The sequence below is a fragment of the Phocoena sinus genome, chromosome 2 (assembly GCF_008692025.1).
Source record: "Phocoena sinus isolate mPhoSin1 chromosome 2, mPhoSin1.pri, whole genome shotgun sequence".
NCBI classification, from domain to species: Eukaryota; Metazoa; Chordata; class Mammalia; order Artiodactyla; family Phocoenidae; genus Phocoena; species Phocoena sinus.
The window spans coordinates 133,640,640-133,784,818 of record NC_045764.1 but is presented as its reverse complement, the minus strand read 5'-3'; the positions used below and the strand labels follow the sequence as shown (position 1 = coordinate 133,784,818).

Here is a 144,179-nt window from a genome sequence, read left to right as displayed (position 1 = left end):
ATGCCGCGGAGCGGCTGGGCCCGTGAGCCGTGGCCGCTGGGCCTGGGCGTCCGGAGCCTGTGCTCCGCGGGGGGAGAGGCCACAACGGTGAGAGGCCCGTGTACCGCAAAAAAAAAAAAAAAAAAAAAAAAAAAAAAAAAAAAAAAAAAAAAAAAAAAAAAAATGCAGTGTGGGGGCTTCCCTGGTGGCGCAGTGGTTGAGAGTCCACCTGCTGATGCAGGGGATGCGGGTTCGTGCCCCGGTCTGGGAAGATCCCACATGCCGCGGAGCAGCTGGGCCCATGAGCCATGGCCGCTGAGCCTGCGCTCCGCAACGGGAGAGGCCACAACAAAAATGCAGTGTGGGTTACTTTCATTAAAATGAAATTTGTTGATAATCTAGCGTGAGATTTAATAAAGTCTTTACTTTTAACTTAAATTTAAATTGATCTCACTGTCTATTTATTCATTCATCAAATATTACCAAATGTCTAATTTGTGCCAAGTTCTCATTTAGAAAATGTTATATGGTTCTTTTCTGAGAAACCTTGTTAATCATGTTGTTTTACATTATTAAACGTTTTTAGAATGCAGTTCTTACCGTGAAAGTTCATTCTCTGACACTTAAAACTTTTTCCTTCATAGGAAGCTATGATGCTAGAGAGAACCCACGTGCCAGAAGCTAGTTGCCATCACTAAGATCAATGTTGGAACTCTCTGCCTTGACTCTCATAGGACCAAAGTGGAGGGCATGTAGGGAGAAAACTTTTCTTGCATCTTAAGATGCTTTACAAAAATAATCCCATTCAATTTTAATTCTCACAACCCACAGATAGGTAAGATTTCCATTTATTTTTAATCTTTTATTTATTTTTAATCTTTTAGCGGCTGTTTTGGGTCTTCACTGCTGCGTGCCGGCTTTCTTTAGTTGCAGCGAGCAAGGGCTACTCTTCATTGTGGTGCATGGGCTTCTCATTGCAGTGGCTTCTCTTGTTGTGGAGTGCGGGCTCTAGGCACACGGGCTTCAGTAGTTGCAGCACACGGGCTCAGTAGTTGCGGCGCGTGGGCCCTAGGGTGCAGGCTCAGTAGTTGTGGCATATGGGCTTAGTTGCTCCATGGCATGTGGGATCTTCCCAGACCAGGGATCGAACCCGTGTCGCCTGCATTGGCAGGCGGATTCTTAACCACTGTGCCACCAGGGAAGTCCCAAGATTTCCATATTATAGTTCAAAAAACTGAGGCTAGGAGGGATGATGAAACTTGTATGAAGTCAAGTAACTAGGAGGTACTGGCATTGCTGACCCTCACTGCCTTTCAGCACATCATCCATTTAATCAATACAGAACTTCCTTGAGCACCTACTATGTGCTAGGCACAGTTCCTGGCACTAAGGATACAGTGGTGACAAAACAAAGTCTCTTCCTCATGGAGTCTCTAACCTGATGGTTGAGAAGGCAGTAAACAGACACGTGATGTGATGTTGGGCAGTGGCAAGGAGATGAAGAAACATGAAGCAGGGGGGAGGGGATGGAGAATGAAAGCAGGGGGTGGCTCTTGAGCACCTGTCCATTCAGCGTCAGGCGTGTCTCCAGCAGAGTGCATTGCGTTGCCAGTCTCTTTCCTGGACGAGAAGAGAACAGGCGGGGGTGCGTGTGGGCACACGAATGGGCACCTGCACTGCATGGAACGCTGGGAGTGAGGGCAGTGAAACAGAGAGAGAGGAGGAACAAGGAGACCAAGCAAAACTTCCAAAGAAGGCTTGTTCCTTGGGCATCAGCCTATTTGTCTGTTTATGTTCTCTTTCAACACTCCCAGCACACCCAATCTTCTTCACCTGCACTGTGACCCTTGCTACATCCTCTTCTTCCTGGGCTAATCTGCTCTGAAGATGGTAGATATCACCACCGTCCCTTCCAGCCCCTTAGATGTCACCATTTCCTTGTGACCTTGCCTTGTCTCCTTTATAATACACATCCTGTGGTTCAATCCTCCAGGGTCCATTAAGTGACCAGATGGTTAATTTTTTCTATACAAAGTTATCTGGTTATGCATTTGTATTACATTTTGATAGGCTACAAATTTGCCTAAGGTTGAAGTGTCCCAGGACTTTTTCTTGCCTTTACATTCACCTCTTTGGTGATCTCATCCGGTTTCAAGGCTTTTAAATGCATCTAAAATAGGTAACTCAAATTTATATTCCATGTAGATCACCCTCTCTGCCTATCTGACTTTTCCACTGGGAAGTCTAATAAACATCTTAAGATGACAACTATAATGCCCAAATCCTGGTATCCATCTGCAGCCTTCTCCATCTAAGTAAATGGCAACTTCATTTTCCCAGCTGCTCAGGACAACAAATCTGGGGTCATCTTTTACTGTTCCTTTATTGTAACACCCTGAAAGCATTGGTTCCCCTCCAAATAAACCCAGAATCTTTTCCCACCATTTCCTCTGCTACCACTCTGGTCTAAGCCATCATCATGTCTTGCTTTGGCTATTGCAACAGCCTTCTGCTCTTTCTTCCCTTGGTCTACTCTTAACTCAGCAGCCCGAGCGATCTTGTTAAAAAAGCGACTCAGATCAGCTGGTTCCTTGGATTACGCCCTCCACTGGCTTCTTGCTCACCCTGAGGAGTCAAGCTGGAAGCTGCTCTCTTCACCGCTGCTTTCTGGAAAAAAGCAAAAACAAAAAAACAAGCCTTGCCTGTTCTAGGCAACACCGTTTTGTTCTCCCTCGCTCTCTTGTGAGAGCGCCAGGGCTGCTGATGTTTTCAGGGCCACACCCTGGTTCCAGTTATCCTCACATGCTAATCAGCTGGTCATTTTAAAGTTGGTCAAGGTTAGATTTGCTAAGAAATGTCTACCCCAGATCCGGGAACTCCCCCTCCCAGCCCTGGAAGATAAGACCTTCTAGTGGCTTTATCTAAGGAGAGGTTGTCCCCTTTGTCCCCACCCAGCTAGGAATCAGCACATTGTCATGTGGCAGCTCAGAACCCACACCTATAGGAAACACCTGTTTGTTTCAAGCAACATTTAACCCAGCAGCTTTCTTGTACTTGGGCCTTCAACTACTTTTTCCTCTTTTTTCTTCCCTTTAAGAAAACTAAGTCTGTTTTAATTTTATGGGCTTGACAGAACTAGGACAATAGGACAATGTTTGCTCGGATCAAATTTTTTTGTGCGAATTTTTTTGGCAGAATCAGTGTTTGCAAGAAGCAGATAAAACTTGACTGTTGAAGAACCTTGCTGTAGCAAGCAGCTGCCTGCTAGCAAATCTCCAGTTAACAACAGAGCTGGAGTCATTGTTAGCCAGGTGGGAGAGACGGTGGGGAAGAGAAAGCCCCAGAGCTTCCTTGTTAGGCTCTAAATGAATTGGTTGTTTAGCAATTACTGTTAGACAGCAGATCTGAGTACATGAGCTTTCTAAAGATAACATCTCAACTCGGTTTGCCCTCCGTACACAACACGGGTGCATATGCATCAGGGAAGCCCCACAGCCCCGAGATATTTTATTCACCTCACACTCGGAGGAGTTCACTGACTGGAATTCAATAGAAGCTGTTCTCTGTGTGAAAGTAATTTCAGAAAGTAATCTAGTTTATGGAAATGAAAGGCATCAAAACACAAAAAAACACTGTTTCTCTACGAGTACTTTGCCTCAAATATTTGACATGGAAATTTGTATAATCCCTCTGGGGGCACGTGGGTTTCACCAGTGTTAACATCTTTTGAAATGAATTTCACAAATGTTTATTTGCTGTGCCAGGCTGATAAATAATTTAGAATATCGAGGCATCTTACCAGAATCAAACTGAATGATATGTATCTCAGATGATTGTGGAGGTTAAAGGGTGTGAATTTTAATTGGGTATTGGGGGTGACGTCACTTTCAAATACCGCCCCCGGGGAGCAAAGGTGTCACTTAGCTGCTCTGGGTCCCCAAATCTCCTTGCTATATAATGCACCTCAGAATTGGCAACGGATGGTCCATCGCCACATTCTGCTTTTATTTCTTACACAGGGAACAAGTCTATGGCACCTGCCTGGAGGGAGAGGGAAGGGAAGCTACTGAAGCGATGGGCAGGCTCAGGTCTGATGTGGGCATCTAGTGGAACAGGGAGAGCTGTGTCTCGCCAGTCCTGAAGAAAAGAGCAGGTGCAAGATGAGCAGAAGACAGGCCTTAGGTTAGAACAGAATCAAGGAGGAGAGAGAGAGGGAAGCTTATGTTGTCCATCATCTGAACCTGAGTGTCCATGGAAACCCCCTTTTCTTCCTTTGGGGGAGCAGTGGCTTGTCATCTTAGAGAACCCCCCCATGGTTCTGTGAGAACCCTTCCCCCTCATGCAGGAGGACCGTCATAATGAGGGTCCCTCCCTGGAGCCGTGGTCCCCAGTCCAGTTTAGCTTTGCACCATCTTCATGGCACATCCAGTGGTTCAACACTGCTGTTTTACAGAAGGTCAGCTGCTTGGCTGCGTCCGCATGGTGGGTGAAGAGCAGAGTTTGTTGCAGACCAAGGTTGCTGCTCTTTGGCCCAGAATCCTCCCTGCCCCAAATCACCTTTCTCAGGCTAGATGGTCTCTAAATGCTGATGGCTGTCCCCAGGCCAGAGGTGGGGTCTGCTAGAGCAGGGAGCCATGAGCCTTATATAAGACCTAAAGCAGGGGGTACGCAGACCCTGAAGAGTGGTGGAAAGCATAAACGGGAGAGTGGGCTTCTGGCTTTACAACACCTCCACCCCATGGCCTCTTTTCTGAGTGTGTCCTGACTTCCATCCTACTGCTGGTGAGATACCTCCATCTGGAGGCCTTATGAGCACCTCAAACTCTATAGCTTCCACCGAAGCCTGTTCTTCTTCCTGAATTTCCAACTCTTTATGATACCAGTCATCAAATCTAGAACCTCAGCATGGTCATTGACTCCTGTCTCCCCCTTTGCTCCACCTTCATTCAATCACTTGCTGAGTTCTATTGACTCTACCCCATGCAGAGTCTTCTATCTACTAGTATTATTCAACAGGGCGTGGTGGGTAGAATACTTCTTCATTTTGTGGGACTGTCCTATGCATTGCAGATCATTTAGCATTCTTGATCCCTGCACACCAAATGCCAGTAATGCCCTCCAGCCACTGTGACAATCAGAAACAGATCTCAACTTCCCCAAATATCCCCCAGGCTCAATGTCATCCCAGTTGAGACACACAGGAAGTGTCACTGCCCTGGATTCTGACAATTTACTTTCATGGGGGTGTTGGATTTTGCACGCTCTAACTGGCCTTCTCACTCCTCATCTCTCCTTTCTCCAATCCATTTTTCACAAAGCTGTTAAGTAATGTCTCTAAAGCACACCTCTGATTAAATTACTCCCTGTTCAAAACACTGAGTAGCTCTCTACTGCCTCTGTAATAAAATCTAACTCCTTAGCCTTGCATTCAAGACTGTACAAACTGGCCTTCACATTCCTTACTCTCTACTGTTTCCTTTTCAATTGACTAATGCTGCATCATAAACTACTCAAATCTTAGTATCTTCAACCAATTTTATTTTTATTATAAACCCTTGGGTCAGGAATTTGGGCAGGGTTCTGCTGGGCAATTCTTTTGTTCCATGTGGTGTCAACGGGGGTGCTTGGTGGTATCAGCTGGGAGCTGGTCTGGTCAGGAGGATCGAAGATGGCTTCCCTTTGCATGTCCTGTCATCTCAGTGTAGACAGTGGGCAGGCTAGGCTCAACTGGTTTCCTCTCCTCTATGTGGTCTCCACTCCCCAGAGAGGGAATGGAACTTTTTCCATAATGGCTCAGGGCATGAGAGGAAGGCAGCAGAGACTTGCAGTCCTCCTAAAGGCTGTTCCCAGGGCTGGTGGAGCAGTCGTGTGTGTGTGTGTGTGTGTGTGTGTGTGTGTGTGTGTGTGTGTGTGTGTGTGTGAGAGAGAGAGAGAGAGAGAGAGAGAGATACACACACACACACACAGACCCAGCTCCTGATGGGAGGTGTCTTAAGTATTTACAGTTGACTCGAATCCTCCATGACAGGGTAGATTAACTGTATGGGTGATATTATAGCACAGATGTCAAGTTGCAGCTTCCACCTTTACAATTCTACAAGTTTCTTTCAGACCCTGTTGTCAGCATAGCCCTGAAGTGGAAAAAAAATCTTCACTTCTCCCCTTATTTTACCTCTGCCCTTTACCTAGTCTCCCTTAATTGACCTACTCTTATCTTCTCCTTTGGCAAAGCTTGAATCAATGAGACATCATGGCCAGACCCAGGACACCACTGGACAATGGAGTCTAGAGCAGCTCTGTCTAATAGAAATATAATGCAAGCCACATGAGTTACTTTAAGTTTTCTAGTAGCTACATTAAAAAGTAAAAAAGAAACAAGTGAAATTAATATATTTTACTTGACGCAATATATGAAGAACTTATTTCAACATATACAGGCACGTCTAACTTTCTTGTGCTTTGCAGATATTGTATTTTTTACAAATTGAAGGTTTGTGGCAACCCGGCATTGAGAAAGTCTATTGGTGCCATTTTTCCAACACCACTGGCTCACTTCGTGTCTCTGTGTCCCATTTGGTAATTCTCACAGTATTTCAAACTTTTTAATTATATTTATTATGGTGATCAGTGGTCTTTGATGTTACTACTAAGACTCACTGAAGGCTGAGATGACAGTTGTCATTTTTTAGCAGTAAACTATTTTTAATTAAGTTATGTACATTGTTTTTAAAGATATAATGCAATTGCACACTTCATAGACTACACTACAGTATAAACATAATTTTCATATACTCTCTGGGAAACCCCAAAAATTCATGTGATTTGCTTTATAGCCATATTTGCTTTATTGTGTGGTCTGGAACCAAACTCCAAGGTATGCCTGTAATCAATCAATAAAATTATTGAGATATTTTACATTTTTTTTTATACGGAATCTTCAAAACCTAGTGTGTATTTTACACATACAGCCTGTTTCAATTCAATCCACCTCTCAAGTGCTAGTGGCTAGCAGCTACTGTATTGGACAGTGCAGGTCTAAAGCCCTGTCACTGGTATTTGCCCCACCCCGTCCCCCAAAAGAAAAAATGCTCTTAAAGTGGACTTACGCTAGAATAAACACTTAGACATCCTTGAAGGAGGCAAGCCACCCAAGCATGTACAGATGAAGGAGAATCCCCCCTTGTTGCTTAGGTGGGAGTGGGATAGATTGAAGCCTATTGGTGCATTTTTCTACAAGCTGCAATCACCTTCTTCCTCAGTGGTTGTCTTTCCAAGTTGGACCCTCAGTCTCTCTGTCTTAGCTAAGGAACTAAGATATTCATTTCAATTTAAATAAGAGTCTGCTTTACCAAAGGATTCGCTTCAGAATTGCTTAAGCCTGAGCATTTCTCTTGTGTATTTCAAATACATCCATTTATTTTTAAAAGATTTAATCACATTTCACCAACATCCGTTGAATGAAATAAATTGTCCCTACATGTGAAGCCTTCCTAAAAGTTGAATTGGGGCTGAACATGAGCACAAGAGGAAATACTCATAGAGTGTTAGGGCTGTAAGAAAACTTGGAGCTCACAGAATCTAGTCCAGGGATGGCAAATGCAGTCACCTGGGCCATCACTTTTCTTGGCAGACGTGCAGGATGGCCTGCCCACGTGACAGTCCCGTGTAGCCCCAGGCATCTACACCTCCCTGTAGGCGGCTGCTACCAACAGATCCCCAGTAGCGTTGAGATAAAATCTGTTATCTCTGTTCTGACAATTTGTAGGGAAGCTGTGGGATTATCTGTTGGGCTTCCACCAGTATTCTGAAATTCACCTGGGCCCTCCACCCAGGGTTGATTGATCTAGTGTGGGCACCTGACCTAAGGTGAGCCAGAGTGGCCCTAACCAAGATTCCGCATTTAGACCAAGAGCACATCCTGGTGGCTGAAACTGTGAGAAGGAAAACTCATGAGCTGTCTGGGCTCCGCTTTATCATCGGGGTAGGATGGAGCCGTTACTCTGAGGAGAGCAGAGATGAGAGAACAGAGCCCTAGAGGTGTCCCTTGGGCCCCTTAGTTGTTCAGCTCTCCCTTGGTCCCACGATACCACAGTAAACATCCACTAAATTATCTTTACCTTTAGAATGAGTATGACTTGGCTTCTCTCATTTGTAAATCTAGACTCATAACTAGTATAGAGGGCTGGCTTCATGAATGTGAGACCTGGGCATTTGCACAGGTCCCCATGCTTAGGAAGGCACTGATCTTGGTTTTAGGTTCTTTCTTGGTTTTAGGCTCTTTAGAATCTCATCTTGAAATTCTTAATTTTTGAATAAGGGGCCCTGCATTTTCACCTTGTATTGGGCCCCCTAAATTATGTAGCTGATCCTGCAAATATACCTTAATTTCACAAGAGGTAGTAATTGAGACTGAGAGGAAGTCAGTGATTCATTTAAAGTTGCAGAGCTGGTTACAGAATCCATTTTCAGTCCATTGGAGTCCAGACTGGGAGTGAGAAACTGATACAAACCGGTGACGCAGACATGCCCTAATCCCAAATCTTAAGGGCCATTGTTTTGCTGCTCAATTTTCCTATAAATAAGAAGGAGAAAGGATAGGTAGAAAAAGGTTGGCTGGTGTCACAGAGCAATCGTTCTGAGAGAAGGAAGCATTTGCCATGTTGCCAAAGCCAACCTCATTTCCCAATTTCCCAAAGACCCAATTTCCCCAGCTGCTTTGTTGACATAGCAACAGTGAATTCTGAAAGAGCTGTTATAATATTAATATGTATTTCATGGTGGGCTTGCCCTGTGTTCTTCTCTAACCTTGTGATCCAGGTCTGAAAAGAAGTGCTTTTGGCAGCTGGCCACTGAAAACAAGAAACCCAAAGCCCAGTTCTCCCGGTGGGATGACAAGTATGGAGCAGGTGCCTCCATCAGCACATTTAGATAAGTGGTGGAAAGGTGGGGTACCCCAGTCCCTCAGCCTTCTCAACTTTCCCCCGAGTGAAGAGGCTGACTATGTAGATATATTAAGTGAAAGCTGCACCTTGGGATACATTTCCATCCTCCTACTACTCAGGGTGTTAAACGTAGCACCTGTGAGCCATTGTGTAGAAAATCAATTATACCTTGAGCCCAGTGATAAGAATTCATCCCCTGTGAGCTCAATTTTCAAATGGCTTCAAAAGGCCTCCCACCTCTTTCCCTTTTTCCAATGCAAATGAGCAACACTGGAAATTTGCATGCCAAATTCCAACAAGGGTTTCAAGCGAGTAAATGGTCATATTTATTTGTAATAGCAGTAGTAGATGAGTAAGAGGTATTTAATAAATGTATGTTGAATGTGTAGCATTTCTATAGCACTTAACAGTTTTCAAAGCTTTTTTTTTTACCCCCTGTACATCATCTATTTGATTCTTAAACAAGCAAACAACAAACCCAAAAGCCCTGTGATGAGGACAGAGGGGAATTATTATCCTCATTTTACTGATGAAGAAAATAAGGCTCAAGAAAGATTTAATCTTGCCCAATGTCACACAGCTGCGTCATAAGTGTCAGCGTTATGATTAGAACTTGAGTGTGACTCCGAGCTAGCACTCCCTTACTGCTGTGCCACGTTGCCTCATGGTATTTCAGAAGGGACGGGGGGACAAAACAGAAGTTGTATTAAGTGATTGCAGGAAAGTTCAATCAATAATAGCTAAAATGTATTACTAGGCTTACCAGGTGTCTGTCGTGGATATTAAGTCATTTAATAATTTTAAACTTTTTAGTTTGGGGTAGCTGTAGATGCACACGCAATTGTGGGAAATAAGAAGGGCTTCCCTTGTGGTGCAGTGGTTGGGGGTCCGCCTGCCGATGCAGGGGACGCGGGTTCGTGCCCCGGTTTGGGAGGATCCCATATGCCGCGGAGCGGCTGGGCCCGTGGGCCATGGCCGCTGAGCCTGCGCGTCCGGAGCCTGTGCTCCGCAGCGGGAGAGGCCACAGCAGTGAGAGGTCCGCGTACCGCAAAAAAAAAAAAAAAAAAAAAAATGAAGAGGGTTTTTTCCATTGGTGATGTCTTGCAGAACTACAGAACAATGTCAGAACCAGGATATTGACATGGACACAGTCAAGATATACAATATTTCCATCACCCCAGGATCCCTCATGTTGCCCTTTTATTCACACCTACTTCAGTCTCACCCCCATCCCTCCTTAACGCTTGACAGCCACTGATCTGATTTCCATTTCTATAAATTTGTTATTTCAAGATTATTACATAATGGAATTATACAGCATGTACTCTTTTGTGTTTTTTATTCCTCCACTCAGCATAGTTGTCTAGAGATTCATCTGGGTTGTCTCCTGCATCAGAAGTTCATTCCTCTTTATTGCTGAGTTGTATTCCATGATACGATGCTCCAAGTTTGTTTAACCATTCACCTCCTGAAGGACAATCTGGGTTGTTTCCATTTTGGGGCTAATATGAAGAAAGTTATTATGAACATTTGTGTATAAGTTTGTGTGTCTTCATTTCTCTGGGGAAAATACCCAGGGTTGCAATTATTGGGTCGTATGATAGTTACGTGTTTAGTTTCTTAGGCAATTGCCAAGCTGTTTTACATTCCTACCAGCAATACATGAGCAATCCAGTTTTTCCACATCCTTACCAGCATTTGGTGTTGTCACTATTTTAATTTATTTTTCATATTTATTTTTTATTTATTTATTTATTTTTATTTTTGACTGTGTCAGGTCTTAGTTGTGGCACATGGGATCTTCATTGCGCCATGCGGGATCTTTCGTTGTGGCATGGTCTCTTCGCTGCAGCACGCAGGCTTCTCTCTAGTTGTGGTGTGCAGGTTTTTCTTTCTCTACTTGTGGCACATGGGCTCCAGGGCGTGTGGGCTCTCTAGTTGAGGCACGCAGGCTCAGTAGTTGTGGCGCCCGGGCTTAGTTTCCCTGTGGCATGTGGGATCTTAGTTCCCTGACCAGGGATCGAACCTGTGTCCCCTGCATTGGAAGGCGTATTCTTTACCACTGGACCATCAGGGAAGTCCCTCACTCTTTTTATTTTAGTCTTTCTGATAGGTGTGTACTGATATTTCATTGTATGTTTTTTTTGCATTTCCCCAATGCTGTTGAACGTCTTTTCATATGCTCATTTATTTGTATATCATCTTTGCTAAAGTATCTCTTCATGTCTTTTGCTCATTTTCTATTGGATTGTTGTTCGTTTTCGGTTTTATTTTATTCTTTTTTACTGTTGAGGTTTGTGTTTTTGAGTTTTAGATGTTCCAGATACTGGTCCTTTATTGGATATATGATCTGCAATATTTTCTTCCACTCTGTAGCTTGTTTTTATTTTTTTATTTTTATTTTTTTTGCGGTACGTGGGCCTCTCACTGTTGTGGCCTCTTCCGTTGTGGAACACAGGCTCCGGACCCGCAGGCTCAGCAGCCATGGCTCACGGGACCAGCCGCTCCGCGGCATGTGGGATCTTCCCGTACCGGGGCATGAACCCATGTCCCCTGCATCGGCAAGCGGACTCTCAACCACTGTGCCACCAGGGAAGCCCTGTAGCTTGTTTTTTTTTCATCATCTTAGCTGGGTCTTTTGCAGAGCAGACTTTTAAATTTTGATGAAGTCCAATTGATTAATTTTTCCTTTTATGGATCATGCTTTTGGTGTCAAGTATAAAAACTCCTTGCCTAGTCCTAGATTTTCTCCTATGTTTGTTTCTAAAAGTTTTATAGTTTCCATTTTACGTTTAAGACCATGATCCATTTTGAGTTCATTTTTATATGAGATGTGACACTGAAGTCTTTCTTCCCCCTCATTCCCTATGGACATCCAATTCCTCTAGCACCAGCAACCTTGAAAAGACTATTTTCCTGTATTGAATTTCTTTTTAACCTTTGTCAAAATTCAGTTGGGTATATTTGTGTGAGTCTGTTTCTAGGTTCTCTGTTCTGTTTTGCTTAATTTTTAACAACCCTTTGCAATAGATGCTATTGCTATCTCTACTTTACAGATGAAGAAACTAAGGGACAAAGTTGGAAGCAAGGTTTCTATCATCCACTTTTCTACTGTAAGGGGCAAGCAATGAACACTTTCGAACACTTCTACTTATAATGAGAGAAAGCTGTATTAAAGGTGGGCTCCATTACATTACAATTTATTCTATAAAGGGTCAAATCAGAAAGAAACGTCTGTGCTTCCTTTGGAGACATCCTCATCCAGCTCATCAGAAAAGCGTTAAGAAACAAAAGAACTGAACTTGGACCCAATAAAGTGACTGCCAACTGGATTTGTCATTCTGTTTAGCTCAATAAACATTACTTTGTTGCCCTAATACGGTAAAGAGAACCATGATTTGTTAAATAAACTAACCAAGTGAAGAAAAAAACTGTCAATAGGGAGCTCTTTACCTGTTGACAGGCAGCTGTGATGTGAGACCTGGCAGCACATCCCGATTACTTAAGAGCCTTTTTAAAAATGCAGATTCCCAAGCCACATACTACAGCTCCTCTAGCTGAATCTCCAGACTTGAGCTGCTTCTATTTATACTTATTTATTTACTTTTACCTGTTTGTGCATGGTTTCACAATTCTCTGGGGAATTTTTATGCAGCTGGTCATTGGATGGGCGAGAGGACTAAAAGAAGTTTTTAAAGAAGTGGCAGATGCTGTTAGAGAGGAGTCCAAGGCCCATTTTGAGAAATTGAGATGACATGAAGAACCGTTTTATAGTGTCCTCTGTTTGGTATTATAGGAAAAAAGAGCTTCCAAAAGTTGCCCACCAGCTTCTTACTGATATCCAGGATTGAGTGTTATTGCTAGAGATTTAATTGAGTTTTAATTTAATAGAGGTAGCTCTGCAGGGTCAAAAAGCATGGTATGGGCCGTCAAATATTCTATTGTGGTGTGCAAATGAATCCTGATGTAAAAAACATCTGTATCTCCAAATTCAAGTTGTTTAGGTAGTGGTGTGTTTAGGTAAGATTCTAACACGTGAAACTGGAATTGGCATTCTTCTCCTTTTCTCTGATGATCAAATCAATGATTGGGTAATCAATACATGAGCAATCCGGAAAGAACTGCTCTCAGATCTCTGCGTCATCGTCGAAGAATCTAAAAGGCTTATGTTTGTTGTCTTCTTAATCTTCAAATTACCTGGAGTAGATTTGTAATTTACTCCCAACATCCATCCCACCTTAGATTAGCCTAATCTTATTCCACTGCTCTATTCCCACCAGTTTTGCAAGCAGTTGGTCAGGACTGGGTACAGTGGTGGAGGCTTTCCAGCATCCTCCATATCTATTTCTACTTTCCTTCCCTAGGATGTAAGAAGATCACACTTCTCATCCACTTGTGTCTGGATGGGGCCATATGACTAGTGAGTGGGCAATGAATGAAAGTGGCAAGTATCGCTCCAGGATTCAGCTTTGGATTATTGCACAAGACCCTCTACCACTCTATTCCTCTGCCACAATGAGTGTGGAAGAATATTTGGGGATGCAGATGCTACAAGATTTCTGAGCCAGCTCATAGAGATCTCCACCCTGGAAAGTCTCTGGACTCACAGCAGATTTTTCATGAAGAAAGAAATAAACTGCTGTGTGAGACCACTGAGGTTTGGGGATTATTTCTTACTAGAGTGTAATTTAGCTTATGCTATGATCCTATTCTAGATATGAGATGTGAGATAAAGTCTGATGGGGTACTTTAAGGAAATGTTTCCTCTCTTCTAAATACACACACACACACACACACACACACACACACACACACACACACACGAGGTAATTTCTCTTTTTCCTCTGGATTTTGGGTCTGGGTGTGAAGCCTGGGGCAGACTGCTACAGCTATCTCACTCACAGCGCAAAGGTGGGGCTAACACTTAAGGTGGCAGAGTAGAGACAACTTGGGTCCTAGATGACATCTTTAAGCTGCAGTTTTTTTTGTTTTTTGTTTTTTTGAACGCACCATGCAGCGTATGGGATCTTAGTTCCCCTACCAGGGATGGAACCCAGACCCACAGCAGTCCTAACCACTGGACCACCAGGGAATTCCCAGAATCAACCAGTCTTGGAACTCACCATATCACTTTTCTTCCCCGTTATATGAGATAATAAATCTCCCTATTGTTCAGATTGGTTTGATTTGGACTTTCTGTTACTTGCAACCAAAAACATCGTAACTGATAAATCATGGCTATTAGCAAGGCAAGATTAAACTTACTTCAGTTCACTGCAACTACTACTCATAGGAAAAACACTGCTAAAAGCTCAATTTCTCATTTAGTGGGAAACTAAATTTAAAGTAAGATGATGTCCAGACCTGCAGTTGTTCCAAATGCTTTATTGTAATTAAGTCTTAAACTCCGCTTAAGCCAGTGAGAGAATATGTCTACCAGCTGTGGGGATGGCACAGAGATGCTGAGTCTCACTGGCCACAGAGGGGTGCTCAACCCTGGAGATATATTCTCCCATAGAGATCCTGCTTCCCGACCTGCTAGTTCAGCATCTCCCCAAATGGAACATATGGGTTTCAGAGAAAAATCTCACAGTTGCACAGGATGTTTCAGATGGAAGGTAAGGGAATCTCAGCAGAGCTTGTTTGCACCCTGGAATGCCTTGTAAGATGAATTTCTCTTCTTGTACCAACTTCCCAAGACGGCTTTGTCTTTTATTGTGGGAAGTCCAGGTAAAATATGTGTGTTGTCACTCCAGTTGTGAGTGTTCTTAAAGCCTCATAGAAAGGACCTGATAGTCTTTTTTTTTTTTTTTTCCTGGCAAAACACTAAATATATTTATAAGTCATCTTTGTCTGGGACCAAATGAGGAAAAAATGGGTGCAGAGGGGAAAGAAGGAGGGGAGGGGAGGGAAGTGAGGTTTAAAACTTCCAATCATTCACAAAAGATAAAAGACATCTGATAGCAGCATGGAAGCAGTCAGCTGTGCTGAGTAGACCATCCAGGGTCGACTGCAGACCAACTGGGTCCCAACAGGAGTCTTAAAACCCCGCTCCAACGCTAGTCCGGGGAAAGTGAGTGGTAGTTTGATTGTTACTGTTGTTCCTAATCCTGGTATTGGCAGATACACTAAATACCACAACTTTAATGGGTGCTGGGCAAGTCGGAGGTCAGTGTAGGATTACTTATCTCGAGATACAGGTGTATGTTCGAGAAGGAGAGCAGCGGGTGTTCGGCTTGGGCAGCTGGATCATTTAGGAAGTCCCCGATGAGGATTGTGTCATCATGTGAACTACTGACAATCTGGAATTCATCGAACTGGAGCTGGAAGACTCTTCCAGAATGTTCCACAAGGGCCTGTAGACAGAGAGTTCCTACAGGAGCACAGGGGAAAGACCTGATATTCTTGAGAGAGGACTCTCTTACAGATCCCCTCAAGGAATCTCTGAAGGTAAATCTATGCAGATCCAAATTATACCTAAAGGATCACCCAGGAAGGCAGAAGAAAGGGACCGAAATGGGACCGGCTTGTCAGTAGCAAGAGTAAGAAGCGACAACAGAGGGACGCCACTGAAGGGGTGTGTGCAATGGCAGAAGCGTTCTTTGTGTGTGGGAGGGATTATCCATGAGAGTTTATATTTCTGTTTTCTTCCCCTAAAATTTAATTTAATTCTGTTCTATTATTTTTATATTGTACTATATTTGTATGTGGGAGGACGTAGATAGGGTTTATGTAAATAGTTAACTACCATGTGTGATATGGGACAGCCGTGGTTCTCTTGCATTCACTCATTCATTCATTCATTCATCCATCCATCAAACATATGTTTATTAAGTATCTACCACATGCCAGTTACTCGGCTAGGCACATGGGTACAGAAAGAAGAGACACTGTCCCTAAATTCGGTATACTGGGGAGGGAAACAAACAGGTCGTGATAATCTAACATGACAAAAGCTATGGGAGATTATGCCTTGGTAGCTCTGGGGGCTCCAGGGAAGAGCACTTCCCGAACATATATCCCACAGAACAGAAATGCCACTATGGAGATGTATTGTCTTAGGTTAAGGGAGCGAAGCTTCTTGAGAAGTTCTCTATTAGAAGGGATGTCTTACCTTGTGTTCTCCGAAAAAGGAGAGTCTGAGCTAAGGGCTTATGTGCAGGTTGTTTATTTTGAGATGTGAACTTAGGAATCTGGAGTGGAGGAAAGCCAATCCAGGGTTGCATTAGGGGGCTGGTTATCACTGTGGGTAAGTGAGATCAGTCCCCCGGGGGAGTTTCGGAAGAACCACGTGGAGGACAGGGGAGAGGGGAGTTTTACCCACTGGCTCTTATCTCCATTGGTCAAAATTTGCTCTGGGGAGTGCCAGCGCCCTCACACTCCAGATCTGTGCATGGTTGTATTAGGGTGGCCAAGCTGGTCCCCACAGGCAGGGAGGGAGAGGAGACCTGGGCAGAAAGTGGGAGAAAGGAGGCACAGCTGAGGAAAGGGACTGTCGGGCAGCAGCTGGGTGCAGGTGTGCCACAGTAACCACTGGAGCGAAAAGGTGCCCTTAGTCTATATGGGGAAGGGCACAAAAGCTGTCTGGCAAAAAGGAAATGTTATCTGAGGGGAAATAAGTCATTATTACTTTAGGTTAGTGCCAGCCGCTGAATACATGTATTCAACTATGATCAAGCATTTATCAAGAGTGCTGGGTTGCTCATTCAGGGTCCTGAGGAAACAGAGTAGAGGGCAGTAGATTTTGATAAGTCAGTGGGAGGAGAACAGTTTGATGATGGAGAGGGAAGACCCAGGAGGCCAACTCAGGTCACCTGAGGAGAGCATGGAGCGAAGCCTGGGGTATCTTGTGAAAAGGAAGAGGAAAGCACCCAAAGCAAATCTCTGCTACTTTACTCAGGACTCAGGGACTTCAAGAAGAGGTAGGCTGACAAGTCTTCGAGAGGTCTGAGAAGCTTACATCCTCAGCATATTTTTTAAACTAATGCCAATTGCAAACCCAGGCCATTGCGCATACTTGAAACAAGACATGTTTCCCCAGAAGGCGAGGCCAGTTTCTACAAAGATTGGTCGTCATGAATAGCCTTCTCATTGCTTCATCAAACTTGGGTTTCATTGGAATTGAGTTACACTATTGCTGCTTTGAACATACAATATTCCTCAGCTGGGAGCTAACAAGCCAGCTCTGTGGCTGGAACCCTGTGCTATAATACAATAACTGTCAGAACCACTAGGCATCGGTTCTGACCCTTCTTTCTTTATTGTCATTGGAAAATACCATAGTTGTGTTTAAGAATAAATGCCCAGGCTTCCCTGGTGGCGCAGTGGTTAAGAATCCACCTGCCAATGCAGGGGACACGGGTTCGAGCCCTGGTCTGGGAAGACCCCACATGCCACGGAGCAACTAAGCCCATGCGCCACAACTACTGAGCCTGCGCTCTAGAGCCCGCGAGCCACAACTACTGAGCCCGCGTCCCACAACTACTGAAGCCCACGTGCCTAGACCCCGTGCTCTGCAACAAGAGAAGCCACCGCAATGAGAAGCCCGTGCCCCACACAACGAAGAGTAGCCCCCGCTCGCCGCAACTACAGAAAGCCCACGCGCAGCAATGAAGACCCAACAGAGTCAAAAATAAATAAATTATATAGCACAGGGAACTCTTCTCAATACTCTGTAATGACCTATATGGGAATAGAATCTAACAAAAGTGGATATATGTATATGTATAACTGATTCACTTTGCTGTACAGCAGAAACTAACACAACATTGTAAATCAACTATATTCCAATAAAAAAATTAAAAAATAAAAAACTGCAAGTATAAATAAGTGCCCAAGTGTTTTATCCCAGAAGGCCAAATATAGCCTGGAATTCTTCAAGCAGCCTGGGCCTCCACAGTATCCCACGTGGTTTATTTTTCACATGTGCAAACCTACAGAGATCCATATGCATGGGTTTAATTCCTAAACCAGAAGAGGATGGATAAAAGAGAGAAAATCATCCACAAGAAAAAGAGTTTCAAATCTCCAGTCATAGATTTATTAATTAGAGCTGCCGTTTCTTGCATGCTTGCACTGTGTGCCAGGCCCCACATAACATGCATCTCCTTGTTTAATCCTCACCACAACAGCATGAAGTGGGTGTCCATTGCCCCATTTTTTTTTAATTGAAGTATAGTTAATTTACAATGTTGTGTTAGTTTCTGGTATACAGCAAAGTGATTCAGTTATACATATTGTTTTTCATATTCTTTTCCATTATACATAGTTTATTACTGGATATTGAATATAGTTCCCTGTGCTATACAATAGGTCCTTGTTGTTTATCTATTTTATGTATAGTAGTTTGTATCTGCTAATCCCAGACTCCTAATTTATCCTTTCCCATTTCCCAATTTTATAATCAAGAGAGCTTGACAAAGTGACTTGCCCAAGATCACACGGCTTGAAGGGGATGATCCAGGATTCACGCTTAGGTCTGATTCTGAAGCCCAGGCTTTGGACATTGAATTGGGAAAAAATGATTCTTATAAACAAGAATAAAAATATCTCCCATGAAAACACCTTCTCTCCAAAAGGCTAAGAAGAGTTGAGACGTTTCTAGTAATTTGTCATAATTGCTTCGGATTCTCGGCCTCACGAGCAGAGATGCTACCTTTTCTCTTTCTTGATTGTTCTTCTACAAAACCAGGCCACCTAGCCACCACCCCCCCCCCCCTCCCCCAAACCACAACCAATTAGCCCTACACACTCCGGCTAATTATGCTGAGTTATTTAGGTCCTTTTAAATGCAGAGGGAGTGGTGGGGCCAGTCGGCCATGAAATATCTTCCTTCCATGAATATTCCTCTCTGGGGCTGAAGCCTATTCTTGGCTGCCTAGTGCTGGGAACACAGTCTACCCTGAGCTGGGTGGAGACTTTTTCTTCCTTCTGACTCCAAAGGATGTTTGATTGCATCATCCCGTGATGCTGAAAGGAGAAGGTACTGGGTGGATTAGTTGTGAGTTTTGACTGTAGTCTGTGGTTAGGCCATGGCACGATTGATTTGCCTCTCTTTATTACAAGAGTTCCTCTTTCACATATGTGGATGCCTACCGAACCCTCCAGAGGCCACTTGTCAAGTAAAACGAGGCACTTGAAAACAACTGAATGAACAACCCCTCTTTTAAAAATTTTAATCGATTCTTTCATTTTGCCCTTGCTCTTGGTGGGTGACTTAGCATTTTAAATGCACACCTTTTCTCCATTATGCCCTCTTACCTACTCATGGTGCCTTTCACCTCCTTCTTGTGGAGCACAATCGATATTCTGTTATTCTCTGTCATTTGGATGTTACTTTGTGCAAACAGTAGTTTATAACGTCAGGAGCTCTGCTGTCTACACAAATCAACAACAATGAGAAACAAGAAGTGGATTACTACCAAAATCCTTTTTGTTCTAAATTGTAATCAACTATATTGGATGCAAGGTTTGTCCATTTAAAAAATTTAATAATGGGTTTTGGTCCTCTTGGTTCTATAAAAAGGGCATTTATAAATATTAATATGGAATACCAGGGAAAGAACAATACATAACAATAATGAGAATCACAAAAATCCCATCACATTTGACACTGTCATATCACCAGCTTAAGGATTAGCAGGTTAACCTCAGAGTTAAAAATATTGCTTCGTGATTAAAAAAAAAAATCTCAGAATAAAAAAAGCTCCTTGTTGCATTATATATTCCTTTCGGCTTCCTTATTTTTCTTCAGGTTATGGGATCACTGCTTCAATTAACATTTGCGGGGAGAGTAGGCTGATGGGGAAGGTGGTGGGTTGACTTATCTGCATTCTTTCCTGCCCAAGTCGTGCTGAGTTTGGCTTTTGTCTAATTCTAACCTCTGACACTGCTTGAGTCAAAGGCCTGGCGACTAATACCCACATCTTAGCTGGGTTTTTTTTTATCTACACGAAGCTCCATTTTAAATGATAAAGTTACCCAAGGTGTCAGTTTTCACCAGTATTTCTAAATACATCTAGTAAAAATGCTGCAATTTCATAGAAAATCCAAGCTATTGAGATCTAATCACTGCTTAAGCTGTGGCTTTATTCAAATCTGGATCACCAATATGGCTTAAGATGTAAATGAAGTGCAGAGAGAAATAAAGCAAGAAAATCTCCGATGGCCTTTCTCTCTGCTGTTTGATGCCCAGGCCCTTATCAGTCAATTAATGCCTCTAAACTTCAGTGGCGGCATCAGTGTAACAGCCCCAGTAGCTGCTGAACTCCTCCAGCCTTAGCCAAACAAAACACACTTTGAGTAGCCCTAATATGAAACGGAAAAAAGGTCAAAATAGACGGGCTTTGCCAAATAAATCCTGAAGATCCATTCTAATTTCCACCCGTGGATCTTTTAAGTCGTCCTGGATGCTCTTTATGATACGTTGATCCACATTTAGTTTCATTAAAACTTTGTGACTTGGTATTTTTCAACCTGATAGCTTCACTAAAAACTAGTTCTCAGAGTGTTCACTAAGCCGCTATGCATAGAACTACTTTGCTGTCATGGTGGCTTCTAATATCACCTAAACGCAGGCAGCCGCCGTCCTGGAAATGAACCTGATCTACATGCGTTCCATCTGAGCTTGGGAATTAACTTTGCTTTTGCTTTTACTGGATGTCTTATGAGGAAGAGGTGGTGTCCTCTGCAGCCCCTACGCTAAGCCCTCTTGAAACCAAATGCTAAATTATCTACCACCCCGTATTTGTTCTGGAAGCAATCTACACAGAACACGACTTTTATCTGCTGAGGTTTCCAACTGGGATTAACAGATGCTAAAACATTTGGGGAGGAGGGAAAGAAGGAGGGGCCCACAGAAGAGAAGAGAATTAAAATTGAGATCTCTTTCAATAATGGCATGGCCAATACAGGGGAGATTCAGACTAAGCTGAAAAAGCAAGAGGTTTCTCAGAGGGGTGCACCAAGAACCTGACTCTGCCGACATGGATTTAAAATGGTAAAAGAAGAAAAAAAGAAAAGGAAAGGAAAAAACCCCCACCACTCTGGGCTCTTGGCTAGCCTGAAAATTACTTTCAAGCTGGCCAGGTCTCCCTCGCTGATTAGTGCCCCCTTGGCTTCCCTCCACCCTGAGATCTGACAGAAGCCTTTATTTCTTTATCAGTTGCTGTGCTCAGCATACATAACTGCAGTTAACAGAACTATTGGTAAAGGGCTTCAAAAGAGGTGGAGATTATTTTTCTAGGGAAAAAGGGGATTAAATGTAAAATAAAGAAATCAACAAGGCAGAATAACCAATTCCTAGCCTCAGCTGAGTCTGCAGTTGTCATGTTTTCAGGGAACATGGTGGCCCCCAAAGTTCTTCCCAACGCGACAGGTGGACATGGCTCATCATCCACTAGGGGTGCAGGGTGGGAAACCAGTCCTCACTTTAGCCAACCTTGCCTTCCCCCATGAGCTTTGTCTCAGGGTGTGGGAGGTATAGGCTGAGACCCGACACCAGGCCTGCATTTATATTCATAAACTACCCGGCTTTGCAAGGAAATCAACCTGGACTGGAAACTTCACTCTTTTGTCAACTGGCTGTGTGACCTTGGGTAGCTTTTCTGAGTCTCAATTTCTTCATCTATAAATGAAGTGATAATAACTCCCTCTGCTTGAGTTGGTTAAATGAGGTAATTTATGTGAAGCAGCTAGCCCAGTGCCTGGCACATGCTTCATTCTTAATACGTGAGTTAATGCAATGAAACTTATTATTGTTGTATTATGACTCTGCAAGTACTGGGGACCGGGCTGAGAGCGCCTGTGCCCTGGGTCTGTTAAACAAAACAAAACACATCCTGAAGCATAAACCTCCGCTTTTCTAGTGTCGTTGAAAGACTCTCACTGTAATCAAACTGCGCCTGGATGCCCCCCAGGACTTGGGAATCAAGAATATTTAATTCTCCACTCACGACCTCTTCACCAGATTGTGTGTGGTATAAAGATATGACAACCCTGGGGAAGCTTGAGTCCCCACGAATGTTGGGAAAAAGTGAAAAATCCCTTTGGAGAACTCTTAGAAAAGCATAGTGGGCTCTGCTAGGGGACTTTAACTCCACCTGCCTTATCCTCTTTCCTTTCGCCACGGCATCTTTCAGCATGGCTGCAGGTGCTCTGCTTTTGGGCCCCAGCTGGCCAACAGGGATGAAGCATGCTCAGTTCTGCTTTCCTAGTTGAGAATCTGTAACCTCTGGGAACCTGGTTCAGAATAGTGAAACCTTGTGATGAGAAAGTGATGGGTATAAAGGCCAGAGGGGTGGAAGAGAAATCAGCCACAGGAGGTGTTTCCTGTAACCCCGAAGAATCGGTTTTGAGGTGTGGCTTCAGGCTTCCAGAGAAGTGTGTTGATCACCTTTACTGAGTCATGAGAAATGAGTAAGTCATCTCCTTGTCAATAGCATTGAAAAGTTTCTGACAGCTTGGGGTGCTGGAAGAGGCCTCCTTCAAAGAGGAATAGGTGGAAAGAGCATTGGGCGGAGAGGTCAGGGGCCCCTGTTCCTGCTTTGCCACAGAATCACTGACTTCACCTCTCTGGACCCTCGTGTCCACATCTGGAAAATGAGGTTGTTGATACCTTTGACAGGGATTCTCTCTGAAGTGTGAGATTGCAGGGAGACCTTTCCCTCCCCACTTTGAACACCTCTCTCGTTTAAGAAAATTCTTCCTAACTACACACTTGTATTATTTCTACAATAGAAACTTTTCATTGAAAATGAAACTAAAGTAAAGGGATAGGACTGGTGGGTATGGATTACAGAGGTGGCCAGGTAAAGACAATTTGGGCAACCGAGGAAGTCTTTGAGCTCTTGTAATGACCAAGACAAGATAGTTTCTGGAATATGATCATAAGGTAATCAGATGAAATTTGGCCTATAAAACCTAGATTCTACTAAGACCTGCTTCTCACTCGGATAAACATATGACCAACTCAGCTCCCTCCCTTAAGATGCTGGTCCTTTAGAACATTTCCTGGCACCATGAAATGGGATTCTTAGGGGAAGGGGAGCAATGGGGCCAAAGCTGCCCCCAGTCCTTTCACCAAAAGGACATGGGCATGAGTCAGTAGTTCGACATTTCAGACCTGGCTGCATATCAGAAGCACCTGGGTAGTGAGTTAATAACACAGATTCCTGATTCCTATCCCAGGAGGTTCTTCAGTAGGTCTGAGTGGGACCCAGATGTCAGCCTTGACTACGAAGCACTGATGCCACCAGGCCAGTACAGTGAGATCCACTGTGACACATTACCAGATGATTTCTTTAGGGTTTCCCAGACCTGAAAACACAGCTACCCAGGGACAAAGCATCCAAACAGGTGAACCTAAACACTGACCGCAACCTCCCAACACACCATCCACACGTGGGGATTGGTGATGGGGCCTCTACGTGGGCCACGGGTGTTTTGGCAATCCCGTCCCAGACACAGTGCTCTGTTTCCCCACCGGCCTCTCCCCTCCACCCAATGGCAAGCTAACACACAGATGGAACAAACCTCCAAAAACAAGAACAGCTCTGCAGGAAGCATGTTTCGCTTCGGGAGAATTCAGTCCAATTTGCCACCAATATCAAGGCTAGCTTTTGATTATGTTGATGATAAAGACTGTAAACAAAACAGCCTTTCTCTACTAATTAATTCCCTTCAAAGAACTCTAAAGATCTTTAATTACACAGTTTGAAAAGCAGCGGTTACCCAGTCAGGCTGATGGGCCTGTGCACTCCTCTGTCTGCCCACCCGAACGATATATTTTCTTGTTTTCTCTGCTTCACACACCTAGGATGGGCTTGCAGTAAATCCTGTCAACTAAACGCCTGACAAAAGTGCTCTGATGTCAGGTATAAAGAATGCCACCTACAGCTTAATGTCTGAAAAAAAATTCCGAGGGCTGCAAACAATGAAGGTTTTTGTCTTCTTAATGCCCAGTATGCAATCGAGTGGAAATGCTACTTCCATCCGTAATCTACAAATGAAATTAAAGTTGTTGAAAGACACAGGGTAAACCAGAAGCCTTTGTTTCTTTGCAGAACAGGAAAAATTTAAACCACTAAATGTTTTAGCAGATTTACTAAATTTCCAATTAAATCACAGAATGTATTATTGCAGAGCTCGGAGAGGGCTCTCTCTCTCTCTCTCTCTCTCTCTGACTCAACATAGATATCACAAATCAAACTATGTCCTCCCATATTTAGCTTCATTCTGTTCCACCTGTGGGGAAATTGGAGCGCAGAGAGGGGTACACAAGCTTGCAGGGGAATGAGGCCAGCTCAGCAGTGTTTGGGGGCATGGCCTAGGCCAGTCTTTGGAAAGAAAAATAGCAATTTGCCCCACGTGAGGGTTCCAGGGCCTCCAGCTGGTGGAGACAGCCTGGCTGGAGCAGGAAGGCATCGGGAGCTCATTGGTGGGGAGGGATTCAGATCTGCTATACAAGAGCACCCTCTGCCAGTTGGCACAGAGGGCTGGCTGGAGAGACCTGAGGTCCAGAGTCGGGGGAGGGGGTGCGCGGGGAAGGGGAAGGGCACGGGACTCTGCATACAAAGCCAGCGGGGCTAGGGGCCAGGCAGGAAAGAGATTCTATCTCCAAAACTAGACAGAACACTCACCTCTGGCACAATAGCTGGTTTAGGCAGGGGTGATGCTGATTTTTCCAAGGGCTCTCCACGTTAATCCGCTCCACCAAATCCAGCCACTGGGAGACTGAATGGTCCTCCAGACACCCATTCAGTAGAAAATGACGGGTGATTTTTGCCCTTGTCTTGGGAGATCTCCGGTGAGCACCGCTGCTCTGGCTGACATGTGTTTGTAAAGATAAAGCACCAGGCTACTTTGGGGGCCCTTCCAGGCTATTACAAAGAGCAAGTGGTGCCAACTCAGGCTCTGCATGGCTTTTTAGAATTGAGTTGTTAATTTTTTTTTTAAAATACGCACCTCTTTCTGAAAAGGATTTGAAGCAACTTACAATAAAGGCAAACACAATAAGGTCATTTAACTAAAATTAGAAAAGCAGAGCCATGGAAAGGAAGAAGAAGCAAGCATTGACTGTGAAGTGTAATAGAGTTACTGTGATTTAGCATCAGATTAGGCTTTGAGCTTCCTGGCAGCCAGGGTGAAAAAGGACATTCAATTAGATCATCCATACAACCTACTGGAAGGAAGTAGAACAATTCTCCAAGAGAGATATGCTTTTTTTCTGGCATTAATTTTCTTGTAGAAGACTTTGTATAGGAACTCTGAAAACATCATAGATGTGTGTTGGACTGTCTTTTCATATAGCAAACGCAGAGGCTATTCTGATATAGCTATTTCTTGCTATAATCTTTGTCACTTGTCAAAGGCATACAACATTCACAACTCAATAATGGTAAGTTTTTTGTTTTTTTTTTGCAGTATGTGGGCCTCTCACTGTTGTGGCCTCTCCCGTTGCGGAGCACAGGCTCCGGACACGCAGGCTCAGCGGCCATGGCTCACGGACCCAGCTGCTCCACGGCATGTGGGATCTTCCCGGACTGGGGCACGAACCCGTGTCCCCTGTATTGGCAGGCGGACTCTCAACCACTGCACCACCAGGGAAGCCCAATAATGGTAAGTTTTAATGGGAGAAAACAGAGTGTGGGGTGGGGAGTAGCCAAACAAATGTGATTCAAATTTTAGCTCTTCAGTGTCTCATTCATTCACTGATATATTAGATGTTTATTAAGTTCCTACTAAATGTCAGGTTCTAGATGTGGAGAGTAGAGCAGTAAACAAGCAGGCAAAGTCCTTACTCTAGAGGTATGATCTAACCTGGCACTAGGAAAGAACTTAGCATCCTCAGAGGGGTGGGTGGGTAGCAGGTGAGCTTTCTTTAGCTTAGCTGCTGAATAAGGTCAGGTGTAACAGAGAGGATGCTTTCAGATGCAAGTCTCAGAAATCCCAACTTATACTGGCTCAACCAATAAAGAAATGTGCTTTCTTTGATTCAGCAGCTCAACAGTGCTTTCCTTGTGCTACACCACCTTCACTGTTGGCTCCATCCTCAGGCTGATAGCAATTTGGATACAGTAGCTCTAGGAGTCACAAATTCAGGACAACCTCCAGAGCAAGGTAGGAGACCATTTCTTCCTGCGGCTTTCACTTAGGATGGAGGAAAATTTTTTTATTGCTGCCGTCCCCACCTCATTCAGCAGACGGCCTTTTTTGTCCAACTGGCCAGAATTGGCCCACTTGCCCATTTCTGATTCAGTCCTGGCAAGGGGGATAGGGGCACCCATAGACCAAGCAGGCCAACCCTGTAGTTCTTGGCCAGGTGGGGAAGGAGGATTCCTGAGCAAAACTGGGATTGTGTTAGGCAGGAAAAAGGGCAGGGGATTAATGGATGCTGGAGTAGACAGCTAACACCGCCATTTTTGGTCTTTAAATACCACTTCCCTGGGCAGACTGGTGTAGGTGAATAGTCGTCAAGGCTGTTGCAACATCTGTCTGCTTGGCTTTCTCAGAGAAAGAGCATCCTTATTATTTGCCTTATTTCTTGAGTCAGATTTAACATTTCCTATACCTTCTGCCTTTACTTACTTCTCTTAGGTCTTTGCTTCCACTTGTACACATTGAGAAAAAATTCTCCTGACTGGTCTTCTTACCTCTAATTTTACTTAACTATAATCCATCTTTCACACTGTTAGTAGAACAATCTCCTTAAAAATTAATGTACATTATTACTCCTCTGTTTAGCCATTTCTTTGACTTCCTATTGCCTGTAACATAACATTAACAGTCTTTGCATTAGCACATAAAAATGAAATATTTAGGTGTATGTTTAACAAACGTGTGCAAGATCTATATGAGGAAAACAAAGAACTCTGATGAAAGAAATCGCAGAAGATCTAAGTAAATTGAGAGGTATTCAGTGCTTATGGCTAGGAAGACTCAATATTGTTAAGAAGTCAATTCTTCCCAACTTGATCTATATAGATTTAATGTAATTCCTATCAAAGTCCCGGCAAGAGGGCTTCCCTGGTGGCGCAGTGGTTGAGAGTCCGCCTGCCGATGCAGGGACGCGGGTTCGTGCCCCGGTCCGGGAAGATCCCACATGCCGCGGAGCGGCTGGGCCCGTGAGTCATGGCCGCTGAGCCTGCGCGTCCGGAGCCTGTGCTCCGCAACGGGAGAGGCCACGACAGTGAGAGGCCTGCGTACCGCAAAAAAAAAAAATAAAATAAAATAAAATAAAAATCCCAGCAAGTGAATATTAGCAAGCTGATTAGAAACTTCATATAGAAAGGCAAAAGACCCGGCAGAGTCAACACAATATTCAAGAAGAATGAAGTTTGAGGACTGATACTACCTATGTGCTAGACCTATCAAAGTCCCTATCTTAGAGAAGCCTACAGTCTTGGAGAGACAACAATTCAAACAACCATTATAAATATTTTACTAAAGACTTTGGGTTCATTCAGTCTTGCTGATTGTACTCCACAGAGTCAGAACTCTCCTTGTAGTTATAGGATGGCTTCTGGTAGCTTCCCTGTTTCTCCAGATGGTAACATTGCCACTACCTAATGGTAGAGGGATGAAATGGATAATGTAGTATTAACTCCCATGTGTATTTCCAATGTATAAGTTCCATGTAAGTAGTGTGCCCATTCTACAGGGTAGCAAAAGAAGCTCAGGGAAGTTCAGGAATTTGGGTAAGATTGTTCAACCAGAAGATGGCAGAGTTGGTATTCAAACTTAGGGCTTTGGAAGAACAGAATTCCTACCACCTGCTGGTGGCTTCAACTCAGACAGAGACCCCCGTAGCTGGTAAATGAGAAGGGAGGGTGGCATCACAAGTCCCCTGGGCTCAGAGCTCACACTCTTGACCACATGCCACACGCCAGGGCCTCACCCAGGGCTAGCCCTCCTGGAAGAAGTGCCTAGAGACGCAAACTGGAGGCTGGAGCCGGCAGGCCCCGCTCCATCCTCATAACCAGGGAGATGCGCAGTCATCTCAAGAAAGCAAACAGGTTGTGGCGGTAAGATGTAAAGGTGTGTTGGGCAAAAGACTTAGTGAGGAATGTTCGAAGGCTCAGTGTGGTTCACTGACCTCCTCTAGAAACATCTCAGGTTACAATAAAATTACACATGTCATTCTGAATGTCTAGGTAGAGAGCTATGTGGGAAGCTTTCTGCCAATCTCTGAAGGCAAAGAAAGGGGCTGTAGCCAGAAAGCAGTATTGAGTAGGGCACTCCTAAGTGGGGACCATGGAACTGTGGATGCTGGGGAGGTCCTGCTTCTGTCTCTGGCAGATGAGAGGAAGACAATGTCCACCTTATCAAGCACAGGGCCAGGGCATGAAGGGCCTGGGGGCAGTGGGACAACGTTGTGAATGAACCATGCACACCTGCATGGAACGATGAGAGGAAGGGTGACAGCATACGAACGAGTTAACAAAGGAAACAGCGTTGTGATGCTGGTATTTATCAAACTCCAGAACACACAGAGCCATGTTGAGAGGTGACCCTGTGATGGGGACTTCCAATTACCGCCAGCCTCGGAGGGCGCCAGTTTCCAAAGGGATCTCTCTGCCAAGCAGCCGAGGCTCCTATGGATGGTGCCTGAAAACACTTTGAAAAGATGGAGGGAGATGAAATACTTTTCCCTGCCTCTAAATTAGGGATAAATTGGAGATCAAATTGAAGATCAAGCCTACGTTAACAGTTCCTAAAAGGACAGTCCACTCCCTGGCTGCCACGGGCAGGAGTGAAGAGGGTCGTGCAGGTGTTGATGCAGCCCTACCCCAGAATGGGACCCACTGCTCATCGTCCTGGGAGGTGGGTAGGACAGAGGATCCAGAGACTGTCTGGCAATGGGAAACTGCTAAATCATCTCAAAGATCCCCCTTTCAATTTAGGGCTGAGACATGCTAAGAGGGGAAGCAGGCTCTAGGATGGCACGGGGCTCTCGCTGTATGTTCATCCCTTGGCTGCCGTTTGGAGGGCAAATACTGCCATGAGTAACCCTGAGAAGAAACATAAAGGGGAGGCCCGTCCACCCCATATGTTTCTCTGGCCTCATCTCGTCCCCACTCCCCGATAAAGTTGAAGTTCCTGCGGGTGGCACACAAAATCCTTCAGCAGATGGCCTCAACCCACCATTCCACGCTGTCTCCCTGTTACTCCAGCCCTCGCTCCTACTTAGGAATCACACAGACCTTATTCCCTAAACACACTGCCTTCCTTCAAGCCTCCATGCCTTTACCAGCGCCGTCCTCTCAGCCTGGACCACCTTACCCTCTCTTAGACTTAGTTAGCCCCTGACCATCCAGATCTATCTCACCTTCCTCTGGAAAGCCTCCCATTTCCTCTAAATTGGGACAGTGCCCTCCTACGGACTTTCCATACTCCCCCCCAGGGTAGCATTTATTGCATTATAAGTACCCACTGCCCTGTTTTTGTACTCCACTGGGGCCTCCTGAGGGGCAGGGCTCTGCCAGGTTTCCAATAAGCATTCAGCTCCTGGTAGGAGGCCAATCACAATATTAGTTGGTCGACAAATGGAGTCTGAAAAGAGCAAATATTTGTTTAGCAAATATGTAAACAAAACATATTCATAATTTAAGTCACTATATTTAAGTTCCTATATAATTAAGTTTTAAAAGGGTAGTAAAAACTCAGTTGACGTTTACTTATAGACGTTCAGAAGAGGGGCTGGAGGAGTTTGGGATGAATTCATGGAAGCTAGACCTTGGATAAGGAAACTTTAGATAAGTGGTGAAGTGGTTAAGAAAGGAAGTGTTTGGGGGTGGGTGAGTAGTATTGAACTGGCCCAAGCGGAGCGTACATCTGGGAGAGTGAAGGGAATACACTGCACAAGTTGGGTTGGGAGGCTTTGGATACCTGGCCAAGGACTTTGGACTTTATCTTATAGACAGGGTTTGGAAAGAGATGTGACACCATGATAATGACATGTGAGAAGGATGAATCTGATGCCTTAAAGGATTAATCAGAAGTGGGGAGGCTGGTTGGGAGCTACAGCAATTGTACCACATACAGCCTAGATGAGGTGATAGTCATTAAAATGATAATATCAGGAATTCCCTGGTGGTCCAGTGGTTAGGACTCTGTGCTTTCACTGCTGAGGGTGTGGGTTCAATCCCTGGTCAGGGAACTAAGATCCTGCAAGCTGTGTGGCCAAAATGTAAAAAAAATAAATAAAAATGATAATATCATCCTCAATTCTTCACCTGCCCCCACCCCCATAATAGAATTACACATTCACAACCTTGCCATGGCCTCAAGCTGGCAAAGTATCCTTTCCCCAACTCTTGATTTTGAGCTTGGCCAAGTGACTTTCCTTCACTGATGGGATGATAGCATATGGAATGTCAGCACAGGCTAGAGATGTGCTTGTATGGCTGGGTTTTCTCCACTGGCTTCTGCCATTGCAATAAGAACATGCTCTGCTGGTCCCAGAAAATGAGAGATTCTTTGAACAGCCTGGAGCCAAGGGCCAGCTCCAACTTAGATCGGCCGATCTCCAATCTAATTACAGACTGTGAGCGAGAAACAAATTCTTGCCATTGTAAGTGACTGCCCCACCTTTCTTTGACCCCTCCTTCACAGGACTTGTCCCTTTTCTTTACCTGTTCTACAGCCCTTTCTCACTGCTGTAGAACAGGCACTTCAGGCTCTCAGCTACATCCACCAACTGTTTTTTTTGCTTATTCCTTCTCATCAGCATTGAAGCTGGTTCTCTCTCCAATCATTAAATGAAAACCTCCATATTGACCCCAGTAATCATCCAGTCTCTCCTCAGTCTGATTTCTTGGAGATTTGTCCATACCAGCTGCTAAACTTCCTGTCTGCATATCCTCCCTCCAACTCATTCCTCCACACTGAAATTGGATTGTCACCTCTACTATCTCATGAAGCTGCCATTCTTTGTCTGCTTCCTCTCAGTCGTACTTGACGGTGGATCACTCCCTCTATGGAATGCTCTCTAGCCTTGGTTGGTTGATACCACACCGGCTGTTGCCTCCTAGTCTCCTTTGAGGATACCACTTTCTCTGCCCTTCTCTTAAAGGTTCATGTTTCTTGGGGCTTGGTCCTAACCCACTTTCTCTTCCACTTTATGTCCTGCCCAAGGGAGATCACATCCACTGTGGGAGCTTTCTCTACCTACCTATCTATCTGTCTACCCATCTAATCTATCACCTGTCAACGGCTTCCAATCGTCATCTTCAGCCCAGAATTCACTCCTTGAGTGCCAGACCCATAACCCAGAGTCCCAACGGAATCCTATTGCTTTATCCAACATTTTATTGGGTACCTCCTACCTGCCAGACATTGTTGTAGGTACTGGATATATGTAGTGAACAAAACAGACAGAAAGCCCTGCCCTCATGGAACAAATATCTCGCTAGAATCAGAGAAGTCGGAGAATGAATAAACCAGTAAAATAAATAGTGAGAGCCATTGGAAGGTGGTAAGCAGAGCAGGGATGTCATCTGTTCATGTTTTTAAAGGCTCCCCTGGCCTGCTGTGTTACAGACAGGCTGGGGGAGGGGGGAAGGCAGAAACAGGGATGCCAGTTAGTTGACCTCTACTTTTGAATGACCCACAGACACCTCAGACTCAAAACTCCAAAACCGAACTCAGTACCTTTCCCCAAACTTGCTCTTCCTCCCACGCTTTGCAGTTCAGTGAAAGGCAGCTGAATCCACCAAGGACTTGAGTGGGATACCTGGAATCCCTGACCACTCCAGCCCCCTTCCTTTCCATCTAACCAGTCATGAATCCTGTCCACTCCAACTTCTAAGTACCTCATTCCTTCCTTCCTTTATTTATTATTTCACTCATTTACCAACTCTCTACTGAATACTTACCAGGTTTTAGGCCAGTACTAGAGAGGTAAACAATCAGATGTGATCCCTGCCCTCTTGGAGCTTAGAGTTTAGTGTGGGAAATAGATAATATAGACAAAAATAAGCCAATACACATATGACATCCTCTCATGATAAGGACTATAAAGAAAATGAACTTGTTTCAGCAAAGAAGAAAAATATGAGAGAAACTCTTACATAAGGTGGCCAGGGAAGAGCCCCCTAGGGAAGGCATAGGGCTAAGAAGGGATGGGTCATGTGACAATGGTGCCATAGCTAAGGACCACAAATTGGGAGGCTGTAAACAACAGAGTTTTATCCCTCACAGTTCTCGAGGCTAGAGGTCAGAAACCAAGGTATCAACAGGGCCATGCTCCCTCCAAAGGCTCTAGGGAAGGATTTTTTGTCGCCCCTTCCTGGTTGCTATGGTTACCCCCAGTCCTTGGCTTGTAGACACACCACTCCAACGTCTGCCTCCATCTTCACATGGTCCCCTTCCCTCTGTGTCTATATCTTTATATGTCCTCTCCTCTTCTTATAAGAATACCAGTCATTGGATTTAGGGCCCACTTTTACCCAGTATGACTTAATCTTAATTAATTATATCTACGAAGGTCCTATTTCCAAATAAGTTCACATCCTGAAATTCTAGGTGGACATGAATTTTGGGGGAGACATGATTCAACCCAGTACAAATGGCAAGATCCTTTCCAAGTAGGTGGAGCAGCTTTTACACAGGCCCTTCAGGTAGGAAGGAGCTTGGAGTGTTTGGAGCCAGTGTGGCTAAAGTGTAGGTGTCAGGAGTAGAACAGACCCACGGAAGCTTGCAGAGAGAGGCAAAGCCAGATGGTGGAGGAAAGAGGGAGAGGGAGAGGGAAGGAATGAGGTACGAATGATGTGGAAGATAAGAAGTCCGAAGGATCAGAGTCCTTGAGAAGGTGGCCATCGTAGGATGTCACGGCTGGGACAGGGTTGGCTTGTGATAGGAGGAGGGTTCGAAAGCAGAGAAGGGGAAGATGGGTACAGGAGCAGGTAGGTGTGATGGCGAGGAAAAGAGAAATCCTTTCTAATGGCTTCTATTTTTTCAATTAAATGGGAGATAGCTAAGAGGAAAGGAGGAAAGGAGGAAACGAGCTGGAGTTTAGAGAAGAAACTTGTGATAGTTGTCTTGGAGAGAGAGAGATCAAGCGTACCAGGATTGCTAGGAGAGTTAAGAGCCCTTTCCAGGTTTGTGGTTCTCTAGAATATGCCCATTTTTCTGCCTTTCACTGTCGCCCCAGCTCAGGCCACATTATCACCCCTATGTGACTGCAGCCACATCTGATGGGTTCCTCTTTCTCAACCTTGCCCCTACTCCAGTCTGTTCTCTACACTGCTGTCGCTCTGATCATCCTACATTCACGTGGCATCACACTCCAGCGTAGAACTCTTCCAATAGTTTCCCATCACCCTAACATACAACCCAAGCTCTTTCACGTGAGTCTTCAGGTCCTTTATGGGCTGGTCCATGCTCGCTTCACAGCCTCATTTCTTGCCACTACTACTTCAAATTCCACATTTCAAACATCCAGGATTACTATAAATTCTTGAATGTGCTCCACTCTCTCTCCACTCTGAGGCCTTTCACTCACTATTCCTTCTTCCTGAAATACTTTCTCCTCCTGCTCTAGCCCCCTCCGCTGTCTGCCTGGTTGACTCTCCTTCTCCCTTCTCAGTGTCTCCTCCCCAGGCAGCTTTCTCTGCCATTCCCTCACTCCGAGTTTGGGTGGGTTTCCTGCATAACCCTCTGTGCTCTCCTTCAGTTACCACATTACAATGTAATTGCTTTTTCATTTCTATTTGGCCCTCATAAAGCGATAACCCCCCTAAAGTACCATACCTATGGTTTTCATATTACTTTACACATAGTGGATACTTAAAACAAAATCTATTAAAAAACTAAATAAATGAAAAGACGAAGACAAGTTAATGTCTATGCTGAAGGTCGTCAGTAACGCAAAGCTTTAGAGCGGTTGACTCTGCTTCCCCTCAAGGCACGATGCGATTGAACTTTATGCTGTGACATCAGGGAACTTCACTCTGCATGGCCATCGCAACTCAGCTACCTGTTTCACGCTCTGGTTCTCAGTTGGACTCCTGACTTTCCATCATAAATCGCGCGAGGCTTTGTAAGGGTTCCCCACAGGATAATCTCTGCTGTCTTTTTGCTCTATCCACCTCCTTCCACAATCTGTGGCCTCTGTTATTTGATTATAGGTTATGCTTTTCTTTATAAGTGGTCTTCCAGCTTCTGTAAGTCTTGGGACAGTGTGTGTATTGTAGTCTCTTGGGTCATTGGATTTTGAGTTCTCAGAAATTCTTTTTTTAAGCTGCTTTTTTCCTGCAGCAAAAACCACTTTGTCCTAGTTCCGACTCTTGAGTGGTACTTCCTGCTCTGCCTTCCAGCAGTGGCCCAGGGAGATACTCCCACTCATGCCCAAGTTGTCCTCAGATGGCTTCTCAAGTGACAATGGAAAAGAAATACAACACGTATTTCTCTCCTATCAGCAGGCCCTCTGATCTTGTTGGAGGCATGTTGATTCCACTACTCCTGTATGCAGACCCAATTCCCACCGTGACCACTTTACATCTTTAACCCGTTCCATTGGTGATGTAATAGTTTCCTTTCTCAGTTCTAGCCTTCACAACAGGTGAGTCCACGCCAGTTCGTGTGCCATTACTAGGTGAAATCAGCTGCTACTTGCCCTTCTGCTCCATCTTCTAATAATGTACTGTTTACCATGCTCCAGATATCACATAAGCAGTTACAGTATATTGGCCTTTGCTGATTCCTCTATTACTAGGATAGAGGAAATGAAAGAATTCCCATCCCCGGCTTCTTTGTGTGTTGACCTCAATACCTATAAATTCTTGTTGGGACAATCCCGCTTTACGAATTTGTCCATTTCAGAATGCACATTTATTTTTGGTTCAAAAGAAACTATTTTCTCTTATTTGTAAATAAGCTTTTTCCAAAAAACCATGTTTTCAGCACTGTAACTCTGAAGTGTAGCAGGTACAGTGCACTGATGCTTGACATTCATTCCAGCCGCCTTCTAGAATGCCGTCCATACTGCAGAGGCTGGGAAATGAAAACTGTATTTCTCAGACACCAACCTTGCAGCTGGGATTCTGGAAGTGAGCTCCGTTCAGCCATTCAGATGCATGGGGTTTGGAAGGCAGGAGTGAGACACAGCCCTTGCTTCTGTTCTTTTCGCTGGAGGTGTGGTCATGCGCATTTATTTTCATTGTGTCTGATCACTGGCTCTGTGTGTTGAAAGCTATAGCAGGTCAGCTGTTTCCTGGTGTGGGTTCTAGTGTCCACTCGGGTGGTTCAGGCTGTAGCAGATGCAGGGGCTTCCTGGCCATGGCGGCTTCCCGAGGGCGGCAGGGGTGTTGTGGTTCTGGAGTAGCTTCCTGCTTTGGCAGAGAGCTTCCTGGTGGTGGAAGCCACAGTTCTGCTAGTGACCCAGCTCTGCAGAGCAGTGTGGAGCTCATCCTGGAAAGGACCAACCTAGAGCCTGTCTCTGCTAATTTGTGAGCCATTTAAGGCCATGTACTAAGGCCCTTTCTGCTGACACTAGCTGGAATGGATTCCGGACTTTGCAAGGGGGACCCTGACCGATAAACCATGGGAGTAGTTATTTGCAATATTAAATACAGCTTCTGCTTAGAAAGATTTTAAGGCAAGAGAAGCAGCTATCTAAGAAGAGAGGCAAGATTCAGGCTTTCTTTTGTTTTGTTTTGTTTTTTGCTGTACGCGGGCCTCTCCTTGTTGTGGCTTCTCCCGTTGCGGAGCACAGGCTCCGGACGCGCAGACTCAGCGGCCATGGCTCACGGGCCCAGCTGCTCCGCGGCATGTGGGATCTTCCCGGACCGGGGCACAAACCCGTGTTCCCTGTATCGGCAGGCGGACTCTCAACCTCTGCGCCACCAGGGAAGCCCGATTCAGGCTTTTTATTGGCAGCTGCAGCTATGTAGGAACCAAATGGAGGCTCTTGCCATTTTGGGTGCATATATAACTTTCTGTGCCAACAGGGGTTTGAGTGATGGATGGGAGGCAGAGCTCTGGAGGCCCTAACTTCCACATTAACTTGAATTTATCCTAAAACTCAACCCTAAGTTTATAAGCTTTCAGGTCACATTCTCCTGCCCCAACTTTTCCAATGATGAGCAGCCCCTCCCCATTCTCTCCCTGTCATCTCTCTGGTTCCTTCCCTCCCCTCCTACAGGGGTCCTTCACCACCTCTAGTCACCCATCACAGACACACAGACACACAGAAACACACACACACACACACACACACACACACAAGGGAGGAGTCCATTTGTAAAGAAACAGTGCTATAAACAACAAATTAAAGTTTCCAAGGAGAAATAACAAGATTTGCAGTAGAGTCTGTCCCGGGGAGAAAGGCTCATTGTTCCTTTATGAAAAGCACAAGGGGAGAAAGACAATGTGGCAAGGAGACAGTAAACAAGAGCAGGTCCGAGAACCGGCAAGTCTCTCTTCATCTCTCTTAGGTTCAGGTTCCGTTACTCTACACTTTTAAGATTAGGCAGTACTTGCTCATGGTACAAAAACGGGCACACAGCAAGTCTCCTGCCACCCTGGAGCCCACACTCCTCCTCCCCGACTCAGCAGCCAGCACTGTGGTGAGTTTCTTCCCCAGCTCGTTTTCCCAAAGGGGCACTTCGGACCTGGGCATTGCATGGAAGCCTCTGAAATGGTGGGGAAGAGCTCTGGGGGTAAAGGTGGAGGAAGGGGCGTCCATGGTGGTGGCGGAGGCGGTGACGGCCAGGACTCCAGCCCAGCCGGCTGGTGCCTGGCCGAGATCCGATCCCGCAGCGTGGACAGGACACCTGTGCTTTCCGCCTCCCAGCCGCTTGATCCTCAGGAAATAGCCCGTTCCCTGGCAGGAGGCGGGCCTGTGCCGTTTTCCTTTAAGGTTATTGTCTGCTAGGTTTTATTATGTTGTGGTTTATTCCCACAGCTTTCCCTTCAGCTGCAAAGTAGAGTGCTTATGGATGAATGTTTGTTTATATATGTCATGTTGCTGTCCTTTCAGGTCCAAATACATGCATCTGAGGCGGGAGGCCGTGTTTGTTTTTTAAACTAAGTGGAACTGCCAAACACCCTCTGCCCAGAACATGGAAAGTTGCCCTATTAGGAGTTTACGGAAGAAAAATCGGTGCCAGTTATAGCAGGTATTGAGAGAGGAGGAGGGAGGGAGAGCCAGAGCCACAGACTGAGACAGAGACAGAAAACCTGAATAATCCTCTGGCAGTTCTGAGTGTGACACAAGATTCTCTTCTTTCTTAGCAGTTCCGTGCCTCGTTCCTGATATTTTTAGGGTCTGCTATGTCTCTTGCTATGAGAATTAGCATCAGCAGCTTTCAAAATGACTTACCAGTTAACCCCTCCAGAAATCTTAAGACATTATTCTTTTCTTCTCCAAATTTCCCATCTCTAAGCCTTCTAATTCTCCTTCAAATTTCCATCTGTAAAGTTAATACAATCCAATAAGAAAATAATGTGCTCTTGAGACATTGACATGCTCAGAGCCATTTTATCCTGCCCTAAAGCCTGGAAAGTTTGAATTTTCCTTAGGATAAAAAAGTAAGAAATAATAGAATAATTCACTGTACTGTAACAATTAAATCCAGCAATTTAACATCACGCATTGGTAAATGTAATGCTCACGACGACCCAAAGTCTCCCATGTGCTGACAGACAGAAACAAAGTTATAAATCTAAACCTCCTATTCCGAACCACATTCCTAAATGTAAATAAGCAACCAAGCATGCTGCTACATATCTTTACAGAAGCAATTACACACAAGCCTTATCAGTCGCTAAGTCGCCAACACACAATGCTTATCTGCTATGCCCTCTACTGGATAGAGTACACAAGACAAGTCGCGTTATTTCCAATTAATTTTTGGCATCATCCCTCTGCATCTGCTTTAAGAATGCAAGGCGTGAAATTTATAGTAGCAGGTTTAATGTTCCATCCAGCCAAAATTATTTTGCTACAAGGACTTACCTTTGGTGGAATATTTTGGGTTGGCCTTTTTTTTTTTTTTTTTAATACATAGATTGCTTCTCCCCTTCGTGCAACCCACTGTCCCAACTCTCAAGCTGTCACCAAACTCTGTACATGGCAGGAATAATTTCATGCTGAGTAAAATGTGTTTAATTTCACATCCTGTAAGAATAATTACTTAGCATAATGCCACTTAAAATGTATTTCTATCTGCAAATGCTAATGAAGCTGCAAAAACCTGAATCATCTTTGGAAAGAATTAGGGAATTAAGGGTGCTTTGCCTTCACTCCCTCTTCTCCTGGAGAAGGACTGCCTGAAGAGAGAAACCCAGACCACAGGAATAATCCAAGGCGAGAGCCTGCTGTCTTCAAACTGGGTGTGAGTCCAGTGGCTTTTCGGGGAAGTTAATCCCGCAGACCTCTCCTGAGCCTCCGCCAAGATGCTGCAACAGAGCCTCAGGCTCCCTGGAGATGCCCAATCCTCACCCAGGTCCCACTGGACAGCCACTAGGAGGGGACTCAGGCCCAGGGCCAGTGAGGACCACCTACCCGAATGGCAGGGCTGTGGCCTTTGGCCTTAAGGATCTTGTCTCTTTGATCATTGGTGCGCCCAGGTAGTAAAGACCACTGTGCTAGCTATTGCTCATCTTGAGGCTTAAAGCTTTCAATAAAGAACGACAAGGACTAAGAGAGAAAAGAAGTGCTTTGCCTTAAAAAAAATTCTTTAAACCGCTTTATTTTGAAATCATCTTAGAATTATAGAAAAGTTGCAAAAATAACTCAGAGAGTTCCTGTATACCCGTCCCCCGATTCCACCTAATTTAATAGCTTACGTGACTACAGTACAATGATCAAAACCAAGAAACTGACATTAGTGCAACATTATTAACTATTAACTACACGGCAGAGTTGGATTCGGTTTCACTAGCGTTTCCACTAATATTTCTTCCGTTCTAGAATCTAATCCGGGATCCCTTATTGCATTTAGTTGTCACAACTCCTCAGTCCCCTTCAATCTGTGTCACACTCTTTGTCTTTCCTTGTCGTTCACAACTTTGACACTTTTGAAGAGTACTGGTCAGGTATTTTGCAGAGTGTCCCTTAATTTGGGTTTGGGTGCTATTTTCTTGTGACTACATTGAGGTTATACATTTTTGGCAAGAATGTTACAGAAGGGCTGATTCCTTCTCATTGCTTTGTGGAAGAGGGGCCTGTTCTCTTCCAGCAACGGGAGTGAAGCAGCAGCATGTGCTGAGGGCCTGAGGGAGCCATTGCACCTCTTAGAACCTGGGTGTGGGTCCCAGAGAGTCAGGCACTGAGCCTGAGAGCACTCAGCATGCTTTTCTTACCTGTCTCTTCCCTTCTCTGTTACCATGGTGGCAATGGAGAAGCGAGAAGTTTTCTTCTCTGTAGGCAGATAGCACTAGTATTTTCTTAATCCGGCGCCGTTGAGATCCGCAGAAGGACAAGGTGTAGCCAAGGAAAGCGGAGTATTATGGATGCTGGGGGGAGAAGAGGTGTGGGGAGAGGAGGACCACGATGGAAGTGTGGGGAAAGGAACTGCTTTGTGATCCAGTGCAGCCGTTTGTGGATTCAGCAGGGCTCTCTATGACCTAGGAGTGAGATGAGGACGTCTCCGTGGGTGGGAACCGTGTTAATTTGTGTTGAGGCAGTGGTGGTAAACATTTCTCAATCAGCATTTGTAACAATGAGACGGCAGGTTTGATTTCCTCAGAGGGGTTAAATGTAGTGGTGGTACAAAAGGACCCTCGGGTAGATTTTAAATGCTTGCATTTTGGTTTTCTCCTTCTCTAGATTGGAAGTTCCCTAGGGAACAGGCCCTAGTCTGTCTGGTTCCCCTCCCCCTCTGAAAACCTAGTACCCGGGGCCTGGAACACTGTAGAGCTCAAAATGTGTTTATTGATTAAATGAATTTTTTAAAATGAGTTTTAAAAAATTGAGTGGATGAGATACTCATTTACAAAACACACTGACGGGCACTCCACTCATTCTTTATTGCAAGTCTGTGGCCCCGCCCCCAGCATGGTTTTGGAAGCCCAGTGGTGGCTGTGAGTTCAGGGCTCCAAGCTTTCCGACCCATATCTGTCCTCAAAGTGCCTGGCGAAGCTGTGTTGTGGGGAGGCTGTTCTTTGAGAGGTCCTGGGAATCTACAACGGAATCTACACTCTTTGGGGGAAAGTGGAATCAGATCAAATGTGTAGATGGCAAAATCTCAGTTTGGGAAGAGGCAAATAGTACTAATGTTGGAGCTTCCTGCCTCGTGGACCATGGTTTGGGGAAGCCAGTAAAGAAGGGAAGACAGTGATGGTAATGGGGTTGCGTGGAATGGGTTTTACTCAGGTGTGTAGAGTGGAGCACTGGTGTCCTGGCGCATTAATAACAGTCAGCACCCCTAACGGTGGCTATGCGCCGGGTACGCTTCCGTGCACGCTGTCTGCATCGGCCCATTTCGTCCTTACAGACACACCGTGAGGTAAGTCTGCTATAACTCCCTTCTCCAGATGAGGAGGTTAAGGCACACAGACACGTGCACCACGTCATCCAGCTACCAAGTGGCAGAGCCCTTGTCCAGCCCTAACCACTGTGCTATACAGTGTTCTAGTGCAGTCTAGAAAAGGCCCGTGCTATCTGGAACAGCCTGGCAGCTGGAAATGTGAATGGAAGAGTTGGGAAGGACTAGGATTCTGCTGTTTCAGGGACACGATGACCCCGCCAGGCACACGTCCCTCTGTGTGTGTGTGTGTGTGTGTACCGCTTCACGCAGGCAACAAGATCTCGAGTTGTCCCTCCCTCCATGGGAGGTGACAGTGAGTTCCTGCAGGAGACTGCACACTGCTGGGGGAGCTTTCAGATGAGATGAAGGTGTTTGTTGAAGTATTTCTTTAATCCAGCAGCACTATAATAAAAAAGGAACATGAAAGGTCTAGCTTACAAAATTTCAAGCAGGCCACATGTTTCACGTGACAATTATTGGCACAATTACTAGGAAATCGTATGGCATTGATTTAAAATAAAGTTCTAGTTTTGTTTGACTCTCGCACAGGCTCCCACATTTATCTTGTACAAATGAGCTCATAGTATTCAACAGGTTTAGGCTCTGTAGATCAACTATTTAATTGTTCACAAGGGGACACGTGAAAGGAGAAAAGTATCGTCACATAAACGCATGCAGCATGGCTTGTGTGGTCACATCAGAAGGAGTCTTTGTCGCACGAATGATACTAAATTTATTTGCCTCCCAAAGATGAAAAGCCAAACTACTTCCAGCTCTGACAGTAAATGCAGGAACGAAGCCATTCAATGGATGTCAAATGGAATTAGTTGTTATAACAATAATTGTTATTATTGTTGTTATACATTTTTACAAATCATACTTATGACTTCAGAACCAAATTGGGAAGAAATTATCATCTAAACACTGAATTGGTAAGGCTCATAATTAGGAAAACAGATACTTAGTTCTTCACAGAGGCCTCTGGCCTTCTGGACACTGTCAAAAATTTTTAATAGAGTGGCTGAACCAAACAGAACAATCATGAACACTGGCTCTAGGTGGTTTTGGTTTCTGGGAGGAAAAGTCTAATTCCCAACTCAATGAACATTCCAGTGGAGCTGGGACATATTTCCTTCTGTAAAACATAGAAATACTATTATGTTCTGAACCCTGCATAGGAGGGGGAAGGAGTATATAATCTAGAGCGACATTTTTCAAATGGAGCTTTCAGTAGCTGATTCAGCTGGAATGTAATTTATGCTAATAAGTTCCTGGATTTCAAAGTGACTTTTTCTTATCACACTAAAACCTTTAATTTGGGTATATATTCCTAAGTCCAGAATGGGTAGGAAAATTCTCTATCAAAAGCCAGGGATACAACTGGCCCTGTGTAGAAAGGAAGAAAAAAAAAGAAATTATATTCCAGAGGTTTGGAGGAGGGCAAGAAAGAAGTTCAGTGTATGGCTTTTAAACAATTTCCTACGACACAGCTCTTGATTTCACACACCTTTTACAGCTAGAAAAGTTTATCATAATTTTAACATGACTGCATAATTTGGGTCAATGTGACACAGAGTTGATAGTAGAATGTAACTGGTTTCATTTAACTGTGATGGAAGAGGGGAAAGTATACCAGATTGAGCCAAGAACCTTGTTTCTAGTCCCTAACTAGATTAGTTGTGCTAGTTATACTAGATGATCCCTTAGCCAACCTTTTTGGCATTAATATTCAATAAATTTGGATAAATTCTCCTAGGCCAGCGGCTTTCACATTTATTCTTTACTGTGATCCACAATAAGAAGTACATTTTATATTATGACCTTGTTCACATACATTTATAGATTTATATGTAAATGTTATATCTATATATCATTCATAGTATGATATATGTGCTGTACATAAACCACACACACATATATGTGAAATGAAACAAAATTTTGTGAAACAACAGCTACCCTTGTTACCTCTGATGCATTATATTTTTTATTCTATTTCATTATGAAAAAGCTGGTCAATTTCCTTTAAATTGATGTTACGACCCAGCCTTACTATCGCTGTAAGTAGGCACAGTGCTGCACTTTGGGCAGCTGCCTCCAGATGAACGCAGGTTACTGCACAGGTTAATGGTTAACTCTCTGATCGCTGAAAGAAAAATATAAAAACTGTGTGGATACCAGTCCACATATTGAAGGAATATGCTCTAATTTTAGTGAAAAATTATGACACACTAAATAGAAACAACCACTAAGTACAAGTACTCTCTATCAGTGAACTTACCCATTTTAAACTCTGCATAATTGAACTTTGGTTTTTCATTCTTCTATAAGCAAATCTATTTTTGAAACTTCCTCTCACCTGGTAGATTGGCTTTTAAGTCTTCAAGCAAAGGAACCTAGAGTTTTGATAAATGAATCATCTTCTATTTATAAACCACCCCTTTTAAAGCTTCTGTGGCTTTTGCTGGAGTATTTTAAAAGAGCCCTTGATTTTTTTTAATATTAACTTTTAAAAGCACTGTTAATAATACAACAATTTTAGGGAATTTCCTGGTGGTCCAGTGGTTAGGATATCCGTGCTTCCACTGCAGGGGCCCCAGGTTTGATCCCTGGTCAGGGAGCTAAAGTCCCGCAAACCGCATGGTGCAGGCCAAAAAAATTTTTTTAAATAAATGAAACAATTATATAATGTTTTCCTTCCACTTTCAAAACCCATTTTTTGGGGAGATACTGTAACAAGATTCTAGTCCTTGCATCTTTTACCCTGTCCTCAAATCCTCTGTGGCAGTTTTTGAGTAAAAGTCTTGGCATGCCAGATATTACAGGGATTTCTTGTGTCTCAGATGGTACTCAAGGATGTGTGGTAATAAGTGATTCATTTAGGTTCCATTACACTATAATCCAAGGAAGAGAAAATTGGGTCTGACTTCACAAGCATTGTTCCCTTGTGGCTTTAATCACACATACTTTTGCATATAAGTGAGGGTATTTCCAATGGTTCAACCATTAGGGAATATCTTATTTATATGGGAGAAATCTCCAAAGATTTTCTTTAAAAGGTTATATTATAAAATAACTCCTCAGACAACATTTCTTTTTTTTAAATATTTATTTACTTTTTATTTTTGGCTGCGTTGGGTCTTAGTTGTAACGCAGCTAAGTACGCGGGATCTTCGTTGCGGCGCATGGGCTCTTCATTGTAGCACGGGTTTCTCTCTAGTTGTGGTGCGCGGGCTTTTCTCTAGTTGTGGCACATGGGCTTCTCTCTAGCTGTGGCTCATGTGCTCAGTAGTTGAGGCTTAACGGCTTAGTTGCCCTGTGGCATGTGGGATCTTAGTTTCCCGACTAGGGATCAAACCTGCATCCCCCGCATTGCAAGGCGGATTCTTAACCACTGGACTACCAGGGAAGTCCCCAGATAACATTTCTAAAATAGAAGATGGTTATGGTTTGTTTGCATATTTTAAAAAACAGGATGTAATCTTCATTTATTAGTTTATAATATATAATGAATTTACCAATATAAAAATTATAATTCACCTATGTTACCCACCCCCCCATACTACTTGTACAGATTTATAACAGATTCTGAACAATTAACATTCTGAATGGGTTAAAACTTCGATTGGGCTTATTTCTATTAATCTTTTATTAGACATTTATTTAACATTAACCTCATCTAATGGCAATTATGTACAAAAAGACTTGCAACTACTTAGGTACTCTGTGAAGTTGGATCACGTGGATGGGAACATGGTCCAATTATTTGTCTTTGTATTCGATCTGTACCTTGAAACTTTCTCAACCTTATCAACTTTTTAAAATCATAACAATATCTGTGCTAATGAAAATTAACCCTCACCAATAACACTTGGGATCGGTGGAAAAGATCCAGATAACTCTATTTACAGGGCAATAATTTCAGGCTCTGTGTTTACAGTTTTGTAACCTCTACCTGTCTCTCCCATCTTTTTCTTTTTGCGATATGACATAAGCTAATCTTTCCAGGATATACAAATATATGTTACATTGTTGAAGAGCAATCAGATTTTTTTTTTCAGAAAAATCCCTTCCTCAAGATATATTCGTACTAGTTTACCTTCCGATATCCAGGTAAGCACATCGTGCTATTCCTGAGGCTTGTTTTATACCGTCCACGCTGATCCAAGTCAAACAGACCTTTAGAGGGTACTGACAATGACGTCTTCATTGAATATGATCGCGGCTAAAGCTTTAGCTCCCTGTTTGCTCTGTAATGCTGTGCCAAGATCTTGGCCTTTAGATGTTTCCAGAATCCCTGGAAACATTACTTATTTGTTTGTGAGTATAAGCCTTAGAATGGGTTTGCATTCACAGCAAAATATGAGGGTGAACAAAGCAGTGTGAATCTCTTACTGAGTTTGAGTTTTTTTTCTTTACCGAACCATAGGGCTTGGAGCCAGTTAGAAGAACAGAATTTTAAGTAATACTCTACATTGGTGCTTTTACAGAATATACCAGAATTAAAACAGAGTAAAAGGATTTGCTGTAATAGGATCCACTTTTTAAAAAAAATCTTTGGTGTTAACTTTTTGTCCTGAATATTAAAAGTATTAACATTTCTAAATTCTGAGGGATATTGGTAGGAACTATGAAAAAGGACTCACACACTGTTTAACTTTCAAAATATAAATTAAAAAACTACTCTTCATATCCTAATCTGATGACTTAAAGAAATCAGCAGGGTATCATACAAATAATCCTAACACTCAAAATGGCTTTATTTAAGTATAATAAAGGCTAAACATCATGGTTCTGTCATTAGAAAGGACTACGAATATAGGCAGAAATAACATTTCACAATTTCTATTAGAAGACTTCAAAATAGGACACTAGTCATTGACTCACTTCTATTTTGGCTGCATTTTGAGTCATAGAACAAAAGTATTAAAAAAAAAAAAAGGATCCTTTGAAAAAACAAAGAGAAGAGGAAAGTCAACAGCAAGAAGCAAGCATACCTCCATCATCGGGAACAGGGCTGGGGCGGTTTGTTAGGGAACATGGAAGCCACAATCTCCCTCTCCACTCACTCTCTGGTGTGTGCCAGCCTCGGTGCCGGGCAGGAGGGCACCACAGCATGTGGAGAGGCAGACAGTTTTGCTGGCTCCCACTTGCTCCTCAGGCCAAAGTCCAGGCAGAACTTGGCCTTGCAGGGTTCCTGTCATCCTGCCAAGCCTCGGCACTCCAGGGACACTGCTAGGAGAATGCCAGCCAAAACGTGCAGAAGTCACCTCCTTCACATCCTCTTCCATGTCGGGGGTTAGACTAAAGGATACCCCTTCTGTCAGATCTTATGGTGTTTGTGTACTAGCCAAGGAGAAGTAAGAGAAAGGAAAAGAAAGCAACTTGTTTAACCTCACACAGTAGAAAGGAAAGAATTCTTCAAAAAGTAGTTGATCTGGGAATGAAGCCCAACATCCCAAAATCTCAGCTCAGTTTGCTCTTTTTTCATTCACTGCTGGTTTTTTGGAAATTTAAATGATTATGATCCTGTCTACTGTGGGCCATCATATCATTGCCTTCTCAAACAGAGAGTGGTCCAAAGCCACTGATGCACAAATACAGAATAATCTATGTACCATCAGACAACAGTCAATACGCGAAGCATATTCAGGCATATGCTGAATATGTGTGTCCACATTATCGACACATTTAAAATGCAGATATTTTCAAAAAGAGGCCCTTATTTTCCATTCTTAAGGCCATAAATAGGAACTATTACTCCAACACCAGATGTGTATGTAGATGCTGTAATAATATTTACATATTATTCCATATACAATATGCAGATGTTCAAAACCAATATGATCATCTCACATACGCATGCAATCTCTTTTCTGAAATAATAAAGACAGTGCATTTCCAGGGAAGGCACATATGAATTTTACTGTACTCTTTTTAAAGGAAAGTGGAAATCATCATCTTATATAATTCTTTCAAATGGATCAACTTAGACAATTTATCAATGCTTCCTTAAATTTTTACACCACACTGCACTCCAACAGGTTTTTGTTTTAAGGTAAACCAGGTTTTTGGTTCTTCCCTGTGGAGAAGTTACTTTCAAGTCAGTGAAAGTTCTTGGCCCATGATTAAAAGTCTTTGCCAATTAGTACTCAACAACTTCAATTCATTTTTTTCTGGTTCAAGATGAGTAGGAGCCTAATAAGGCTGTGATAAAAGGGCAAAAGGCACCGAGAGCCAAAAGCGGATTAATGAGCTCCTCCATTTATTTGTCTTCCTAACAGCTGAACTGTTACAACTATTGACACTCTTCAAAAGGTTCCGCTCTGAACCCCGTCCAGGCACTGCAGGCTCCAATGGACATCTTCAAATCCAGAGAATGGAGGGGCAAGAGCTTCCCCTGTGTGATGCCAAAACCAACAAAGCCCCATGGATCAGGTAATGAAACTTCAGCTTTTCCCCCTTTGAGATTTATTTACTGGCAGCTGACAAGGGGCAAATTCAGCTCGAATTGTGCAGTCAAGGCCCTGTCAAGCTTTTAGAGGCACCCTTGTCTTGAAGCACCTTCATGACTGGCATTTCACTCAAAAGCCCTCGGCACTGGTCCTTAACAGCTTATGACATCACAAAGGACACTCCAGACAGATGCCTACATGGCATCCTGCAGCATTTTAAAAGAGAATTAGTGGTTTTAATTATGGTCGTAGTATGAAAGGGAACCATGCAAGCTCCACAGGAGACCTTTGATCAGACCCTTTTGCTAGTACAATGCCACGGAACTGTGACTATTCCTGGTAAGGGGCCTTTTCTTGCTGAATGACTCACCAGTGATCTTTGAATGCAGACAAGCTTCTAGCCCTCCCTCTTCATTAGTGAGCATTTCTATACAGGGGCCTATATAGTTCTTGGAGTCTAGGAGCTATACAATTGGGGGGAAAAGAATCCCTACAGATTCAGGCCTCTACTTAGGAAGTGCTGAAGGACTCTGAGTGACTTTATTCATTAAAACAGGTTGCTATTAATTAACTGTCATAATAAAATAAAGAACTATTATTTGCATTTCTTACTATGTTCTCTTTAGTAATATGTATAAAAGATGCTTGTAACAGAAATGAATTTATTGAACCACTTCCCCACACCCCCCGAGCCCCTGCCCTTTTTTTTTTTTCGCATTTTGGCAGCAGGACTAATTATTGGGCCCAGATTTATGAGCCCAAATGGAAGTAAAACATGAATATAAAATTAATTAAGGAAAGACAAAATCCTTTTTACTTGCCAATCAGTTTAAGCAACTGAAAAAAAAAGCAAACAACAATTAGCTTAATTTTTTAGTGATTTCAGAGAATGATCTAAGACAATAAAACCCTAACCTTTTCAAAATACCATTTGGTTGGTATTTAGTTTGAAGTGTGAGATTATGTAACAACCACAGCTACTCAAAAAAACAAAAAACAAAAAACCAACAGTATTCTAACTTGAAGCATAACAAGATTCATTCTTAAAAAAAATGATTTCACTTCTCGAAAACAAAGAATGTCTTTGGTATGGTATTAATGTTTGAAGAATTTAATTTCAATCCCAATCCCAATAAGCAGGGCCTTTAAGATTCATGGTCAATATTTTAAGTATATGAAAACAGTTCATTCTCTTCTAGAATCTCATCAAGCAACTCATTTGGTGAAAGACTGTGGAATTAGGAAGATTTTTCAAAATATTCTTGCTGAAATGCTAATTCAGTAACATGGGCTAAATAGTATTTGCATAAATAGCACATCTCGGTCTCTAACCACCCCCCCTCCCCCGAAACAGTACGGCTGCACCATGTACTTATATCTGGGAGATGACTTAGGCCCCCATTTTTTTATGCTGTTTCTTTTCTTGGATGAAAAACTTTTAGATTTTGGAAGCCAAACGCCAAGCAGGTTTTTCACAGTTTGCTGTCTCAGCCATTTTTCATATTTCTCAGACTTTGCAGTTCTTTTCTTAGGTGTTTTAGAGCAACTGAAATATCGGCCAGCTGTGGATCATTCTGGGCCTTCTGAGTGTAGAGACGGAAGTGTCTGATGGTTTCAGATAACAAGACTTCAGGGTCTGCACCTCTTTCCCGAAGGCGCAGCATCCGTTCACAGGCAATGGCATAGTTCTTATGCCAGTTCACTGGATGTTCCTTTCGTAAATAGACAATCTCCTTATAAAGCTGGAAGACAGCAAAAATGTTGGTATTCCATTGTTATCCCTTGACTTTTTTCAAAAAAAAAAAAAACAGAAAACACAGAGAAATTAACACAAGAAAAAAAAATCCAACCAGCCTACAGTAAAAATCTAATTGTTGCTAGGCCATGCAGAAAATGCAAGGATGCTACTATAATTATTACAGTAGCAGGAGGCCAATGTGCTTCATCTGAAACTGCTTCTGGGGTTTTTTGGATGTTGCAGAGGGAACCTAAGACACACTGTGTCAGGACAAAATGCTGTTCCTCCAGAAAGATGTTCTGAGAAAGGGATTTAGTTCTAATTCATGGAAAGCTATTTACTCAACAGGCAGAAAGGATGAAACTCTAAATTTAGCTATAGGAGAAAAAGATAGCTTTCTTTAGAAAACTGCACGGAAAAAGAACTTGAAGAAATTTAAATGTTGTCCCTCATTTTTACAAAAATTTCTCCCTATATTATAAACAACAGTAATAACAATAGCGACAATAAAACACATCAGACAAATCCAGCATCAAACAGACTGGGCATAACAGAATTTAAGAGACATCCTTAAAGTGAGATATTGAAAATCTTCACAGTGTCCTAAAATTACAATTTTCATAGTTAAAACTTTGCCCACAGGAATTCAGAGTTTTGTTTTTCAATATCAGAGATAGTATTAATTGGATAGAGTTAGAATCTTTAATACTGATTTTTCCAGAGGAAAAACATCAAAATTTAACAAATAAACCAAAAAGTAGATGCAAATCTACAAAACAGAATATTATACTTGCATATTTGGGAATTTCACAGCCTTCTTGGGGATTATCAAATTGGAGTCAGATCCACAGGCACTTGAGTTAACCAGTAGCCTCCAGGAGAGCACAGGACAAGCAATGGTGCTTTCTCCAGGGACAAGGGCTTTCTGAATTAGAACTACACTCATTACATCATCCAGTTGAAAGGGACCCAATTACATTATCTATTTCCCCAACCCCTACTCCAGAGCAGACAAATGCCTACCTAATCTGTTTCAAAACAACATCCCCATGAAAAAGTCCCCAATCCGCATGTGATATGTCATTTTGATATTTAATAACCCTCAGGCCTCAAGCTGCCTTTTAAAGCTATTTTCCCCTTAGTTCTCTTCACTCCATAAAATAGGAGAGTCACCTCGCACTTTCATAGACATCAAAGCTATTGAGTCAGCCTCCTACCCGTTTATTTTCTTGGTAAAATATTCAAAGCTTCTCTACCTTTCCTCATAGTTTTTGGCTTTTTTTTTTCCCTATCCGTTGCTCCTCTTCCCAGGCCTCCCTCTGATGAGGGACATCTGTAAACTGCATGGCAGGCTGCCCGGAACAAAGTAGGTGCTCAGGAACTGCTCAGGTTCTTTTCTTCCCCAAGTTTTCAAAATCCTGATAAGGTTCTGGAGTGCAAGACAGACGCTAGCACTTCATTTCCCAATGGCTCAAGAGAATAAGAGGCAGCTCATGACCTCCCTGCTTCAGTCTGCAGACATCAGAACAACTACGCTACCCTTTTCTAGAACATCGACTCATTCTGGATGGCCCATTAGGCCACATGTGCTGTATCTTAAGAAGCTAAGAGTCATTTCTCATCATGTGGAATTACATTTCCCCCTCTAGGCGTGTATCACTGTGACATTAGTGTTAGTGGAACGTATTCTGTCTTGCGGGGGAAATCTTCAATGTATCACATGTATTCCTAAAGATAACAAAGATCATTCTTGCTCTCCCACTACACCTGAACTTAATGTCCTGTATAAGCTATTGAGCAGGATAATTTAATAATAACAAAAATATCTTTTATAGCTAACAAGACTGTTCTTGAAAAACCTGTACTAGGGGCTGATTTGTGTTGACCCATGGAGTACTTGGCCTCATTTGTCTTGCAAATGGTGTCACACATCTGGAGACATATGTGAAGGAGATACCTATAGACTGCTACAGACTTGTGTTCACTGAACAGAGTAATGCTTACAGGCCCAAAGGGACAATAAATCCATGAATTAGCTTCAGTGGTGGCCTAACAACTGACCATGGAACAGATCACTGATGAGAATATAAAATATTAGTTAAGTCTCAGATTTCTCCCAACTAAATACTACTTGTTTTTCACAGAATTATACAGGGTATTAGAGATGAACCGGATATGACCAGGATATGAGAGATAATCTATAAAGTTTACAGTCCACTTTTTTTTTTAAAGAAAAAATAGAGGTCTGGAAAGGTTAACTGGCTCACAGTTGACAGTGAATGGTGGAGCAGGCCTTGAACCTGGACCTCCTGACTGCCAGACAGAACTCCAGCATGCTGTTTCCTATAACTAGTCCCTGGCTGTCCTTGAGTGGGCACCTAGGAGGTTTCCACCTTTGTCCCTGTGGTTCCGTCGTTACGGACTGTCCGCCCTGCCCCACTTTCTCGCTACCCTGCCCCACATCTGCCTGGCCAGTCCCTTCTGATCTTTCAGGATGACACTGCGGTGACATCTCCTCTAGAAGCCTTCCCTCCCTTCCTCACCAGCCCCTCCCCAGAAGGCTGTACTCATGTGCTGCTCTCTGCTCCCACTGCACCTCTGCAAACCTCTCGTAACTCTCGCGACTGAATTCACTGAGGGCCTTATCTCCCACCTCTCTCTCTAGCTTGTGCCTCTTTGACAGCGGGAATATTCCTGATTGTCTCCATCACAGTATTTGGTACAGACTGGGTGCTCCATAAGTGCTCCGTGAGTGAATGAATAAATGAATAAACAACGGACCAATGAGCACAAAAGTGAGGAGCAAAATCTGTCATACCAATTGGACATCATGCAATTTTGACTCAGCACCAAACAAATGCCCTGGCTGAGTAGATCTACAGCAGCCCAGAGACAGCAGAAATACCTCCTCACTTGCTTAGACATACAGCTCCTGGGCTCTGTTCTTATTGGCCTTCGCCAGGATGCCTATTTCCTACACAGCAGGCTCCAAGACTATCTCTGAAGGTGATGAACAGCCCAGTGCTATAAATCTCAGAAAAGCAGGGACTTGTTAACATAGTGCTACAGCAAAGCAAGCCTCTGCTCTGGACTCCCCTTGCCATCACAGAGGACCAGCTAAGCAAGAGCCTCAGTGTGGCTGGATGTGAAGGCTGTTTGGTTTCCTGGGGCCACATCAGAAGACAGAGCCACTCTCCATGACCCTTTATCTCTCTCATAAAATCCCAACCAGGGCTTCCCTGGTGGCACAGTGGTTAAGAATCCGCCTGCCAATGCAGGGGATACGGGTTCAAGCCCTGGTTCAGGAAGATCCCACATGCCCCAGAGCAACTAAGCCCGTGTATCACAACTACTAAGCCTGCGCTCTACAGCCGGCGAGCCACAACCACTGAGCCCGAGTGCCACAGCTACTGAAGCCCGCACGCCTTAGAGCCCGTGCTCCACAACAAGAGAAGCCACCACAATGAGAAGCCTGTGCACTGCAACGAAGAGTAGCCCCCGCTTGCCGCAACTAGAGAAAGCCCGCGCACAGCAACGAAGACCCAACGCAGCCAAAAATAAATAAATAAAAATTAATTAATTAAAAAAAAAAGAAATCCCAATCAGCCATGGCCCGATCATTTCAAGTGCAGCCAGGGTCATGATTTTGCGTAGAGGGCAACCCATCAAAACTTGTTTCTTTTTTTAAATAAAGCCATCATATTAGTTTCCTATTGCTGTTGTAACTAATCACCACAAATGTAGTGGCTTGAAACAATATAAATGTATTATCGAATACTTCTAGGGGTCAAAAGTCATAAAAATGAAGGTTTTTGTAAAATCAGCAGGGCTGTGTTCCTTCTGGAGGCTCTGGAATGTATTTCTTTGCCCTTTCCAGCTTCCAGAGGCTGCCTGCACTCCCAAACTTGTGGCCCCTTCCTCCATCTTTCAGGTCGTACGTGTGGCAATCTTTTAAGTCTTTCTCTCTGACCTCTGCTTGCAATGCCACATCTCCTTCTCTGACTCTGACCTTCCTGCCTCCTTCTTCTAAGGACCCTTGTGATTACGTTGGGCCCACCCGGATAATCCAGGATAATCTCCCCACCCCAAGATCCTTAATCACATCTGCAAAGTGCCCTTTGCCACGTAAGGCCATATATTCATAGGTTCTGGAGATTAGGACATGAACTCCTTTCATTAATCTGCGGACCACAGCCACTTTAGATATTATTTGTGATACACATGACTATTTTTCCATTTATACTGCTTTATAATGCCAAATAAAGCTGGAAACAGAAAAGTAAAAACTCTACTGTGATACACCCTTTCTCCACCCCAAACAGCCACCACCCTCCCACCAAATAAATTTATGTATGTAAAAGTACAACATACGTCATACGCGTGAGTGTAGAGCTGAGCTTTCACATTTGAAGGCAAACTTGCAGTTTCTGCCAGGTTAAAGATGAAGAACGGTGTTTTCATCCTGGGAGTGGGAGGGTGTTCATGTCAATTTTACATTCAAAGCTAAATCTGCCAGACTTTTCCATTGATTAGGAACATACAAAACCATTTATTGTATTCTTTTCACTTCTCTCGTATTAATGGTTTACTCTGAACCAACGGTAATCCTCCCCCACCACCCCAAGACACTGCACTCACACCTAGTGCCAAATCTTAGAAAAAAGCTTATGTTCATCATCCCTACTGTACATCACCTTCCCTCCAGATGTACACTTCATTATGCAAGAGCGGCTAGGAGGCGGAGACTTGCTGAGTTCGTCAGCATATCCCTGAAGGTACCCATCGCGACAGTTCATGCCATGTGTGACCACTTCTTCAAAGATGCCTGGACTCTTTGACCACATGAACTCATCCAAATTGTAGTCAGCACACCAATTAAATCAATACCTACCTGAATAATGACCTGCTTTCTTCTTTTATGTGATTTCTCCCCCAGCTTTCCCGCATTCAATCACAGTGAGGAATTGTGGAGACATTCAGTGTATCTTTGATTAGTTCTTCAAAGCGACTATTTGTTCCTATAACTGGGCTGATAACTTGCAATATGCAATTTGCTGACTTTTTCAAAAACACTACTGCAAAAACTGTATCTTTTTTGTAATTGTTGTTTTGTCAAGAACCATTTCTTAGCAATTTTTTTTTTTAAGATTTTTTTAATGTGGACCACTTTCAAAGTCTTTATTGCATCTGTCACAACGTTGCCCCTGCTTTACGCTTTGGCCCTTTGGCCGCAAGGCATGCGGGATCCCAGCTCCCCAACCAGGGATCGAACCCGCACCCCCCGCACCAGAAGGCAAAGCCCCAGCCACTGGACCACCAGGGAAGTCCCTGTTGACAATTTTTTAAAAAAACCTCTTTAAATGTATGTAAGCCCTTTACACCCTAACTCAATTCTTGGTGCAAAGCACAGTCCCTGGCCCAGAGTGGGCATCAACGCATTTTTACTGGAGGAAGCACTTCATACTTGGTACCCCTGTCTGCATCACTTAAGACTTTTACATTAATATTTAGGCCAAAGTCTGTTAGTGTTAGATGTTTTGAGTATTTTAAAAGAATGACAGGAACCCAGAGAGTCAAGAGTGTCACCATGAAGTGTTTGTTCCACACAGGAACAACAGGAAAGTACAGTATCTATGAAGAGTCAGATCTCTTTGAACATGTCTGTCTGTTCCACTAGACTGAGCTCCGTGAGAGTAGGAACTGTGTCATATTCATATGTGTAGCTTCCATGCCTAGCACAGTGCCTGGTCTCTAGGAAGTTTTCAATAAGTGCTTAAATAATTAACTAGCACATTACACATGGAGACAGGGTTGTAATTATCAACTTCTCCTCAATCAATTACACTCACTTTGGTTTAGTTGAGATAGGAGAGCATAGGAATTAGGAATGTTCCAGAGTCAGACAGATGTGAGTTTTGGACTCTACTGGTAGAACTATGTGGCCTTGGACAAGTAACCTCTCTACCTCCGGTTCGTTCTTCTGTAAAACGGGGATAATAATAACTTCTTCACAGGTTATCGTGAGGATGAAATGAGATTATGCACGGGTAATGATTAGTACAATGCCTCAAACAAAATAATTGCTCATAAGTATTATTTTTATGATCCCCACGCACCACTACTCCCCAGGTGAAAAGCGCCAGAGGCTCTTCTGCTGCATTACAAACAGACTGCAAACACACACGTGTACATTATTCACCTGGCTTGCCACATCTCTTCATTGGCCACAGATTCCCAGGAAGATGGAGCAAACCTGCAGTTACAAGAAAACGGTAACATGTTTCTGCTAGCTACCTTTATCGCTGTGGACATGTAATTCTTGTTTTATAACCTTACAGGGCAAATAAAATAGGCTGCATCCTGAAGTACTGATAGAGACCAAAATAACAAACTTATTCTCCTAGAAAAATTTGATCATTAGGAATTTGAGGTTTGGGTAAATGTATTCTTATTCTGCTTAACGAGCCCCAGTGCCTCATGGGGGCAAACTAAAGATTAGTGGGAAGAGGCTGGAGGCATCTGGGGAGCCAGCTGTTCCTAAGAACTGTCAGGTGGGCGATGGGGCAAGGGTGAGGCCTGGGTCACTCTATGGACACAGCTAAGAGCCACTGAGCTGTAAAGAGAGGGGACTCCCGGCTTGGATAAATCATTGCTGGAGCTAGGATGCTGCTCCAAAAACACTGGCTGAACCATTTGCTGATTTTTTTTCACTTAATTAAAATTTCTTTTATTATGTATCTATTTTGCCAGCATGGAGATAATGAGTGATGCCATGTACCTGTACTGTTGTTAGCTGTCTGGAGAACAGGTGATTTTCTAACTTTTCCTCACAATGGTCACAGAGTACTTTTTTTTGGCCGCACCGTGCAGCTTGTGGGATCTTAGTTCTCTGACCAGGGATTGAACCTGGGCCACGGCAGTGAAAGCGCGGAGTCCTAACCACTTGACTGCCAGGGAATTCCCGTCACAGAGTACTCTGAGGTAGAACTACTTATCCAGCTCTCGCTGGTGCACAGCAATGTGGTCTATTTGCTCATATTGACTCAAAAAACTTTGGTACCATTTGTTCATAGGATCTTGACTGTTGTTCTTAAATTATAAGCAATAATTATCTAATCTTTGAATAATTCATAATTTAAAAAACAGGCAATGGAGACACCTATCTTCAGATGGTGACTCATCTTCCATATGGGAGAGAGTCAAGTCTAGGTAGAAATGCTTCCAGGAAGACTAATCATGCCCAAAACGACAGACCAAGGCTGATGACAAACAACTGAAGAAAAAGTTACTCAAATCCCAGGCTTCCCTACAGAGAAGTGATCTGCCATTCTTGAAGGAAAAAAAATATGAGTTTATGCAGGTGGAAACTATCACGGGCAACAGGGTGAGTGCCTTTTAAAGCTCTGTTGCAGTTAATAAATCTCTTCCACTTTTAGGCTCTAAGCTACAGGATGGTGGACCGTGTAGCATTACAACAGCTGGAGGTGGACGGTGGCACACGTTTAACTACTGTGGTGCCCAATCAACCACCACCGCCCTTCCTCCATCTCCAAGCCTGAGGACAAGAAACGTATGTTCTCTTCCTCTATTACAATACTCTGTGGGCAGCAAATAACAATATTAACTAGTAATAAAAAACCACAAAATACATCAAATAATTAAAAGGCATCTCAAAATTTAGTAAGTTGTTTAGGCACACAAAATGGCTATACACTGATGAAAACCATAACTGCTCTCCATACCTTCCATAGTCTTCAGTCCAGTTATAGATGTTTCTCGTAAGTTTAATCCACTCCTCAGGGTTGAATACAATCTCCGAAGAAACTAATTTGTCACAAGAACCCCATGGCCAAAGTGAATAGTTCTTTTTCCACGTTGGGTCGCCTTCATGAATTCCTATGCAAACAAATGTTTCTTTTCTATTGAAAACAGAAAAATATGCATTTTTAACTTAAAGTTCTAAATGTTAAAGTATAACTCGTGAAGGGTCATTTCTGACTCTTTAAACCTTGGTTACCAATAAACCATTTGTGAACACTCTGGTTTATTTAAATCTCTCCCAAATAGATTGTTTTAAATTTACATTGAGGGACTTCCCTGGTGGTGCAGTGGTTGGGAATCCACCTGCCAATGTAGGGAACACAGGTTCGATCCCTAGTCCGGGAATATCCCACATGCCGTGGAGCAACTAAGCCACCACTACTGAGCCTGCGATCTAGAGCCCGTGAGCCATAACTACTGAGCTCGCATGCCACAACTACTGAAGCCCGCGCGCCTAGAGCCCGTGCTCCACCACAAGAGAAGCCGCCGCAATGAGAAGCCCGCGCATCGCAACGAAGAGTAGCCCCCGCTCGCCGCAACTAGAGAAAGCCCGTGCACAGCAACAAAGACCCAATGCAGCCAAAAATAAATAAATAAATTTACATTGATATTAGTGTAAAAAATGCTGTTTGGGAGGTTGAGGCGAAGCACACAGACATAAATGATAAAACTACCGTTTGTGACACTGTAGGAAATCACTTGGGGATAAGCACTGTTACAAGGAACGCTTCTGTGGTTCTGTCTCATGTGTAAATATACATATTATTTGATACCTTTAAAATTTTGTAGGTGGAAATATGTCTTCATAGTAGTAGCAGTAGTAGTAGTAGTACTACTACTACTAATCTCTCCTTCCTCAAATTTCCATTGCATTTTATTTTTAATCTCTTTTAACATTATTTTATTGAACTTGTTATCTTCATTTATAAATCTTTCTGAGAAGCCCAGAAGCATCCTGAGGATAGGCTCTCTATCTCTGAATTAATTCGAAATCCCACAGCACGATGCATAGCTAATACAGAATATTTGCTGAATAAAATTAATTAGATTTGACTAACTATTAGCATCTTCAAATCCTGCAAAAATTCGTAACAGAAATGGTTTAAATAAGCTTGGCTCAAAAACATTATAATTGACTGGTTCTATTCCAATTTTTGGTGTATACCTTAACAGCTATTACCAAGTAGAAAAAAAAAGGAGCATATTAGGAGCAATTACTTGAAAGTAAAAACTTCATGAACTTTGAAACAAGACACTTCTGGCTTAGATTTTGGATTTTTTCCACCATGTATTACCTCTATGATTTTGGGGAAATCACTTAATTACCTGTGTCTGGTCTCCTCATCAATGAAATTGGTATGAACTATCTTTCACAGCTGTTTAAGATTAAATGAGATATCTGACATAAAGTAAAACATAACAGAGTTCTGGTTCTAGGGAAGATGTAGTCATCGTATTCTATTCTGTCTCTCTCACTGCACACAACTATAATTTCTGAACAGAAGACCTAGAACAACTATCTGAAGACTCTGAAAAGTAAATGGTAGAAAGAGGATTGAAGGAAGAAAGCAGAATTCTTAAGTTCCACCAAATCCGCAGTGAGTTTATCCCTTTTCCCCTTCCAGGATTACCTGGCCTGGACTCAAAGGAAGCCTGAAACCCAAAAGCACATACCAAGTAAGGACAGAAAGAACTCCAAGAAAAGCCCGGCCGCCTCCCTTTTTCCTAGTCCAAAGGGCAGGAAAAGGAACTTGTACGGACTGGGGAGAGCAGAGGAAATCCCCAGGATGTTTTCCCTTCTTTCCTTCCCTGGGCACCGGGCAATACTGTGCCAGCAGCAGCACAGTTACAGCAGTGGCAGCTGGGCAGGTCCCTATAGCTCTGAGGAAGGGGAACACTTCTCACTAATCAGAGGAGCTGTGGTTCCAAAGGTTGGGAGCAAATTCCTATTACTCCTCGACTGGGTGAACTTGAAGACAGATCAAGAGAAATTATACAATTTAAACAAAGAGAAAAAATATTGAGAAAAATGTACAGAGTTTAGGCACCTGTGGGACAATATCAAAAGGTCTAACATTGGTGTCATCAGAATCCCAGAAGGAGAAGAGAAAGAAGGTGGGGCAGAAAAACTACTTAAAGAAATAATGTCAGGAAGCTTCCAAATTTTGTGAAAGACATAATCTTTCAGATTCGAGATACTCAGTAAATCCCAAGGAGGTTAAACTCAAAGAAAGTCATGCCCAGATACATCATAATCAAACTGCTGAAAACTAAAGACAAATAAAAAATCTTGAAAGCAGCCAGAGAAAAACAACACATTTCACACAAGGGAAACAATGATTTGAATAACTGCAGATTTCTCATCAGAAACCATGCATGTCAAAAGGATATAAAATAACATTGTTAAAGTGGTGGGGAAAGAAAAGAACTATCAAGCCAGAATTCCATATCCAGAAATATCCTTCAAAAATGAAGGTGAGGGCTTCCCTGGTGGCGCAGTGGTTGAGAGTCCGCCTGCCGATGCAGGGGACACGGGTTCGTGCCCCGGTCTGGGAAGATCCCACATGCCACGGAGCGGCTAGGCCCGTGAGCCATGGCCGCTGAGCCTGCGCGTCCGGAGCCTGTCCTCCGCAACGGGAGAGGCCACGACAGTGAGAGGCCCGCGTAACGCATAAAAAAAAAAAAAAAAAATGAAGGTGAAATAAAGACATTTTCAGATACAGGAAAACTAAGAGAATTCACTGCTAACAGTCTTGCTCTAAAAGAAATGCTAAAGGACTAATTTCAGATGAAGAGAAATGATACAAGAGGGCAGCCTGGAATATGAGGATTGAAGGAAGAGCAACAGATCTGGTAAATATGTGGACAAATATTTTAGATTATCTTTTCTCTTAGATTTCAAAATATATGTATGAGGGCTGAAAACAAAAATTATCACATGTCTAATATATTTGACAACTCAATCAAAAGTGGGGAGGTTAAAGGAACTTATATGCCACTAAGGTTTCTACAGTTCACTTGAAGTAGTAAGTAGATTGTAAAAAGTTAAGTATGGGGCTTCCCTGGTGGCGCAGTGGTTGAGAGTCCGCCTGCCGATGCAGGGGACACGGGTTCGTGCCCCGGTCTGGGAAGATCCCACATGCCGCGGAGCGGCTGGGCCCGTGAGCCATGGCCGCTGAGCCTGCGCGTCCGGAGCCTGTCCTCCGCAACGGGAGAGGCCACAACAGTGAGAGGCCCGCGTAACGCATAAAAAAAAAAAAAAAAAAAAAAAAAAAAAGTTAAGTATGTCTGTGTACTGTAATTCCAAGAGCAACCACTGAAAAAATTTACCAAGAGACATAGTAAAAATAATTTAACATGGAATACTAGAAAAAAATCAAAGTATCCCAAACAAAGGAGGAAGGGAAACAGTGGAATGAAAAACAGAGAAACAAACAGAAAACAAATAGTAAAATGATAGATGTACATCTAAAACATATCAATATTTACATTAAATGCAAATGATCTGAATACACAATGAAAACATAGACATTGTCAGAATGGATAATAAAACAAGAGCCAAATATGTACTGTCTACAAGAAACCCACTTTAAACGTGACATAGGTGGTTAAAAGCAAAAGGATAAAAAGAGAAATACCATGAAAACACTAATCAAATTAAAACCAACCAAAAACCCAGAAGGATGTTTTTGTAAGTATAGAAAAAGGTGCAAATGCAATTCAACGAAGAAAGAATAATGTTTTCAACAAATGATATTCATATGCAAAAAAAGACCTCTGTTCTAGGCAATACCCTTGCAAAGTTAACTCAAAAGGGGCCATTGATCTGAAATGTAAAGCATAAAACTATAAAACGCTTAGAAGAAAACATGAGAGAATCTTTGTGACCTGGTATTAGGCAGAGTTCTTAGATATGAGATCAAAAAGTATGATCTATAAAATAAAAAAATGATAGCTGGATTTCATCAAAATAAAGAAACTTTTATTTGCAAAAGACACTTTGAAGAGAACAAAAAGACTGGGAGAAAATATTTATGAATCACGTATTTGACAAAGGATTTGAATCTAGAATATACACAGAACTCTCACAACTCAATAGTAAAAAAAACAAACAATCCAGTAATCCCACTCCTAGGTATGAAAACATATTTACACACAAACGTGTACATGAACGTTTATAGCAGCTCTATTCACAAATGCCCCAAACTAGAAACAACCCAAATGTCCTTCTGCAGGTGGATGGATAAACTGTAGTACATCCATACAATGGAATACTACTCAGTAACGAAAAGGAATAAACTATTGATATACAACAATAACTTGTATGGATCTCTAAGGCATTATGCTAAGTGAAATATGCTGATGTCAAAAAGTCACATACTTTATGAGTCCATTTATATGACATTCTGGAAAAGTTAAAACTATAGGAACAGAGAATAGATCAGTGGTTGTGAGAGTTAGGGCTTCGGGGACAGTATGATGACACAGGACAGCGAAAGGGAGTTTCTGGGGTCATGGATGTGTCCTGTATCCTAATTGTTCCTACCCACTTGGCAAATTCTTACTTAGCCTTTAAGTTTCCAACATTTTATCCATACCACTATTATCATGCTTGCCAGCTGATACTATAACTTATCAGTTTCATGTTTAAGGTACCACTTGACACCTCTCTGAAAGACTGTGACAGCAGGGATCACACCCATGCATCTGCAGCTAGTATAGGTCTTGGGACATTTTGAATACCCAATATTTATTAAATAAATACTGCATGAATGCCCCTGGGAAGAATTAATTGCTTCCTCATCCATGCTCCCAGAACACTTGGCTTATACTGTCAATTAAATCATCTATTTAGTAAACACACATTGAACATTTACTGTGTCTCACACTTTACAAGGCTTTGTTAGTATAGAGCTTACGCCATCATATTATGGCCAATTGTATTCATATCTGTGTATAGATACAACTAGATTGTAGTCTTACTTAAATCTGGAACTGTCTCACTTTATTGCCTAATACAAACTGGTACATAGTACGCTCAATTGATGTTTATAAGGTTGAATTAAATAAAATTCACCAAAAAATGCTGATTTGGAGATGTTAATTGTTAACATTTTATTCCACAATAGAACAATTAAATATTACTCTCACAGCACATTTATACCTATCACCTTCATATTACTTCATGAGCCAGAGTAAACTTCAGGCTCTGAACACCAGAAGTACCACATCATTAGGTTCTTGGTAAGGGATAGTTTAACTTTTACAAAGAATTTCTGAAGTCCCCTTTATAAGAGAATAGAAATTATGAAATAAGTTTTCTTCTTCACGCTCTGGACAATCCCAAGCATTTCATGGACAGGAAAAATGTTCAACACTCTACCACTGAAGGAGTTATTTATTCTTGACCTTAACTATGAATAATTTTATGTTCTCAAGTATAGAATTCACAATTCTCATATGTTATCTCAGCCAACATAACTGTAGGTGTTTTTCTTATTTATAAAAATGGCTTATCCTTTAGAAAAAAATCCTTAAGCTATTTTTATATAGTGATTATTCCTGGAAAACATTTGCATTAAACTTAAAAGGGGGCCATGGTGTTGATCAGGGGGAAACTATAATTGCTTGCGATCTACCTGCAATGATTTCAAGTAGGCAGGCACATCTCCAATTTCTCTGAATTGTACTAAGATCTTATTTGCTATTCTTGCTAATCTGTCTTTATTTTTCTTTTACCCAGAACAATAACATTTATTTCTGCCTGGCCTCATTTATGCACAGATATTCAATTTAATTACAGAGATAATCTCACCGGTGACAGGGAAATAGGTGTAGAAAATTGGTCTTTTGGATGAAGCACAGCTGCTACATAAACAATTTTAGAAAAGCTTAAGATTTTAGAAAAGCTATTATATGAAAAGAGTGCTTACAGTTTATTTACTTCAAGAAAATGATAAAGATTAAATGTGACCATTCCACTAGGTAATATTCCTTCCACAGGATTCCACCGGTTCCCAGGAAATTTGACGCCTGGTAAATGCTTTGCCATCTTGGGTAAATACCACTCATAAGTCATCATCTGCCAGAAAGATAAAATATGGTATCATGCTTTTAATATGTTTCTTTAAAAAGAATCGAGTTTATCAAGGACAATGAAAAGGTTCTAAAATGTGGAGGTACTCATTAAATATAAACATAATTGAAAAGTACATACAAATGCAACTGAGGTATGTGGCACTGACTCTTCTTCTAATGCCTTAGACCTTAGGTTTCATGCCTTCAATTATAACTATCAGCCACCAATAAAAGCAGCACCTAGTTTCACTTACCTCCATGCATTTGCCAGACTACCCAGAATGACCTCCTGCTCTCATGCCTAGAGAGTGTACTGAGCTTTCGGAACCAGCTTAAACACCAGTGCCTCTCAGATGCCCTCCCCAGGTCCCATGCTCTTATAGCACTTTGTACCTACCTCAGTTAGCTCTTAGCCTATTCCTCACTAGACTGCAAGCTCCTACATGAAAAGGGCTGTTTTCATCTCACTGCCTCTGCGCCTATCACATTGCCTGGCACAGAATACTTCCCAAACTATGTTTGCTGGACCTGAAATGTCTTTCTGATGGCCAGACTAGACAACCTAGGCAAAATACAGAGACGTGTCATTACTCTGTTCTTTCATTCATTCAAAAAACAAGTATTGCTCACCTATAATGAAGAAGATATCAATCCCTGCCCTTGAGAAGCTCAATTATATGATAACCTAGGCCTCAAAATTAAAAACCCTTTGGCTAAATTATCTGAATTTATTAGTAGCTCCAAATTAATTACATAGTCTTTTGATTAAAATAAATCATTATATCAAAAATTTTTTCTTAATTCTATACTTAATATATACTTCATTCTATACTTTCATATGTACAGATTTCTTTTTTTAAAGAAAAGACTCCTATTTACACCTTCAAAGCTTCATTAAGTTTGGATATCATCGTTTGAGCAATTATGCTTATGTTTTACTTGTCTATACAAGTCATTTAACTAGAAGTGACAAATTAGTTTTAATCTAAGTGTACACTGTAAATACTCAAAAAATACTTATTGAATTAGAGTTTATTACCCAACAGTTTCAGTTCTTGGGTATAGTAACATTAACTACCCACTGTGTGCTATGGCCTTACTCTTTCTAATTTAATTCTCATAATAACCTTATTATGTGAGAATAATTAAGTTATATCAGACACTGTTGATTGCCCACTCAACAGCCAATCCTTTCCAACTAACACAATCCTGGTTTTAATCAGGTAGTTCTAGTCATTCTCCTTTGCTAGTGAGTAGTTTAGGAGTGGTCAAGTGACCCAATACTGGTTAGTGGGGCCCAAGTAGAGGTCTGCTGGGGGCATCTGGGGTACATGTTACTCCCAATACAGAGAGAGAGAGAGAAAGAGAGAGACCCCAGGAGAAGCACTTTGCATGTGATGTTTGGAACCAGGCATCCATCAGTTCAAGAGACCTGCAGAAAAGCTGCCCCAGAACACTGTCATCATGGAACTGCTTGTATTATCAATCCTAAAGCCTCCTCTCTCCAGACTACTTGTCTTATGAGATTAAAATCTCCATAGTTTAAGATACTCTTTAGTCAGGGATTTTGTTCCTTACATTCAGAAGCATCCTAACTTACTTATCTAATGATCATTTCCATTTTATAGATAAGGAAACAGAAGCTCTGAGAGGAAAAATCAATAGACCCAAGTCACACATCCAAGGAAGTGAGAGGATGAGGACTTGAATTTGGGTCTAATTAACTTTGAAATCCAAGCTTCTCAATCATAGTAGCTGTCATCCCAAATAGTATTTAAAATCACATTATGATACCATATTTTCAACAAATGATCTAGCTTTGGTCAGGTGCTAGACTGAAGATCAAATTAATCATTTGTGTACATAAGTGCAAACTCCTTCTAAAAATATGTGTAATTTTCAAATTTCCCTATATTTTCAAATCTGTTTATAGTGTTCTCAAAAAATTTTAATTATTCATTAATTGAATGAAATTTATTAAGTAAGTATTGTGCCTAATAGTTTGCTCAAACTAAATGTATTTTTTCAAGGTTAAGAATTTCTGTTTTCCTGACAACCGTTCTAAAAACACCAGAGAAAGATTTGTTCCCTTTAACTATTTATGGCTTAAACAATAAACCCTATAGTTTACATATATTTTTTTCAGTTCAAGAAGATTGTTTTAATAGGCCTTGAAATTTTCACAAGTCCTCTCCAAAAATACTTTTGTCTTAAGATCAACAAAATTTACAAATAAATTCTATAGCAGAATTGTGGTTAATAATTTCTATTTTGCATGAAATGTATACCAACCTGCGGTATGACTTATTTTATAGTCAGCCTAATTTAATTTAATCCCTGGATCACTGGGAAGTGTTAATTTGAATGGTTGAGTTAGCTGGATGTAAAAGAACAATTTAAAAATAAATTTACAACACAACATTGTCATGGTCTGTCACGTGAACTACAGACCTAGGATGCTGTTTGAATCTAATATGAAACACATTAATTCTTAGAACATTCAGTTTAAAAAGGAAAGAAGCAACTCATGACTTTTCCTATTAGTTAAAATAAATAAAAGAATGTGATATATATTTTACCTAAGAGTGATCATAGAAACTGTACCCACTCAATGTTTAAAAAAAATAGTTCTTTAAAAAACATATGTTTTAAAATGATGGCTACTACTATATTCTAAGTGTATCTTTCATATACTTACTTCCTGATCCACTAATGAAATATCTGGCCTCAGTCCCTCACAATAATGCATGTAACGGAGAGAATTCCCTGGCAGATCTCCTCTGAGTAAGATAATTGCACCATGAGGCATAGAGGCTAGAAGATTCTTTGCAAACTTATCGATCACATAGTTGGTCCTTTGGTCACAAATGCTAAATGAAAGGATTACAAAATATTAAAATAGCAACACATTGTTTTAGTTTTAATAAGACTGGGCTTATTTCCTGCTCCATTCCTTTCCCATCACACAATCTACATTTAGTGCTTTAAAATATTCTAACATATCTTCTAAGAGGATGCATATATTTGAAAAGGGAACACTATTAACTGGGAAAAAAAAAAGAAGGAACTAATTGAGAAAACTCAGCATACTGCTTTAATTCTGGAATTCATTATCATTTCCATAAAAAAGGGAATCAGTTAGTGGTCAATAATAAGTACTTTTTTTCCTAAAAGCATATCCAATTTCACTAAAAAGAAGTAACGTTTCTGATTCCACTTGGAGTTTAAGGTAATTTCATGTTAATTCCATTTAGCTCAAAGGAATTTTCAGAAATGCAAAAGGAAATCTGCCAGTTTCTGGCATAAATTTGCACGTTTGTCTGACTCTCTTGCACATAGAGGTTGATCCTTTCCACCACTTCCCTGGACCAAAGACTCCCTGTGTTCCTCTCTCCCTTCTAGACTGAGAAATCACTAGAGAATGAGACCAATGAGAAAGAAGGGAAGGAATAATTTGTTGAGATGTTTACTTCTCTCCAGGCATTATTTGCCATTGCCAACAACAGCAGTACAACTCTTTTCAGGGATGAAGTGGACTTTCTAACTTCAAAGAAAAAACTGGCATGAATTCTGAGAGCTTTCCATGAAAAAAGAAAAAGAATACAAGAAAGGAAAAGCATCGAAAAACAGAAGCAGCAATGTCTTTCCTGTTATTATCAGGTCCATTACATGTAATGGTACTGAAAAACAAAGCCTAAAGTTGAATCACTGGGTTAGCATCACAAAGCAAATGAATACTTCCGGGAACAAAATATTATCCTTGCCTTTGTAACTGATGCAACCATCTTCTACTGTGATTCCCTACATTGCAGGGCAATGCCTCACATTTTGCCATCCAGGAAAGTTGCTGTCTATTCCATTCACCTGGGGTAAAAAAAGAATCAAAACAAAACCAAACCACCCAGTCTGTGCAGGCATCCCTGGTGTGGAACTGGAATTGCCCTGAAGACCTGAGCCACGAGAAGACTGGGATAAAAAAGGGTGAGTGGAACTTCCCTGGTGGCACAGTGGTTAAGAATCCGCCTGCTAATGCAGGGGACACAGGTTCGAGCCCTGCTCCAGGAAGATCCCACATGCCGCGGAGCAACTAAGCCCATGTGCCACAACTACTGAAGCCCGCGCGCCTAGAGCCCGCGAGCCACAGCTACTGACCCCGCGCGCCTAGAGCCGGTGCTCCGCAACAAGAGAAGGCACCGCAATAAGAAGCCCTCACACCGCAATGAAGAGGAGCCCCCGCTCGCCATAACTAGAGAAAGCCTGTGCACAGCAACAAAGACCCAGCGCAGCCGAAAAAACAAATAAATAGTTAAGGTTTTTTTTTTTTTTTTTTAAAAAAGGGTGGGAAACACACTATGGGCTCGGCAAACCCTTCTTGAACTTGGAGTTGTATCTGGGACCTGCATCCCCTTCCCACAAGGCCTCCTGGTGACACAGCCTTCCTAACACCGGCTCTTCCTCAGTATTATAAAGAACATCAGTTTTTCAAGTTAAGTTGAAAGGGGGAGTGTAACCTTTTAAAGTACCAATCAAATCTCAGTGTAACAAAACTCCAATGGACTCTTCCACTTCTGTAATGTTTACTCAATACTGCCGCAAATAAATGAACTATCATCTAAACTTTTACATCTTTTATGTTAGACTGAAGTTTTCATTATAATGGTTATTAAGCAGATTTTGAAAAACACATATAATACTAATAATGCATCAGGGCTAAGAAACTTCTAGAACTTTGATTATTTAAAATACTTAATATACACTACTACAGAGAGCACAAGATAAGGGCCAAGGATTACTCAAAAGATGAAATCTTTGAAGCATAAAGTGAATTATTTTAGGGCATACAAAAAAACCCCAAATGTCTTTAGTCTCCATCTAAGTGGTATTTCAGATCATGGAATTTTAGGTACACTCCAGATTCTACGAAGTATCTCTAGGATTCCTTAGTGGAAAATATACAGGGTGTTTACATGCACCAGCCAAAACCTTGTTTGCAATGGCCTGAAACTACACATCACTTGTGCTGAGATTCTTGTTCAAAAGTTTAAGAACCACTGCATTCAGACCAAGCTGTCTCACTTTGAAAACTAGTGGAAAGTAAAAGTAAGACAAACCCCTAGAATCTAAATATCCAAATGCCTCTGGCTTGAATGCTACTTTTCATAAAAATAACCATGTGTTACCTATAATTAGAATATATTTGGTAAATTACAAAAAGAGTTGCTGAAAGCCATTCCAGACACTGAAGCCCACTGGTGTTCAGTACTCGGTTACTCTCAGAAACAAGTGCAGCCAAACCGATGCCAGCGAGGACAGCCACCACCGCATTGCTCTGCATCCAGAACCGTTCCACCTGTGAAAGAGGCATGCAAACAGTGCGTCCAGTTGACTGGTTCATGCAATCAATCAGGTATTTATATATTTTAAAAATATATTGCATGTATATAGTTGCTTATGCCTGTGTCATTTAGGTATTCTTAACTGACTTCTCCAACCTAACTCCATGTCACTTTATTTTTCAATTTTCAAGCATTCCTCCTTCCTTGTTTGACGTGTGGATCTCCCTTTTTGGATCCACACATTCTTTTCTATACTACAAACTTCATCTTGAACTCTTTATTCTAACATTCAAAGCAGAAGAGGTGGAGAAATGCTTTTGCTTAACTCCTGATGTTTCCTTCCATGTAGAGAAGCTCCACTAGTATAACACTCCTGGCCTCTCTCTACCCTCACTTATTTCCTCCTGAAGGATTGTAGGGACTGAGCTGACTGGGGAGTTTGGGAGCTGGGACTGGGCCTGCATAGCCCTCCTCTTTCCTCTCTCTTCCTCTTGGAAGTGAGCCGCCCACAGGAAGTACTTGTCCAGGGGAAGACTCTGGGGTGAGGTGAGCTGGGGAGGGGAGAGGCCTGCCCTGTGCAGCACTGCCTGTGACTAGTCCATTCAGGGATGCAGGATGAGGAGACTCCCTTCCCCACAGATATTAACCACATTCTCCAATCTCAGCATTATGGGTAACAAAGGTGATTCTCCCACCCAATGTACTGGTTTACCGTGTTCTCAACTGATTCAGAACTCGGGTGCTCAAGTAAGGTATTATTCATCAGGCCTCTTGAACACACACACACACACACACACACACACACACACAAACTGTTTCAGCTGTTCAAAAAAGAGCTATCTACATTTATATAGTTTCTTCTGTAAGGAGAAGAAGTACTCTAATCTCAGATATGGTAGTCAGGGAAAAACAGAAATATACTTGCTCTTTTGCACAGGCTTGGACTGGTGAGGTAAGAAATAAGGGAATGTGTTGGTAGAGGCCCTAATTACAACCCTTATTTCTTTGCTATTTTTAAAAGAAAATCCCAGGAGAAATGCAGTAGTACCTAGCACACATATAAAATGACTCACTGAAATCTACCTTACATTTATTTTTTTATTTAACTATTGTGTTAACTAAACAATGCTTCCCGCCCCCTTCCCCGCAGCCCCCCAAAAAAGAAGGCTTAGCTTTACTGGTTCAATAATTTAAATTTTGATTTATAATAATGTATATACAATTTTAACTATTTCTGAGATAACTTGCTCTTCTACAAGACTCATGAAAGACAAATTTGTACATTCTTCACTAACTTTCTGGTCAAAGGATATATCTAAGTAAAACTTACCACACCCATGAAAAGTGGTTTTGAAATATCTAAATTTGCCCTCCAAGCAAAGAACAATGAATAAATGCAAAACATTCCAGTAAAAAGCCATACTAATGATGAGTTCTGTCTGTCCCTATAAAAAAAATTAAAATATGTCCAAAATTATTTATGTGACATGAATATCAATAATATTACACAATTTTAAACTATGAAAAAAAAATGGAACTAAAAAACTTTCCATTTTTAAGTAGGAAAAAAGAAAGATCGTAGGTTTAAAAATATGAGTTGGAATAGATAACCAAAGCATAGTAATAAACCATACACTGCACTACATATTGTCGACAGCATAATTTGGAACTATGCAGCAAAAGATACGAAGTTAAAATCTGCAGAAGAAATATAACTTACTAATCTTGTTAAATTTAAGATGTAATTAAACATACGCAAAACAAAAGAGTAATTTCATGCATCAAAATAATAAAGATTTAAAAATGACAAATCTCAGTGCTGGTGAGAATGCAGTTGTATGAGAATATATGTTAGTACAATGTTCAAGAAAAGTTAATTTGATAATATATATCAAGAGCCTTAAAGAAAATATTCACATTCATTGACCCAGTAATTTGACATGTGGGAATAAATTTTTAAGCAAGAACCAGAAATGTGGATAAGAATTAATCCACAACAATGCTTTGGTATTACTTATAATAGTGGAAAAAGTGGAAGCAATCTAAGACCCTCAAATAGGAGAACATTTAAATTAATTGTCCTAGGTTATAGTATGGAATATTATACAGAAATTTAAATGATTCTAAGTATCTCTTATGGTATGGGAAAAAGCTCAAAATATAATGTTAAGGAAATAAAACTATAAATGTATATACAAATATATATTTACATAAAATACACTCAACAGGCTAGAAAGTAAATGAACAAGAAAATAATGGAGGTAAATAGTGCTATATTTTTTTAGGTTTCCTTTTATCATTGGAGGTTACTTTTTTCTCCAGGGGAGTTCAAATAATTGTTTGCCTCTTTTGCAAAGCAACGATAATTGGCTATGGGATAGTAAGAGATCAAACCAGAAGTTTAAGATATCAGATGGCCCACTTAGTTAGATTATAATATACTGTTCAGTGTTCCAAAGTCATTAATTTATAATTAGAAAAAAAACCTAGCAAAAAAGCAATACATATTTGCCTTAATACAACTGATTAGAGTCATTTATTTGGAATATAAAATACTACTGGCAATGTTCTATAATGACATTGAATATATTAATTCAATTAATGAACATGGGAAAAATAATGGAAAAAGGATTACTTTACTCACTTTCTTACTAAACATATATTTGCCCAAACTGCAAGGGCTTGAATGTTGAATGAGAGTTGGGTCCTCATATTTGTCACCTGAGAACTGTAAAAGACAATCTAATTTATTGTTGGCAAAAACCAAATTTGTGAGTTCCAAATAAAGCATTCTTTATAGGCTATATCTGATTATGCAATGAATAATTTTAAGGCTTTGAGTCAGATTTTAAAATTTTGTATTCTTTTAAATTGGGAAGAAAAAGTACCACAAGAAAGAGTTAAACAGTCTAAGATATTTTCCAGTTGTAACATCTGGTTAACAACTTACACAATGTGACCTGAGATAAGAACAAATAATTATTCGGTATTTTTGATATTGGTATACTATACTGATATTATAAACCAATTTGTATCCTAGATTAGTTTGATAAGAAGTCATATGAAACTGAAAATAAAACAATTCAAATAATTTTCTGGAGATCCAATCATGAAGAAAAAAGGAAAGAGAAGTGATCTCTAATCATCGTTTTCTAGGTTATCTTCTTCCGTAAAAGGCTTCCTTGTTTTCTATACTATTTGGTTCAAAAAATGTTTAAGCAATCTCCAAGAAATGTATTTTTCCCCTACAATTAATCTAAATTATTTCATTAACTAATAAGCATTTTCTAAATGTTATGTGAGTTCTCAAATAGCTCTAGCAGTCTCCAATTTTTAAAAAAGAAATGACTCTATACACTATCTCAAAGAACTTTCTTCTCCCTACTGGCAATTTTACTGGAGAAAATGTGATGCCATAATTATGGAAACCACACAATGTGTATTTTACTAATGGAAACTTATCTACTATGAGAAGATATCCTTACTCATTTTCAAATACACTTGAAAAATTGATTCCAGCATGAGGCCCATTTCAAACCATTCTTCAAAAGGAATGAAGTCAGTCTCAAAATTTATTCTTGGAGATGTGTTGCTTAAATGTAAGCTCTAAAACATGGTCACTGCCTAGGGTTAGATTCAATAATTTCCAGAATGCAATTCAACAGGATTGCAATTTAAAGATATGCATGGAGAAAGAACGTAATTTGCTTGACTGGAAAAGAGAAGATGATTAGGTTCCATCATGTTGAAGGATTTTCTAGTAAGTTAATTATGAGTTGCCTTTCTCAATACTCTTGTCCACCTGAAACAAAGACTAGAAATTCTCTCACTCATTCAGAGAGTGCTAGGATTATGCCCCCATACCGTATTACGATTTCGTTTGAGCAAACAGTGTCGGTGTGAGTGGTCATCGCTCTTGTCAAGTCTTTTTTTCTAAGTATATGACCTAACTGCTATTATTTCAATGTAAAGGAGGCCTTTAAGTTCCCCAATAAATGACTTTTATGTGCTACTAATGAAAGTTAGATGTATGGTCTAGGATTAGTCTTGAGGCTTCTCTGGAGTTCATGTGGGATTGTTAAGACAAAATATACTAGTGATCCTGAATGTGACAACTTCGGAAGGTAGGTAGAAAAGAGCCGGCAGGGAGTCTTGGCATGGAGAAAAGCAGAACCAAGGAGAAGCCCAGAGACACTGATAAAGTTGTCTTTATCTTTAAAAGGGGAACTGAGCTTCTTACTACCTTCTTCCCAACAGAAAAGAAAAAGGAGCCACAAAAGTCTCTGTCAGACATAAAAAGAAATATTTAAAGTCAATTGTAAGAACCTCAAAAGGTTATATAAGAATAACTGGTGGCAGGGAAATATTTTCAAGATATAGTATTAAATGAAAAACAGCAGGCTAACAAAACAGAGTATACATTATGATTACATTTTCAAAAACAAGCAAAAATATTAAAAATATTGGAAGGATATAGACAAAAATGTTAATGGATTGAGAACAGTGGTTATCTCTGCATGTTGGAATTATAGTCATTTTAATTTCTTGGTTTGCTTGCCTGTATTTGCTAAATTTTCTGTAATAATTATGTATCATTTCTTGGAGTAAAAAGAAAGTAATTTAAAAAGAAAAGAAGGAAGTATGGAAGGAAGCAAACAAGCTAGCTAATGAACAAGACAGAAATTGTGAGAACCTGTGAACTACCTCACATACAGATTTGAAATATTTCCCCCATATTTTAAAAATAGTTTTCAAGTAGTCCTGTGAATTCCATATTAATAGTTTAGGAGATCACTTTAGTGTTAGAGAAACCTATTCATCCCTAATTTTATATTGAAAATACTGTAAGAATATTACAGAACTGGTATGTATATTTTTCAAGTTGCCTTAATCTGTATAGTTTTTTTTTTTAACATCTTTACTGGAGTATAATTGCTTTACAGTGGTGTGCTAGTTTCTGCTTTATAACAAAGTGAATCAGCTATACATATACATATATCCCCATGTCCCCTCCCTCTTGCATCTCCCTCCCACCCTCCCTATCCCACCCCTCTAGGTGGTCACAAAGCACGGAGCTGATCTCCCTGTGCTATGCAGCTGCTTCCCACTAGCTATCTATTTTACATTTGGTAGTGTATGTATGTCAGTGTTACTCTCTCACTTCATCCCAGCTTTGTATAGGTTTTAAAGCAAATATTAACCCATTTTTCAAAGAACTCTAATAGATAATATAGATGAAAATATATTTGCTTAAGCTGGTTCTAATAAGGCTGGATGTTTAAACATATGCAAGTCAAAAATAGAGCTTACAGACAGCTTAAAGGAAGTCTTAAAAAACATTAAATAAATTAATGTTTGAAGAATTAAATGAATATAGCTCAAACCAAAATAACAAGAAAATAATTGTTCAAATTGTGTTAAATACAATGTTCTAAAATGTCTCCAAAAGAAAGAAGATATAAACAAAGAAAAAGTTATTTCTAAAGCAACAATACATTGGGTAATTTTGTATACAACTGAAAGTTGAAACATTTTCATTTTATATATTCTATTTAGTCTCCTAATAGTCTTATTTACTGTTTTATTTATTACTCATTTTAAGCTTTATCTTATTGAAGGAAATGCTGGAATATTTGTCATTATACACAAAAACTGTTAACCACAGAGGTGAAAACTACATCTCAGACGTACTGCTTCACAAAGAGATAAACTCAGAAATCCCTAAAATCGTTTAAAGGAACTAATAAAGAATTCATTTAAAAATAGTTTAAGATATTTCATACTCACAGCAATATTTCAGACATACTGGATCCTATTTCAGATTTGGCCTAAACATAAAAAAGTTTATTTGCATAAGCATTAAACTGAAGCTTTGGTAGACAGACTATTGTGTTTTAATTACCCTGATTTAAAAGATACACGTTTAAATATACAATGCAACTTGTCTCTTCATTCAAAGTGTTTACTTCAGAGCCTTATTGGATTTTTTAGGAGAAGTCAGTGAAAACTAAACACAGATATCCCTTAGGAATAATTTCAGAGACAATAATTGGCTAAAAATCAGTTAAACTCTTCCAGCAGGAATGATTAACACATTAATGAACTAACAGATTTTACACTTTCATTACAAAGTCTCTTTAAGCTCTTTTTTTGGGCACTTTGGTTAAAGCTCATTATCGCCTGCCTGTAATTTCACAATTATGTGTGAATTATACACATTTCAAATCTGGAATGGCCCTCAAGCAATATTTCAATGGAATAACCAATGTAAGTAAACCAGAGTATAAATTTAAAGTACCAAACTTTCTAAGTCAAAAAATAATAATTATCCTTTTATTAAATGACTTTATTATGAAATACCTCCTACATAAAAAAAACATATATAATATATATTTAGGGAATAAAGAGTTTTTAAAAATCTATAGACTCACCACTCACTGAAGAAACAGAACTGCACGAATACCATAAGGTATCTCACAAAGCTCTCAAAGGGGCTTTCTTGTCCCCCAGTGGTAACTGTATATATATATATACAGTTTTACTATATAGTTTTACTACTTTTTATGTATCCTTCAGCAATAGACTGTTTAGTTTTTGCATGGCTTAGAATTTTGTATAAATGGTATCATATAATATTGTAGTCTTCTGAGATTTGCCTTCTTAAGACACAGAAAGTGCAAACCATGAAAGAAAAATCAGATACAACTGTCTTTCTTAAAATAAAAACCCATCTATTTATCCTTTCACTTTTCAGATAGCCATTACCTACAGCCACATTTAGTGTTTTCCCCTAATTTATGTCTTAGGGAAAGAAAGGCCTTTTGAAATTCTTTAGAACATACAGTTTCCATTAAGTGAGATCATATTTTATGAAGCATTTACATATTTAGATCCCCCACTGAATACTAACATGAACACTGTTCATCAAATATGTTTTAAAAAAAGAAACAAATATACTCATTAAGGTATATTAAAATTTTTGAGATTTTTTTCCCTTTAATCATTTCCAAATATTTTTAATCACAGACCAAGAGCCCAAAGTGATACCGAATGCTAACAAGACTGAAATGCTTCAACTGCGGGCAGCAATCTTTTTACTGCTTGTTATCCTGAAAAACACATTCAGGGTATACAACAGGATGATGTCGGATTAAGTGATTCATTTTTTTTTCTAACATATGTGAAAGGCTACATTCCAAGGGGCAAGTCTGCTATACAAATAACAAATGAAAATTCCAGGTACTGTCATTGACACAAAAACACTGATTTTTTTTTTTCCACTCAAGGTCCAGGCAGAACACTGAAATTTTGCCACTTATTTCCTTAAAAGGGCTTGAAATATAAATTTACCAGACTGAATGTTCCATATTCTTCCCTGAGAAAATGTGTCAAAAATCCTAGCAATGTTGTCTGGTCTCCCCAGGTCCAACGGGCTTGATGGAGGTAGGATGAGATAGGAAGGTAGACATAGGGCAGCAAACCAGCAGAGAGGTACAGACCCAACTTCAACAAAGAGCCCAGGGACAGTTCCTGCATCAGAGCACATGGTGTCACATGTATAATAATGTTTATTTTAGTCAGATTCATCCTGGAACTTCAAGAACACATCAAGGAAAACATCAAATATGTTTACTCAGAGCTGATCTCTCAATTTATATTAAGTCACCACAGAATACGATGTTAAACTTTCTGATTACTGTGGATTACTAGAAAATTGCATCAGTCTGAATTCCTTTGCATGGCAGGTGAAATCTGAGTGAAGCAAATAATATTAGCAAAGACTCATGAGTATCATGTCTATTGCATCTTTTACATTTAAAACCATGTCATGACATGCAGCATTGCACAGCTGAGATAACCCACTTGGAAGTGATTACGGTGTCTGGCAGTTTTTGAAAATGCCCAAAATATTGTTCTAATACTGATTCACTTCATTCCCATCATCAGAAGCAGACTTCAATTATATACTTTATTATGATTGTACACTGACAATATGTTCTTTCTACAAGTGTTTGGGACATTTAATGAAAATACTTGGCACAAATGAAGCTAGCTTTTAAGTAACATCCCAGTTCATCCAAATGTTCTTTTTTCTCAATTTACATAGGAAGGAAGGAAACCTGTTGTATGCAACAGTCTTGCCTCAAGGAGAATATATTTCTCATCTTCACATTTCTAAAACAAAGGACAACACTGCCAAATTTTTATAAAGATTAAGTCCAGAAGAATCCTGGTATACTAGAAAGATTCAAATAGTGGTTGCTTTAGTAACTGGGAAAAGGGTCTCTTACAAATATTGTGATTAGAAATTGCCCATCTTTCCTTTACAAAATGGAAAATTCATAGGTGACAGTGAATATAAGTACCAAAGTTTGCATTCACCAGAAGTAGAAAAGCAGTTGACTTACATCAGCATTTTCAAATAAACATTCTTAATTGAAAATGGAGTGCTTTTATTATAGTACTAATTTTGCTTGACATTTCTAAAGTGGTAATGAGATTCATAAAAATGATGGGATGAAAAAAGTGTAAGAAATAACTAATTGAAAAATATGGCTTTGCTATTCTTAAGAGTACCTTTAAAGAAAGTAAATGTTTAGATTTTGGTAGTTTCTGCATATTATAAGGTTCAGTTTAGAATGGCAAGGTGCAGTTGTTGCAGAATTTTCCTTTTGTATGGGAAATAAACAGGGAAACAATCACATGAGATCTATTTCAGAGAGTACAGGAGAGAGGTTCTGAGTCCCAGCTGCACGTATACTGGAATCACCTGGGGAACTTTTAAAAAATATTAATATCTGGGCTTTACCCCAAATCAATTAAATCAGAATTAGTTTAGGGTGGTGGGATCACACACACACACACACACACACACACACGCACACACTCTCTCTTACTTACTTTCTTAAAGCTTCCCAGATAATTTAAGTGAGCAGTCAGGGTCGCAACCAACTGACTCAGGACTTCCAGCGCTGCCTTAGGTCATCTGACCAGTGAGATCCAACTCCCTGTCACTTCACTGGTAGATCTTATTTTCTAGCCTCTGCTCTTTAAATAATGAAAATAAAAGGTCCTTTGAAGAGTCATACTTTCCCAAATTTCATCATTCAGCAGTAGCTGATCTAAGTAGAGTAAACAGGCTCTCAGACCAGGCTCCTAACTTGTCAACCATGAGTCTTGCATGTTTTATATAAGAATACGGCTCTCCCTTCAAAGAACTAACACAAAAGATTTGCTTTTTAAGTTCATGCCAGAGAATGTACCTCTCTGATATCTAAATGCACCTCCCGTGATATCAGAAGACTGGCTAAGAGTGACAGCATCAAGATGGCAACATAAATCATTCCCAACTTCAGTCCTTCTCACAAAACACCATCAGCAACTATCCATAGACATGGCCCCACTGTGAAAATCCCAGAAACTGGGGTTGAGGCTAAAGCATATTCCTGGACCACAGAGACTGAGAAGGACCACTTTTGAAGTGTCAGGGGGCACTCTGACCACATCACCCCTCCCCTAGGCCAGCACAGCACTGCACCAAGAGGACTCCCCTAGGACTACAGTTTTTCCAGTGGGAAAAGAGAGCCCAAGGTGGATATCCCGCTCCCCCAGCATTGCAGGGTGCTTCCCAGGAGGCTCACTCAGTTCTCACCTCGCAGGGACCACTGGGGGGATCTTCAGGGCTCAACCACTGGGGATCAGATAGAGACGGAGAAGGGGAGCAAGGCTTACAGCAACCAGTCTCCCATCTTGGCAGACCACGTTCCTGCTTGCAGCAGTGCCAGAGCAGAGATCTTAGCCAGCAGTTCTGCACATCTGCAGAGCCGAGCCAGTGGCTGATCCCAATCTAAAATAATTCTGATTTAATGGATGTGGGTCATACATTAACGTAATAAAAGCCATATATGACAAGCCCACAGCTAACATCGTACTCAGTGGTGACAGATTGAAAGCTTCTCCTTTAAGATCAGGAACAAGACAAGACAAGGGTGCCCACTCACCAGTCTCACCACTCATGTTCAACATAGTACTGAAGTCCTACTCAGAGTAATCAGGCAAGAAAAAGAAATAAAAGGAATCCAAATTAGAAAGGAAGAAGTGGGAATTCCCTGGCAGTCCAGTGGTTAGGAATCCACGCTTCCACTGCAGGTGGCAGAGGTTCGATCCCTGGTGGGAGAACTAAGATCCCACATGCAGCTCAGCAGGGCCAAAAGAAAAAAAAAAAAAAGAAGAAATAAAATTGTCTCTGTTTGCCAATGACATGATCTTATATAGAAAATCCTAAAGATTCCATCAAAAAGCTGTTAGAACTAATAAACAAATTCAGGAAAATTGCAGGATACAAAATCAACACACAAAAATTAGTTGTGTTTCTATATAATAACAATGAACTATCTGGGAAAAAAAAACTATCTCATTTACAATAACATCAAAAAGATAAAATGCTTAGGAATAAATTTAACCAAAGAGGTGAAATATCTGTGTACTGAAAACTATAAGACGTTGATGAAAGAAACTGAAGAAGACACAAATGAAAAGATATATCATGTTCATGGATTAAAATAATTAATATTGTTAAAATGTTCATACTACCCAACGCCATCTATAGATTCAATGATATTCCTATCAAGCTTTATATGAAATAAATAAAGCAAGCCCGTGTTTTCTGATTCCATAAATGTCATAGTGGGCATAAATAAAATATTATGAATTTTCGTTTTTACTCAAAAACTTACCTTCAGGGCTTCCCTGGTGGGGCAGTGGTTGAGAGTCCACCTGCCGATGCAGGGGACACGGGTTTGTGCCCCGGTCCGGGAAGATCCCACATGCCGCGGAGCAGCTGGGCCCGTGAGCCATGGCCGCTGAGCCTGCGCGTCTGGAGCCTGTTCTCCGCAATGGGAGAGGCCACAGCAGTGAGAGGCCCACATACCGCAAAAAAAAAAAAAAAACAGAAAAACTTACCTTCTCTTTTAAAAGTCGAAAGAGAATCCATGGTATTATGCACAAAACATAGACTACTACTGTGTGCTGATTACATAAGCTAAGGCCACAGCAGAAAGCACCAATTTTAGATATCTGAAAATAAATAAAAGAAAAAAATCCAAGTTAAAAATTCACCAAAAACAGCACAATAGTAAAAAGCTATTCTTTATATTAAAGCTAAGCATTTGTACGATAAGTCTGGTTAAAATCAACATCTTAGATGCAAACAGTCATGCTTTAACATGCACTAATATTTATCACCATTATTTTTTATTATTATTTTTCATTCTCATCAAATCATTGCAGAGTGTGACCTTAAATTACTGTCTTCAAACTAAGTTTTACAAAGTCCTATATGATGACATGTCCTAACAGTAACAGGATATTGTGTAATTCTCATTCAAGTGAAATCTAGAACTGAAGTTCAACAATTCTGTTTTACTTTTTCTCCTATTGAATTAAATAAATTGAATATAACACTTTTATTTAGAAACCTGGTTCTCTATGGGTGGTCTTTCTGCTATTTTTGAACATGTGTTATTTTCATAATCAGAAAAAAGTTTATTTTAAATAAAAAATAAACTCTAAGGGCTTCCCTGGTGGCACAGTGGTTGAGAGTCCGCCTGCCGATGCAGGGGACACGGGTTCGTGCCCCGGTCCGGGAAGATCCCACATGCCGCGGAGCGGCTGGGCCCGTGAGCCATGGCTGCTGAGCCTGCGCGTCCGGAGCCTGTGGTCCGCAACGGGAGAGGCCACGACAGTGAGAGGCCCGCGTACCACAAAATAAATAAATAAATAAACTCTAACAGCACCACAGGTTTGTTTATGGAAGCCTCAGATAAACTTTTATATTCTTTTGTTTCTATAATCTTTAATGACACAGGCTGTGCATATACTAAGATGATCTGGCACTCTTCAATGTATAGACGGTAAGCCCTTAGAAGACAGGGTTCCTCCACATTTCAAATTATTTTGATGATAGTGTTGGCCTTAGAAGTCACTGTAATCTCTTTGGGACTACTTCATTTTACAGTTGATCCTCTCCTTTTAGTTAAAAAAAAAAAAAGTGCAAATTTGATCTTTTTTGCAATTAGAGAATAAGTCAATGTGCCATAATGGTAAATAATTTAAGGTAGTCAACCTAGGACTTGGCATCTTAAGATCACACACACACACACACGATGGTGGATTAACCAACAAGTCTATCTTTCTCATAGGACTCAAAAGGGATTTCAGAATACCCTCATTCTTCAAAAACCTTCTGAACTGTGAAAGAAAAAAAAAAAATTCCATGTTTTATAGAGGCTCTCATCGTTCACAGTAAAAGAATTGAGAATATTTTCTCTCTCAACATGCCTAGATTACCTTGACAGTAATCAGAATAGATAAACAATATCTAAACCAAAGTTAAAAAGAAATAGAGCATCTGTCAAAAAATTAAAACAAAAAGTGATTTCACTTTGATCAAAATAGGTTACCTTTGATCTTTCTTGTGCAGTTGTTGCCTCCTCAAAATGTACAGTAAGAGCCATAAGCAGCCCCACAAACAGATTGTTTAAGCTAAAAACCTCTGCTGCAATGGACCACTGCCATGTTAGACGAGAAAATGAAAACACCCCCGCAGCAAGGATTCCTCCAGCATATGAGCCAGAAAGCCTGCAAATACAGATAACATGAAATCTTCTTTCCCAACCAAAAGAACCGACTTTACTTTCCTTTTTGTGAACTGTAGCAGCAGCAATTATGACAGTCGCCCAGCACTATCCCAACACATTAGATGGTTAATACATTACTTCATGTAATAATTCCTTTCAACAGATTTTAATTATGAAGTCCATATATTAACCTATTAACAAACAAATGAACAAACCTGCTTGGTATCCTATGGATTGGATGAGGTTTAGTTCTCAGATGTAACCTTTAGGATTCAAGCCAGTTCAGAAAGCCTGAAGAGACAGTAGCTAGAGAGATAACAAACCTGTGTCATTTTTCTTGCTATATCTAAGAAGAAGAATGATAACGACTGGTTAAGACTGAAATGCGTTTAATTGTAAAAATTAATGAAACGGCAGAATATCTGTTCAGGAACATTCACTTATTGTGGAATGTTTGGATCTAGGTACTTCCTACATTTATCTCCCAACATTTGGCAAAATATGTCTTGGTCACAATATTTGGTGCTTTTAAGATCTTGTAAGCTAGATTCTTAGTTTCTGATGATTTCTTCTTTACACAAAGTCAAAGTTAAAAATGATATATCTTTTAAAGAGAAGGATGGGAATGTGAATTTTAGAAACCCAGAAGAATCAAATGCTATACTTGGAAACAAATTCTTCGCCTCCAAATGCCAACAAGAGCCCCATATTTCAAATCAGTCAAGGAAACTGGATCTCAATTCAGAGATAAGATTTGAGACTGGTAATGTGGCATATCAAACCAAAACAACTTCCTATTTCACTATAAATCTAAAGCTATGAAAATTAAAGCTATTACTGAATATCTATTGCTTACAAGCATTACTCAGCAAGCATCTCTATGTCTAATAATTATGATATTATATGGTCCCAGGGCATTACTTTTTAGCTGTATTGCTTTGTATAAAATTTATGGAGTAACTGCATGGCTTTTAATCAATCTTAATAGAAAAAAAAAAAAGCTAAAAAATTTCAGTATCACTAAACCTGTTTTTCTTTGTAAAGTTTCTCTTTACAATTTTTCTGTTTTCTTTCCCTTATAAAATTCATCAGTTTCCTACTTCTTGCAGAGTACCCCATTCTCCCAGTTATCCTGATTCAGGACCCTAAAGTTATTTCTTCCTTCCAAATTCCTTCCCAGATTCCTTTCGATTTGTATTCCTATTGCCTTAGACTCAATTATTTTAATAGTTGCCTAACTTGTCTTATGTTTTTCCAACGCTTCTGCAATATAACATCGGAGTAAACTTTCTGAAACATACTCTTTGTGAATTCTCTCCATCCCTATAGGATAAATAAGAAATGAGTTAGCCTGGAATCCAGGCTCCCAATAAACCAGACACCCCTAGCCACTAATTACCAACATGATCTCCCACCAACTAGTCAAGCTCCTCAAAATTCCCTAATAAGACAGGACTATTCTTAGCTCTGCACCCTTGCTCATGCTGTAGTGCTGAAATGAATATCCTCGCTGCTCCTTTATTAAAACTCTGCTCTTTTCTCAATTTTCTCTTCAATTCCCTGGTTTCTAGCCCATCTCTGCATATTGATAGCATTTAATTGTTTGTAACAATTATTTTTACATTGTTTTTGAAATATGAACTGGAGTTAAACTTCACTTAGATTGGAAGCATCTAGCCCCAAGCACAGAAAGGAAGCTTAGCAAATGAGAGAATGAATTAATCTTCAAGTATTAGTAACATTTTAAAGGAACTAAGTTTCAGCTCTCAATATGACTCTGGACAGTCAGCATAAGATACAAGATTCCTTCCTCTACTTAAAAGAAAGGAAGTGCTCAAACGGAGACATGACAAAAGGACATAGGAGCCAGCTTACAGGGCTCTCATGGCCAAACTGGGGATAACTTGATCATCAAGAAAATTATAGTAATAGACTGTAACCCAATGAATAAATAAGAATCTATGAATCTATAGTGATACAAAAATTGGGTGAGAAGAGAAAGTCCATGGAAAGTCAACTAATAACTGTAGAAGAAATGATGGAATTAAAATCACCATTTGGCAACTGTCATAACAATAATCAATGGATACCAAAATAGTGGGTAAGAGGTTTGTAGTAACAGAAATATGTACATAGTCTAAAGGTATCATCCTGTAAATAGATTAATTACAAAGGGAGAAATGGTAACTTTACAGTGGCAAACTGGACAGACACAATCTTAACCACATGATCAAAGTTAACAGCCCAGTAATGGGACAAACAAACATCATATGCTTCCTTAGCTATTGCAATAGAAAGAATACAGCATCATTTCTACGGCATTCCTGCCAAAAATGCATTACCTGAATTTAAGCAAGACGAAAGACAAACTCAAACTGAAGGACACTACAAAATAACTGGCCTGTATGTATCAAAAAATATCAAGGTCTTGACAAAAAACAAAAAAAAAACATCATGAGGAACAGTTTCAGATTAAAGAGGAATACACAACAGAATAAAAGACATGATCTAGGATTTTCTTCTACTGTAAGCACACTATCTGAGAAAATTGGAAAAACTGAATCAAGTCTGAAGGTTAGGTAACAGTGTTGTATCACTGATAATTTCTTTGAGACCTCCACTGTGGATATACAAGAAAATGTTTTTAAGGAACATATCTTGAAGCATTTAAGGGTAAAAGGATACTATGACTGCAGCTTACTCTTAAATGGTTAAAAAACAAAACAAAACAATACATGCATACTCACTGAGTCAAGCATAAAGTGAATGTGGTAAAATACTAACATCTGGGGAACCTGGGTAAAGGGTAGACAGAGTTGGGCTCTTCTTGCCACTTTTCTATAAATCTGAAATTATGGCAAAATAAGAAGTTAAAAAAACAAATCAGGGGCTTCCCTGGTGGCGCAGTGGTTGAGTCCGCCTGCCGATGCAGGGGACACGGGTTCGTGCCCCGGTCCGGGAGGATCCCACATGCCGCGGAGCAGCTGGGTCCGTGAGCCATGGCCGCTGCGCCTGCGTGTCCAGAGCCTGTGCTCCACAGCGGAAGAAGCCGCAACAGTGAGAGGCCCGTGTACCGCAAAAAAAAAAAAAAAAAAAAAAAAAAAAAAAAAATCAGCAAATTTCCAAGATAATTTGCTAACATTTATTGAGTTTCTTGCTACTGTGTTTCAGGTATTGCTCTAAGTGCCTTCTTTATATTAATTCATTTTATATGCACAATAACCCTATGAGTAGATGTGATTTGTCTCCTTTTTTCAAATGAAGAAACTGAGGCTCAGGGAGGCCAAGTAATTTTTCCAAGTCCTATGGTAGGTAATTAAGTGGCAGAACCAGGATTGAAATTGTTAGTCTAGCTATTTAGGACCATGACATTATGGGGTAAAAGATGGTTATTTTAGTTTTAATGTCAAATAATTTATTCCAGACTAATGATACATTGTACTTTTACTTGGTTAACTATGCACTCCTTGAGTAAATAGAACAGAAGTTTTGTCCATTATTAGAATCGTGTTTATGTCTATGTTTTATCAACACAACATACTACCAACTTGAATTGTACACACCTGTCAAGATTGATTTTAACCTTTTTTTTTTTTGAAAGGGCAATTAAAGTTTAAAACCACCAAACAGTTAATTAAAGAGAACTGATATGTACAAATCCTCAATAAGAAAACTCATGACTCACTAATCTACAATGATTTTTAACACATTATTATACTCAGAAAGACATCCTAGTGTTTGAATTGTTGACATTAATTATTGGAATTATGAATGAACTATGTTAACTGCCTTTTCAAATATTTCATAAGTTTTTAGAAACTGAACAGTAAAGGTAAAATTATCAACTTCAGTGATAAAATTTATCCAGTCACCTTAGACTATTACAGATAGTTATGTACATTAGCATTTTATTGAAGACTTATCCTACAACAGCAAGGTCTTTATAATCTGAATTTTCCCCACCTGATTTCTGTCCCACACCACCCTCCTGCCAAGGTCAGGATGGTTTTACAACAAATAATCCGTATACTCTTTCATTAGATTTTTCTTGGTATCAGAGAAATAATTTGTGAGACTGTGAGTAAGGTGATAGAAGAGAAGATAACTGATTATAAAACCAGTAATGGAAATCAAACCTATAATCATGATCTTTTTAGCATCTCAAATGAGCTTGCCTAGAAATCAACTCAGTCTATAGGAATTTGGGTTGTAGTCCTAATATAAATTGAAGACAAAAGGGTAGTGGACCTTTTTTCTTTTGGTTTTGTTGCTTAACATCTAAAATCCTCTCCTATGCTTGAGGGATATGAGTTTATGAGGCAAGGCCCCTCCTATTATACACACTAAAAATACGAGATACGTTTCCAACCTCCCTTGCAGCTAGAGCATGGGTGTATGACCTGGGCTCTGTCTGTCAGAATCACCTGCTCCATTCTTTGAATTGGAAAATCGTGAGGCCAAGAAGCAGGGATGGAGACAGAATCAGACATGGCTGGTGGGATTTGTGCATCATTTTCACAGACAACGATGGCAGCACTTGGAAGGGCAGTGCTCAGAATCCAGGTCAGTGTTGGTGGTGTAAGCTGGGGTGTCTGGGGCCCAGAGATGGCAGCAGTGGTGGTTTCACTAGCATATACCTGCCTAGGACTCTGAATATTTTGGGCTCTGAGCCTGGTAATCCATCCCTCCTAGAAATTCTGCAAGCTCTGCAACTTCCTTCTCTTTTTTTTTTCCAATGCTAGATTTGAATGTTTCCTTTTGTAAAAAGCTTTATTGAGACATAATTCATATACTATACATTCACCCATGTAAAGTGTACAATTAAATATTTTTAGTATATTTACAGATATATGCAACCATCACTACAGTCAATTTTATAACATTTTCATCACCTCAGAAAGAAACTCTCTCTCCTTTAACTATCTCCCCCCATCCCCACCCGCAATCTCACTGCCAGGCTTAAGCAACCACTAATCTACTTTCTGTCTGTGAATTTCCCTCTTCTGGGCTTTCTTATAAATGGAATCATAGAATATGTGGACTTCTGTGACCGGCTTCTTTCACTTAGCACAATGTGTTCGAGGTTCATCCAACTTGTAGTATCATTTCTTTTTATGGCTGAATTAATATTCCACTGTATAGATATACCAAATTTTGCTTATTCATTCTTCCGTTGATGGACATTTGGATTGTTTCCACCTTTTGCCTACTATGAATAGTGCGCCTATAAACATTTGTGTACAAGTTTTTGTGTGGACATATGCTTTCATTTCTCTAGGGTATGTAACTAGGAGTGGAATTGCTGGAGCCTATGGCAACCCATTTAATCATCTGAGGAACTGCTAGACTGTTTTCCAAAGTCACTACATAATTTTACATTCCCACTAGCAATGGATGAGGGTTCTGATTTTTCCACAACCTAGTGAACACCTGTTATCTGATTTTTTGATTCTAGCCATCCTAGTGGGTGTGAAGTGGATCTCCCTGAGATTTTTTTTTTTAAAGCATTTTTTAAAAAAACATGTATTTGGTTGCGCTGGGTCTTAGTTGTGGCAGGCAGGCTCCTTAGTCATGGCAGTCGGGCTCCTTAGTTGCAGCTCTCCAGCTCCTTAGTTGAGGCATGTGACCTCTTAGTTGCAGCATGCATGTGGGATCTAGTTCCTTGAGTAGGGATCAAATCCGGGCCCCCTGCATTGGGAGTGCAGAGTCGTAACCACTGCGCCACTGGGGCAGTCCCTCACATTGAGATTTTTTTTTTTTTTTTTTTTCACATTGAGATTTTGATTTGCACTTCCCTAATGGCTAATGATGTTGCACAACTTTTTAAGCACTTATTGGCCATTTGTACATCTTCCCTGGAGAAATGTCTATTCAGATCTTTTGCCCATTTTTAAAATTGTGTTGTCTTTTTATTATTGAGTTGTAGCATTCTTCCCAACTTCCTTTCAATGTTTCTTTTTTGCTAAACACAGCCAGAGTCAATTGCTTGCAATCAAGAATCCTGACTAAAACAACCTGCCTTCCCTGTTTATTATTTCTATTAAGTCTTCAAGAAAAACTGTGTGAGGAAATTCTGAAAATAAATGCTTAAGTTGTCAGAGCTTTGTGGGACACAGAAGAGACGGCAGTATGCTTAAGAGCAGAAAGTTACGTGTGCATCCATAAACAGAATATACTAAAACATTTTGGAGGCCTCGTCATTTTACTATTTATGTTTTCCATAAAATAATGTATATAGGCTAAGCCTGTGAGAAGTTCTTTGATTCCAACAGCGTTTTATAAGTCAAACTGTGAATGTCTCTTCAAACACACACGTTTGAACACACTGCCTTTAAAAGTTTACTTCATACTAAGATTCAGAATCAACCAACATTTACTGACCACGTCACATGTACAAATTAATGGATTAAGAAAAGTAGAGATAATTTGACACATCTGTTGTGAGAAAACTCCACAAGCTGAGGAGGGCTACATAACAAGGACTTGTCGGTAGCAAATAACACGTAATAATAAACGCTCAGCTGAGGCTGGAGACCACAGGGGCTATGGATATGGGGCAGTATAGCCTCAGTCCGCATGGCTGTGGAAAGGTCTGCAGCAGCCTGAGCTGGGCCTGGGCAGGCTGGACGGAGCTGGGGTTAGGGGCTTTACTAGGTAAGCAGGACAGAAGGACAAGAGGGAAAGGTGTTAAAGTATGAACCACAGGGTCTACATTGGATGGGGACGGAAGCAGAGCCAGCAGGGGGCTGATGGAGGGATCAAAAAGATGAGCAAAGGGATCTAGGTGTCAATTAAATGGAAGACAAGTGTAGGGGCAGCGAGGAAATGAGGGAGCTGAAAGCTCAAGTCAGGCAGGGAGTGGGAAGTGGGTTGGGAAAGGGGACGGAAAATTGCTGAAGGATGGAACAGGCCTGTAAAGTAAGACGACTCTACTGCTGAAAGGAGCCTGTGATGGAAGAGTTTAATAAAGCTGTTCTCAAAGTCATATGATATTCATTAAAATTAAGCATTTTTCTCAAAAGACAAGCAGTACATCACACATTAATAAGTCTGCAGGGTGAGCCCAGTGTAGGAAGACGGGTGTGCGGCCCAGTGCCACATCACACGCAGGCTAACGAGGAGATGTGCCCCCCCCCACGTGAGTACACAGCAAGCTGGGCCTGTGACTGGCTAACCCATCAAAGGATGATGTCAGCAATGGTGAGGGTGAGGGGGTTCTGAAGACTTCGGAGGTCTCCAGTTCATTCACTGACTCTGTAGGCGGGCAGTCTCATTATACTGTTCACGGTATACACATTATCTGCGCATGCTTCGTTTCACCTTACTGAGATGGAGATAAACGACTAAAGAGCAAGCTGACGTCGAGGATGCTTTTCTGAAGGCAAGTTTCAGGGTCACGGTGAGGCTCAGGATTGGCTTCACACTGTCCACATCTGCAGCCTCCACCCTCTGTTCTCACCCTGGTTCTCTACTAAAATTGTTCTCGCTGGGGTCCCCGATGACCATCTAACTGCCAAATACAATAAGCTCTGGGGACCCCTCTGCTGCCCTGGGTCACTCCCACAGCCACACTCATTGAGTTGACATCTGGACCTCACATCCTCTGGGTTTCCTTCTATGGCTCTGGATCTTCCTTATGTGTTTTCTCCAAATGGCTCCTCTTCTTGCATTTAACTCCTTTAAAGCCAGCGTTTCCCAAGATTTCTTTCTCAGGACATTGTTCTCACTCTGCTCTACCTGGGTGACTTTATTCACCATCTTGATTTCACCTGCCAGCTACAAACTAAAGGAACCAAATGTCTCCAGAAATGCCTCTCCCTTAGTGTTGAACTTACCTTATCCCCAACTTACTGTTGTACCCTCACCACAAAGCCACCCCAACTCTGGACATTCCATAGAACCTCAGTGTCCGTACATGCAAAACTGATTTCTCATCCCCCTCCCTGAAATAATTCCTGCTCCCGTGTTCTCTATCTTAGTAAATTTCATTATCTTCCTCGTTTAGTAATCTAAGTTAAGAGACTTACGAGTCATCATCAGAGCTCCTCTCCCCTTCTCCCTGCAAAACATATCACATCCTGCCAACTGTACTTCATCAACATTTTAAAAACTCACGCTCTTCTCTCCACCCACATCACCACTGCCCTAGTTCAGCTCATCTGAATCCACACCTCAGGTTCACACCAATACTGCAGCTTTGCGTGCTGCCTGCTTCCAGTGCTAGGCCCACCACTGCCACCAGAGTGAGGGACCTCAAGCATATCTGATGTTGAACTTTTCTGCCTCCAACCCTTTAAGGATTCCTCTTTGACTATCAAGCATATTCCAAGCTCCCCATGACAATAGACAAGGATTTTCGTGATCTGGTCTCAGTCCACCTGTAGCTTCACTTCTGACATAACCCATTTCGAGCTGTGCTCCAGCAACACTGAATGACTTGTTAAGTCCCTGTGCTCACAGGCTCTTTCTCCTCCACCTCTGGGTTTCTCTGCACAGGAGGTTCTCTGTATCTGGAACATGGTTCTGCCTTCACTTGGCCACTGCCACTCATTGTGTACAACTCAATACGGGCGTCACCTTTCCAAGAAGTTTTCCCGAAAGTGCTTTCACCAAGACTAGGGTAGTTGCTCCATCTCGCGATTCTCATTAAATTAAACATATTAAATGGGTACTGAATAGGCAGATTTTTCTGTATTTCTGAGGCGTAGAATATTTTAACTGTAACCTAATCAAAACATAGGAAGGAAACCAGATGTGAGGAACTTAAAACTCTCCAAGAGAATTCTTTTTGGATTACTGATACCACTAGATAGCCATGTCAGCATTTTAGCACTTTTTAAAAGGTAAAAGTATATTGCACTTTACATATATGTGTATTTGTGTATCCCATATAGAAAAGCTATATGATTTTCTGAAAACTAAATGTTTATATATATATATAATTTCAGATATACTTTATCTTCAGTTTTTAATGCTCTTCAAATATCCAAATAGCAATGGTTTCTAATTACCTCAACCTAAGTCCAACCATCTCTAGTAATGCTTTATAAAATAGCTTATGCCATTACTTAGAAATTATTCTCTTTTAATTGTAAAAAATTGAAAGAAAAGATGTTTTGGTAGTGGAGTAAATTTTGTTTCTTTTAAGGACCATGTCCTTTATCACTGCTGTCCTTTACTGTTATAAAAGTGATGTTTTAGTAACAAATGCGATTAAGGGAAAAGAACTAAAAAATTCATTTTGATTTTGTTACGCTGATTTTTTTAAAATAAAGTGAGGTCCATATGGATATATCTTTCAGAAACTAGGGAATAATCATTTCATCATTCTGTACTTTAATTCAAGTGTTTAAATATTCTTTTGGTAACAGTATAGAAATAATAATTTACTTTAAAAGTTTTTTTCATATTACTTGATTTATTCCTTGTCTGTAACACAAATATTTCAAAGGGAGAAATAAAATATGGAAGGTTCACAGTTACTCATATTGCCTTTCACACTGATGTGTAAAGAAGATCCCTTACAGTTTCTCAAACTTCTGTGAAATTTCAAACGAAATACCTCAAAGTTTCCATTTTATGTCTTTTTGAGCCAAATATCAATGAACCTTTCATATCAATAAGCCACTGTGAATTTGAGATAGAAAAAGACATTAAATGTGCAGAGACTTATCTAAGTGATGCTGCAAAAATCACATTGACAAACATGTCTGTAGGTGAATCTGGTCTTAAACATTTTAAGCAAATAAGATGACTTAGCAGGACTTCCCTGGTGATCCAGTGGTTAAGAATCCACCTTCCAACGCAGGGGACACAGGTTCAATCCCTGGTCAGGGAACTAAGATCCCACATGCCACAGGGCAACTAAGTGCACGCTCTGCAACTACTGAGCCCATGCGCTCTGGAGCCCATGTGCCACAACTAGAGAGCCCACGTGCCACAACTACTGAGGCTGCGTGCTCTGAAGCCTGTGCACCACAACAAAGAGCCTGCGCGCTGCAACGAAAGATCCCGCATACCGGAACTAAGACCCGATGCAGCCAAATAAGTAATAAATAAATAAATTAAAAAGAAAAGATGACTTAGCAAGCACTGTTTTAAATCTGTTTATCAGTTTTTTAAAAAATGGCATGAATTCTATGAATACTATGAATCTACTGAATCCTTTTTTATAAAAACATCTTTATTAGAGTATAATTGCTTTACAATGGTGTGTTAGTTTCTACTTTATAACAAAGTGAATCAGTTATACATATACATATGTCCCCATATCTCTTCCCTCTTGTGTCTCCCTCCCTCCCACTCTCCCTATCCCACCCCTCTAGGTGGTCACAAACCACTGACCTGATCTCCCTGTGCTATGCAGCTGCTTCCCACTAGCTATCTATTTTACGTTTGGTAGTGTATATATGTCCATGCCATTCTCTCACTTTGTCCCAGCTTACCCTTCCCCCTCCTCGTATCCTCAAGTCCATTCTCTAGTAGGTCTGTGTGTTTATTCCCGTCTTGCCCCTAGGTTCTTCATGACCATTTTTTTTTTTTTAGATTCCATATATATATATATATATATATATATATATATGTTAGCATACAGTATTTGTTTTTCTCTTTCTGACTAACTTCACTTTGTATGACAGACTCTAGGTCCATCCACCTCACTATTAACGACTCAATTTCGTTTCCTTTTATGGCTGAGTAATATTCTATTGTATATATGTGCCACATCTTCTTTATCCATTCATCTGTTGATGGACACTTAGGTTGCTTCCATGTCCTGGCTATTGTAAATAGAGCTGCAATGAACATTTTGGTACATGACTCTTTTTGAATTATGGTTTTCTCAGGGTACATGCCCAGTAATGGGATTGCTGGGTCGTATGGTAGTTGTTTTTAGTTTTTTAAGGAACCTCCATAGTGTTCTCCACAGTGGCTGTATCAATTTACATTCCCACCAACAGTGTAAGAGGGTTTCCTTTTCTCCACACCCTCTCCAGCATTTATTGTTTGTAGATTTTTTGATGATGGCCATTCTGACCGGTGTGAGATGATATCTCATTGTAGTTTTGATTTGCATTTCTCTAATGATTAATGATGTTGAGCATTCTTTCATGTGTTTGTTGGCTACTGAATTCTTAAAGCCTCTAATTAATCCATAATCTGTTTTGATTGCTGGGGCCTTTGTTATGAGTTGGACCAATTATGAGCCTTCTCGATGAAGGGTTCCCCAAAATGGGTGATTAAACAAGTTAGTTGTAATCTAACTCTTTTGGGCAATAATTCTAACCAGAACACACATTCTACATTTTTTTTCCCCTGAAAAGGCTACAACATATATTTGTAATTTTTTGGCAGAGTCAGATTATATAAGTAGAGTGAAACACTATGCATAAATACTGGTACATGAATTGGTAGTCCAAATTTCTGGCTAAGCAATATTTCTTTCAAAAATATATGAAAGGAATATCTAATCTGATATTGTTATTTAAACATGAGTTTTAAATGAAATTGTTGTTCTGAGTCCACAAAACGAGCTGTTTGGTATCATCCATAAAGTCAAATGTACAGATGGAGTATAAACAATTGTCATCTATCTGTAGACTAAGTATGAAGGGTTTTCTTCCCAACGAAAACTGGCATAATCAAAAACACCATTGTGTTTTCACTTAGCAGTCAAGGAGGCCTACTTTCAATTTTCATTTCATTCTTTTAAATAAATATGCTTAAGTAATTATTATTTTTTTAGAAAGCAACTAAGGAATTAATGAATTTATTTACCCTTAATATGCTAAAGTGACATCTTAAAATTAGCTCATTAAAATTAAAAGACATACATTTTTCTACTGAAATTGATGAACCTACTTCAACCACACTAATAGGAAGCTGGAAGGGAAAAAAAGGGAAATTCAAGTGAGGTTGTGAATAAAATGAGAACTGTTTTCAGCAGAACTCACTAATAAATTGCAAAATAATCTAAACTGTTTTCCACTTGAACTAAAGAACACCTCGTGATAAGTTATATATAATATGAGAAAAAACTGTTTTCTATTCCCAATCTAGAGGCTCATAAAGCCTCATAGAAGGATATCAAGGGAGACACTTCTTCAAGTGAAATACATATTCTCAGAATCTAACCTGACTTACAGAAAGATAATGTCTCACAAGGCTATATGAAGAACACACACTTCAAACATTACTGTGAAAGTTTACTAAAACAACCATTGTATTTTAAAAGATAGTCACAGGCCAACAATCAAAATCAAGTTTTTACACTATTAGAGAGGCATGCTTAATTTTCAAGGTCTCACATTAACAGAGTAAGGTAATGATACGGATGATTCAAAATAACAAATAACCTAAAAGTCATTGAAGTATGTTTTATATAAATAAATATCTTACAAATATGTTATATATAAAATATATTTTGCAGTATATTGGCAGTAAATAAATTTTCCTAATTATTTTTAACTTGGGCTAACACTAAAACCATGTAGTTCACATTCCAGGAGATCACAGTGGTCAGTCACTGAGAAAAGATATACCAAGAGTATGACAGGTAGTATGGGAAAGGTGGTTAAGTATTTAAAATTTCACCCAGAAAATGCAAATGACAGAAATTCTCCACTAGGGTAAGGACTATGTGATGCTTTTAAGAGCATCCTAACAAATGTGAGGCTCAGAATTCTGTAAGGCCTACATGAGATTCCTAAGAAAGGTACTGACTGTGCAGCAGTTTTCTCACTTATGGAATGCTATTCATCTGTTGACACAATGGATCAATCAGGAGGTTACAATTTACACCACTGACACAGGTTTGCTATTGATGATAAGGTATATTTTTCTTTCCGCTATACAGTATTTGATTTTCATGTGTAGTCACATGTTTGTCTAACCCTCAATCAAAAGGCAAATAACAGAAACCTGAAATTCTTTCAGAACACACATTTGACATGCCTCATAAAATCCATGAATGTATTTGTCTTCAGTGTTACTTGTGTGCAAAGAACCCAACATGGAGGGTACACTACTTTCCTTCAACACTGAAAACTCCTACTTGAAGTGAGTAGAATCGAGTAGGAAGGCCACAATGCAGCATCTGAGCATTACTGTTAAATAAATTATTATTAGTGTCAACTCATATTCACGACTTTAAAAAAATACAGTGGATTACAGGGAACACATATGGTAAAGCAGGGTACAATTAGTGGCAAATCTACTGCCCCTGTCCTCCCAGGTTCTTATCTTTCTGGGTCTTGTTCATGAAGATTATACAAATGTTATCTCTGGCTCCCATGCACAAAATCAACACCCATATATTTCTCTCTTCCATGTACCTGGAGATGGTCAAACTGGGAAGCTAAGCTACTGACAAGAAAGGTTTTCAGTTTCAGCTGAACCTTTCTCATTGAGTGGCAGTTCACTCAAGACCCTTTCAACAAATACGTATTGCGTAGCTAACATGTTCCAGGTGGGCAAATTATAGTCAGTGGGCATTTGGAGAGCAGTAGAATCTAAATTTTTTCTTGTCATTTTCAAGTTTAGACCTAATAAACATAAATCAATAATTGAGGACATGGTATATTAAAGTTCTACCTCTGAAGCCACCATCACTGCACCTAAAAAATAATGTAAAACATTTCCATCTTTAGTAAATTTGCAAGTAATCCCATTTTCCTATATTTTATAAAAATTTACTTTCACTCCAGGTAAAATTCTACCAAGGTTTATTCTGTTCCATGCGATTCTATCAAAAGGAAGAAAACTGTTCTACCCTGAATTTTCAGCTACGTAAATATCAACTACCAGTACACTGAAAGGAAAAATACGAAGTATTATTCCTGATTTAAAACCACTAAATAAACTTGGGAAAAAAATGGAAAAGGCTTCGAAAAGGAAAAAGGCACAAGTGAAATGGAAGGAACAAGATTATGAATAGCTTCCATAAATAAAATGTAATTACACAATTTCCATTAGAATTAAAATTTGTTCACTAACCAATAAATGATGAAACTAGTCAAGGCTTAGAACAATTCACTTTATTACAGCTCATCAACCTTATACCCAAATATCTAAAAGGAAAACAATGAACTGAGCTTTATAGGAATCACCATCATTTACTTTACATTTTACCAAGTTTCCATAGTATGCCAAATGACTTGCACCATGGGAGGCAATATCTTAAGGTACAGCCTAGCTTAAAATAACTCCCAAATTACAGATTTTCATCAATTTTGTTTGAAATTTTTAAAAACACACAAGGGCTTAGGCTTCCCTGGTGGCAGAGTGGTTAAGAATCTGCCTGACCATGCAGGGGACACGGTTCAAGCCCTGGTCCAGGAAGATCCCACATGCCCTGGAGCAACTAAGCCCGTGCACCACAACTACTGAGCCTGCACTCTAGAGCCCGCGAGCCACAACTACTGAAGCCTGCGCGCCTAGAGCCCGTGCTCCACAACAAGAGAAGCCACCGCAGGGAGAAGCCCGCGCACCACAACGAAGAGTAGCCCTGCTCACCGCAACTAGAGAAAGCCCACGCGCAGCAGCAAAGACCCAACACAGCCAAAAATAAACAAATAAATTAATTTAGAAAAGAAAAGAAAAAAGCACACACACAAAGCCTCAAGATTAGCTTATTACTCCATCTTGACAGTGTATTTTGTATTCGGTAGCAAAACTGAAATTGGTTAAAAGTGTAGTCCAGCATATTATTCTCAAAGTCCTTCTTAACTGAAAACTTAGAAAATGCTGCATAATTTAAAAAATGTTATACACTAAAGGTATATGAAGTAAACGTAAAAGATCCAAATAACTAAGATCAACAGAATGAGGGTATTAAACTACTTTCATCAGCAACACTAACTAACAACAGAGATTTAATAGAAAGTAGTCTTATTATGCAAAGTTATGAAGTATATCGTAATATTTCAATTCATTAAGACTGTTTTCTACTTTGTATGGCTTTGAAAAGCAGCAAATCTATATGAGTTATGGTTTATAATTTTATTTGTAACTTTAAGAAATATATGCATTTATTATTATAGCCATAATGACTGATGACTAGTTCCAGTGGCAAAATCTCAGCAGGAAACAGATTTAGCAATTTAAATGTTTTATAAGTTTCTGTAATTGAGGAAACTTTTCATAATCTGACGTTTGTTAAAACCACTTATTAGAAATTATGCAGCACAGTAGCTGTGGAAATATGAGCTAGCTTCACAATTATAAAGTCAGCCTATGTAGCCCTTTCCTATTGTATATAGTGGCATAAACCCCACGGCGGCCTATCAGCTAACTGGCAGGCAGGGGGCTGCTCTATTCAAAGTGAGAGATACAAGCTGCAGGGCAAAAACCTGGCAGCTCCCATCTGACCCCACAATCCCCTACTGGTGACAGCTCCAAGCTCCATGGCAAATTAGGCCTTCTCATATTACAATTGGAGAAGACAGATTCCATTAGCAGTATCTGAAATTGAGTGGAGAGCTGCACTGTTATCAGACTTGACTCATAAGCACTGCTATTAATCAGAGCTATGATAGCATTTATATATTTCAAGCTATCTGCTGCCGCTGTGATATTCTGCTACAAAGGGTTGATGGGACTTAGGAAAGTGAACAATAGAGCTTTCTGGGAAAAGCAGAGTAAATCAAGAAAGTCTATGACTTCCGCACATTCTGAAGGGATTGTGGTTTACATAAATTTTCTCCCAATTGGAGATTGAGCTCTTCCTCATCTTACACATGGGATTTAGTTGTCACTCAATGGTAACAGCTGTGAAAAGGTGAAGCGGCCCACCGCTCAGAATATTGCCTTCGCTTTTAAAGCAATTAACCCATGAACAGGAGGATACCTGGTGATATCAAAGGGATTAGGCCAGGCAATGCATTATTAACATTTCCTTGAACTAATTCTAACTCTGACTAGCTGTCAGAAGAGACTCTACAGTCTTAAAAAAGAGTTTTTGCCCTGCTTTTTTCCCTTCAAAACGAAATGCTATTTGAGCCTAATATATCCCTCTACTTATAAGAAAATGCAAATGAACCAAGCTCTTAATATGCTTAGCCAGTCTGAGTCAATGCAGTTTTAATACAAGTATGAGAGAAATATATGATCAATTAACCAGGGATCAAGACAGATATTCTCCTGAATAGAAATTAATACTCCAGTACTTTGCATTCTTCTTCAACTACAAAAACTTGGTGACTACGTGTTACTTATGCATAGTTACCTCTGAAATTAGGAAGAGCTTCACATTATTCTCTATGGCAATAATCTAAAATACTCTTTGAGCTGGAAAATCCAAATGTCTCTTAAGCAGGAGATTCTACGTTCTCTAAGGTATGGCATTTTAATTTTCGATTTTTATTGAATGGAATCTTAGCTGAAGCTATAAGAACAGCAGACACAGTGCTCAGAGTCAAGTGTTCCTGTTCCAAAAGTTTAATAAAATTAATTTTTAGCAGCGGCATAATGTTTAGGTATACATAACTTATAAAAAATAAAATATGCATCAATAAAATACTGCCACAAAACAGTCTTCCAGGAGATATTTAAATATCACTGAAATTGGTTGTAAGTTCTTTGTAGTAAGCAGGCATAGTTTCAAGATACCTTTAATTATAACTAATATTCATATATTCTAGGGAACCTGCTTGACATTAAGAGATCTGATTTCTTACTGTACAGTGTTAATGGTGTTAGAAAGCTTTTTTATGCAAGTTTCCTGAAACAGTGTCTTTTAGAAAAACTGTTTATTTAATAGTAACTTTGTCTTACTTTCTTTAAAGTAAGCACTGAATTTTGATTATAAAAACTAAAAGAATTTTACTTTCGATTCATATGAGTGTGTAACAAATATTGTTCAATGAATTTTTCTATAGTTCCATCTGGCCCATACTAGCTTGAAAAGGATATGCTGACTCTCAAGCCTGTTGAAAATATATTCCCTGCCCTGTAACTATCAAAATACATGATACAAGACATGCCCTCACCTGAGATCATAAGCAATTTAAATCTTCCCTCAAGTAAAGAATTTTTATATGATACTATCAACAGACTCCATTCTATTTCAGTGTTACCAGAACATATGAAATGTAAGCATGTTGATATTAACTACAGTGATTTCAGTACTCCTTCCTTACTAAGTATATAGGATCTAGTTTGAGGTGTCTTAGAAAACAATTTTGAAATTCAAGTACTAAGGAAAGCTAAATGATGTTCCTATTAGTGATTTACATACCTATAACTTTTAAATTTTTATATTAATAGGATTTGTGAATTTCTAATATGACATTTTAAATATCATACTATCAAGCTAAAAAATCATTTACTTCATTGGCCTTAAAAGAGAAAATCCCAGTTTCTCTAAATCACTAATTGTAGTACAGTCAAATGCACAGATGTACATATTAATAAAATGAATACTCTTTCCTATAAATGAAATAGATTAGATTAAACTCCCTTAACATAGTGCATGCTTTAAAATACCCCTGAAGGGGACAATACATAAATAAATACATGCAGAAACAACTGCCACAATCTTACTATTTTTAATTCAATAAACTACAGTGACACAGCTTTCAATGTACTGTTTTACTCATATGCTTTCTACATTAGGGCAAAGCAAATATAAAAGAGCTCTTGCCAACCATTAGGAAAGACTGACAAAATATGCAGTGTTAATGACATCTTAAAGGCTTTTAAAAGCAAGATGTAAGAAAAGCAAAAATTACAAAGTAATTGGAAACAACAAATAAATTGTTCTTTCAATCTAAGTCATGTTTACCGAAAAAATGGAGCTTTTTACATCAACATATTTAAACAGAAATTTGCTTTTGAAATACAATCTTTGTTTAAAAGGTACAGAAGGTCTTTATACCCACCCCAAGAGCTAAATATAGTGAATGCTACGTGAACAATTACCTGAAAAAAAACTAAAACTGTTAAAAGAATTAATTTCCTGCACACCAGTCAGCACTAATCCTACATGTACAGTAATGTTCTCTTAAGTGATGGGGGAAAGAAAGAATACAGCTGTCTCCTGGATCAAAACCCTTCAATATTCAACAACAAAATGGAATGATGACTTGGTCGGCAAATGAATGAAGTAGTGAAATGTCTCCTGAATGAGTGCTGGTGAAGGAGTCAACCTGTGAAGGAATACATTTACTGTACACTGGGACAGGAAAAAAGCCGTCACTGTAATGGCTGCACAAAAACCGCATCCTGCTCTTGGGCTTATATTCACAGAAGGAAGGTTTTAAAGGCTAGGTTCAGGTCATACGACAAATGAAATTGTAACAAGCCAGCTGACATTGTATAATGTCTTCTTCCACTGGATCAATAGGCTACTGTTAGTCCTATTACCATAGAGATGGCTTGCTCTTTCCTGAAGGGTGGCTATTGTTTGACAAAACAGATTTGCCACTTGAACTAGGTTGTTCCCAAAGGACATGTACCTTGTCAATTACTTGTATTCAAAATAATGAAGTATTTTCATATTAAAAGTATGTAAGAGATAATGTTGTCAGGTCCCTTTTCAGAAAGAAAGCAACTTTTCCAAAGTACTAGATTACTAAAAGCATGCAAATATCCAATTTAGTCTATGAAGAGTTTTTGATTTAAAACATATGTCAGCAAGTATACGAATTTATCATTAAGACTGTATATTAAAAGAAAAGGGTCACAGGCTTGTGTGCTAATCTAAAACCCATTACAATCAAGCATAATAACTAATCAAAGCTATTTTAAAATGTGGACAATTCAAAGGAAAATTATTGTCCCAAACTATTCGGATTCTGGAAAGATAAAGATTTTTATATATGATTTTTACAGAGGTTTTTATGTGGAAGGGCATTGACAATTAATATAGTGGAAAACATGGAAAAGTTTTAGAAAACGAATCACTTTACTTGCTTAAGAGCTGGCTACAGCATTTAAATATATGTATATATTGTAGAAATAATCTAAAATACAGATGAACTAACAAAACTAACAAAACAAATACAAGTATTAGTCTTCTTTAAAATGTCTTTGTCTTAAATGTCTTGCGAAAACTCATACATTTAATAAGACAGGTAAGTTCTAAATTTCAACCTAGATATTTAAAAATAAAAAGTTTTTCTCTCAACGAAAATGACAGTCTTAATTATAAAGGATCAGAAGGAACGATTCTAATAATGATTATTCTAATCATTTAGAAAGAGAAAGTATTCATAACACTAATTAATCCAAGCAGAAATGTTATTTTAAACATTTCATACTTGAAGATATGGCTATCACTGAAAACCTGTAAGACCAAAATAGAAACAAATTAAATAATACAGATTAAGGTTTAGTAAATGATCAACAATTACAACTTTGAATCTGAAAGCTTTCCACAAATAGATTTAATAGTAAGCTTTAGCCATAATTATTGTAACTTTTACCTTTCTACAAATAATCAAAAGAGAATTTACAAAGAATTTAGTCAAAGGGCAGTGATATGACAAATGTAAATAAAAACATTAGTCTCCAAAAATGACATTTGAAATTGTCTATTCAAATTATACTCTATTTACATACAAAAATTATTTGTTTTTATAATAAAATCTGCAATACTTTTTGAAAGAAATGTTTTAACTTGGTTTCCCCTTTGCAGGAAGAATAATTTGTATTTTTGACTATAAGCCTTTTAGGCATAAGTTAGACTGAGTTAATACCGAAGGAGAGAGAAACAGCAAAGGCAAATGTGTTTGGCAATATCCTAAACTAATGACCTGTTTTTTTTAAAAGCAGCATAGCCTTCCAAACTAAGAAAGCCTTCCATCATGAAGTGTCTAATTCGCCTGTCTTCCCTACAGCAATAATGGAACAAAGTGAAACCTTACTAAAACCACAACCCAAATTGATTTCCTTAGTTAACAGCCTCATTTCAAAAAGTATACATGTGCATATTTAAAATACAATATAATTAGGTATTAGCTCTGGACCTGATAGGCAGCTGCCCATCAGCAATACTGTGAGTAACTGATATTTACCATTTACCAAAAGATGAACTTTATATTGTTGAATTAAACTGGCCCATCTGCATCTTCCTGAAATGACAAACCTTATTAGTTCTGCCTAACCAGAGAACTGTGATAATGAACTGGTGACACCTTCTCTCCGTTGTATGAAGCAGAACCAACTGTGTAATCATTTAAGCAGTCAAACGCATATGAAATTACTGTAAATTGAGAAAGTGAAATCACATGACTGATTAGGAAAAACCATTCAAGCAACAAAAGATTTTTTTTTTGTAATGTATGTACATGGGCCATCTCCAATTAGTCAAAATTAACTAATCAACTACTTTACCTGAAAACGGTGAAAAAAAGTAATGCTGCAGCTACTGCTCCAAATAAGCCACACAGAAGATTGACTCGGTAGGCAACCGAACCAAAAGGAAACAGTATAATTGCCAGTTTAGCCACCAGAGTGAACAAAGGATAGCCAGGAGGATGGGCAACCTAAGGGAAAATTAGCAACAGTCAGAAGGTTTTCATCTAGTAAAGGAAGAGTCACACTGGCTTTAATTGAAAAGCAGCGCTTTTCTCAGGCAAGTATAAAGATTAAGAGACAATGACTAAATGTTTGAATAGTGGTTTTCTATTGTAATCCTCTTGTGCCAATACAAATAAATATTTTCTTTAGTGGATTTGGCAGGGTCTATCACATGGTGTGTCACCTAGAGAAAGGGTGACATATTTCATTGTCAGTTCTTAAGCAGTTTGTTCTCTGGGTTCACAGTACATTAGGGTCATTTAAAAGGCTATTGAAAAAAAGCGGGTTCTGAAATATCGTATTGGTTAGTAAGTTGAAAGACCACACTGCTATCGGATTACCACCGTGCCGACAGTCCTAAGGTCCTGCCTAAAGGGATCATGCACCACAATAAAGTTTATTAAATAATAAACTTATTAAAACTGTTAACCCGATTTATTTTATTCTCCATAGCTTATACAAAATTTGGGGTGATAATAAGCCAGCTACTGTATATATAGTAAAGGCTTTGCTTTATGATTTAGTTTAATTGGATTTAAAACTTAAAGTAAATTGTCATGTACTGTACTTATAAGTTACTAAAAACTGGGGTTTGAAAATAAATTAATCTACTTTACTCCATGCTTAATTAAACTTTCTTAATTCCTAAAACTGTTAATGAGAGCATTGATTAAACAATAAAACTAATACTTACTCCAAGCTCATGTGCGGCTGTGATCAGTTCCCCTGTGAAAAAATAATGGAAAACCAATAATTACTATTAGAAAATGACACTCCTCCAAAGTTTTCAAAATCCAAATGCTTGCATTGGGGTTTTGCATTAATTTGACTGGATAAAACTGTAAATCTGTGGAGATTTAACAGCATGAAATAGTCTCAGAATATGTTCTCCCTTAGGTATTACTGAACAAACTACCTTTGTTAGTTTTTAATAACTGGTCAGTGTAAATATATGTGAATTCTAGTTTCTAAAAATGCTTATTTTAAACAACAAGGTCCTACTGTATAGCATAGGGAACCATGTTCAATATCTTGTAATAACCTATAATGAAGAATATGTAATATGTATAACTGAATCACTTTGCTGTACACCAGAAACTAACACATTATAGATCAACTATCCTTCAATTTTAAAAATATGCCTACTTTCCCTCCTGAAAGTCGTCTACCCTTGCAAATATAAAAAAACTCTTACAGAGCATTAGTGTAAAATGCTGTATTATCCCTCAAGAATTTAGTACAAAACTGTCGGTAAAGATGCAACCTTATGATATGTAAAATGTGCAGACACTGGAGATTTGAACAGTCTATAAAATGTGCCATTCTGCCCTAAACTGACATTTGGATACATTCTCTACATTAATTATGTTGGATATCTTTAAACAATTGCCAAATGTTTATTAACTCCAGGTTATTTTGGTAAGCTTTGACTACCAAAGTACATTTTTTTCAAACCAATAAATCATATTATTTACATAGTTCTTTGTAGTTCCTCACCATTAGTAATTACTTCTAAAATTATGATGTAGTAATTCAGTGCTTATTTGTTAATACTTTAAGTATCCAGAGCACAGGGACTATTTCTGATTATCCCTATACACTTAATACAGTACAGTGTAACAAATCAATCAATATTAATTGATGATTTATGAAAGTACTATTATCTATTGGGAAATGTATTAATGTCCATTTTCTATCCTTCAGTGGATATCAGTACTCTTCATTTCTACTGCCCTGACCGTATTTTAGACCCTTCCTCTCTCCGGCCTGGGCTACAGCGATAGCTTTGACCAACGTTTTATTCCAATTCATCTTCCTACTGAAATCACTAATTACTGCCATCCCCACTCCCCAGAGGTCAGATTGTTTCCTTAGACTAAAACTGCTCAATGGCTGCTCTCTGTGTACTGAATGAAGTTGATTCCTCAGCGTGACATGCAAGCCCTCTATGGCTTCCAGGTCCCCTTCCAAGGCTTATGTCCATGAAACCTATGCTCACCTTTGTCAGATCTGACTACCCACTGTTCCTCTGAATGGTCCTCTTTTGCACCTCTTACCACTCATTTTCTCATCCAGCATTCTCTCCGAAATCCATCAAGGCCTAGTTCAGTTGCTACCTTCTCAGTGACACCTTTCCTTACACATACCCTTCCCCAGCTTCACCCATCAGAATGAATCACTTCCTCCTCCTCCATAGAACCTGCTGGAACCTCTCTATTTAGCACTTAGATTGCCTTTTATTCTGGTTAGTTGTTCTCATTTGTCTTTTCCACTAAGTTGAAAATATCCTATCCATTTCAGGGTTCTGTCAAGACATCAGCACCTCTCCCTCCTCGTGCCACACAGAAAAGCCCCGCCCCTAGAGACTGACAAAAAGACCTATCACGTTGTCATCCTTGCTACTCAAGACACCCCCATCTCAGGTTGAATGACTGCTCACTTCACAGAAATCCCGAGGGCACCAAAGACAGATACTGCTCACTTAAGTCATTTACTTAAGGACATCTTTGACGTTTACTGGAGATATTCAAGAGCATCTTACAAGCCAAAGGCCCTTCTTGTATCTTACATAAAGAAATTGTTTATGGTTTTAAAATGTTTAAAATAACTCCTCCCTTTGTAGCTGTTACCAGTATTTTATAGTATTTCATAGTTTTACTCTAGAATGGGTTTGCTCTTTATGTCTTCAGTCCCAAATGGTTTTAATCAATTTTTGGTTTTTATATTTCTGTAGGTGCTATGAAGTACAGTTCAGTTCAGATTTCCAAGGTTGCTATTCATTCTCCTCCATTTAAAATGTACTTAGAATTACATTCAACATTAAGAAAAATAGCCTGTTTTCTCTAATTTCCTTTTACCACTGAAAAGTCAATATGCTGTTATTCTTTGCTGGAGTTGTCGGTAAGAAGATGAATCTGGAATGTGACTAACCTCCATCACCAACTCTTATCAAATGTGAAACTAAAATATAAATAGAAAAGATGCTACTATTCAAAGTCTATGAATGCACCCTTGATAAAAAGCTAAACATGACTCTTAAAATTGAATATGATACAAAAGAGAAAGTAAATATGATAAAAGGGTGCTTGCTTTCCCTCAACCCTTTACACTAGGGTTGCCTCAAATGTTAAGTCCTACTACAACCTGCATCAGAATTACCCAGATGCCTTTTTAAAATGAAGATTTCTTGACCATAACCCAAATCTACCTACACTAAACCCTCTGGCATTGGGGCCCAAGTTTCCCAGGCAATTCTCCAGTACATTCAAGTTTGAGAACCACAGCTTTTTCATCTGGGACACAAATGGGTGGCAAGCTCAGAGTTGTTAGCAGAAGCTTCACCTTTACAAAACCCAGCTCCCTCCGTATTATACTTTTTATATTAATTATAAAATTATATTGTCATATATCAAGTGTGTTAAAGACAGTATCTTAAAAATATATAAACACATATATAAGCTAATTTATTTTTCCCAAGGATAACAAATAGAAGTGAAGGCTAGATTCCTACCCTTTCCTCTACAGGACCAGGAGTGCTCCTGCCCATAAATCAACTATGTGTATCAAGCAGTGCAAAAAACAAATTTTGGCAAGGCCACACAATGCGATGGATTCATGGAGTATAATTTAAGACTTATCAGGAAGAAGAATACATGCTTTATGTTGGTTTTGAGATGTGTTCTGTTTATTGGTAAAAAAAATTTTCATAAACACAAAATTCTAAGAGAACAGTATATTCAACATATAAACAAAATCATCAGACATGATTATACAAATTTTACTGGCAACACTTGGAAAACAGTTTATCACTCCCAAAAATGAACATAAAACTATTAGAAGCAACCACTATTCAGCGTCAAACTAAACAAGTCACAATGCCTAAAAAGTCTGATAACTCAAAGTGAATAGATAACTTTATTCTTTTGGGGAAAAAAGACAGTATTAATAAAAACAAGGCAACAGCTGTAATAGGGGCGGGACAGGTGTGAGCTGTAGCAGCCCGCTCAGCCATTGGCTGGCACTGCAGTGGGCCCCCTCCTCCTCCCCATCTGTATAAAAGAAGCTCAAATTTGGATTGAGGGAAGATGTTTTTTGAAACACTAGTCAGCCATCTTCTCGGTCTGCTAGCTTTCCGATTCAAGCGGTTATTCCTTGCTCTAACAACACATCTCTCGATTTATTGGCCTGTCATGTGGTGAGCAGACCAAGCTTGGGCTCCGTAACACAACTGTAAATTTTAAATAGACTTTATCACTAAACACGTGATGACAGATTTAACAAAGACTTTAGAGCACAGGTTGGTTAAGAGAGCATGTTCTAAAGTCAGTCTACTTGGTTTCTTTCCTTGACGGCCTCTACTTTCTAGCTGTGTGATTCTGGACACAGCTTAACCGTTTTGTCATCTATAAAATAAAGAAATTGATAGTACCTACCTCACAGGGTAGTAGCTGGGAGGATTAAAATAATTCACGTAAAGCACTGGCACGTAGTAAGTACTCAGTAAGTATTATTATTATTCATCCTAATCCCGTCCTTCAGGCTCAAACAACCATGGTAAAGAACTGTCAATGATTTTCCTGAAAGTTACAGAACTACTCAACCTCTGAGTAATAATGCTCTCCAATGTCAAAACTCTCACAACTATAAAGCTATTTCTATTATTTAGTATAACCCTTAGAAATACGGTAACTCCGTTCCCCACTATACTAATGAAACATTGCTCCTATTTGTTCAATAGGACCTGAAAGAAAGAGTCAAGGTAATGACGTGTAAAAGGAACATCAAGGATCCCCAATGTGGTAGGCAGCCTTGAAGATGGCCTCCAAAGCTTCCCAACTCCAGTATTCTCACTGTGTAATCCTCTCGCCCTTGAATGTGGTCTGACATATTGACTCATTTCCAAGAATAAAACAGGGCAGTGGTCTGTCACTTCCAAGATCAGGTTACGAAATGACAGAGTTGTCAGGCAGAGGTGCCATCTCTTTCTCTTGACAAAAGTCAGCTTACAGAGAAACCCGTTTGGCAAAGAGCTGGATGGGGTTTAGAAGTTAATCCTCGCTAAGATGAACCCTGAGAGGACTGCAGCCCTACCCCATACCACGACAGCAACCTTGTCCTAAAAGCACCCACTTAAACTGCACCCAGATTCCTGATCAACAGAAAATGTGAACTAGTAAACGTTTTTTGTTTTAAGCCACTCACTTTGGGGGTATTTTGTTATGCAGGAACTAGGGCACTCAGTTTTTTTTCAGTCTATACATTCATGACCCAAATTTACAGCACCATTCTAACAAAATTACGGACCATTATTAGGCATTATTAGTCAATTTGGCAGCAAAACAAAGCCTGCATCTTGCCTCTCATCCCAAATACATAACGATTATTCATGTGATTTAAATGGCCCACGGGTCACGCTTTTCAATAGAAGCAGCTTTAAGCCGCAACTGGCTTCCACCCTTTCAGGCGTTCTCCCGCAAATAGTCTGCAAGGCTGGTTCCTTTTCAACATTCAGGTTTCAACTAAAATATCACCTCCTCAGAGGCCTTTCCCAACTAGCCATTCTGATGGAGCCACTGCCTACCCCACTGTCAATCACATTTCCCTCTTTCTGTCTCCACTAAATTCTCTCCACCTAATATGTTGCTGGCTATTCAGTAGTATTGTCTCTGCCCGCATTACAACACTCTCCAAGACACCTGTCCACCACTCCTGTTAGTCCTTTTGTCTGGAACACGATAAGCACTCAGTAAGTAATGTTTGTGGACTAAAAAGGAATGGAAAGCAAAAACTCAGGTCCAGGAAAATGATCGGAGAAGTGGAGAGAGAGGTCGGTAAGTCCCATCAGGCGAAACCAACCAGCCCCGTCTCGAAAGCCTGAGAACTAAAGAGACCAGAATTACAGAAAAATTACACGAATGGAAACACAGGTTGTTTCTGGAACGCGAAACCCTGCGGGGTCCCCGGCGGGTGGATGGAGGGGTCGAGCTGACCAGACCTCGTGGGAACAGTGCGGACCAGAGGTGGGGGGCAGGAGGCACGACCCTGAGAGTACGTTACCCGAGTCGCCCCCCGGCACCGAGGGGGGCAGCGTGAGGGTGAACACGGCAGCCACAGCGGCGAACACGGCGACGCCACCGCGGAGGCCCCCAGAGCGCCGCGGCCCCGCTCGGGCTGCCCGCCCCCCGGCCGGGCCCCCGCCGTCGCCATGGAGACCCATGGGCCAGAAGGGACCGAGGAAGGAGGACACGGCAGGCCCCAGGACTCGGGACAGCCGGGTATCCCCAGTCCGACGGGCGAGCGCGGCGCGCGGCGACTTCCGGGTCGGGCCGGGCGGACGGGAGCGCACCTTCTGCGCCGGCGCGGGGGGAGAAAATGCGGGGTCTCGCTGGAGCCAGGCCCAGGCAGCCTTCTGGCGCGCGGGTTTACAGAATTATAATATGCTTTCCACTAGCGCATCACAAGCGACAGTCTTCTTTGTTTGTTTGTTTTTTTTTTTTGACAGTCTTTTAAGAAAGGAAGCCTGGGCCCAAGGCCTCCGTCTCTATGGCCTCCCCAACTTCCTAGAGACTTGGTCGGGTCTGACAGAGAGAGGAGCCGGGTTGCCAAGCGGGCGTGAGGAAGGGCCGCGTCTTCCCCCTGCGGTGTGGCGTGGAACTACACAAGGGGCCCCAGACCGCCAGCCCGAGGGGACGTGTGCGCACATAAGTGCCGAGTAAGCCAATACATACATTAATCGCATGTTTACTGCGAGTAATTATAAGCTCGTGTGCTAATTGTTAAATCGCTGAGTTATTTTCAGAGAGATTAAAATAAGCTAGTTGGTCTATTTTGTTTCTTATAGCATGAGGAAAACTTGGGAGATGAGTTGAGAAACTTGAGTTTCTGTAGTAATACAAATAATTTACACCGTGATAAAGTTGTCTCCTACTTTAATGAAGAGAAGTATTTAGATGAAGATTTGACCACACAATAGAAAATGAACTGAAGATACTGCATTTTCCAACTAGCTGTGATGCAAAAAAGAATGGGGACTCTTGGGTCACCACATAGCATGGCTCTTGGCGAGATCTTTAAGCTTACATTTTACACTATTATAGCAATTATTCTGGAGTGGGAGGAGAGGAGGGCAAGCTCCCTGGAATGCATCTCAAAATACACTGAAGATCAGTGACAATCTAAAACGTGTTACAAGCAATCTGACAGGAACATAGTCTCAAATGTAGAGTGATTAACACACTTGCATAGACAGGCAGCCATTGTGCCAGCATCTCAGGTACTACATAGTGCTTTCTCTGCTATATTGTGAGCCCTGGAGAGTAGGTAGGCAGCTTCTAAATGGACCCCCAGTAATCCCTGACTCCTGGTATTCACTCCCTTGTGTAATCCTCTCCTCTTGTGTGTGGGCAGGATCTAGTGACTCACTTCTGTCTGTAATAGCATAAGGAAAAAGTGATGGATGTCACTTTGGAGATTAGGTTATAAAAGACCGACTTTTCATCTTGCTTGCCCTCCCCTTGGTGGGTGCTACCTCTCTTGCCCTCCCACTTGTTCACTCTGATGAAGTCACCTACCATGTTGTGAGGTGCTTTATGGAGAGGTCCACATGGCAAGGAACTGAGCGTCACCTCCAGCCAAACAGCCAGCGAGGCGCTGAGGCCCTCAGTCCAACAACCTGCAAGGAACTGAATCCCACTAATACCTCACGAGGGAGCTAGGGAGCCGAGCCTTCCCCACGTGAGCCATGAGATAATGACTAACTCCCTCCAAGACCTTGACTGCAGCCTTGACTACAGACCCTAATGCAGAGGACCCAGCTAAGTCTCACCCAGATTACTGTCCTGCAAAAACTGAAATAATAAATGTTGTTGTTTTAGTCCACTAAATTTGGGGTAATTTGTTGCTCAGCAATGGATTACTAAGACAGCCTGCCTTCAATTTCTTTTCTGAAAGAGTATGCCAGTGATTAATACTTACTGAGCCAAGCATATGCTTCTTTCCTTTTTTATCCACTTCATCTTTTGCTTATGAGCTTTATAAAAAAATAAGTTTTTATCATGGCAATTACTTTCAAAAGAGCATAATTATGGGGCTTCCCCGGGGGTGCAGTGGTTAAGAATCCACTTGCCAATGCAGGGGACAGGGGTTTGAGCCCTGGTCCGGGAAGATCCCACATGCCGCAGAGCAACAAAGCCCATGGGCCACAACTACTGAGCTTGTGCTGTAGAGCCCTCGAGCCACGACTACTGAGCTCGTGTGCTGCAACTACTGAAGCTTGTGCACCTAGAGCCCGTGCTCCGCCACAAGAGGAGCCACCGCAATGAGAAGCCCGCGCACCACAACGAAGAACAGCCCCCGCTTGCCACAACTAGAGAAAGCCCGCGCGCAGCAATGAAGACCCAACATAGCCTAAAATAAATAAATTTATTTTAAAAATTTTTTAAAAAAGAAGGGCTCCAAGTGATCCCTTAAAAAAAGAAGCACATTATTATTTGCCCATGTTTGAGAGGTAGAGCTCAGTGCTGGAAGTTTGAATTTGGGAGTTGTCATGTAAGGATGAGATGAATTAATAAGTTTACAGAGGCATAATGTAGGGAGAACAAGGTTGAGGTCAAATGTTAGACCACATCTTCATTTAGGGAATGGCAGGAGAAGAGGAGAGAACAGTGGTAGAGAGGGATGCACCACAGGGACCTAAGGATGAAATGATATCAGTGATGTATGTGTGGTCAGGTTGTCACAGAGAGGAGAAGGATGGTGAGGAGAGCCACATCTAAGTTTATGGGGCTTAAGTTTATACAATTTGGAGAGTCGTGTAAGCAAAAGAATACAAAACTGCAGATACAAAATTAGGTATGGGCATTGGAAGGAGCTTGTGCTAGTGACGGGCTGTGAAAATTTTTTTTAATTGAAGTATAGTTGATTTATAATGTTGTATTAGTTTCAGATTCTTTTCCATTATAGGTTATTATGATATAGTTCCCTGTGATATACGTAGGTTCTTGTTTATCTATTTTATGTACAGTAGTGTATATCTGTTAATCCCCAACTCCTAATTTATCCCTTCCCTCCCCTTCCCTCCCCTTCCCCTTTCGTAACCATAAAATTTGGGCTGTGAAATTTAAGCTTTGTTAGCTTCATGGCTAATCTCCTTTGAGGATGGAGTTTTGGTAGAGTAGTACATATGGAAACAAGGTAATAGTGGGTAAGAAGTGAGGAAATGGAAGAAGGGAAAATAGAATACATTTGCAAGAAGTTTGGCAGTGAGGGGAAAGAGAGAAGTAGTGTGGGAAGTCACAGGGATTGAAGTGTCAAATGGGTTTTTGGTAATCCAAGGGAGTATTTGGAGAGAAATAGTGAGGAGATAAAGATGTACTGGAGGATGGAGGGGATGGAACCAAGGAGGGAAGAAGAGAAGAGATGAAAACAGAAAATGTTAGAGTTGTAGTTGTAGAAGAAAGAGGGAAACACATGACAGTTGGACCTTATCCTTGGGCAGACTAGCAAAATATGCAAAGAGTATTATTTATCTGTTATGTATGCTCTGTTTCACACCACAGTGGGTTAGAGACAGCTACTATAATACATACAGTGTGGCTTCCCTGGTGGCGCAGTGGTTAAGAGTCCGCCTGCCAATGCAGGGGACACAGGTTCGAGCCCTGGTCCGGGAAGATCCCACATGCCGTGGAGCAACTAAGCCCACGCACCACAGCTACTGAGCCCGTGTGCCACAACTCCTGAGCCTGCACGCACCTAGACCCCTGGCTCCGCAACAAAGGGAGCCACCGCAATGGGAAGCCCATGCACCGCAACGAAGAGTAGCCCCCGCTCATCGCAACTAGAGAAAGCCAGCATGCAGCAACGAAGACCCAACGCAGCCAAAGATAAAAAAAAAAAAAATACGTACTGTACAACAGAAAAATATGTGGATCGTTTAGGATCCAACCAGAGAAACAGAACTAGTGGGAGATACATATTATGAGATTTATTGCAAGGAATTGTCTCATGTGATTGTGGGGCTGGCTAGGCCAGTGAGAAATCCACAGGGAAAGCCAAGTCTAGCATCTACGGACAGTCTAAGGCTCCGCATTACAGCCAGGCAGAGGTGGGTGTCCCAGCTCCCCACCAGGCCTCCACTGATAGATACCTCCCTCAAATGGGAAAGGGGTAAGAGTGCCCGTGACTGCTCCCCCGTTGCCCCCGCCGACACGACACCACGGTGAGGAGAAGGCAGAGCGGGGAAGTGCCCTCCTTTTTCTGGGCACAAGTCCTGACTCTCCTCTAGGGCCCATCTAACACCACCACAGCAGGGAAAAGATGGGCAGCTCATTACTGCTGGGTGGGTGGGAGTGTGTGCTCCCCACGTGGACTCCACTGATGCCATGGATGAAAGGTCTGGCTCCCTGTTCAGCCTTCTTTGCCATCAGCCTGGTGGGTGTGCTGGGGCGACTGGAGAGGGTGGAGGTCAAGGTTCCCCACTCAGCTTTTGCTGGAGTGAGTGTGGATGGCCACAGTTTTCTCTTTGGTTTCTGGCTACAGTAGAGAGTTATTTTCTAAATGTGTCTATCTTGCCTTTTCCTCGTCCTCTGACCAGGGAGGGCAGGCTTTTTTTTGGCTGTGCTGTTGGTGTCTCTGGGTTGCTCACTTCTCTGGCACACGGTCTGGGCTGCGCGAAGCAAAAAGAAATCCAGGGATCTCACCGCCGTGTTGTTCTTCAGGTTTCAAGGCTCCTGTCTGGTCTACCTTATTCTCTCCACCTTTCCGTCTTGTTACGTTTGTCTTATATATAATATCCAGGGTGTTTAGTTGTACTTAGCAAGAGGAATAGGGAAAACTATGGCCACTCCGTCTCTCTGGAAGCAGAAGTCCCTCCGCTTTGTTTTATTCTTTCTGAGCATTCAGGGCAGCTTCACAGATATTAATGCACTGAAATTCACCTGAAAATTTTGTCATTATCCCCCAAAAGCCCACTTGAAATAAAGTCAAGTGCATCTTAATCTTACAAATACCTGTGAAATTTTAGATTAGAAACAATAGAAATTAGATACATGGAATACTATCCAATAAGCCATCTGCAATAGGACAATACAAGAAGATGCAAACATCCCTGTTAAGTGCCTTAGAAAAATAATTTTAAACATTCAAATATACTAGTAACCAAAGGAATTTAAAATAAAAGAAAGAAAAGCCATTTTCACCTTTCTAATTATCAAAGATTTTTAAAAATTGAAGTGTAGCTGATACACAACATTGTGTTAGTTTCAGGTATACAGCAAAGTGATTCAGCTATATATATGTGTGTGTGTATATATATGTATATATATATACACATACATGTATATATATATTCTTTTTCAGATCCTTTTTCATTATAGGTTATTACAAGACATTGACTATAGTTCCCTGTGCTATACAGTAGGTCCTTGTTGGTTACCTATTTTGTATATAGTAGTATGTTTCTGTTAATCCTAAATGCCTTATTTACCCCCCTTCCACTCTGGTAACCATAAGATTGTTTTCTGTGTCTGTGAGTCTGTTTCTGTTTTGTAAGTAAGTTCATTTGTATCATTTTTTTTAGATTCCACATGTAAGTGATATCATATGGTATTTGTCTTTGTCTGACTTACTTCACTTAGTTTGATAATCTCTGGGTCCATCTGTATTGCTGCAAATGGCATTATTTCATCCTTTATTATGGCTGAGTAATAGTCCATTGTATATATGTATTATATATATATATAATACATATATATATACACACACACACATCTTCTTCATTCATTGTCAGTGGACACTTAGCTTTCTTCCACATATTGACTATTGTAAATAGTGCTGCCATGAACATTGGGGTGCATATATCTTTTCAAATTAGAGTTTTTATCTTTTCCAGATATATGCCCAGGAGTGGGACTGCTGGATCATATGGAAACCCTATTTTTATTTTTATTTTTTTATTTTTTATTTTTTTTTAGTTTTAGTTTTTAAGGAACCTCCATACTGTTCTCCACAGTGGCTGCACCAATTTACATTCCTACCAACAATGTAGGAGGGTCCTTTTTTTCCCCATCCTCTCCAACATTTACTATTTGTAGACATTTTGATGATGGCCATTCCAAAGATATTTAATATCTCTAGAGTACCGGTGATAAAGGAATTTGGTATAACATTTTATAGGGCAATATACCTATGTGTATCAACAATCTGTAAGATACTCATATAATTTGACCTAGAATTGTGAGTAAATATATGAAAATGTGTTCAACGTTATTAGTAATCATAGAAATGCAAATTAAAACCACAATGGGATACTACACACTTACCAGATTAGCAAAAATGAAAGTCTAACTGTATATAAAGTCGGCAAGCATGTAGAACAATGGAAATGTTAGCAGGAGAGCAAAATGGTACAACCACTTTGGAAAACAAACATTTTTTTCTAGTAAAGCCGAAGATATGCAGAGCCTACAACTCAGCAGTTCTACTCTATGTTTGTACCTAGAGGAGCCAGGAGACAGATACAAAATGTTTATGGCAATATTGTTTCTAAGACCCCCCAAATAGGAATGACCTCAGACACTCATCAACGCTGGAATAGAGAAATAAATCCTAGCATATTTATACAATGAAATACTGCATAACAATGAACAAACTACAGCTAGCTACCATGGAATAATATAGATGACTCCCACAAAAAATAGTGAGCAAAAGGAACAAGTGATAAAACAATACACACAGAATGATTCTGGTTATTTAAAGCTGAAAGATAAATAGTTTAGAGATATATTCATAGAGTTTTAAACTATAAAGAAAATAAAAAAATCATCGTCTCAGATGTTGAGACAGTGGTAGTTACCTCTAGAGATGAGTGGGCGCTTTGATGGGAAGGGGTACTTTTGGGCTTTATGTGCTATTCTGTTCTTCAGTGTTTCTATTCTTGACTTGAGTGGTGGCTACATGGGTATTTCCTTTATAATTATTCTTTTTTGATTTTTTTTGGTTTAAAATAAATTACAGTCTTTAATAAATCAAAATCACAATACCAGCCTAACTAGTAATCCAAAAAATGGTATTCTAATGATGACAGACATGGGAAGTTCCACTGTCCTATAATTATTCTTTAAACTATTTATAAATATATACTTTCCTATCTATATGATATATCTCATGATTAAAAAAAGTAGACAGGAGGGAAGGAAGGTTGCAGAGCTGTTACCTAATGGATAGTTTTGTAATGAATGCTAGCAAGAATATTACCCTGAGTTAGCATGCAATAACTCATGAATATTTCTGCATTTGTTTAGTTCCCTGTAATATAAGTGGTTATATGGAGGTGTTTTATACTCAAGGAAAATAACTTTCAGCATGGAAGTAAATTCTCTTTCAAAATCCCTTCTGGTGATATAATATAATAGAGTACTAAACTCGCTCACGAAACCAATTTTCTTCTTAAACATAAATTTTGTGAATTGTGCTTCAATTTGGCAAAAATCTTTGGCAAAAATAAATACTTGGTTTCATAGTCTGGTATCTGTGAGTATTCCTCAAAGTTTTAATGAACCAATTTTTTCTCCGACAACACTCTAAGATATCACACAAAAAAGGAATATTGTTTAAAGACACAAAAGTAAACAATTGAAAAAGCTAAACCTACAACTATCAAAGTTAGAAGTGGAGGTGAGGATTGTAGCAATGAGCTACATCCTCATCGTGTCTGGGGACTAATAGATAATGTCTTAAAGTGATACATCAACAGATCTTCTAGAGGCCTGTTACTTAGGGAGGTAATCATGGGAAGAACCCAAATCAGAAAAGGTTAAAAGTGGTTGCCTCTGAGACAGGAAATTTGGCGGGGGGGGGGAAGAAGTAGGATGGGAGATACGGCTTTTGTGACAGTTGTTCTGCACTACTATATACTTTGCCATCTGCATTGTATTATTTTGATTAAAAAAATAGGAAAATATTTGTAAAGGAACAAATGAGAATGAAAAAAAAAAACCATAGCTTTTTTTGAATTAGAGATTATAATATATGCGAAGAGCCTGAAACATAGTAGGAGATATATAAATATTTGCCCTAAAGCAATTGTTTCCTGTTTGAATTACATGTTATTTATTTATTTTTCTTCCAGTTTTATTGAGATATAATTGACGTACAGCACTGGATAAGTTTAAGGTGTGCAGCATAATGATTTACACACATCATGAAGTGATTATCACAATAAGTCTACTGAACATATGCATCATCTCATATAGATACAAAATTAAAGAAATAGGAAAAACGTTTCTTCCTCATGATGAGAACTCTCAGGATGTTCTCTAAGAGCTTTCATATATAGAATACAACAGTGTTAATTGTATTCATCATGTTGTACGTTACATCACTAGTATTTATTTACCTTGTAACTGGAAGTTTGTAGTACCTTTTGACTGCCTTTATCCAGTTCCTCCTCTCCCAATCCCCCATATCTGGTAGCCACAAATCTGATCTCTTTTTCTATGTTTGTTTATTTATTTTTTGTTTGTTTTTGAAGTAAAATTGACCTACAAAATTATATTATTTCTTGTTATATGGCATAGGGCTTTGATATTTCTATACATTTTCAAACTGATCACCACCATAAGTCTAGTTGCAATATGTCACCATATGAAGATGTTACATAGTTATTGACTATATTCCCCACACTGTACATTTCATACCCTCGACTCATTTATTTTGAAACTGGAAGTTTGTCCCTCTTAACTAGTTACATTTGAAAAATTCTCTGAGTTAGCCATTCTATTTCAATTTGCAAATAGTTTTATCCATATTAGACAAATTCATAAAGTATTTTGAAAATCTTGATTCTAATTATCTGTTTTCATGTTAAAAACTACCCCAAAACTTAGTGGCATATAACAACAACCATTCATTATATCTCACAATTTTGTGAGTCAGAAATGTGGACAGGGCTCAGCTAGAAGATTCTTCTGCATTGTTTGGCATTGACTGAGGTCACTTTGTGGTATGCAGCTGGCAGATGGTCTGTAAGGTCCAAGATGCCTTCATTACATGTCTGATGCTTTGGTGGGAATGGTGGGAATGCTGGGCTTGGCTGAAACTTTTGATCTGAGTGGTCACATGTTGCAGTCTCAGGGTACTGGAACTTATTACCTGTTCAAGTTTGTTTACCAGAGACTTATAAGAGGCAAGGGTGGAAGCTGCAAGGTTTCTCTGTGTGTGTTTGTTTTGTCGTTATTGTTGTTTTAATGACTTAGCCTCAGAAAGCCCAGAATTTTCCTTCTGCTGTATTCCATTGGTCAGACAAGTCACTAAAACCGGCCCAGATTCAAGGGGAGGGGAATTGGACTCCACCTATCAAAGGGAGTAGGAAAGAATTTACAGCCATCTTTTTTTTTTTTTTTTTTTGCGGTACGCGGGCCTCTCACTGTTGTGGCCTCTCCCGTTGCGGAGCACAGGTTCCGGACGCGCAGGCTCAGCGGCCATGGCTCATGGGCCCAGCCGCTCCACGGCATGTGGGATCCTCCCGGACCGGGGCACGAACCCGTGTCCCCTGCATCGGCAGGCGGACTCTCAACCACTGCACCACCAGGGAAGCCCTATAGCCATCTTTAATACATCCTCCAGTAAGACCTCTTACAAAAATAAAGAAAATATATGGGACAAACATTTTTTTTCTGCCTGAGCAAAAGAAAACACATTTGAGGCAGATGTCTGGAAAATTCAAACCATTAACCCAATACGTATTTAGGAAAAGAAATGTCTGGCCCCAACACAGAAGAGTCTTAAATATTATGGTACAACTGTTCCAAAATCTGGTGAGCTTATACCTTAATTCAACTAGAGTTTTTGATGGTTTGAGCTATTTTCAAAACCTTTTTGTTCTAATTCGGTTCAAATCATGACTTTTTTACATTCAGTAAAGAAGATGATATTTAAAAGCTATCTATCAGATTGAAAATGAACATTGAATACTAGGACTGTGGATTTACCCCGGTGCCTATCATAGTACTTAGAACATAATATGTACTCAAAAGTATTTGATGATTGACAGTAGAAAAGCTGTAGAGGGGATATCTAACTTTGCCAACTGTTTTCAGAAAAGATTATATCTAAACCACCCACCCTAAGGAAGGTCTCTCCTAAATCAGACCTGCAATAAATTAAATGACAAAGGAAATTTAAGAGGCATATAACTATACAGGGTAATTTAGAAAGTAATTATGGAACTTATATTAAGCATTTTCATAATAGTTCAGGGAGCACCTGTGTTAAGTCTTGGTGCTACTAATTATCTTTGTGATCTTGAACAAGTCTCTTAACTTCTCTGGCACTGGGATGGCTCATCTGATAAATGAGAATGACAGTAGTGCCATCCTCGTAAGTTTGGTCTGAAGAGTCGGTAAAATAATGAAAAGAACAAAGCCTTGCTCATTGTGAGCCACAATAAATATTTGCTATCATTATTATTATCTAAATTTAGAAGAAATACTCGAGGATATGATTTTTAAATAGGACAAGTAAAACTCATACTTTTCTACTTCATTTAAACTTAATTCACTAGAAATGAAAATATATGAGAGAAACGAACCATCCATTTGCAGCCTAGGTGTGATCTGAGAAGCTCCTTGCTCCCTACAGATTTAGTCTAACTTGGGTAAAACCCCCAACCCAAAGCCCTTTCCAATATGTCCGGGGTGGGAAATCTTGCTGTAAATGTCCCCCACTGTCTGAAGCTCTTTAATCATGCTGCGTTAGCCCAAACTCAGCCCTTTCTCCAGTTTCCACAGAGATCCACTCATGCCAAACAAGCTTGCGTTCTAGGGAAATGAAGTGTTCAAACAACAACCCCAGCTTCCTGCTCACTCTCTTCCTCATCCCCTTACGTCTCAAAATTGCCTTTGCAAACTCTGAGTTCCTCCCCCACTTATGCACAGCACGTGTACTTGCTCAAACTAGCATACCACAGTCACCAAAGGCATTTAGTTAGTAAAATATAGGACCTTCCATGTGACAGGAGTTACAAGCTCTGAATCACAGGCATAGTTAATGATCTAGGACCTGACTCCCAGTCTGGTACACTTTCTTCTCTCTCAGGTTTCCTGCATTGATGCTTCCAACATCAGAAGAAAAATTACCAAAGGATAGATGTGTAATATCTTGATGAGTTTAACATAGTTGATAAGATGAACTAAATATTTTCACATATATGCGTACAAGTAGTGATTCCACATATAATTAAAGTCTACCTTCCATGGACTATGCAGTGGTCTCTCTGGGTATAGGCAATGGAGTCCCTGGATGGTGCTTTTTGAGGGTCAATAACCCAAGACCCCGGTGGTCAGCTGGGCTGTAATCCTGTTCTTTACCTTCTCCCCGACCTGAAATTCTATGGTTTGTCATTCAGCCACACGAAACACCAAAGTTGAGAACGTTGTCTCCAGACGTGTCAGTTTGCTTGTGATGATCTAATCTTGGAAGTTGGAGAAGAAGAAAAGTAAAATCACTGATTTTCTGATACTGATTCTTTTCTTCCCCTTTAGAAATTAGCCACACACTAATAACTGGGGTTTAGAAGAAGGCAAATAGTGTCTTAAAATGTTGACAGTCAAAGGACAACTTAGTGTTTCACAACCCATAGCACAACCCAAGAGTGTTAAATTTGTCTTGCTGAGTAAGATAAGATGGATCATTCTTCTGCCTGAGACTTAGGAGTGAGGGAGAAGCCCCTTACTTCCCAGGTAATAGAGCCCAGTGGGAAACTGGCTTTTCTCTGAAGGATGGGAGCTTGAGTAGAGTAGGGAGAGAGGACCCTTCTGGGGGCCTGAGCCCTACACACCCCAAGGCTTCTGGGGCTGGCATTACATCCTGTAAGAGGATGCCCCAGATTCAGCCCTCCTACTCGTTTCCAGATGGAAAAGGTGAGGATGCTGACAGTTGAGTCTTCATTTTAGAAGGATGTTAACAGCAGGTCCCTGTGAAGCCAAAGATAAGCCGAGATGAAGAATGCCTGAACACACTAGACTTCTGTCACGGGGTCAGGAGAAGGAGTATGGCAGACTGGGCAATTAGTGCCATTCCTAGTGGGATTTTCCCCCCAACAAACCCAATAAAAGGGCTTTGCTCCCCTGTGGGAACGCACCATGTGAAGTGCATCATCTAGTTCAATCACGAGTTTGGGCTCAGGACATTGGGAATAAGCTGCCGGTAAATCAGTGGAGTTAATTGAGGGAGCATTCATCAAGTGTTATTATTAAAATTCAAAAATGCAACCTGAGGGGCAAATGAGACCTTCCTCCCCTGTGCACATGAAAGAAGATGGGGTTACTAAGTTCTAGAGTGTTCACCTTGGAAGCCAATGTCCTGGACATGAGGGTAGCACATAAAGCATGTATGTTCGTAGAAATAAAGGAAGGTTGCAAGAGCAGCAGGTGGGGAGCGTGGAGTGAACAGAGAGTATTCACGGAGTGCAGGAAGTGGTCATGAACCGTGAGGTGGGCCTCTCAGCAGAGTGGTAGTCTCGCTAGAGCCCAGGGAGATGGTGGTAACTGGCCTACCAGGAGCTGTGCTCCTTTCAGGGCAGTGTTTAAGTCCATGGGCTGTAGAATTAGGCTACCTGAGTTCAAATCCCATCTCCATCACATACGAGCTGAGCAAGTTTCTTAACTTCTCTTACCTTATTTTTCCCGTGTATAAAATGGTGATATTGTCAGAATTAAATAATCTAGGTTAAGTGCTTAGCAGCCAGCCTGGCACAGAGTAAGCCAGAACAGCGGTGTTTGTTGTTCTATTATTATTCACTTCAAAAATTTCAGCTGGGGGCTTCCCTGGTGGCACAGTGGTTGGGAGTCCGCCTGCTGATGCAGGGGACACGGGTTCGTGCCCCGGTCCGGGAGGATCCCACATGCCGCGGAGCGGCTGGGCCCGTGAGCCATGGTCACTGAGCCTGTGCGTCCGGAGCCTGTGCTCTGCAGCGGGAGAGGCCGCAACAGTGAGAGGCCCGCGTACCGCAAAAAAAAAAAAAAAAATTTCAGCTGGGTATCTGTGTGCCAGGCTTTGTGCACTGTGTAAAGTTATAAGTATGGCAGGCATTATTTCTCCATCCCACTTGGTTGTCAGGAAATTCACCCAGTCATTATTGGGGCTCCTTTCCATCCCACCCAGGTCACATGAGAGTCTTGGGGCTTCTACAGGCACCACACTCTGGGCTTGATCTACATGGTGGCCTCTGGTGATGTGCTCGTTGTTCAAGTCCACCTGGTGTCTTGAAGGCAGGTGTCATCTACGCCAACGCCAAGTTCGGGCCAGCAGAGATTTTCCCACCTGGATACCAAAGAGATGTCTCTCTGTGTATGTACCCCACACTTGTTCCCCTCACTCCACTCCATCAGTCCTTAGTCTCAGGTGGTGCTAACAGGTGAAGCTGGATCTCCACCTGCTTGAAAACCTTTGAGAATCTGGTCTCTCTGGAAATCTCTGTCACCTGTCTAGTTTGGCTACTTCTGTTTCTTAAATCCTCAGCTCTTGTGCGCTTCCTCCCCCTCTATAGGACAAGCCAACGTCCATGAGTCCAAATGTCACAAACAAAGGCCAGCCCTGGAGTCGTCTGGACAGATTTTCTTTAAACTAATATTATTGAACTCCTACTGTGTGCCAGACACTTTAGCAAGTGCGTTATGTGAGTTATGGAGTAGTGGCTGAGGCTGTGGAGTCTGAGCCTACCTGCCTGGGTTGGAGACCCGCGTGCACCGGTGACATGTGTCAATACTCGTACAATGCTCAGAACGCTGCCTGCTGTGCAGTAAGCACCTAAAACAGAGTTAGCTGTGTCACATGATCTCATTTTACATTACAGCAACCCTGTGAGCTAGAAACCATTTTTATTCCTGTTTCACAGAGGAGGGGAGGGAGCTACGGAGAGGTTAGTTAACTTGCCAGTTAGTGGTGGAGCCACATATTTCATCTCAGGGCCCACACGTTAACCACGATGGGCAACTGTCTCGTCTGTACCCCTCGCTTTGACACCACGTCCTTGAATGAGCATTTGAAGTGACCTTGTCTTGGGCTAGCCTTCGCCCCAGAGCCTGAGTATGTGGATATGTGGGTGGTACGGATGTGCTCGAGGGACTGGGTTCATCCTATCAGTGGCTTCAGCTGCGGCGGGTAGTGAGCCGTCGGGGCAGGAATCCAAGCAGTGGGAACAGTGACGGGGCTCTCAGTGGAGGAGGGACCTGAGGACGTAGGAGGAGCAGAGATGTCTGTCTGTGGCCACAGGTGCAAAGGAGCACATCATGAAACCCCTCAGCAAGGAGTGGGAAAATGATGGAAGAGACTGGGGTGAATTTGAGAGAGATTTCTTTAAGCAGGATGAGAAAACAGGTGTGTTAAAGAAAGACCAAGGGTGGCCAGTTTTCTAAGGTGGTATTTCTTAGACCTGGCTGATCATCAGAAACATTTGGCAACGCTTTTAAAAAATGTAAATGCCTGGGCCCACCCCTGGAAATTTTAATTAGTAGTTCCAGGTAGATCTTGGGTATCTTCACGTTTTCAAAGCTTCCCAGGTGAACCTGTTGACTAGCTTGGTCTGGGGCCCACCGATCTAAAGTTACAACCCTTCATTTTATAGATAAGGAAGCAGACGCCAGGGAGGTTAAGCGTCTCCCCTGAGCCACACAGCTGGTTGATGGCAGAACTGGAACTGGGCTTTAGTCCAATGTTCTTTCCACAACATTCTACCTTCCTGTCACTATATTGAATGGGTCCAATGCTTTCGGGGGAAAAACACCCAAATATAAGTGCATTTGTGTTTTGGTATGCCATTATCATATAGTATTCATCATCATAAACCATAACCATAACCATAATTATGCACAATATGCCTTCTATGTAAGTTTCTCTTCACAAGTTCAAGGTGTGTGGTTCTGTCCTCAAGTGGGATGTGAGCAGCTCAGAAGCTGGAACCATATTGTTTTTTTCATTTTTATGTCGCCAATTTCTCCCATGTTAAATAACTGCAATGACTTTTAAAAAGGCAACATACGGTAGGAAAACATTTATTTTGGGGCAAATCTCAAAATTCTTTTCTCTTTTTAAGTCTGTCAAAACTTTGTTGCTTTTGAAATTACAGCTTGTTTGGTAAATAATATAAACCCTAGAAGGAGTGATTATCTTCTTTTTTTAAGGCACTTCTGACAAATGGGGTTGCAGAAACCTTCCTGTAGCTTGAAGAACCCCGAGTTAACAGCGCTGATTTTCACCTTTGGTGCACCTTTGGTAGTGCACCACACAAGCCTGGTTCTCACATGACCTCTCTTTTACAAAGAAGGAAACTGAGGCCTAGAAAGTTTGAGTAAACCTCGATCACACAACCGACAAGCTGAGAGATTTGGGGCCTGCACTTTCTATACCTAGCATCACGCTGCAGGGTTTGTGTTAGTTTTTTCTGCCCAAAGTCACAGGAGCACAAGGCTGAAGGAACTTTGAGAGTGAGAGAAAAGGCAGGACCAGCGTGGGGGCTTTGCTGTCACACAAACCATCCTTATGGGTGTTCTCAGAAGCCAACGAGGTGCCCAAACCATGGTATTTGAGGGGCTTCTGGTCCTGATAGAATCTCGGGGTCAGGAGTGGGACAGATGGTGCTCATTTGCTCCTGGAGGCCTGGAGTCCACAGAGGCTAGTTCCCCTGGGTTTCTAGAAGGAGAGTCAGAAGGACTGACTGTTCAGGAGCCACAGTGGAAGAAAGACGGCTCCTGTGTCCACATGGATGGGGCTCTGCTCGGAAGCCAGAGAAACTGCTCCTCACGTGACTTGGCTTAAAACTGTACTGACGTAGCGAGTGTGCTGCCTTTATTTAGATTCTGCTTTTATTTGGGGTGGCTTTGAAAGGGCCTGGGTGTAGGTTATGAAACAGCACCTAAGACGTTGACCAGCTTAAACTGGTTTTGCCTCCTTTGATAGGTCGTTGATTAATCAAATTGAAACAGCACCAGCTTAAACTGGGTTTGCCTCCTTCAATAGGTAGTTGATTGATCAAACCTTGCGTTATTTTACAGCACATGGGCCAGCCCGGAACCCTTGCCTCCAGAATGACCCCAGAACCAAGAATCTTCAGTCTTCGGAGCTCAAAGAATAGAAATGATGCCACCGGTGCCCTTTACGAAGTGAGAAGACCTTCAATAAGGAAAATCTGGCTTCGAGCAGCCGGAGTAGCTTATACGGACTGATTCAAGGCTAGACAATCAGCTTCTGAGTTTAAAATTCCCCTAACTCCTTGAATTTTGTAGGGAACCCTGGATCTAGGAGATAGGTTTGAGAGTCTTGCCGCCTGTCTCTTTGTCAGTCAGCCTTGCAATACACTCTTTCTTTTCTCAAAAAGTGCCATGTTACTGGCTTCTGTGCATTTCGGGCAGCGAGCCCTTGCTCCGTAACTATTACTGCAGGGAGGAGGGGTCCTGAAATCTTCCAAGCTACCTCTTTGTGGCTCCATTGTGCAAGGGAAACTTTGAACTAAAGAGCGTTCACCACCACCTCCCAGCTGAAAAGAGGGCTGGAATGCTGTCTGTTCTAAATCTGAGGTTCCTAGGAAGAGGGGGCACAAGTCACACAGGGATGGTTAGGCACCTATGCGGGGGAGTCTCTTCAGGGGCAAAGGAAGCCTGGCATACTGGACCACCTCAGCACCCTGGGCTGTGGTCCCTTTAGGGCCAGTCTGCTTCAGGGTGGCCTCCAGAGCGGGACCTGGGCTGGGTCTCCATCTGTCTAGGCAGGACCCAGCCACCTACTGCTGTGAAAGTGGTCCTGGGCTATCCTCTGGTTAGAAGGAGAATGTAAGCCCCAGAGGTGGTGGTCGCTGAACCCTGGGCAGTGAGCCTTAGACATCCAGGCAGACAAGGGGTCCCAGCTACAAGGATACAACTATACTGAGGCCTAATAGAAGGAAGTTATACTGGGTCTCAAGCTGTTTCAAGGCCCAAGAGCAAAAGAGTGGGTCAGTGGAGGTATGAGGGGCCACTTTCTCTTGGGGAAGAGTAAAGATGAAAGGCAGTACTCTGTTCCAGTGGCGGGACTGAAGGAGGAGGAGGTGATGCTAAAACGTTCTAGCACCACACTGATGAGTGCGGTGCTGTCCTCCAGCATGACCGGCCCCCAGTGTGGAGACTGAGATTGTGCTCTCATCACCATCAGGGTGTCCAAGACTGGGGGAGGGGTCTTCTGCCAGGAACTTGAGACAAGGGCAAGGGACACTCAAGGAATTAATTCTTTCCAAGTCATGTCACTATACATCCATGCACTGGGCCATGGTGATGGTTATTTTATAAATCAAGACTTGCTGCCTGAAGGCATAGCTTGTAGATGGAGAGGGAAATATTTCTTACCATTGGAGCTAAACGAGGCAAATTCCAAATACAAAAAAATGAACTCAGTCAAAACAGTATACATTAATATTGAAGGTAAAGTCTCGGGTTCCACTTTAATCATATCCACGAACATAATCCAGCCTTACCAAGGCACTTAAAGGGACACTTGTGAAATTAGATGCAAAAGATTTTTTTCCTAGGCATTTCATCTGTCTACCTTGCCAACTTCCTGAAGAAAACATTCTGAATCTTATGGCACTAGAGCACACTCTAGTGGTGGTGAAGCAAAGCAGATACTTCCAAACGGCTAGATTTATCCACTGCCAGGGAGCGCTAGATAAATATTCCTTGTTTGGGCAAAAGGTTAGGTAGGCTTGCCTCAAAACAGCTAAGGGAATTAGTAGAACATTTATGATGACTCCAAGCCTTATAATTCTCCTCTAAGAATAAGGCAAATTCTGTTTTATCCAATGTTCAATGCCGAAGGCAAACAAGAATTATTCAAAATTGTAAAACAATCTAAAATAACACCCTACCCAGTGAGGATTTAGGAAAGCTTTTGTTTTTTCTTTTCTTCTTAAATCCAAGCCACATTCAGACTTTCTCCTTGGAGATTCTGTTTATAGAAAGGAGAGGAAGCAGATAATAGATATAATACCTAAAACAAACTCCCTTCAGCCATGACGGTGTTATTACAAACTTGAGTGAGTACCATTATTGCAGATAAATAAAAACAATGGACCAGAACCAATTTTACATAAGGAAATATCATTCAATTTTTTGCAGGCCTTGGTTTAGACTTTTCTCTGGTTTATCAAGTGATGGTTAATATAAAAAGAACATCTGTCTTTGCCTACAGATAGCACTCTTAGAAAAGCACCCGTATCCACTTAACCAAGTAACAATGTTACCATCTTTTGTGTGTTACTCTTGACCAAAGGAAATAGATTCGCTAGGTTTGAAAGGTAAATTATACTCTTAAAATCAAACAAACACAAACTGGAAGAGAAAAAACCCAACAACACACATATAAAAAAATAAAAACTTTTTTTTTAAAAGCCAGAAGCTTTGTGTTCTATTGTGTTTAGACTTAAAATATGGAACTATTTACAAGGAATTAAAGAGATTATGTTTTTTTGATGTCAAGTTATCTCAGCAAGGAACACATTTTTCCTACCTCTTTGGAAGAACAGCAGGTCAAATGACACATTTGTGAGTGCCTGTTTGAAATATTGCAGCCACGCTGCAGGGTCCACCTGACCTGAGCACCATAGATTGAGGGAACAAAGGCTCATGTTTTAAATGTTCCTTTAAGAGGCTTTCTGGGGAGTCAAGGGAAAGTGGGAAGCTGTCACAGGCCTTGCTTTTTATTTTTATCCTATGACACTAATCAGTTTATATTTCTAACCCATGACTTAGGATCATAATTAACTTTCCCAAATGCAAACATCATATAGCATAATTCTGCAACTTTGCAAGAATAATAGTTTCAGTCACCCACATCCTTAAACTCCAAAGAGTTTCCCAATATGTGCAGATTAATTCCTCGCGTTGAGTAGGTTTTGCTTGTGAATCTGTTCAATAACAAAGGTAGGTCTTTATTCTCAATGCTAAAATAAGGAGCAGAACAGGTTTATGAAAGAGGAGATCTGGGATCTGAGAAAGCCATTCACCTTATTACTTGACTAAATGAAAATCATAGCTTCATGTAAGGTTCAGGGGGACTGCGGTTCCCTTATTAAATGGAACGATTAATATTACAAGTGTCTGAAGATCACGCTGGGGAAGACTTCACTGAACATTTCCGAGAGTAATCATTCCAAACACAGAGCGGCACACAACCCCTGTTTAGGGTGTAACTCAATATAAGGACTTGTGAATCAAATATTGAGTCCTTAGAACTACAAACCTTTGTCTGTGGCCTTAAGAAGAAATCCTCCCATCTCCATTTAAAGGGGTAGATCGCCAAGGTCTAAATAAAACGCCAGAACCTAAATCGAAAATGGTTTGACCTCAGTACTACACCTGGTACTTCCAATGCTGATTTCCTCCAAGCTCCCCTTTCTTCACCTCCTTTGCCCCAGGCTTTCATAAGCCAGAGAGAGAAAAATGAATTTCACTTCCCCAAATGCTAGAATTGGTGGTGCAGAACGTAACTAAATATCAGCAGCTGTGCCAGGGCACCTGGGGCCATAAAAGGAAACCTGACAAAAGACTTAGTTATGAACAAGATCCCAGTTCTCTGCTCATCGTGGTTTCATGTACTTTAAGAAGGGCAGGGAGAATTGGGAGAATTGCAGCTATGCTCTTTAAAAAAAAAAAAAAAAGCATGTATGAGAGAAATTCTTAGGAAAAAGGGTAAAACAGATGTTCCTAAAGCAACAAAGTGGGACAGAAGTAATGCCAATATTTCTCCTGAGCACTCCTTCCAACTTTAATGTGTAAATATATCACCCGGGGATTGTGTAAGACACAGATTGTGAACCAGCAGATCTGGGGTAGGGTCTGAGACTCTGCGTTTCTGACAGGCTCCCAGAGGATGTCGGTGCAGCTGGTCTGAGGACCACATTTTAATTAGGGGCGGGGCTTCCCTGGTGGCGCAGTGGTTGAGAGTCCGCCTGCCGATGCAGGGGACACGGGTTTGGGCCCCGGTCCGGGAAGTTCCCACATGCCGCAGAGCGGCTGGGCGCGTGAGCCATGGCCGCTGAGCCTGTGCGTCCGGAGCCTGTGCTCCGCAACGGGAGAGGCCACAACAGTGAGAGGCCCGCGTACCGCAAATAAATAAATAAATAAATAAAATAATAATAATAATTAGGGGCTAGAGCAATTACTGGTTTTTCAAATAATCATCCCCCCCCCCCAGTATTATTTCAAAGTAGTTTCATTTAAGAATTGCTATTCAACTCAACAAGAGATCTCCCGAAGACAAGCACTGCGTATTCTAGCTCCTTGGTATACCCCTTAGCACATAGCCTAGCACCATCATCAGAACAAGAAAGATGAAGTAACTAACAGTTCCAGAGGCAAACCCTTTCAGAGGTGATGGCAGCACAGCTGTGAGGAAGGACCCTTAGGTTCAAGGACAATGCGTGATATTGACAGAAAAGGTGTCAGAGAGCCTCTCTTCGTGTCTTTATAGTCTCTCATGAAGAATGTTTGAGAAGAGCATCTCTGGTCTCTTTCTACTTCTCTTTCCAGTGTTTGAAATGATGGTACTGTCCTTCCAGGGGAGCAGCAGTTAGAGCAGGAAAGGATTAGGTTTGAGGGCAGGCAGATGGGACAGACTCTCTGTGACCCTGATTTAGCCTTAAGGCTTAGTGTATTCACTTCTCAAAACGGGATGAGCATACTTACCTGCAAGTTGATTTTAAGGATTGGAAAGGATCCATGTAAAGTGCCCAGCACAGTGCCTGGGGATAGTAGTTGCTCAATAAATATCAGGTGCAATTAACTCCATCAGGACTTGCTCTAATCCACGGGTTTTCAAACTTGGCACCTCGGCAGCTGCACAAAAGAATCACCTGGAGGAGTTCAGAAAAAACCAATTCTGCCCTCCTTCCCCCTCCACCACACTACAGCCCAATTAAAAGATAATCCCTGAGGGGGTGAGTGTGGGTGGGGGCTATTTTAAAGCCCCAGGCGCTTCAAATGTTCAGCCTAGATTGAGAACCACTGGTCTACCTGTAGCTAAGGAGCCTAGTAATGGGCACTAGCTAATTAGCCTGCCTCAGGAGTGGTGGGGAGGAAAAGGGGAGGGGGAGAGGCTGCCCACCCCCATCTCATGCACACCCCCAAGGCTTGTCCTTCTTCTTTTCCAACTTGCCAGAACAGCGATCTGCCAGCCATCAGTGCTAATCAGTTTCTTCCTAGTTACATCTCTGCCCCGGGGATATCACCACTGCACAGCTCCTTCTCTCCGGATATTCGAGCTAGGACTACTTTATTTCTGATTTGTGGTAATCTACCTTCTCCTCAACCCAGTATGATTATTTTATTCTCCAACCCATGCAATCCAATGGGGTTTGATTAAAATAGTCAGCAGAAAACCCCCAATATTTAGCCTCTGAAGAGCTCACCCCACAAGTGTCTGTTTCTTGGGGCTGGGGCAGTGGGCTCACGTGTGTTCTTGAACGAATCCAGTCTGTTACCTTCCTTGTTCTGTTGCACCATATCTGAGACCTCACACTACCTCAGAGGATTCTGAACAGTAAGTAAATAACGTACATGATGTACGTTAGCCTAGTGTTTGGAGCAAGGCATGTTTTCAGTAAATTAGGGGTTTTTACCATTGATAGGTGACACCTGCCGGGCTCAGCCACCCTGCCAGGAACCACTCCGTTTGCCAGGCCCTGCTGTCCCTTCCCGACGCTGCTGCTTTTTCCACATCACACTGCTCCCTCACGTCGCTCCTACCATTGTCTGGAGACGGCACAGGGGCTCGTAGCAAAGATGAGCAGAGCCCCAGCCTTCTGTGAGACATTTTGTTATGCAGGTTCCCGGGGCAGGACTGCTTGGGCCCCAAAGTCTCACTAAGCTTTTCCTTGCTTCCTTTTCTCCCTCTGACACAGGCATAAGCCCCTGCCTTGTACTCAGAAGCATATTCTTCCCTTTATTCCTTAACTGTTGCTACCAGGTTGTGCTTAACGGCCTGACTCCCTCTGTGCCCCACCTGCACCGGGTCATTAGACATTGCTGGGCACACAGAGCTGAATCTCTGCAGAGAGCACAGCTTGGGCCAGGCTGGGACACTGATGCGCTTCCCCTCCATGAGAGGAGGAGGGCCTTTGGGGGGGTGCTGCTCTGCACATCGCCATCCGCACCCTCTTCCACTACCAACTGATGAACAATTACTGTGCACCTGTTAGGTCATTCAGCAGGTGACAGATGCCGGACCCAGTCCTATCCTTGTTATGTGCTTTTTGAGGAGGTACACGATGTACAGGAAGGGGTAATTAACATTTAAGTTTATGTTTGGATAAGGGCTAATGAAGATGGACAGAGTATAATGGCTATACAAGATCTTAGAAGAAACAAGTACTAGGAGTCAGCTGGACGTGGGCTGATCATAAAGATGTTATAGGGCTTCCCTGGTGGCGCAGTGGTTGAGAGTCCGCCTGCCGGTGCAGGGGACGCGGGTCCTTGTCCCGGTCCGGGAAGATTCCACATGCCGCGTAGTGGCTGGGCCCGTGAGCCATGGCCGCTGAGGCTGCGCGTCCGAAGCCTGTGCTCCGAAAAAAGATGTTATAGATGAGATTAACCTAAGAAAATGTTTGAAGGAAGAGCAGTGGTGTACCAAGGGGCGGAGGGCCAGAGTCATAAGAATGGTTACCCCTGGGTGCAGGCAAAAGGAAGGTGTTCTCTGGAGAGAATCTAAAAACAATAAAACCAACTAAAAATCAGTCCACTTTTTATTATCATTGTGAACCAGCAATTCTAGATAATAAAAGATTATCCTGGTAGTGGTCCTTTATTGCCCTAGTAATTCTTACAAAACACTATGAGCTGGGTGCTTTATATTTACTCTCAGAGAAATCAGTGTCTTTCTGTCTTAAGTATTTGACCTCCCCATTCCTTCTGTCAAATAAGTTAAGCTTTCTATTTTCAATCTCTCACCTTACCTTTCTGGAAAGTCCAGTATTTGGTAAAAGTCAGATCATTATTCCAATTTAGAATGAAAAAGGGACATCAGTGAGAGGATTAGGTACGTAAACAACATTCAGGGAATAGGCAATGGGTCTAAAATCCTAGAATTTTGCCTTCAGCCTTTACTTTCGACTCCCCATGTAAACTCGTTGTCTCATCCAAAATCAGTTAGCCCATGGTGCTGTGGATAGCTGGAATGTAGGCCCCATGCGGGCCGGGGTCCTTTCCTTGTAGTGTTCACTTGTGTACCCAAAGCACCAAGATTAGTGCTTGGCCAGAGGAGATGCTCAATAAATATTTGTTGTGTTGGAGGGAAAAAGAAATAGTTCAAGTGATTCAAACAGAGGTTATAGCCTTTCTTCAGCTGATACAAATCTGGCTCTGAAGACCCAGAAACTTTCCAAGAGGAAGCAGTATTGGTGTCTTATAAATTGAGAAGTGAGGAGTATGTGACCTTGTGGTCTGGCCCAAGTTGCAATTTTCTTGATCTCTAACTGCTGCAAAATTTGCCTTGCAGCAAATGGTTGGAGATTGCTCTGGGTGTTCATGATTCTTGCTGGAGATCACTGGAGCAATCTCACCCCAGCAACCGTCAGAATCGTTCTTTCCAGAGCTGTTTTTGTAAGCTTGGGGGTTGCCTGTTAATCAAGGTCATGGACAAGGGAGGTAGCCAAAAAAAGGGATGACGTGGAGAAAAAGGGAAAAAGAAAAAGAAAGGAGGCAAGGTTTGAAGCAAGGAAAATGAGGTCTGTTCTAATCCTTTTAGAACCAAACGAATGAATGGCCTCTTTCCCCCCCTCAGCCATGCATTTGCGCTTGGAAAGTTGCTAGAAATACTTAATTTTTTTGGATCCACACATATAGCCAAAGCATCTGCTGCAGAACGTTCCCCTACCAGTTCTGACCTCACACAGGAGATTTGCTACTCCTTTAGTTTCCACAGCCTCTGTTCTAGCAGTCACATTGAATTAAAATCAGATTCACTAGAGGCATTTTAACATTTCTTTAGTGATGGGATCAGGACTTGGGGTCCCCACCGAACACTTCAAATGTACAGCTAAGAGAGAGCAAGTCAGCCAGGTTCTACCAAGTTTTATATCCAGTCTAATTCTGTGCTGGTGTGTAACTCTGATCTGTTTTAGGAACACAGCCTGAGCTTCTAATCTGGGCCGATGGTCCTGCCCATAAGAGATGCTGAGAAAGAAGGGGTAAATACATAGGGCAAGACCACCACTACCACCCCTGGGAAAAGCACCTCAAGGGCATTGCTGGTGCTAGGTCAGCACTGCCACCTTTAATAGGAAAGATCCTTCTGGAGTTTTCAAAAGTATTCCACTTCTAATGAGGACTGTGCCTGAATTGGGGATTGATGAGGGAAAAGAGATGAGGCAAATGCTATTTACTTCTTAGGAAGACCTCAGACAACACCATCTTTTCTTTTTTTCAAAACACTTGTTGAACTGAATGGATCTTCGTCACTTGTAGGTGTATTCAGTGGTGTTGGAATTGGCTTGCACTGGCTCACAAGAGCCAGTTATGAACAGCTCTCCCCACGTCACGTTCAGTGAGATCAGGTTGGTAGCTTTCAATCAGCGATGGTGGGAGTGTTTATGGAAATAGCGGATGCTACAGATCAGGCTCCCCCAGTCCACCAGCACACCCTTGCTCCTACCCATCTTTCATGAACCAGCTTAAAACTCATTTCCTCATAAAGCTTCAACTCCAACTCAGTGATCTCCTGCCTGCCACAGCCTGAGGGCACATATACGATCTATTCCACTTATTTGACACTTAAGCAGTATATTGTGGCTTAGGATGTGTTCAGAGTTATTTTCTTAACATGCCACCATTTAACCTTTAATGATTCTTCATGTGGATTTTAAGCTCCATGAGAGCAGGAACAATGTGATGTGTATCTATATACCCCATGGGGTTTGTCAGCATGAAAATGAATGGCAGGTGCTCAAAATAAAATATGTTAAAGAAATGAGTTACTTAGTCATAATTAGGCACTGGAAAAATGTAAGCAGTTGAATGGAAAATGAGGTACATTTTGAAATATGTAAAATCGTATTTTCAGAAGATGATTTAAATTAACCATACAAATAGCTGTTGCAATGCCACTTCCAATTTGTTGATAATAGAGCTGGTTTTTGCTTTTTGGAGACTTGGACCTGCCTTTTGTGCTTGTTCAAACATTGTTTGGTGGTGAAAGCTGAACATTGACTCGCTGGTTGAACATGGCAGATGTCCTTCACTGCAATCAGACACATTCAAAGGCAGGGAAGCAAAATATGTCACAAGGTACCGTCTTTTTAATCCGCTGTCTCACTAATCAGTTATAAATGGCCATCAAATCTTTGCTCTGCTACTAACTGAAAAAGTGAGGTAAGTCACAATCTGTATTCCCTACCCAACTTCACATATAGTCATGATTTCTACTCAATGTTTTTGGGGTCAGGATATGTCTTAATACCAAGAAATAAAGCCCCATACATAGTGTACCAGTAATGGATACACGTGTTTTTAAACATGTTTTAATACTAATGTCAGATGACTTAAGGTCTAATCCATTCTGTTGATTGGACCTAGTATCAGTGGAAGGATAAAGATTTCTATCCCTACATTAATACATTTTATGGGTTGCAAAGCCACTTTTCCTTCACTAAAACATAAGGTCGTGAACTGATAGAATCCTCACTTTCTGAGGGTTCAGTTGGCTTTAAAAAAACAGTTTTAGAAAAGATTAATCTGTAGGATAGGCCTGGAGAAAAACTGGGTAAATAAGCCATCTGAGTTTTAGGAAATGTTGCTCTCAAAGTAATGTCTGCTCCTCAAAATATTTACGTTAAATGGAGTAGAAGTAAATGTTAAGAGCACTCTGCTCAAAGCTCTTTATGTAAATGTGCTGTCACAGATTAAAATTAAGTGACTTGAGGCAATCTCCCCCAAAACAAAACAAGACTAAAAGGAAAGACTGGATTTTTCCATAACCTTTTTCCTTCTACATGGCTAAAATTTCTATCTTATGGCCATTAATGATTGTAATACTAAATGATTTATTTTACTTATTTCATTGTTCTTTTTACTTTCCCCTCTATCACGTGCGTCTTCTCTATGCATCTGCCTTTACATCAGTAAACGACAATTTTATGGATAAAAAAAGTCAGGCAACAATATAATTAGCACTCCTTTTTTTTTTTTTTTTTTGCTATACGCGGGCCTCACTATTCTGGCCTCTGCCGTTGCGGAGCACAGGCTCCGGACACGCAGGCTCAGCGGCCATGGCTCACAGGCCCAGCCGCTCCGTGGCATGTGGGTGGGATCTTCCCGGACCGGGGCACGAACCCGTGTCCCCTACATCGGCAGGCAAACTCTCAACCACTGCGCCACCAGGGAAGCCCCAGCACTCCTTTTTAAAATTTAATTTAATTTAAATTTTTTATACAGCAGGTTCTTATTAGTTATCTATTTTATACATAGTAGTGTATACATGTCGATCCCAATCTCCCAATTCAACACCTGTCCACCTTCCCCCCTTGGTGTCCATATGTTTGTTCTCTACATCTGAAGCACTCTAAGATGGTCCCCTCTCCTTTATGCTCAGTTACTACCAATCTCCTGCCTGACATTAAAGAAAATTTTCTTTCTTTTCTCCCTCTTTTTCTTCCTTCCTAATTTCCAGGGTTCTACTGCATTCTACTAATCTCTTGTTTCTCCAGAATGGCCCATTTACTCTTTTCCTTGGGGACGAGGAGCTGGGCGACCTGACTCTCTTATCACCAGCCTTTTCCATCTGCCGCTCAGGCTCCTGGCAGCTGATTCAGGACTCACAGTCTTGGACGAAGAGAGTCCATCTCCCAAGAAAACCTGGAATCAGCAGTCTCTGTGCTTGGTCTATTTGCTCTAAATTGTACCAAGATGAATAGATTACAAACTTTTTGCATCCGAAATAAGAAAACGCTACTGTAGGGCAATTACCATAGCTGAAACAAGTTCCAGGTGCCTGAGAAATTATATTTGCCCTGCAGGAACTTAATAAGCACCAGGTTTTAGTTTTCAAAGAAAAGGAAACCCTTTACAATTTTCCCCCCAAAGTAGTTTTCCCCAATGAAACAATGGAGATAAAGAGACATCCTGTGATTTGTCCCAGTAAGTTTACATTGTTATTTCTCTCTGAATTGTTATGTAGCACAAGTTTTCTCTTTTCTGCTCTTAAAGCATCTGTGAGCAGTGCTTTCCTTTCCATCCCCATTCCCAGGGCATTTTCTTTCCTCTGCTCCTGTTGCACCATCTGTATCTAGTCTTGCCACATTCAAAACCATCCTCCATGTAGCCATCTGAGAGGAGTCTTCCCCAAACAGAAACGTTATTATGTTATTCCACTTTTAAAAACTCTCCAACATGTATAGCAAGGTTGAGAGAGTGGTTGCTTGAGAGAGTAAAAAGCATCTGGGGCAGCCAGGCTGTGATGCTCCCAACTGAACATAAGCTGTGCTCACAGAACAGTGATCAGACACCTTCTCTCCATGACCATGTCTGAAACAGACAAGGATGCTCAGCGACCACAAAAACGAGTAAATATCCCCTCTTCCCAACTAACATGGAAGACTACAACAACAGTGCTAACCCCGCTTTAATCCTTCCATCTCCTAGATTAAATTAAATACGCAACTACTGAATAGCCCGTTCTGGATGGGACTCAATCCAGAACAGGCCTGCACTTGCTCACAGCCTCCTTAAAACTGCTCAGCAGAAGCCCGAATGAGCCCCTCTCAACTTCCTATTACCTTCGCTGATCATTCTCTCCTGCTACAACAAGCTAAATAAATTTATCCTTTTTGCCCAGGTGTAGGTTCTTGATGGTTTTGGTCCATGGGCTTTAACACATCTCTCCCCTCCACAGCGGATGCTCTGGTCACAGCAAGCCCACATGCAGTTTCCCAAACATGCATCTTTTAGCACAGGCCGCTCCCTTGGCTTCCAGGATATTTTTCCTCCCTTTCTCCACATAGAAAACTCCATCTTAATTTTCAAAGTCCAGCTCCCATGTCAAGTCATGTGTGAACACTTCCAAGAACCTACACACTTTCTTGGGTCAAGTTCCCATTGTTTTGTGTTAACGCTCAGCCAGAGCCTCTGACGGAGAGGCTCAACATCTGTGGACATTGAAATCAGAGAAGACCAGATTCAAGTTCTGGTTTTTGCAATGTATGACCTTGAGACGCTTACTTTCTACTCAAATTAGGGCTGAACTAGCAAATGCTATTCCCCCAACGAATTCTATTTAATCATTACCACCCTCTTTCTCACTTAAGAAACAACCCTGAAACCAACTGCACACCTATTAATAGTCCTGGGGCTGAGAACAGTATATCTTTTTCCTATTTGGAGCTTAATAAGACAATGCCCAAGATGGGTAAATAAATCATGTTCATTTTCTTTGCTTCTCGAGTTTGTAAACTGGGAATTATCAATTTGACTTACTCTAGAGCATGGTTGTGAAACATATATAAAGAATTGGCTCTTAAGAGACAGTGATAGAGGGTCTGAGGATTACAGCCAGGTCTCAATCCTCAGATTCTGTCCTGACCAATTGACCAAGCCAGAGGGTCCTCATCTGAAAATTTGTGATAATACCATCTTCCTCTGAGGGTTAATGGATGGGCTGTATGAACTTTCTAAATCAGTGGTTCTCGACCTGTGACGTACATTAGAAGGAGCTTTTGAAACATACCCATGCCTGGGTCTACCCTCTAAATTCTGGAGGGCTGCCTGGGCATGAATAATCTTTTTAAAGTTTTGTAGGTCTAATTCGTAGTCAGGGCTGAGCATCACTGATCTAGATTTAGGCAGGAAAGTTCCTCTAAAAACATAAAGCATTTCCTAAGACTGGCGAATGGATAATAAAACAAGCATAGAAATCTATATCAAATAAGTGATTGATAAATTATCAAATTTTATGAAGACCCCAGGCACACCTTCATATGGGCAGTACTCCTCCAAACTAAAAGGAAAGAAATGATGGATAGATTCACAATGAAATTCAGGTGGTAGAAATTTAAGACATTAACAAATTTGGAAATGTACACTGTTGCATATTTCAGGGAATGCTGAAATGAGATGGAGCCAGAAGCTAATTATATGGAAATATTTCTATTTGCACATTTCTCCAGAAGGCATAGTAGAGATTGCAACCAGTGTATCTATACAAGTGACACGAATATTAAGTTTTCTGTCTTTCCCCCAGTACACTACCTTTCTCAGCATGTATTCTGTCCTAGTTCTTGTCAAGGTGAGAATAATATCAAACTCATTAACTGTCTACATTTTAGATATAAGACTTTAGTGGATGGTGTTAATTAAGCTACAAAACAACTCCTCTTGCTGTGGTGTGCATTCCAAGTTAGAGCAATTAATTCACTCACTTAAACTGATCAAGATTTAATTACCATCACTCAATGCAATTACTCCATAATTAAAGTAATTTGGTTCATTCCACTTGCTGACAGTCATTGAACAGCAATTCACAGGACCAAAAGAAGTGATAATTAACTTAAAGAATAGCTCAGGGCAGTTTTACTCAGACAAGTTCACTGTTAGTTATTCCTAAAATACCTAGAATGAGGTGAAGTATGGAGAGAAAATCCTGGAAGAATTTTAAAACAAGAATAATGATAAAAATAAACAATACTTTAAGGTTTTCTCCTCCCTTAAATACAGTCCCCAGCAATTTAAATAGCCATTTTTATAACCTAACCGTAAATTAGTGTCATGGGCAAAACACACAGACCTTGAAAAAAAAATTAAGCACTTAAATATTGGTTAGGGCTAGTCACCGTGGGGGATTGGTGCCTACTTGGAGGTTAGTAGGTTTGGTACAAAATACACTGGTACAAAATACATCCAGAATCTTTAGAGAAGCGCCAAAAAGCTGTTTAAGAATGGCAAAACTCGGGCTTCCCTGGTGGCGCAGTGGTTAAGTGTCCACCTGCCGATGCAGGGGACACGGGTTCGTGCCCCGGTCCGGGAAGATCCCACATGCCACGGAGCGGCTGGGCCCGTGAGCCATGGCCGCTGAGCCTGCGCGTCCGGAGCGTGTGCTCCGCAACGGGAGAGGCCACAACAGTGAGAGGCCCGCGTACCGCAAAAAAAAAAAAAAAAAAAAAAGAATGGCAAAACTCAAGTTTGAAAGTAGCTTTAGGACACACATACACAAAAAGATCATGAAGATGAACAGTTGTCTCTACTTACATAAAGAAACGTTGTTTTATGTGGTTAATTGTCTAGTTCTCCAACCAGGAAAAAATGGAGAGATTAGTTTAGGAATTCTGATGGAGCATTACTGGGAAATGCTAGAACAGATTATAGGGTATGTGATTTGCCCAACATCATGGGACTAGAGAATGGGAGAGCGAGGGCGGCTGGGACGCTGCTCCTTAGAAGGTGTACTCAGAGGCAAATTACACCGAACTGAACAGAATGGAATTAAATTGCATTTCTGGGAAAGACCAGATGAAATGTAAAGTAACCTCCCTTGTAAAGGGCCAAATGAATTTAAATATTCAGGTAATGGTGGTTCTGCTGGGTTTTAGGGAGCAGTTTCTGAAAGCCCTGCTTCTAAGGGAAATAGTCATAAGAGGCAATAACCTGCCATTACACTTCAAGGAAAACATTAGCTTTTGAAGGGTGACCCTTTAGAGTCTAGCTATTGGGCGTGACCCCTGGGCAGCTTCTCCTGGATCCTGTGCTTGGGGTTAGCGAGAGGGTGAGGGAGACCATGACATCTTGCCCTTTTCTCAACGTGATTTCAATGCAAGTTTGAAATTTTCACCTTTAACGATATATCCCACGGAGCCTGTAAAGGATGCCAAGAGTGCAATTACCTCGGGTGGTCCACACTAGGGGAGTGGCCCCAGAAACGAGCCCTTTCAGGAGGCCCTGCCCACCTCTTCACCATTATACTGGTAAGGAAATTGGTTGTACTAAACAACTCTCTTCAAACACTGAGAACTAGGGCTTCCCTGGTGGCACAGTGGTTGGGAGTCTGCCTACCAATGCAGGGGACACGGGTTCGTGCCCCGGTCCGGGAAGATCCCACATGCCGAGGAGCGGCTGGGCCCGTGAGCCATGGCCGCTGAGCCTGCGCGTCCGGAGCCTGTGCTCCACAACAGGGGAGGCCACAACAGTGACAGGCCCGCGTACTGCAAAAAAAAAACACACACACAAAAAAACCCCCAAAACGCTGAGAGCTAGGGGGTAAGAGGACTTGTACGAGATCCCAAGTCTAGCTGGTGCCAGAGCTGGGGCTACAATTCCTGTCTCCTGTCTGCCTAGACCATGCTCTTTTCACTGACAGTGATTAATACAAACTATGGCACAAATGACTCTCTATTAATCAAAGCACTGTGTATTTCCCCACTCATGACAGTTCCATGTACCCTTAGAAAATTTAGCTTAATGCATTGCTCAACCTTGTCTCAGAAAAGTTCCTTCTGAAATCCTTCTTTTCTGATCCCATTTGAAAATATTAGAAGGGCATGATATTAAAATATCATTCAAAGGATAAAATATATACCCTCAGAGTTTTACTCACAAATTAGTTGTCACCTATGTATTATTTAGGGTATTTCCTGAATATAATGAAAAAGATTATAAGAAGAATCCATGTAATGATAAAACTAAGTTTTAAATAGGATAATCTCAGAATGAGTGATTAGGATCATAGAACTTGATGGCTAAATGTGATTGTTGGAATTAAACTAACAACATAATCTGTATATAAGGAAGTGGTTGCCTAGAGTGGTGGTGTGACTTGCCAAAGGGCCGGTGGGTAAATAGTGGCAGAGCTGGGACCAAATCAAGTCTACTCACTCTCACCCAGGAAGCAGTGGAGAAAGTCAGATATTTGAATTAAACATAAAACTTCAAGTTTTCTGAGGAAACATGTCCAGGCTTCTGTGTGCTAAGGGCACAGGCTCTTTAGCGAGACCACCTGGGCTAGACCCCAGACCCACCATTTCCTGACCTCTGTGTCCCTCAGTTTTGCCACATGTAAAAAGGGGGTATCGACAGCACCTCCTCATAGAATTAGTGTCGGATTAAATGAGTTATCGCCAGGGACTTCCCTGGTGGTCCAGTGGTTAAGACTCCCTGCTTCCACTGCAGGGGACACAGGTTTGATCCCTGGTTGGGGAACAAACATGCTGCATGCGGTGCAATGCGACTAAAAAAAACAAAAAAAGAAAGAAAAAAAGAGTTAACTCTAGGAAAAGGCTTAGAAGAGTGCTTGGCCATGGCAACCAGTAAATGTTGGCTACTATTCTCACTCCACCTTGGCAAAGAAAGGCTGTCTCAGCAGCTGTGTGTCTTCTCTGTGCTGGGACCTCCACCTCACTCCAGCATGGCTATTTTCTAACATAGATCCCTGAGCTTCTCAAGGTTCTGATACTCTGGGTTGGAACACAGTATACTAGGAGAATGTACCAAAGAGAAACCTCAGATCTCAGATCAGCTTACTCACTAAATCATTAACCCAGGTGCGCAGGTTCAGCCACAACTCCAGGCAGGTTTGTCCATTGCTATTGAAATACCACCCGCTGCTTCCGACTTCTCACCACCAACCTTAATTGCACCTCCTAGCTAATGAATTCTCTTCATGTAACTGATGGACTTTCTATCATGATTTGAGTTCCAAAAAATATCTCCTGCTGGGTACAAAAGCAAAGTTCTCATTGAAGTAGGTTGCTTTCCTTTTTAAAAAAGTGCGAGCGTGTGAGCATCCCAGTGTGGTGCTGTACACATGCGGTACAGGGTGCAAGAGCACTGACGTAGGAATATGAGGACTTGGTTTCTGACCCTGATCCATCCCCAAATGGCTGTGTGACCTTGAGCAAATCACTAATCACTCTGGTCTTTAGCTGATTCTGCTCTAAAATGAGGGAGGTTGGATGAAAAGCTTTCAGTATTAGGGTTCTCCAGAGAAATAGAACCAATAGGATATTTATTTATTTATTTATTATAAGGAATAGGCTTGTGTGATTTAAGGAGGCTGGCGAGACCCAAGATCTGCAGGGTGAGTCAGCAGGTTGGAGACCTAGGAGCGTTGATGGTATGGTTCCCGTCTGGAGGCCAGCAGATGTGAAACCCAGGAAGACTTGATGTTTCAGTTTGAGTTGGAAGGCAGAAAAAAGCTGATGTCTCAGTTCAAAGGCCTTCAGACAGGAAGAATACTCTCGCTTGGGAAAGGTCAGTCTTTTGTTATATTCAGACCTTCAACTGATTGGATGAGGCTCACCCACATTATGGAGGGCAATTCCATTTACTCAAGCTACTGATTTAAATGTTAATCGTATCCCAAAATTCCCTCACAGAAACATCAAGTCATGTTTGACCAAATACCTGGGTACCTCATGGCCCAGTCAAGTTGACACATAAAATTAACCATCCCACCTTCTGAAGCCTCTTCCAGTTTATACCTCTGTGATACAAAACCATATTTATCACTAGTACATAGGCAAAAATCTCTCCTGTAAGCAGAATCAGTGCTCTCTGTCTCCCTAGCCATTTCCTAAGTGCAGAAGGCAAGTGCATACAAAACATGATGGGGAGAGAAAAGTAGGAGTTCTGAGTAGGCTCTCTTTACCAAACAGGTAAGTGGCTCAAAAGTAGGAAGTAGTTCCTTCAGTTTTTATAGTAGGCACTAAATAATATATACTTATTGTAAGGCCAACTGGCCCGAGGCAGGGGAACACAATCAGATTCACAGGTTGCATCAGAACGAAATTCTCCGGACCACCCAGTTCCAGAAACTGCCCTGGAGACATTCCGGACCACCCAGTTCCAGAAACTGACCTGGGGACTTTTAAACCAGCCCAGCCTTCCCGCCTTTCGAGGGGCGGGACTAACGGTCCCCCAGGATACCCGAAGAGACCACCAAATAAGGAATACCCTGCGCCCTCCCAGATTCACCACACCCCTTTCCCTTCTTCCCCTATAAAATCTTGCCCAACCCTCGCCCGGGTGCGACTTCTCTGGCCCCTTTCTCTCGGACCAGTGAACCTCGCCCGGGAGCGCTCCCTAATAAAGCTCATTTGAAGCTTTCCTCTGTTTCGTGGTGCCGTTTGTTAAGATCCGACCTTACACTTATTAAATTGAAAGATATAAAGTAAGTAGAAATTTGATAACTGGGGGAAGGAAACACTTCAAAACATTGAACATGATGTGAAATTATCTGGTCAATAGGAAAAAGACTGGGAAAAAGAAAGTCTGGCCACTAACGGCTATTGTGAATTGAGATGTGCTGTTGTATATGATACACACTGGAAAAAAAGACAATATGAAAAGGAGAAAGTAAAATATCTCAAAATTTTATACTGATTCTGTGTTGAAATAAAATAATACTGAATATATTGATTAAACATAACACTAAAATTAACTTCATCTGTTTCTCTTGTTAAATGTGGCCACCAATAAATTAAAAACTATGTATGTGGCTTGTATTATATTTTTATTGGATAGCACTTCTATAGAATGGCAGCAAAAGGCTTTAATGAAATGGAAAATGGTGGAAATTTTAAATGAAGAGATATAGGTATCCAGGAGGGGAATAATAGGTCACTTGAGTACATATACGTACATTCTAGGAAAAAGTCTGTAGAAGTTATTAAAGATACAAGTGTATAGAATATCTTTATGTTAAATACCCATTAATAACATATAGATTGAATATATCTCATGAATGCAATACATGGTTATTGAGTACCAGGCACTGCACTTGACATTGGAGTTAAAAAGCTTTATCCTTCTTCTTACATCTCACTAACCAGAATCACCACAAAGGATAATGAGATTACCATAGACCTGGTAGAAAGAGTCTACCTTTCTTAAAATCAAGGAATCTCTGCCTATTATCTGAAGAAAATCTGAGGTTTTTAAAGCAGGGAATAAAGGTGACAATTGCTGTATGCCACAATCAACGTATGCACTGGTGTCCTGGTTAAAAAATGAGCAGGTTCACAGCATTCAACATTATGACCCCTTAAATTAATAATTTAAAATACTATTACAAAAATCATTTGGTGTCATTCGCATTTGATCATCATCTCTCCAAAAACTTCAACCATGGGCATGAATTTTAGTTTTGCTGACATACAACTCTAACAATATGTGTTTCATTTAGACTTAGGTTAGAAAACAATTGGTTTCAAATTGAAAAAGATACACAGAAGCATATGGCCCTATTTTCCTTCCTTCCCTCCCTCCCTCCTTCCCACCTTCCTTCCCTGTGGAGGAAATGTGTATATCTTAGCACTGATTTTTTTTTTTTTTAATTGGAAGGGAAAAGGGCAGGAGGGGAGACCTGAAGCTTTTCTGGAGGATAGGATTTCCCTGGATGGAGCATACCTGTGATTACATTTGTAAGGACATATAATAAACTACCACAAAATCTTATCTTCCTCTGTTGACTGACTCAGTTATACAGCCCCTTATAGCATGGACTGAAGTACAGATTTATATCACTAAACTCTTGTCCATAGGTATACTAGTCCATTTTTTAAAGCTTCAAATAAAGTATTTAGAAAATAGAAAAGAGAGAGGATTCCACTGAATTGATTCAATAAGCTTTCATACACAAGAATGAGGCACATCTAGTAATAGGTGGATGTGGACATAATTCATACTAACCTTGCACATTTAATACCATTAATTTGTCAAAACTAATAATATTAATTCATTCAAAAATGAGATTAAACCCAGGCACCCCTTGCAGCCGTAATCCGTGACTGATGTCTCTTCGACACGGGCAGCACAGCACCTCCAGCAAAGCGAGCGGCGCACGTGTGGCAGATTGCAATGGGAAACCATCTAGTACCTCCTGTCTTCAGCTAAAGCATCTTTTAAAAAAAAACAAATGCCTCTGCATTCCTTGAATGTTGTATTTTAGCAGCCAAACCAACGATTTATATTTAATGCCAACAGGGCATAGTCACACAATTATTTTTCTAAACAGCGTTTAATGGAAATCAGCAGGTATGAAGAGACCGACCAGACTCACAAAATGATGGTCGCTGCAGTTGACTTTATTTCTGACCATGCAAATCAGGTATGGGCGTCATTAAATGTAGCCGACCAAGGATGGTGCAACGTGTTCCGTAGTGTCAACTCTGAATTATGAAGGACACCACTTGTCTCATTCCCTCGTTTGCTCCTTTACAGTATGTTAACACACCATACTACTTTTCTCCAGTCTATTCTCTACTATTATTCATTCTATAAACATTTACTGAGCACCTACTATGAGTGAGGGACTCCACTAGAACTGGGCATGTGAAGATTAATAAGAAAGGGCAGTCTTTCCCACGGAGATCTTTGCCTATTGAGAGGTACTGAGGTGGGTGGAAAAGGGCACACACGTGTACTAGAGTCAGGCGGCTCCAGCTTCTCCGTTCCAGTTGCTGGAATTAGAATAACTAGCTATGTGACCTTGGATAAGTTACTTAGCCTTTCTGAGCTTCTATTTCCTCCTCTGTAAAATGGAAGTAACTACTTACCTGCTTTATAACATTGTCATGAGGATGAACTGAAAAAAATAGATGTAAGACAATTAGTACAATACTTAGCAAATACTTATTTTTTAAATGATAGCTAAATTATTGTTTTAATTATTATGTAAAGTATCCAGCAAAACACACGTGTGAGGTAGACACTCAATAAATATTCACTCCCTTCTTCCTTGTTATTTAAGATGATAATTTGCTCAGCACCAGCCTTAGGGAGGGATGAAGGGGGAGAAATTTGTTTTGGGCACATTCCCTCACCTTATGCTTCTTTCCCTCCCTGGTGAGTCTCTATGCTCCTGTGTCTTCTGTTTAAAGCACCTATTTTCAGGAAGAAACGGAAATTTCTCCGAGCTGAAAAATGTAGGTAAATAACTGTCAAGGGGAAAGAAGCTCTAACAGAAGCCTAGTCACCAGCCTATAGATAAGGGAGGCTTCTGCTTTTATTAGATGCCAGTCACCGGAGATAGCAAAATACCGCTCCCCTCTGATTCTAATCACTGGTGGGGTTGTCATAAATAGTGTATTCTTGTGATATGGAAAAACAAGCCAAAAAAAAAAGACTTTTGTGGTCCCATATTCTATAGTGGGCATTGATTAAAGTACTTTTTTCCAATCAGAGAGTTTTCTTTCTAAGACAGATTCCTGTGATA

General features: G+C 41.0%; 1 protein-coding gene across 3 annotated transcripts; it reads right to left on the bottom strand.

The window, feature by feature from the left end:
- Positions 1-46,288: 46,288 nt before the first annotated feature.
- TMEM260 (transmembrane protein 260) lies at positions 46,289-107,290 on the bottom strand. 3 transcript variants are annotated; one of them, XM_032622171.1, is made up of 16 exons: positions 107,031-107,290; positions 101,668-101,699; positions 100,788-100,939; positions 80,280-80,457; positions 78,781-78,894; positions 75,169-75,348; positions 73,606-73,646; positions 70,463-70,546; positions 69,149-69,263; positions 67,663-67,832; positions 65,181-65,352; positions 62,338-62,486; positions 56,326-56,502; positions 54,783-54,836; positions 52,955-53,045; positions 46,289-48,587 (listed from the first exon to the last, which is right to left on the bottom strand). In XM_032622171.1, exons 1-16 carry the CDS (start codon positions 107,188-107,190, stop codon positions 48,333-48,335), a joined length of 2,124 nt encoding a protein of 707 aa, XP_032478062.1. In that variant the 5' UTR covers positions 107,191-107,290; the 3' UTR covers positions 46,289-48,332. The 3 variants fall into 3 exon arrangements, with proteins under 3 accessions (XP_032478062.1, XP_032478064.1, XP_032478063.1); XM_032622172.1 differs by having other exon boundaries at positions 48,407-48,631; positions 107,031-107,287; XM_032622173.1 differs by lacking the exon at positions 65,181-65,352 and having other exon boundaries at positions 67,692-67,832; positions 107,031-107,287.
- Between the last annotated feature and the right edge of the window lie 36,889 nt (positions 107,291-144,179).

Excerpts from the sequence above, each read along its gene's own strand:
- TMEM260 (XM_032622171.1), bottom strand. The coding sequence starts at position 107,190 with ATGGGTCTCCATGGCGACGGCGGGGGCCCGGCCGGGGGGCGGGCAGCC. Across the intron at positions 75,349-78,780 it reads TTCGACTTTTAAAAGAGAAG|GAACTGTCCCTGGGCTCTTT; the intron begins GTAAGTTTTTCT and ends GCTCTGATGCAG. Across the intron at positions 56,503-62,337 it reads TTTCTTGAAGTAAATAAACT|AAAAGAAACATTTGTTTGCA; the intron begins GTAAGCACTCTT and ends TGTTTTCAATAG.